This window comes from Pituophis catenifer, unplaced genomic scaffold (assembly GCF_029215685.1).
Source record: "Pituophis catenifer annectens isolate HBS135680 unplaced genomic scaffold, rPitCat1.0.hap2 SCAF_6, whole genome shotgun sequence".
NCBI classification, from domain to species: domain Eukaryota; kingdom Metazoa; phylum Chordata; class Lepidosauria; order Squamata; family Colubridae; genus Pituophis; species Pituophis catenifer.
Genome location: NW_027256886.1, coordinates 4,777,335 through 4,920,671, shown reverse-complemented (window position 1 = coordinate 4,920,671; position 143,337 = coordinate 4,777,335). Strand labels below are relative to the sequence as shown.

The 143,337-nt window shown below is 45.3% G+C and overlaps 3 protein-coding genes across 3 annotated transcripts; 2 read left to right on the top strand and 1 right to left on the bottom strand.

Annotated features, from left to right (window-relative positions):
- The first annotated feature begins 45,507 nt into the window (after window positions 1–45,507).
- On the top strand, window positions 45,508–47,641 carry CAMK2N2 (calcium/calmodulin dependent protein kinase II inhibitor 2). Its single transcript, XM_070946090.1, has 2 exons — window positions 45,508–45,796; window positions 47,516–47,641. The coding sequence occupies exons 1-2, from the start codon at window positions 45,634–45,636 to the stop codon at window positions 47,584–47,586; spliced, it is 234 nt and encodes a 77-aa protein (XP_070802191.1). The 5' UTR covers window positions 45,508–45,633; the 3' UTR covers window positions 47,587–47,641.
- Window positions 47,642–74,825: 27,184 nt separating this feature from the next.
- Window positions 74,826–118,263, bottom strand: EEF1AKMT4 (EEF1A lysine methyltransferase 4). The gene is made up of 4 exons (XM_070945851.1): window positions 118,083–118,263; window positions 103,057–103,340; window positions 77,436–77,595; window positions 74,826–75,897 (listed from the first exon to the last, which is right to left on the bottom strand). The coding sequence occupies exons 1-4, from the start codon at window positions 118,261–118,263 to the stop codon at window positions 75,851–75,853; spliced, it is 672 nt and encodes a 223-aa protein (XP_070801952.1). The 3' UTR covers window positions 74,826–75,850.
- A 3,614-nt stretch (window positions 118,264–121,877) lies between these two features.
- Window positions 121,878–142,423, top strand: ALG3 (ALG3 alpha-1,3- mannosyltransferase). The gene is made up of 9 exons (XM_070946015.1): window positions 121,878–122,088; window positions 126,278–126,377; window positions 128,230–128,377; window positions 129,762–129,922; window positions 131,617–131,737; window positions 133,134–133,339; window positions 133,980–134,057; window positions 135,295–135,438; window positions 142,022–142,423. The coding sequence occupies exons 1-9, from the start codon at window positions 121,896–121,898 to the stop codon at window positions 142,182–142,184; spliced, it is 1,314 nt and encodes a 437-aa protein (XP_070802116.1). The 5' UTR covers window positions 121,878–121,895; the 3' UTR covers window positions 142,185–142,423.
- Window positions 142,424–143,337: the final 914 nt, after the last annotated feature.

Genomic DNA, 143,337 nt, shown 5'->3' with positions numbered 1-143,337 from the left:
AAATCTCACCAAGTGAGGCGCTCCAGGGACTCCCCGGGTGCCTGCAGCCAATTGCTTTGCCACTCTGTACAAAGTGCGATTCTGGTTTTTGGGGTGGGCGGCGGGGGTGGGGTGAGGTTGCTCACTGGACCCTTTCTCGGGGTGCAGAACAGTATGTCCTTGCTCTGAGGAGCTCGCAGACTAAAATTTGGCACAGGGGACAATGGAAAGGGAAGGGAGGCACCGAGAAACGGGCAAGAAGAAGAAGAAGGATAACAGCGTGTCGACACAATATCCCCGAATTAGTGCAGTTCAAACGTAGCTGTGACATTCACACGGGATGTGAAGCTTAGGGTGCTTTGACCTTGCTCCTTGTGCCTTTCACATGTTGGGTGAACGAAGCCCGTTTTTAAAAATGTGTAGCCAAGGATTGTGTGAACCTAGAGAAAAGCTTCAGTCAGCATCCTTGTAATGCACGTTGTGAGAATGCACCCAATAGGGAATTGTTTTGTTCACATGCATTTTAGGCATAATTACAGAATTGCAACCTTCTGCCATCCAGGTGCTTTTTGGGTGCTGTAGGAAGTTAGCACCCACCCCTTTCCTGGAAGAGTGAAATATTTTGGGAAATATTAAAAAGGCAGAATATTATATTTCCCTGGATGAGAAATGGAGAAGCATATTTTACAGACAAAGCAGCTCCCACCTTCCTGCCCCCCATCCTTTGTTAATGGACCAGAGGCAGAAAACCCAATCCTTTGTCAAAGGACATTTGCAACACAATAGCAACAGAAACTAACACAATGGGCCCCATCTAGCAACCGAAACTCACCGCATGTGACCTGGGAAGCACATGTGACCATCAGACAGCAAGGCTAGCTAAGACCCCCACCCCCTGGGAGTCTGACAACCAATCAGGATACTCTTTGGGGGCCCCAAGAAATGCAGAGCCAGAGAGAGCATAAAAACCCAAGGATTTATTGTATCTGCCCCTTTTCTGTTCAGGAACTCAAGCCGTGTGATTCCTGTCCACCATTAAACCATCTTTCCAAGCAGTCTCCATGTTTCCAGTGTCTTTTTCCCCACTTGGAGCAGAACCTAGAAGGATGTTTCTTCCAACAATGCCAATCATTCCTTCTCCCACCCATATGGCTAATACTCTTGGGATCTGGGGACAAGTGGTCTGTAATCCAGTGGATCCGCATGGCTAGAACAAGCTGCGGTTGGGTATGTGAAGTAGGCATCTTAGGGAATGTAGGTTTTGTACAGCATCCCAGGGCTTTGTGACTTTCTGGAAATCTTTGTTAAGGGGCAGGGGTGGGAAATCTTTAATGAGACTTTCTTTCAGTTTCCAGGTCTTTTAAGCCTTACAACTAGGAACTTGATCGTTGGTTCTCTTAGAAAGGCACGAAGACTTTTCTTATTATTTTTCCTCCTTAATTGGAATTCTACAGAAATATCTTGTGCTTCGTACTTCTTATGTTGGACTATCATGTGACAGTGCGCTGTCATTTTCAAGAGGCAAAAGGTTAAAGTTGTCTTTACTTAAAACGGTCCAATGGATTGCGGTCCACACAGTGGTTGGTTGCATCAATATTCCGTGCCAATAATGATGGACTATCCAATTTAATTGGGATTGACAGGTTCTGTAAAACAGGGCTAAGCAAAGACTGGCTTGAAATTTAAACAAATGCTTTTTGTGTTACTCCCAACTGTCTAACAAAAACGATCACCGATACAATGATGTCTTTGCCCAATATGTGTGTGTGTGTGTGTGTGTGTGTGTGTGTGTGTGTTGCACCATGCCTGCAAACCTTTGAGTATATATAGAGAGAAGGTGGCACTTAGTTTTTGGTGCAAGCTCTAGCCACTTGCTTTTTATTTATTAAATGTATATGCCACCTATCTTGCTAGCCAGAGGATCCAGGTTTGAGTGAAGCCAGAAATATTTATTTATTTATTTATTGGTTCAATTAATATGCCACCCTTCTCCGGAGACTCAGGGCGGCTTACAATGCATTAAGCAATAGCCTTCATACTTTTGTATATTTATGCAAAGTCAGTTTATTGCCCCCACAATCTGGGTCCTCATTTTACCTACCTCGGAAGGATGGAAGGCTGAGTCAACCTTGAACCTGGTGAGATTTGAACTCGCAGTAATTGCAGGCAGCTGGCAGCTAAGTGCTATTTAACAGCACTTTAGTCCCCTGATCACCAATATGGTTAATTCAGTAAGCAGATTACGCGTGTTGTCTGGCGGCCACCACAGAGTCGATACAAGGCATTGGGCAAATGATAGACCAATAGAATGGAGATTACACATACATACATACATACATACATACATACATACATACATGATAGAGCTGGAAGGGACTTTCCAGATTAGATAGTCCAAGAGAGACTGGAACCCTTGAGAAGGAACCCAGAGAACCACCAAAAAAAAAAAAAAGGCTGAGGAGCAGAGGGAGAAGGTTGAACATCCCAGATGCTACAAAGGCAGCAGCCGGAAATGAGACACGGATCAGTAAGAGGACAGGAGCTCCAAGGGAGGAAAAGATCAATCAAAGCAACGAGAGCAGAGAGGAAGAGCCCGCCCAGGTGCAGAGGCATAAATAAGCCATCACTGCTCACCTTCTCCTTCATCCCACATACTGTATTGCACTCAACTGAGATCACAGAATCAGGCCCAACTCATCAGAAGGGATGACAAAGCAAGCCGGGAACGTGCAGGTGGGCTGGGAGAAAAGTCCTTGCTCATCCCGGTCCCACAGTTTCTCTTGTCCTCTCTCGTCTTTTTCCATGTCTTGTCTTGTCTTGTTTGGTCTGCTGTCATTTCCGATGTTATCGTTGTTGTTTTAGTTCTGCCTTGATTTCCAATTTGGAAATCAATCCCAGCCAGCAACCTTCAGGGCCTGGCAATGAATAAATCATGGTAAATGAGACACCGTTCAGGAGAGATTCACCTATGTTGGGAGCGGGTTAGATCGCCTGGTCTTCTCGCCTTGCCTTCATGCAACACGCTTAGCGAGTCAAGGTTGGTTAGCTTATTTGTGGGTTAGCTTAGCAGGTTGAAGGAATGCAGAAAAACTCAGGGTTTTTCTGCGAGGGCCTGTGTTCTCTCTAAACTTGGCTCTTTTCTTACAAATGTATCATTAACCATCTAGATAACATCATCAGTACTGATGATGTAACCTAGTCAGGTAAGGAAATGTCTGCAAGAAAACAATCAAGTTCAGAGAGCATTTAGAAACCCACAGTTTAAACCTGAGTTTATAAAAACTCTCTTCTACTGTGGATTATTCCTTGCGTTATGCAGATCCAAACCAGGGTCTCACTCAGGAGCTAGTTGTGCAATCATCTTTCCCCCAATTTGGTGCCCTCCAGATGTGTTCTTGATTACATTCTCCAGATTGCCAGCAGTTGAGAAAGGGATATGGAAGAGAAGAGCAATGAAGAGGATGGGAGGGATTGGAGATTCAGACGAAGAACGGTTGCAGGAATTGGGTATGTCCAGTTTAAAGAAAAGAAGGAGGATTAGGGGTGATATGATAGCAGTCTTCCAATATCTAAGGGACTGCCTCAAAGAAAAAGGGGTCAACCTAGGCTCCAAGGCACCAGAAGACAAGACAATGGATGGAAAGTAATCAAGGAGAGAAGCAACCTAGAACTAAGGACAATTTTCCTGATGGTTAGAGCAATTAACCAGTGGAACACCATGCCTCTGAAACTTGTGGGTGTTCCTGTTCTGTCCCTGTCCCACACACGCACTCCCACAGACGGCCCGGAGCTAATAAGCCACACGACAAAGTCTTTGAAGATAAAGCTGGCAGCAACCCAGTGGCTAGCTGCCAATTCAGACTTTACTCACACAAAACAAAGATTAGACTGCAAGCATTCCGATAAAGCAGGCAAAGTTTCAGCAATATAAGGATTAGTCCAAATGCAGTCTGACAAGGCAGGCAGAAATCCAGTAATGCAGAGATCATGGATTATTTCTAGTTTTTGCTCGTCACAAACTGAACCGGCCGCCACACCCACATTTATACCCTGTGGGGTGTGGTCCCGTGACTCAGCTAATCTCTGGCACGCCTTCCCCTCTGATGCGCACGCTTCTCCCTGCGCCGTTGTTGAGGATCCAGCCAGCACTTATCTCCTTTGTCGCTGTCCACCTGTGGCTGCGGGGACATGCTTGGCTCTGGGCCTATCTCTTGGCCTTCGGTGTCCTCCGGAGGCATTGCCAGAGAGGAGAGTCCTGGAGAGGGAGGCCTTGCCAACTCCTCTCCCTCATTCTCAGAGTCTGCATCTGTCGATAGCCCAGGCTCAGGTAACGGAGCCACAACAGTTCCAACACTTCAGGTTTTTAAGAAGAGAGCAGACAACTATTTGCCTGAAATGGTTTAGGGTCATGATGGCGAACCTATGGCATAGGTGGCATGCAGCGCCCTCTCTGTGGGCACGTGAGCTGTCACCCCAGTTCAGTTCCGCCGTGCATGCTCACATGCCTTCCACCGGCCAGCTGGTCATCAGATCTCTGGCATACATGCGCGGGGGGTGGGGGGCGTGCAGGGGCCCATGCATATGCACAGGGGGGGCGCATGTGGGGGCTTTCCTGGATGCATGGGTGGTGGGGCATGTGCGGGGGTGAAGCGCATGTGTGGAGATTGCATGCATATTGCATTTTGGGGTTCGGGTGCACGCTTTGGGCACTCGGTCCAGAAAAGGTTAGCCATCCCTGGTTTAGGGTCTCCTGCTTGAGCAGGGTTGGACTAGAAGATCTCCAATGTCCCTTCCCTTCCAACACTGTACTTCTGCTGTTATTCTGTAGAAGGAAAATGAAGAGCAGAGGTTGGCCAGACCTGTTCATATATCATGTTCTGGTATCTTACATAGCTGCATTGACCTCAGGGGCAGGAGACCTGGGTTACTTCTTCCAGGGGTTGCTGCTTGACATCTAACTCTTTTAGTGGCAGAGGAAATGAGCTCCATATTTCTGATCGCTGTCAGCTTGCAGGAGTAGGATCTCTTATCATCCTCACACACTGTTCTCTCTGCGTCAAGGTGATGCAGATGTTAATTATGTTCCTCTTAAAACCGGCAGAGGAGCGGCTGCAAGGCAGGGAAGGAAGCTCATTGCCCACCCCCACCCAGGGAGCCATTAGGAGAACAAAAATGGATGGGGCGGGGGTAGAATATATATATTCTGTATGTTATGTTTCTTTCCACCTTAAAAAATATCTCAAATCTGAAGGAACAAAATCATTTAACTTGAAGGCTTCCTTTATTGAACAGAACCAGATGCAAAGAACTGCAGGCAGGCAACAGACCACGTTGTGGGAAATTCGTTGGGCCCGGCTTCACACAACCAGGCAATTCACAAGATACAGTTAGCTGAGCAGGGACGTGGTGGCTCAGTGGCTAAGATGCTGAGATTGTTGATCGAAAGGTCGGCAATTCAGCAGTTCGAATCCCTAGTGCCACGTAACAGGGTGAGCCCCCGTTACTTGGCCCAGCTTCTGCCAACCTAGCAGTTCGAAAGCAGGTAAAAAATGCAAGTAGAAAAATAGGGACCACCTTTGGTGGGAAGGTAACAGCGTTCCGTGCGCCTTTGGCGTTGAGTCATGCCAGCCACATGACCATGAAGATGTCTTCGGACAGTGCTGGCTCCTTGACTTAGAAACGGAGATGAGCACCGCCCCCTGGAGTCGGGAACGACTAGCACATATGTGCAAGGGGAACTGTTCTGCCCCAGCTACGGACCCCAAAGAATACAGCACACACAAAGTTTGTACAAAACTTAACTTACTAAAACAACTCAGTCTTTTTCAAAACAAAGGCTGTTAATAAACTTTCTTAACAGCCTACAAGAAACCAAAGATAAAGTAATCACAATCTTACTAAGGTTGGCAGAAAGCCCAGAAGCAATGTGCAGAGAATCCAGACACGAAGTAGAGTGAACTAAAGTTGTTCCCTACAAATTGCTTCAGTCGGCATTCCTCCTTAAATAGGCTAAGGGAGTGGCCAATTATCCCCAAGCCTTACTCTCGAGGAGACCTCCTCCTGAGGAGCCACTCCTGCCTTTTGGCAGCTCTGCACGCCCGTGCATCGAGAAGCGGCTCCTCCTCTTCGTCCTCTTCACTTAAAGGAGCTTCTGGAGGTTCTGAAGGCCCTGGCTGAATCCCTGCCTCTGGCACCACATCTTCTCCAGCCTCCTCATTGTCCGACTCGAGTGCCAGCTTCACAGGCTGCTGGCGCAGCACCACACCAGCCTCCTCGCTGTCAGAGTCAGCTACAATCCGCACAGGCCACTGACGGGCCACAACAGGGAATCTTTACCTTACGGTTAGCTGAGAACGCTGAGTTTTATCCTTACAAGTGCTTTTTTATTGACTTGCTTTCCGGTGGCTCAGAGGATTTCTTATTTTTAACCTGCTTGGTGAGAACAAGGGGTTTAATGCATGGGGGAAATCCAGAAAACAAGCTAATTTGGTAGCCAAATGGAGCATGTTGGGAGCAATTTAAGGCAGATCACACAGTGAGACGAAAAGAAAGAAACCAGCAAGCAAAGTTTGCAAACCACAGTAGCAAGAGTAGTCAAGAGCTGGATAAGGAGGCAATTTCCATGCACCCGAGCACAGAGCGGGGTGCTAAGACGTCACTGTTGGTATTCTTGTCTCTGTCCCTTTTGTCAAATGCTACCCCAGAGGTCATCCAGTCTCACTCGGTCCCGGAAACCACTAAGCTACAATTATCTGCAAAGACCAACCACCCGTCTAGCAGCTGCATCGAAAGGAATTTCCCCACATTTGCACTCCTTAACAGCTAACATCAGGAGATCCCTTCTAATGTTCCAGCTGAATCTTCATTCTTTTCAGTTCAACCATCTGTCTTGGTGTCAGCCTCAATTTCAACAGAGACATGATCTGTCACCCCCTGCTGATGACAGCTTTTTAGATGTATTTGTGGATCCCTATCATTTCGTCCTTAGCCTTCTCTTGTACAATCCCGATTCCTTTCACAAATCCTGAGTGGGCCTGGGCTAGCTTCTTAGGGTTGGGGTTAGGGTTACGGGTTACGGGTTAGGGTTAGGGTTAGGGTTACGGGTTAGGGTTACGGGTTAGGGTTACGGGTTAGGGTTAGGGTTACGGTTACGGGTTAGGGTTACGGGTTAGGGTTGGGGTTACGGGTTAGGGTTACGGGTTAGGGTTACGGGTTAGGGTTAGGGTTAGGGTTAGGGTTAGGGTTAGGGTTAGGGTTACGGGTTAGGGTTACGGGTTAGGGTTAGGGTTAGGGTTAGGGTTAGGGTTAGGGTTACGGGTTAGGGTTAGGGTTACGGGTTAGGGTTAGGGTTACGGGTTACGGGTTAGGGTTACAGGTTAGGGTTAGGGTTGGGGTTACGGGTTAGGGTTACGGGTTAGGGTTACGGGTTGGGGTTAGGGTTACGGGTTAGGATTACGGGTTAGGGTTACGGGTTAGGGTTACGGGTTAGGGTTAGGGTTAGGGTTACGGGTTAGGGTTACGGGTTAGGGTTAGGGTTAGGGTTACAGGTTAGGGTTCCAAATTCTCAATACCCTTTTGCAAGCTTGGTGGCCAGAACTGGATGGAATAGTCCACATGTGTTCTAACCATCACAAAATCCCAAAGTGGTCCTTAATCTTGAAGGACTTCCACTGAAAATCTATGAGGGTACATTGCCCTCCTGTCTTCTTGTCTATGTCCTCTTTGTTGTTGTTATTTGCAAAGTTGTGTCTGATCCATCGTGACCCCATGGACAATTTTCCTCCAGGCCTTCCTGTCCTCTACCACCTTCTGGAGTCCATTTAAGCTCACACAAACTGCTTCGGTGACTCCATCCAGCTACCTTGTTCTCTGCCGTCCCTTTCTTCTTTTGCCCTCAATCGTTCCCAGCATTAGGCTCTTCTCCAGTGAGTCCTTCCTTCTCATTAGGTGGCCAAAGTATTTGAGTTTCATCTTCAGGATCTGGCCTTCTAAAGAGCAGTCAGGGTTGATCTCCTCTAGGACTGACCGGTTGGATCACCTTGCAGTCCAAGGGACTCCCAGGAGTCTTCTCCAGCACCAGAGTTCAAAGGCCTCAATTCTTTGATGCTCCTTCCTTATGGTCTAGTTGCCTTTTGAAAAAGTACCTTTGGGAGTGATCTGTCCCCGTCTTCACACACACACAAACACAGCCAGCCGAGGGTTAAGAAAGTACTTGGCACACACACAGGTCATTATCTCAAACTTGGCAACAATATAAGCACCGTCTGCCAAGAGCTTTACTGCAACAGATAACATAACATTACATACGCATTGCAAATAGTCCAGCAAAACAATATCCCTTCGCCAGCTTCAGACATTGTTCAAGTGACTAGCCAAAGTTAGTTTTTGTTCATCACAGAGTTTTACCAGCCACCACCCTCTCTTATATAGTCTCTGGGGTGTGGTCCAGTGACTCAGTTCTAATCCCTAGCACGCCTCCTTAACTGCTGCAACCGTTTATCACACCTTCGTTGGCGTGCATCCAGGAACAACGGCTCTCCTTCCTCGCTCTCAGCCGAGACACCTGGCTCCTGGCTAATCTCCTCTCCCTCGGCCGGCACCTGAGACAGTGCCAGAGGGGAGGGGCCCGGAGAGGGAGGCCTGGCTGACTCCTCTCCCTCATGTTCAGAGCCTTCTTCCTCCGATGAGATAGGCTCAGAGGGCGGGGCCACAACAGGGAGAAACCATGACTTGGATGACTGAGAATCTCCATAGACATTGGTAAGAAGAAATGTGAAGGATCAAAAACTGAATCGTGTGCCTCATCACACCTTTCCAACAACATGAGGACTCACTGTGCTAGACCAGGCCTAGGCCCAGCCAGTCAACATTCTGTCTCAGGATGGCCTACCAAAAGCATCTAAGCTCAGAAAGAGCAGATCAAAGCTGCCCAGCTCTCTCCTTGTTGCTCCTCTGCAGAACAGTGGAGTTGACTGGTGTTGGTGTTTGGTGAAGCGGTGGTCCATGCATTACTTAAACGGAATAGCTCTCAGTATTATAGGAGTGTGGTGGCCCTCCAGATGCTCAGCTTCTCCCATCACTGGTGATGCTAACTGGCTTAATGGAGAGCTGCCATTCAGCAGCATCCAACTAGCATTTCTCAACCCTGGCAACTAGAATAGAATAGAATAGAATAGAATAGAATAGAATAGAATAGAATAGAATAGAATAGAATAGAATAGAATAGAATAGAATTCTTTATTGGTCAAATGTGATTGGACACACAAGGAATTTGTCTTTGGTGCCTATGCTCTCAGTGTACATAAAAGAAAAGATACATTCATCAAGAATCATAAGGTAGAACACTTAATGATAGTCATAGGGAAACAGTCAATATAAATCTTAAGGATACCAGCATCAAGGTTACAGTTATACAGTCATAAGTGGGAGGAGATGGGTGATAGGAACGATGAGAAGATTAATAGTAATGTATTAATAGTAAGACAGATGGACTTCAGCTCCCAGAATTCCCCAGCTAGCCATGAGTTGAAGTCCACCCAGCTTAAAGTTGCCAAGGTTGAGCTGCCATTTAGCAACATCTAGCCCAATATTTTTCAACCCTGGCAACTTTAAGATGCGTGGACTTCAACTCTCAGAATGTCCCAACCAGCCATGAGTTGAAGTCCATCCGTCTTAAAGTTGCCACGGTCCAGTGAGAAACACTGGACTAGACAACTCAAGTTCTCCATCTTTGTGCCATACGTGCAAGAACCCTTCTTTTTCAATGTCCAAAGATGGACTTCATCCAGAATTGCAAGAAGCTTGGAATGTGCATTGTTCTGATCATTACCGGATGGATGGAATGCCTCTCTCTGATACCTTTTGTCAGTGTTATTGTCGAAGCAAACTCAATAGAGGACATAAATAGGGTTCCCCCATCAACTTTCTCAGACTGAAGACGCTAATAAGATAAGCAATAAAACATTTCAAGCCGAAGAGGGAAAAATCCTCTTTGATGTCCACAGAACCCCCACCTGGATGACTGAGAATTCTCAATGACATAATCACAGAGAAGGTTTTGCTAGAGACAAAATTATTGACCTTGGGAAGAGAGAGACGTATGAAATCTAGGGGTTTGCCAACTTGGTAGAGCCTTGGTAGTACAGTGGTCTAAGGCAACCTGTTATTAAGCTGGTTATTAAGACCAGCTGCCTGCAATTACTGCAGGTTCGAATCTCGCCAAGGCTCAAGGTTGACTCAGCCTTCCATCCTTTCTAAGGTAGGTAAATTGAGGACCCAGTTGTGGGGGCAATAAGCTGACTTTGTATAAATATACAAAAGGATGAAGGCTATTGCTGAGCACATTGTAAGCCGCCCTGAGTCTCCGGAGAAGGGCGGCATATAAATCAAATTTTTAAAAAAACAAAAAACTCTCCACCTGCATTCACATAACCCTCTAAAGTGGTCATTTGAATTCAATCCATTTCTAGGTTTCCAGAATAGACTGAATCATACATTAACCAAAGATTGGATATCCACCATAACCATTGTTGGGGAAAGGGCCTGGTGGCTCAGCAGACTAATAGCATTGTGATTAACACCAGCTGTCTGCAATTACTGTAAGTTCGAACCTCACCAGGCTCAAGGTTGACTCAGCCTTCCATCCTTTCTAAGGTAGGTGAAATGAGGACCCAGTTTGTGGGGTCAATAAGCTGACTTTGTATAAAATATACAAAAGAATGAAGGCTATTGCTTAACGCACTGTAAGCCGCCCTGAGTCTCCGGAGAAGGGCGGCATATAAATCAAATTAAAAAAAATAATGCAAGTTAAAAAGTAACAAAGCTTAACAGTTGGTACAAGTGCAAACACTCAACCTTTAGCTGATCTGCTCAAGAGTAACCCATGAATACAGCTGCTCTTCCTCTCAAGCCATCTTACCAAGGAGGTAGAACAATGTACCCTCTCTGTAGTTTTGTCATGCGGTCTTCACCGTGGCGCATTAAAAAAAAAAAAAGTACCGAACGCAAGTACACACTCATTTTTCATCCAGGGCTTCATTTGGCCTTTTAATACGTGCACAAGTGTGTCACACAGGTTGTAAAGAGGTTTGATACAATACCTCTATGGTTACTCACCGCTCGTATTGATTCAAAGATGCAAGGCACATTGAAAAAAAAATGCAGGTATACAACTTGTAGTAACGAAGGAGAATATTTGTAGCTCGGGGTTGACATGAAGGGTCCTTGATGCTCTCTGAGCTTGGTTACCCAAAACATCATCAGCGTTCAGCATCTAGTCACTAGTCACTAGCATTAATGACGTTACCTAGTTTGAGTAGCTTATGATTCTTGACAAATGTATCTTTTCTTTTTAGAATAGATAGAATTCTTTATTGGCCAAGTGTGAGTGGACACACAAGGAATTTGTCTTTGGTGTATATGCTCTCAGAGTACATAAGGAGAATAAAATACTGTCAGCACGTCAAGATGCATTTATCCTAGTGCTGACATAAGAAGGAGAACGCAAGTGTCTGCAACGGGACGGTTGCCTTTCACCTACTTATTTTAGCTGGAGATAATGTCCCCTAGGAGATGGATGGGAGGGGGGAAATTCTTTGAATTGGAGCAATAGATTAGGGGTGAATGATTGGGAAGATGGCCAATGAATGCAGAGGAGTGGGGGAAGGAAGAGGAGGGATTTTGGGTCAGCACATCAGTCCTGGCTGCATGGAGTCAGTGTAAAAGTTGCCGTGCTAAATAAAATGGAAGTTTGTTTCAAAAAAGACTTTGTTTGAGATGCAATTTATTTGAAGACGGCCTGAAAACCTGACAAATACATTCATCAAGAATAAAAAGATACAGCACTTCGTAATAGTCAAGGTTACTAATAAGCTATCAAATCGTACTAGGAAACAAAAACAATATAATTGAAAGATACAAGAAACATCGTTATAGTAATAAGTGGGAAGAGGTAGATATTAGTAAGGAAGAGAAGAAGAATAGTAATACAGTCTTAGTAAATTATTTGTACACTGAGAGCATTTGCACCAAAGACAAATTCCTTGTGTGTCCAATCACACTTGGCTAATAAATAATTCAATTCAATTCAGTTCAGTTCAGTTCAGTTCAGTTCAGTTCTATCCTGTCCTGTCCTGTCCTATCCTATCCTATCCTATCCTATCCTATCCTATCCTATCCTATCCTATCCTATCCTATCCTATCCTATCCTACCCTACCCTACCCTACCCTACCCTACCCTACCCTACCCTACTCTATTCTACCCTACCCTACCCTACCCTACCCTACCCTACCCTACCCTACCCTACCCTACCCTACCCTACCCTACCCTACCCTACTCTATTCTATTCTATTCTATTCTATTCTATTCTATTCTATTCTATTCTATTCTATTCTATTCTATTCTATTTTCTATTCTATTCTCTATTCCATTCCATTCCATTCCATTCCATTCCATTCCATTCCATTCCATTCCATTCTATTCTATTCTATTCTATTCTATTCTATTCTATTCTATTCTATTCTATTCTATTCTATTCTATTCTATTCTAATGTCTGCAAAAAAAACAACCAAGCTCAGAGAGCACCAAGGACTCCTTAGACAGTTTGTATTCTTCATTTTCTGAACAACAACAATATACCTGCTTGTGCCTCCCTGTGCATCTACCCAGTTCAAAGCTTACCTGGAGGCCGAGGTAAGTTCCCAAAATATAGACATGGGGTGGTATCGGTTGTGCACAGTCTATATTCTCTATGATCCTCTGAAGTGCTACTGTTCCCATCTGCCTTTGTAACTTCCAGCAAGACTTGGTCAATCCAAGATTGGTCCTTCTGGTACATTCTCACTGAAGTTTCAACTTCCAGAATATTTGGAAGCCACTTCTTGCCTTGGGAATCAATAAACAGGTTACCCGTGTTGTGCGAATGCAGTCGTTGTGTTAACCTAAGATAAGGTTGACTGCCTGTGTATCTCGCAGAGGGGGAGGGGAATGACAATGCATGCACGATGATACATTTGTGCAAATGTCATGACTTAGTGATTTGTACATGTATGCCCAGACACAGTGTGTAATAATGGTGTTTGCATTGCCAAACATGTGTTGCCGTTTTCCTGTTGCTGTAACTTGCTGGAGATTCTGGTGCCAATTTGTTTTGTAGTTTCCTGGGTTCTCTGGACCCAGGCGCTGTAATTTGTGAACCATGGGTACGTAGGCAGGCAATTGTGATTTATTTGGTCCACCATTAATACATAATTTGGCTTAGGCCCCAGATCAAGTAAGCAAGAGGATGCTAATTCATCTGCTAGCTGCTACAGCCAGTTTAGCCTAGCGGTTAAGGCACCAGAATAGAAACCAGGAGACTGTGAGTTCTAGTCCCGCCTTAGGCATGAAAGCCAACTGAGTGACTTTGGACCAATCACTAGGAGACTGTGAGTTCTAGTCCTGCCTTAGGCATGAAAGCCAACTGAGTGACTTTGGACCAATCACTAGGAGACTGTGAGTTCTAGTCCCGCCTTAGGCGTGAAAGCCAACTGAGTGACCTTGGACCAATCACTAGGGGACTGTGAGTTCTAGTCCCGCCTTAGGCATGAAAGCCAACTGAGTGACTTTGGACCAATCACTAGGGGACTGTGAGTTCTAGTCCCGCCTTAGGCATGAAAGCCAACTGAGTGACTTTGGACCAATCACTAGGAGACTGTGAGTTCTAGTCCCGCCTTAGGCATGAAAGCCAACTGAGTGACCTTGGACCAATCACTAGGGGACTGTGAGTTCTAGTCCCGCCTTAGGCATGAAAGCCAACTGAGTGACCTTGGACCAATCACTAGGGGACTGTGAGTTCTAGTCCTGCCTTAGGCATGAAAGCCGGCTGGGTGACTTGAGGCAGTGACTCTCTCTCAGCCAACTACACAGGGTTGTTGTGAAACAGGGAGGAGCAGTATTCTCCAGGTTCGCCACCTTGAATTAATGATAAAAATTACAAAGGCAGGATATGAATATTTATTTATTTATTTATTTATTTATTTATTTATTTATTAGTCCAATTTATATGCCGCCCTTCTCTGTAGATTCAGAACGGCTTACAATGCATTATAGCAATAGCCTGCATACTTTTTTTTTGAATATACCTGCTTATTAGGGCTTTCGGGCCCCCCTAAGCGATGTTGTTCTATACAAAGCTGGCTTATTGCCCCCACAATCCGGGTCCTCAATTTACCTACCTTGGAAGGATGGAAGGTTGAGTCAACCTTGAGCCTGGTGAGATTCGAACTTGCCCTAATTGCAGGCAGCTGGCAGCTAAGTGCTAGCACTTAACAGCACTTTAGTCTGCTGCACCACCGAGGCTCTATACATGTACAGATATACAGATGAATAACAATAAAATAAATTCATCATTAGTTCAATAGAACCAGAAAGTCCACATTGGATAAAAGAGGGTGACGATTCTGATCCTTAATATTCATGAGGACGGAAACCTGGAATTTTTTTAAATCGGCCTTTCCTATGAGAATCTCTGCAGGATTCTCGTTAGATTATTCCGCTTTAAGGAACTGATTTGCCCCCATGCCCAGGTCCAGGAGATCCACGCTCCCCTGTGGTGCTTCCGTAATTCCTCCCGAGGAATTTCCATCCCTTCATCCTGGCTCAGCAGTTGCAATAACCTCTGAGAGCGCCGCAGTGACATTTCCTGCCTCAAACATTTTGGTAACAGAGAGCTCTTGATGGCTTTTGATGCCGTGGACAGTCTGTGCTGCTTCCTGGAAACGTGGGTTGTCCTTTTCTGGATATCTGCCAGGACCCACTCTGGGAATCACTGCTTCATTGGACGAGAAAAAAAATAATAATAATCAAGAGGTTCTTTGGTGGCACTCAAACTATCTGAAGCGGTTGCGAGCAAGCCGGCTACGAATTTGCTTGGAATAGGATATAACCAGAACGGCAGCGACAATAACAAACATTAATCATGAATTGTGACCTTTTCGAGGAAAAGAATAACAGAGTTGGAAGGCACCTTGGAGGTCGTCTAGTCCAACCCCCTGCTCAACCTCTATGCCAGTGGTTTTCAACCTGTGGTCTGCAGATCCCTGGGCAGTGGTGGGATTCACCGGTTGTAACGACTCGTTCGAACTGGGTGAATCCCACCTCTATCCCTGGGGTTTGTGATGTCATCACAAGAGGTCCACAAAGGCTTGGGAAAAAATGATTTAAATCTTGAGTTAAGTCTTGGGAGGTCCATGGCCCCAAAAGTTATTTGAGGGGGGTGGGCATGGTGAAGAAAAGGTTGAAGAACCACTGTCCTATACTATTCCAGACAAGTGACTGTCCAGTCTCTTCTTAAAAGCCTCCAGTGATTGGAGCACTTTATTTATTTATTTATTTATTTATTTATTTATTTATTTATTTATTTAATTTATATACCGCCCTATTCCCGAGGGACTCAGGGCGGTGAACAGCGAAAGATAAAAATACATGTAATACAAACGTTAAAAAACCAATTAAAATATACTAAACACTCTGGTCCTAGATAATTCAAGACATCCCAGTTTAAAATAAAATCAAAAAGCAATATAAAGGGAAAGTTAGGCCAGGCCGGCCTGCTGAAACAGGAATGTTTTGAGGGCACGGCGGAAAGTGCGCAGATCCGGGATCTTCTGTATCTCTGGGGGGAGCTCGTTCCAGATGGTGGGTGCCCTCACAGAAAAGGCTCTCCCCCTGGGGGCCACCAGTCAACACTGTTTGGCTGATGGCACCCTGAGAAGCCCCTCTCTATGGGAGCGTACTGGGTGGTGAGAGGCTATTGTTGGCAGAAGGCGGTCTCGTAGGTACCCCGGTCCTAAGCCATGGAGCGCTCTAAAGGTGGTAACTAAGACCTTGAAGCGCACCCGGAAGACCACTGGGAGCCAGTGCAGCTCGTGCAGGAGGGGAGCCACATGGGAGCACCATGCTGCTCCCATAACTACCCGCGCGGCCGCATTCTGGACGAGCTGGACCTCCGGGTGCTCCTCAAGGGGAGCCCCATGTAGAGAGCATTACAGTAGTCCAGGCGTGAAGTGACGAGGGCATGAGTGACCGTATTTAATGAGTCCCGATCCAGAAAGGGACGCAACTGGCGAATCAGGCGAACCTGATAAAAAGACCTCCCGGCCACAGCCGTCAAGTGTTCTTCTAAAGACAGCCGTGAGTCCAAGAGGACGCCTAAGTTGCGAACCCTCTCCGTGGGGGGCAATGACTCGTCCCCAATAGTCAGTGATGGCACCAACTGACTATATCGGGATGTCGGAAACCACAGCCACTCGGTCTTGGATGGGTTGAGCCTGAGTCTGTTCCTCCCCATCCAGATCCGTACAGCCTCCAGGCACTGGGACATCACTTCAAGGGCATCATTGGGGTGGTCCGGGGTGGAGATGTATAGCTGAGTATCATCAGCATACTGATGATATTTCACCCCAAAACCACGGATGGAACATAAAACATTATGGACACAGCCAGCTCAGAATGGTATCGTGATGTCATCTGAGTGGCAAGGGCCTCTGCCCCCCCCCCCACCTATGCCTTTTGTTAAAAATAATTCACAAACCTAACAGTAACAGAGTCGGAAGGGACCTTTGAGGACATCTAGTCCAACCCCCTGCTCACGCAGGAGACCGATACTAGGGATTCGAACTGCCGAACTGCCAATCTTTTTGATCGAGAAGCTCAGCTTCTTAGCCACTGACCCACCTAGCCAGGCGTTATGAATGAATCTACAAAATTCAAAAATGAATAACAAAATGAATCTCCCCACCAGATGGGTCCAAGGCGGCATGATAGTCTAAGGTAACCTGATGTCGAACCCACGTCTTACGGGAACTTAACCAATGATTGTTTTTTGTACAACGGCTTTATCTTGGTTATTGAATAAATCAGTTTCCTGGATTTGCGTTAAGATATTGAACCAAAAACTAAACAAGCCAGATTGATACAATGATTAAAGTATGACCCAAAAAACCCAGGAGACTGTGAGTTCTAGTCCTGCCTTGGACATAAACGCTGGGTGAGTGACTTTGGGCCAATCACAAGAAACTGTGAATTCTAGTCCCGCCTTGGGCATGAAAGCTGACTGGGTGGCTTTGGGTCAATCACAAGAAACTGTGAGTTCTAGTCCCGCCTTGGGCATGAAAGCTGACTGGGTGGCTTTGGGCCAATCACAAGAAACTGTGAGTTCTAGTCCCGCCTTGGGCATGAAAGCTGGCTGGGTGACTTTGGGTCAATCACAAGAAACTGTGAGTTCTAGTCCCGCCTTGGGCATGAAAACCTGACTGGGTGACTTTGGGCCAATCACAAGAAACTGTGAGTTCTAGTCCCGCCTTGGGCATGAAAGCTGGCTGGGTGACTTTGGGCCAATCACAAGAAACTGTGAATTCTAGTCCCGCCTTGGCCATGAAAGCTGACTGGGTGGCTTTGGGTCAATCACAAGAAACTGTGAGTTCTAGTCCCGCCTTGGGCATGAAACCTGACTGGGTGGCTTTGGGCCAATCACAAGAAACTGTGAGTTCTAGTCCCGCCTTGGCCATGAAACCTGACTGGGTAGCTTTGGACCAATCACAAGAAACTGTGAGTTCTAGTCCCGCCTTGGGCATGAAACCTGACTGGGTAGCTTTGGACCAATCACAAGAAACTGTGAGTTCTAGTCCCGCCTTGGCCATGAAACCTGACTGGGTAGCTTTGGACCAATCACAAGAAACTGTGAGTTCTAGTCCCGCCTTGGGCATGAAAGCTGACTGGGTGGCTTTGGGCCAATCACCTGAGACTGTGATTTCTAGTCCCGCCATGGGCATAATCACTAGCTGAGTGACTTTGGGACAATCACTCCTTCTCTCAGCCCATCCCACCTCACAGGGTTGTTGTTCTGGGGAAAATAGGAGAAGGAAGAAATATTATTTCTGTGTGGCACCTCGATATACTTATAAAACTGGGATAAAAATCTAATGAATGAAATGAATCAAGAGTGAGGTTTTTTTCCCCCCCAACACATTAAATCACATAAAACCTGAGCAAATCTAGTAGGAAGACATGCCAAGTCGTTACCTGACCCAGTTAAGCATTACGATGTACATCTGGCTACTTTTGGAAATGAGAGGATTATTAAAAAAAGAGAATAGCTACTTTTTCAAAAGCGAGGAAAAAAAAGGGATTGGCATGACCTATAATCAAAACTGGGAAATATTTTCCAAGGGAAGGAACTGAGGAGAATAGAATAGAAAAACAGAGTTGGAAGGGACCTTGGAGGTCTTCTAGTCCAACCCCCTGCTTAGGCAGGAAACCCTACACCACTTCAGACAAATGGTTCTCCAACATCTTCTTAAAAACTTCCAGTGTTGGAGCATTCACAACTTCTGGAGGCAAGTTGTTCCACTGATTAATTCTTCCAACTGTCAGGAAGTTTCTCCTTAGTTCTAAGTTGCTTCTCTCCTTGATTAGTTTCCACCCGTTGCTTCTTGTCCTGCCTTCAGGTGCTTTGGAGAATAGCTTGACTCCCACTTATTTGTGGCAGCGCCTGAGAACACTGCTATCATATCTCCCAGTGGTGGGTTTCAAATTTTTTTACTACCAGTTCTGTGGGGGTGGCTTGATGGACGTGGCATGGCATGGCTTGGTAGGCGTGGCTTGGCTTGGTGGGTGTGGCAAGGGAAGGATACTGTAAAATCTCCATTCCCTCCCCAATCCAGAGGAAGGTTACTGCAAAATCCCCATTTCTTCCCGATCAGCTGGGATTTAGGAGGCAGAGAATAGATGTGGGTGGGGCCAGTCAGAATTTTTACTACCGGTTCTCCGAACTATTCAAAATTTCCGCTACCGGTTCTCCAGAACTGGTCAGAACCTGCTGAAACCCACCTCTGATGTCTTCCTTGGTCCTTCTTATTAAAGTAGACATACCCAGTTCCGGCAACTGTTCTTCGTATGTTTTAGCCTCCAGTCCCCTAATCATCTTGGTAGTACAAGGGTTTGAGGCACCCTGTTATTAAGCTGCTTAAGACCAGCTGCCTGCAATTACTGCAGGGTTCGAATCCCGCCAAGGCTCAAGGTTGACTCAGCCTTCCATCCTTTCTAAGGTAGGTGAAATGAGGACCCAGTTTGTGGGGGCAATAAGCTGACTTTGTATAAATATACAAAAGGATGAAGGCTATTGCTGAGCACATTGTAAGCCGCCCTGAGTCTTCGGAGAAGGGCGGCATATAAATCAAATTAAAATAAAAATAAATAAAATAAAATCTTCACCCTCACTTTTACCTGGTGACTATTTCTACAGCTCTCCTTGCCTTAAGCAAGACCTACAGTTTTTACGAAAATTAACCGAGAAGGGTAGAAAGATTTGAAGAGAATGGGATTCATGAAAGATGCCCCAGAAGCTCCCTACGGAGAAGAGCTGACAAACAGCATCTGAAATGAGTACGTACTTTTTTGCTAAAGGATCGTTTGGCATCACGTAGGCAGGACCTGACCTCAGCCTCCCTTTTCGGCTAAGTAAGAATGCTTTTTTTTCTGCTTTTTTCAAAATGAGGCAGAAGTAGGAGTGAAGAATGAGAAGCGCAAGGGGGGTTGTTTCTTCTCTCCAGCAATCTCAGGATCAACGGACTTGGAAACACCAGGGATCCTGTGGAAACTCCCAAAGTAACTGAGAAGGGGTGGGGGATACACTTCAAAGGGTAGACAAAACAACAGTCTACGAGAAGTATTGCATTCATTTTTATTTTAATGGTGTGCATTCACATCGCCTTTTGTTTCTGGGATTTAGTTTCTCCATGCAAAAGAATGTAGCTTCTGAGTCAGGGGTGAAATGCTCCCGAGTTCGGACCGGTAGCGATGGCGGCCAGTGGTTCAGAGAACCGGTAGTGATGGCGGTGCGAGGCTCCACCCACCTTCCCAGTCGTTGTTACTTCCTGGTTTTAACCAGGAAGTAACCTGTTTTTTACCCTCTGCGCATGTACTTCCGAACCGGTTGGGAAGGTAAGTAGATTTCACCCCTGCTCTGGGTCTATATAAGGGCATCCATATTTGGTAACTTTAACATCTGTGGATTTCAACTCCCAGAATTCCCCAGCCAGCCATGCTGGCTGGAGAATTCTGGGAATTGAACTTCACAAGTCTCCAAGTTGCCAAGGTTGGACACCCCAGTCTATATCATTAAAGGGAAAGGGAAATTTAGTAAACACCTTGACTCCAATACCTCTAATATGCACAGAAGAGCAACAAAGATGATTAGGGGACTGGAGGCTAAAACACATCAAGAACGGTTGCAGGAACCGGGTATGTCTAGTTTAATGAAAAGAAGGGGAGACATGATAGCTGTGTTCCAATAGCTATTCTCCAAAGCACCTGAGTGCAGGACAAGAAGCAATGGGTGAAAACTCATCAAGGAGAGAAGCAACTTAGAACTAAGGAGAAATTTCCTGGCAGTTAGAACAATTTATCAGTGGAACGACTTGCCACCAGAAGTTGTGAATGCTCCAACACTGGAAGTTTTTAAGATGTTGGAAAACCATTTGTCTGAAGTGGTGTACGGTTTCTTGCCTAAGCAGGGGGTTGGACTAGAAGACCTCCAAAGTCCCTTCCAACTCTATTCTATTCTATTCTATTCTATTCTATTCTATTCTATTCTATTCTATTCTATTCTATTCTATTCTATTCCATTCCATTCCATTCCACTCCACTCCACTCCACTCCACTCCATTCTATTCTATTCAGCTCAGCATCCTCTTAAAGGTAATTATAAAAGAGCTTTCAAATTTACTGCATTGGAAACAACTACTTAGCCTCTTTTTCTTCCTCACAATTTAAACAGAACATTAAATAAATAGTAACGAATCATCAATAAAAATGCCAGCATTTTAAAACTAAGGGGTAAAAAGGTGCTACAGTTCTGTAGGCAACCTGCATCTGAGTTCGGGCTTAACTTCTTGGTGGTTTCCTTTTTCAAAAAAAGAAAAAAAAAAGCCTCCTTCAGATTGAGGCTAATATGTCAAAATTAACTAAAAGTAGTGCAGGTTAGCAATTCAGGTTGAGGACAGCCGCTAGAGAATTTTTTTTAAAGCCCAAAGGGCTGGCCTGCTTTCTAGAATGTCTGCATAACTTCTGTAGACAAAATACTTCTCTTCCTTAGGTCTCTCAAAACGTTGGGCACCCGTAGACCCTAGAAAGAGTTCAGAGAAGAGCAACAAAGATGATTAGGGGTCTGGAGGCAAAAATCATATGAGTGATTGAGGGAACGAGGTATGTCTAGCCTAGAGGTCGGCAACCGTAAACACTCAAAGAGCCACAAAGGTCCTAACTGGAAGGCCCCTGTTCAATTCTGGAGCCGAGAGGAAGTCCGGTTCCCCCACCATAGAGTCTCCTAGCACGGCATCCTTTTTCCTCTACCTGTCCTAACCGAAAGCCCTATTAATTGTGGAGCCAACTGGCAACCGGGAGCCGCAGCAGAGGGATGAAGGAGCCACATGCGGCTCCAGAGCCACAGGTTGCTGACGCCTGGTCTAGCCCAGGGGTGTCAAACTCAATTCTTTGAGGGCCGCATCAGGTCTGTGTTTGACCTTGGGGGGGTGGGCATGAAGAGGAAGAAGAGGAGGAGCCTCTTCTCAATGCACAGGTGCACAGAGCTGCCGAGTGGCTCCTCAGGAGGAGGTCTCCTCGAGACTAAGGCTTGGGGCTAATTGGCCACTCCCTTAGCCTATTTAAGGAAGGACGGCAACTGAGGCAATTTGCAGGGAACAACTTCGTTCACTCTCCTTCGCGTCCTGATCTTAGTTCTCTTATCAGCTTCCTGCGAATTGCTTCTGGGCTTTCTGCCAACCATAGTAAGATTACGATTATTTATTCTTTGGATTCTTGTAGGCTGTTAAGAAAGTTAATTAACAGCCTTTGTTTGAAAAAGACTGATTTAATTTAGTAAACTAAGGTTTGTGCAGACTTTGTGTGTGCTGCGTTCTTTGGGGTCCGTAGCTGGGGCAGAACAATGAGGAAGCATTCACACATCCTGTTAAAGATAAATACCTGTAAGGGGTGAAAAGGGGTGGGTGGGTTTCCCATTCCAGTTTGGCAAATATACCTGAGGAATCCCCTTTTTAGACAAACTCAGATAAGAGAGTCTATACAGGTAATTCTTTTTTTATTTATTTATTTATTTAAAACAATACATCAAAAAAAAGAAATAGTCAAACAAATGATCGCGACAGGAACTTTACATGATATTTACACTTTCTACGATATGTAGGCTTCAGTCAGATTTAACATATATTAAACATAATCCTGGTTATACTTGACTTTTTGGGCGTCTGTTGTTCAACCAAACATACCATTTGTCCCAACATTAGAAATATACGGAGTCCTTTTGATCTCTCAATGCTTTAGTCAGCCTGTCGGCTTCCGCTTAATCCAAAATTTTCTCCAAAATCAAATCTTCAGTCGGCAGGTCTTTCCCCAGGTAATTTTTGACTGACAGCCATTCATTCATTCAGTGACCGTTGAAAGTTACAACAGCATGGAACAAAGTGACTTACGATTGTTTTTCACACTTATAACCACTGCAGCACTCCCCGGGGGTCACGCCATCGCTCTTCGGATGCTTGGCAACTTGGCAGGTATTTATGATGGCTGCCGTGTCCTGGGATCACGCAATCATCTTTTGCGACTTTCGGACAAGCAAAAGTCAGCGGGGAAACCAGATTCGCGTAATGGCCATCTTACTAACTTCAGAACTGCAACAACTCGCTTAACCACTGGGCCAAGAAAGCTGGTAAAATGGGGAGAAGCTCGCTTAACAGCTGACCTGCTTAGCAATGGGAATTTGGGTCCCAATTGTGGGCCATAGTAGGTCATGGACAACCTATGTGTGAGTGCAGCAAGAAAGTTGCTTTTCCCAACAAGACAAAGCTTCTGCACCCCTCTGCTTATTTTTTTCCCTTGCTCAGACAGAAGTTCCCCTTCTTTTGCGTTTATACTGTAGCATTACAGACAAAGCTGCTTATTTTCAAGACCACCAGATTGCCAGCTTCCCGCTCCCAAATCTTCTTTTATTATTATTATGATCTCTTTTCAAGTTCCCCTGCCAAAGGTTTTGTGTGGCTCCGGAGAATTGCCTGCTTTTCCTTGCCCAAACCCTCACCCATTACCCCAGACCATTGCTTTTAATGGCCTTGCCTCTGTAATTAGAATTATACCCAACAGAAATGCATTTTAACCCTATCAATGCAGGCAGTGAGTTAACTTTTGAAATGCCAACCTCAGGCTGACTTTCAAACCGGAAGTTTGAATCCTTTCCGCAATAGCACTTAGACTTATATACCGTCCCACAGCATCTTACAGCATTCTCTGATTAGTAGGTACATAGATAGGTAGGCAAGTAGGTAGATAAGTAAGAAAGTAGGTAAGTAAGTAGGTACATATGTAGGCAGATAGGTAAGCAGGTAAGTAGGTACATAGGTACATAGGTAAGTAGGCCAGTAAGTAAGTAGGTAGGTATGTGGGTAAATAGGTATGTAGCAGTGGTGGGTTTCACATATTTTTACTACTGGTTCTGTGGGCGTGGCTTGGTGGGTGTGGCATGGCATGGCTTGGTGAGCGTGGCAGGGGAAGGATACAGTAAAATCTCCATTCCCACCCCACTCCAGGGGAAGGTTAATGCAAAATCCCCATTTCCTCCCAATCAGCTGGGACTTGGGAGGCAGAGAATAGATGGGGGCGGGGCCAGTCAGAATTTTTACTACCGGTTCTCCGAACTACACAAAATTTCCGCTACCGGTTCTCCAGAACTGGTCAAAACCTGCTGAAACCCACCTCTGGTATGTAGGTACAAAGGTAAGTAGGTAGGTAGGTAAGTCGGTAGACAGGTAAGGAGCAGAGGTGGTTTCAGCAGGTTCTGACCAGTTCTGGAGAACCGGTAGCAGAAATTTTGAGTAGTTTGGAGAACCGGTAAATACCACCTCTGACTGGCCCCGCCCCCATCTATTCTCTGCCTCCCGAGTCTCAGCTGATCGGGAGGAAATGGGGATTTTGCAGTAACCTTCCCCTGGAGTGGGGAGGGAATGGAGATTTGACAGTATCCTTCCCCTGCCATGCCCACCAAGCCACGCCCACAGAAAATTTTGAAACCCACCACTGGTAAGTAGGTAGGCAGGTAAGTAGGTACATAAGTGCATAGGTAAGTAGGTAGGTAAATAGGTAGGTAGATATTTGAGCAGATTGGATGATGCTCCCTTTAGCCAACATTTTGTGACGATGGGTCACCTTTCACCAGCCGAGCCTGCACAATGCCTTTTAAAAATGATCTTCATGGGGTCACAAAGGTGGGGCTGAAATTTCCAGTCCACCTGGTTGACTGCCACATGTAGCTTGTGACCTACACCTGAGAAAAGGCAGCCTTTTCCGAAACTTAGCAGTCCAAAGGAAAGTGTTCTGTCCCCGTCCCACACACGCACCCCCACAGACGGCCCGGAGTTAATAAGCCACACGACAAAGTCTTTGAAGATAAAGCTGGCAGCAACCCAGTGGCTAGCTGCCAATTCAGACTTTACTCACACAAAACAAAGATTAGACTGCAAGCATTCCGATAAAGCAGGCAAAGTTTCAGCAATACAAGGATTAGTCCAAATGCAGTCCGACAAGGCAGGCAGAAGTCCAGTAACGCAGAGATCATGGATTATTTCTAGTTTTTGCTCGTCACAAACTGAACCGGCCACTACACCCACATTTATACCCTGTGGGGTGTGGTCCAGTGACTCAGCTAATCTCTGGCATGCCTTCCCCTCTGCTGCGCACGCTTCTCCCTGCGCAACTGCCGAGGATCCAGCCAGCACTTATCTCCTTCGTCACTGTCCACCTGTGGCTGCGGGGACGTGCTTGGCTCTGGGCCTATCTCTTGGCCTTTGGTGTCCTCCGGAGGCATTGCCAGAGAGGAGGGTCCTGGAGAGGGAGGCCTTGCCAACTCCTCTCCCTCACTCTCAGAGTCTGCATCTGTCGATAGCCCAGGCTCAGGCAACGGAGCCACAACAGAAAGAAGGGATGGCTTCCACAATGAGCCAAGGGGGAATGAAACTTTTTTCCTTCTGTCACAACCTTCCCTGATCTCTGGGCCATGTTGCCCTCCGCCGTCTTTGACCTGAATCTAAGAAAACAGATGCTACCCCAGTGATGTGGCACGAAACACCCTCTTCTTTTCCACCCCTCAAAGCAGAATTTATTCATAGGACGCTCTTCCTTCTCTCTTCCTCCTCCTCCTCCTCCTCCTCCTCCTCCTCCTCCTCCTCCTCCTCCTCCTCCTCCTCTTCCTCCTCCCACAGCTGTGACACCCAACCATTGGGCTGCTTCCACTTGGATTTCTTTTTGAATTAGGATCAGGGTTGCGAAAACACAGAGAGAAACGACGATTATAATTCCCAGAACTCCATTCTGATTCTTAACCGTCTCTTCCATTTCATAACCTGGCTAGCAAGAGGAGAAGGAAAAGGAGGAGGAGGAGGAGGAAGAGGAGAGAACAGGAATCAAAGGAGACCTACTTTCTGCTTTTGGTGTGTGCTTTTTTTCTTGCATGATGGGATGAATAAGAAATATAATGAAAAGAAGTATCGTTTCACCTCTGCAGTTGGGCTTTGGGAGATAACTGAAGGCATAGTTGTTAAAGAGGAAACTCTCAGCGCAATTGCTAGTTACCAGTTCTAAAATTAAACAAAACGTTGAATGTTGGTACTCTTTGAAATATTGAGACCAGATAGTTGGCACTTGAAGTTTTCTACTGAGGCAGCAAATCTTCTATCAATAAGGAATATAAATTTGGAATCATATGAAATTAGGGAAAGAAGAAAAAAAAAAGAACAGGCAGTTGTGTTTATATAATGGTATTGAGCATGACAAATAGTATTACACAACATCTATATTGTATAATAATTGAATAGCTTTAGTTTATACATGTATATTTGTATGTGTTGATGTCTGTTATATAATAGAATATAGAATATTCTATAGAAGAATAGAGTAGAGTAGATGAGAAAGAATAGAATAGAATAGAATAGAATAGAATAGAATAGAATAGAATAGAATAGAATAGAATAGAATAGAATAGAATAGAATAATAGAACAGGAATAGGAATAGGAATAGGAATAGGAATAGGAATAGGAATAGGAATAGGAATAAGAATAGGAATAGGAATAGAATATATTCTTTATTGGCCAAGTATGATTGGACACACAAGGAATTTGTCTCCATTGCATAATCTCTCATTGTACATACAAAAAACAAAGTAATATAATCATAATGTAGGAAGAAAAATCCAAGCCGGTTCCAAGCTGGAAGAAAGATGCTGGAAATAAAATGGAGGCTGGCCAGAAGAAAAGGGGGTCTCTGTTTATTTGCTTTCCAGAAACTTCAGGGACAGCAAGGATGTTTCTGGGGTCGCTGACCAAAAGGCTGAGTGAGCGGATGGATTTTTATAGGGTTCTGGGATTTGGTGACTGAGATGCTCCAGGGGATTGTGGAATGTGGTAAGCCTTGTGTCTTTTGCTATTCTAATGGAAGTGGGTAAATCCTATTATGTTCTAAAGGTCATATCCTGTCCTTAGAATTTGGGGGGGGGGATAAATTCTTAATCCCATCAACTCCAGCCTTCTGTAGGAGCTGAGGCTGAAAGTATTTTGTTTATGAACAAATTGGCCCAGTCTTTCTTAATAGGTACAAATATCCATCTCTAAAGATTTGAGCCTTCTGTTTGAGGCTATTAAGAAAGACTGGGACTGCTTTCTTCCTTTGTTAAGATTTTTCTCCATTTCTCCTTTGGGAAAATACATAACATTCTGCCTCTTTTAATATCCCCCAAAATATTTCATTCTCGGGGGGTGGGGGGCTTCCCACAATAAGGTGCCAATAGGAGAAGGTAATAGGAAAGATGAGAAGGATAATAGTAATACAGTTCTACAACATGGGTAAATATCCTTAGACTTAAGACAGTGTTGTAGGAATTAGGTGTTCAGCAGAGTGATGGCAGAAGGAGAATAAAAATCTACTTAACCTGTTTCCCCTAAAATAAGACCTACCCCCAAAATAAGACCTAGCCTGATTTTTATTTTTTTTTGCAAAATATTTTTTTATTTTTTTCAACATAACACATAAAATACATCTTTTTCGAGAGTGAAGTCTCAATCCGGTCATGATTAGGTACAATCGCGTACATTTTGAAAAAGCTCCATTCACAATTTTCCATTATATCTATAAACATAGAAAAAATTTTAGTCATAAAACTCTAATATCTTAATCAGAACCATTCTACTATATCATCACCAATTTAATTTCCAGGTATCAGACCTAGCCTGATTTTAACGCTGCTCGCAATATAAGCCCTACCCCCAAAATTAAGCCCTGGTTAAGAGCGTCATCAGTGGTGGGCGTGGCCATCCAATGTCACTCACATCATGATGTGCCTGTGGGGGGGAGGGAGATTTTTTAACTTCCCTTACCTTCTTTTCTCCCCAAACAATTGCCGCTTGGCTCTTTCGGCAACTGCAGAAGGGGCTGAAAGGGAAGAAGCTGTCCGTTCTTCCCCAGATCGATTTCAGAAGCCGCCGCCATCACTGGCCATGAGGCCTGGCTTCTGGGCCTGCTGCACTTACTGCTGCTGGGGGCCGGAGGCTCCAGGGCTGGGCTGCTCTTCAGCCAGGTTGATGGGTAGTGGCGCGAGCAGCTCCCTGCGTTATCCGTGCAGCTGCTGTGCAACCTGCCGCTCAGTAGTGGGTTTTTACCGGTTCGCCCCGGTTCAGGCGAACCGATAGCGGCGGCGGCGGGAGACTCCGCCCACCCACCCAGACATCATCACAGATGCTGTGCACATGTGCAGAAGGTTCTGCGCATGCGCAGAAGCACCACGCATGGGTGAAGCACGCGTGTGCACGCATACGCTCTCAGTTCCGAACCGGTAGCGAAGGTAAGTGAAAACCACTACGGCTGCCGCTGCCCTGCCTGACCTCGGCTCTGGCTGCCACCCAGCTGCTCCTTTTGTGGCGCCTGCTGGTCAAGTTCTCATTGCGCCTTACCCTCCACCTGCCCTGCCTGCTGTCCCTGCTGCTCCTGGGACACCCCTTGACTGTGGTCGGCGCCATACTGGCCAACATGTGAGACTGCTCTTTTTTGCTGTGTTTATTGTGAAGCTTTGTGCCAAGGAAGATCCGCGTGTCAGGTTTCGATGTCATCTCAAATAAATTGCACTCCCAAACAATTAATCTTTGTTGAAATATTCCATTTATTGAGTACGACAGATCTGGCCCTGACTTCGTCGTAGCCGATACTAACCCTCTGACCCCCAAACCCTTCCCTTTCTGTTCCCCAATTCTCATCTTCTCATTGGCCATCTTCCAAGTCAGTCTCCCCAGCTTTTGACCTCACCCCACAGGAATGTTCCCCCCTCCCATCCCATCTCCTAGGGGATATTATCTACAGAGAAAATAAGTAGGTGAAAAGTCAAGCCTCGTCTTTTTATGGCAGCATCAGAATGCTGACACCGCATTTTCTCCTTCCCTTCTTTCCCACTTCCCCCATCTCCTCCGGCTGCTCTGTCTCAACTTTCACAGGTGCCAAGGATGGAGGCTCCCTTTGCGGGGCGCAATCAAACTTCCAACCCCAACGGCAGGCCAGGCCGGGTGAAAGGCGAGGCGGTGGCAGAGCAGCCGCAGGTGAGGTAGATGCCGATGGCGCCCAGGGCATGTTGGGGTGAGTGTGCCAAAGGCAGGGCGTTTTGGCCAGCTCCCGCACTGGGGTGGCGCTACCACTTAAAGGAAGAAGCAGGTGAAGATGTTTGCATAGCAACCTGACCGGCAGTCCCTCACCACATGACTCTTCCAACTCAGGATAAAAGGAGGCGGACACTTGGAGCGTCGTTTCCAATGCCAGTCACACATACGCAACCCCGCACACACGGTTGGGTGGTACAGCTTGAGAAAATAAAAGTTGGTCTGAAGTTCTAGGGTTGGAACAGACAAGGGATTCAGAAGGTTGAAGTCCTTGATGATAGTCATGAGGTGGAGTAGAATTCAGATCGAAGCAAGGTTGTTGTAAGCATGGGTCTGTTCTTTCGGTGTTCGGGTGAAGAGGAGAAAAAAAAATTGGGTCCTTTCGTGAAGAGGTTTGTACTTGCTGCGTAGCTTCAATAGAAAGTTTCTTTAGTCTTTTGGATAATGATTGGTGCTGTTTTGTTAAGGATACGGTTAATGCATCAATCTCTTGTAAAGATAATTCGTTCAGGTTCAAGGATTCCATGTTAGGAAAAATCGTTCTATGATTTTAAAATTTACAAAAAAAAATTCATAGACCTGAGCAAAAAATTTTTCATCGTCTGCTACCATTTATCAGATATATATTGATGGTCGTGCTCATTTGGTTTGGATGCCAAAATGGCATCCATTTTGTGACTAGGCAAGTCCCTCAGCATGGCAGCCATTTTGTGACTAGGCAAATCGCTCATTATCAGATATATATTGATGGTAGTGCTCATTTGGTTCTGTGAGGAAGTTATTTGGTCAATACAGCTTCAGGTTCAAAAGGTTGTTTTTATTATTTACAAATATATACATGCATACGATAATGAACAGGGTGTCCTGTTATATTTTTACCCTAACTGTATGACTCAGATGTTGAGAGGAGAGAGAAGTTCACATTAGGGTTGCCAGGTCTGCTTCCAAAAAATAGCGGACAAGCCGGGGGTGGGTGGGTGGGTTAAGTAGTAAAAAAATTAAAAAATTTTTACAATTAAATTATATATTTTCTTACAAACATTTTAACACGTGTTAAAATAATCACTTCAAAACTTTACTTAAAATTCAAAACATCAAATATATTATAATAATATGTAAAATATTAAATTACATTTTACTTTGCTGTCGTGTGTATTTTTTATTTGACTGCGCAGCTTTGATCAATTCTTTGTGTTTAAGGAATAATTCTTTAATTTCAGTATAACGTTGAGAAATATTAAAAAATATACAAAGTTCACTTTGAACTGATGGTATAAGCAGTCGGTTACAAATTTCCCATGACGCTGAAAATTCGTTCAACGTTTGCATTTGATACCGGAATTGATGCACAATACTGGAACAGTTTCAGTAAACTCGGAGCTGGCTCTTTCTTGAAAAAGTACGTCTACTTATCAAGGGATGAATCGCCCTGCAGATGAACATAAACTTCTTCTAAGGCAGAAATTTCATCGAAGAGAGTGTTGGGTGGAAGTTCTTCTCGCCATGGTGATAATAACCAGATGTTCGTCATTTTTTCTAAAGTTGGAGGATTATTGCAATCAATTAGATTGAAACAACTTACCGTCTCATATACTGAATCGGTGAAATTATACCACTTTTCTAGGTATGCAATTTAAAATATTAAATTACATTTTACTTTGCTGTCGTGTGTATTTTTTATAGGTACGCAATGGCTCTTTGATACACGTTGATGGCTTCTTTCTTGAACTTTTATTTATTTATTTATTTATTTATTTATTTATTTATTTATTTATTTATTTATTTATTTATTTATTTGTTTAAATTTCTATACCGCCCTTCTCCAAATAGGACTCAGGGCGGTGCACAGCCTAAGTAAAAACAAAGCATACAAAATTTAAAAAACAGTATTAAAACTTTCATTCCAAAAAACTGCTCATCGTATTTTTTTTGCAAAGAATCACGCAGCTTACACATGATAATGTGAAGATCACATGCAAGAATTTTCTTGCTTTCCAGCTTCAGTAGGGTGTCTTGCATTATTGACATGAAGAAGTGCGTGAAATATAAATACAATTCTGAAATTGTTGGTTCATCGTCCTTTGCGAGTTCATTTTCCTGATCCGAAATAAGGTTCCAGATAACCTTATGGCACTCATCAGATCCAAGAGAAATAAAATATGATTTTAGAGGTATCCAGTTTAAAAGAAGTCTTTCGACCGCTTTAAACAAACTTAACCAACGCTTTGGAACATGGCGCAAAACTTCATGGAATTCTGACTCGCAAAACTTACGTACCATTTCAACCTAAAGCTTTTGAATAAAAAAAATGACCACTATTTTGTGAAAAAAAATAGTGAACATAATGTGAAAAAAGTGGACTGTCCGCTCAGATAGTGGACACCTGGCAACCCTAGTTCACGTGTTGTCTCGCTGAGAGATAGATGAGAGAGAGGGAAAAAAGGGGGAAGATATCCAAGTGGTTTCTAGGTAGGAGTCCAATAAGAGAGTTCATTGGCTGATATAGTCACATGTGATGTCTGTAAAGACTTAACCCCTTCTAGTCTCTGGTGCATCATATGCAGGCAATATCTGACAAGGCTAGCCTTTTTCTCCTAAGGTTGCAGATCTAGGCTGACTTGCCCTGTGCCAGGCAGGAGCAGCCCTGCAGGCAGCTGAGAGCAGCATTGCCAGGAGGGCAAAGAGCCCCCACGAGGCCAGCAGCAGCACAGGCAGCCGCTCCATGGCCAGTATGATGCCTGCCATGGCCAAGAAGTGCCCCAGCAGCAGCAGGGCCAATAGGCAGAGTGGGTGGAGGCTGGGGCAAGTCAAGATTTTGATCCATTGCGGCTGCTGCAAGCAGATGGTGGGATGGAGAAGGCAGGGCTGGCAGTAGCAGCACTGTCGGCCTCTGCGCTCATTGCCTCTTGTACATTAAAGAAAAGAAAAGACACCCCCCAAAAATAAGCCGTAGTGCTTATTTTGCAGCCCCCCAAAAATATAAAACCCGCTCTTATTTTGGGGGAAACCGCATTGGTGCAGTGGTCAGAGTGCAGTACTGCAGGCTACTTCTGCTGATCGGCGGCTGCCAGCAGTTTGGCAGATCGAATCTCACCAGGCTCAAGGTTGACTCAGCCTTCCATCCTTCCGAGGTGGGTCAAATGAGGACCCAGATTGTTGGGGGGCAAATAGGCTGACTCTGTAAACTGCTTAAAGAGGGATGGAAAGCACTGTGAAGCGGTGTATATATATATTTGTTTTCTGAGGTTTTCACGGGTATTTGTATGTAGGTCTTTGGTTATTCGGGAAAACCCAAATAACCAAAGACATATATATATATATATGTGTGTGTGTGTGTGTGTGTGTGTGTGTGTGTGTGTGTGTGTGCTATTGATATTACTAAAATATAGGTAATTACATATATTAATTCTAGTGTAGTATGTGGCACTTTTCAGAGAAGATTCATGCATGGGAGGCTTACAACTTGTATGTTTCTGATGTGAGACTCAACATGTTATTCTTTCAGAGAACGGTGGGAACAAGTGGAGCATTTTAAAAAAGTGTTTTTTTTTAAAAAAAGGTATTTAAAAAAACGTGTTAGTGTATCAGGGATATCAGTTTATTTTCTCAGTTAATAGAATCAAGTAAATGAGAGCTTTGCAACACACTTTAATCACCGAGTAAGTGGCTTAGCGCTCCTTAAGCTAAAATTACCTCTCTGTCTTTGGGGAAGAAGAAGTTAAGCCAGCGCTATTCTGTAAGAAATTGGTTGGTCCAAGAGTGACAGGAACTCTTGGACCAACTGAGGTGGCGCAGTGGTTAGGGTGCAGTACTGCAGCTACTTCAGCTGACTGCTAGTTCAGCAGATCAGCGGATCAAATCTCACCGGCTCAAGGTTGACTCAGCCTTCCATCCTTCCGAGGTGGGTAAAATGAGGACCCAGATTGTTAGGGGGCAATATGCTATTTAGTATACTGTCTTTGGTGTAAGCCGCCCAGAGTCCTCAGAGAGTGGGTGGCATAGAAATATGAATAATAAAAAATAATAAAATAAAATAATAAACTTCAAGAATATCTTCCTAATGGGACGGACACAACAACATTGGCTTCTCTAATGAATCACACTGACACGTTCGAAATGAAAGTTTAAAATTTCAGTTTAAAAATTTAAAAGAAAGGGGAGAAAATTAGGCTCTATTCTATTCTATTCTATTCTATTCTATTCTATTCTATTCTATTCTATTCTATTCTATTCTATTCTTTATCAATTCAGGGATATCCATGAAGAGAGGGTGACATAAACAATGTCACCATAATGTAAGAAAGATGTGGAGACTCTAGAAAGAGTGCAGAGAAGAGCAACAAAGATGATTAGGGGACTGGAGGCTAAAATATATGAAGATCGGTTGCAGGAACTGGGTATGCCTAGTTTAATGAAAAGAAGGACCAGGGGAGACATGATAGCAGTCTTCCAATATCTCAGGGGTTGCCACAAAGAAGAGGCAGTCAAGCTATTCTCCAAAGCACCTGAAGGCAGGACAAGAAGCAATGGGTGGAAACTCATCAAGGAGAGAAGCAACTTAGAACTAAGGAGAAATTTCTTGATAGTGAGAACAATTTACCAGTGGAACAACTTGCCTGCAGAACTTGTAAATGCTCCAACACTGGAAGTTTTTAAGAAGAGATTGGACAACCATTTGTCTGAAATCTTCCCTGGTTTGCTGCTTGCGCATGCACAGTGCACGCAAAATTTTCACTGCACCTATGTGCCCGTGCGCAGTACGCAGCAAATGCGCGCTGCATGCAGAAAAAGAGGCTTGGCAAGGTAAGTAGAACAGTGAGGCGGAGAACAGCTGTGCTGCATGATTTAGATTCACTAGAAAACAGGATTTCCTGCTGATTGTCGGAAATGCTGGTTCAGACCAACCGGTAGCTTTTTTTTTTTTTTTTTTACTACCGGTTCACCGAACCGGTAGCTTTTATCACAGCTGTGCTGCGCGATCATCGGAGCCTTTTCTTTAAACTTTTAAAAGCATTTTTTTTACTACCGGCTCGGGCGAATAGATAGTAAAAAAATGCTTTAAAAAAGTAAAAAAAAAAAAAAAGGCTCCGATGATCACAGCTGTGCTGCGCGATCATCAGAAGCTTTTTTTTTTTACTTTTTTAAAGCTCTTTTTACTACCTATTCACCCGAACCGGTAGTAAAAAAATGCTTAAAAAGTATATACATATATATATAAAGTTCCGACGATCGCATGTCGCTCAGCTGATTGTCAGAATTTTTTTTTTTTTTTTACATTTTTTACTACCAGTTCGGGCGAACCGGCTCAAACTGGTAGCATTTCACCCCTGGGCCACGACCACCTAGCAATCGGGCAGGGAACCCCTTGCTAAAATTTTTGAAGCCCACCTCTGGCTATGGCTCTCCTCTTTAATTTGATTTCATTTGCCAAATCCATCAGCGGCGCCCATCCCAACCTCTGTTGTAACCAGTTCTCAGTTCTGATTTCGCTTGACCAAAGGCACTTTCTGAGTGTCCTCTCAGGAGCCCCAGATAAGTCCTGTAAGATGTTGGGTAGGCAGCGAGAACTACTTACGGAATCCTCAATTTGATATGGAGAATATATTATGCAAATCTAACATTCTGGCTCCATTTCTTTAGCTGGGGATTCGTTTCCAGCTCTTCTTGAATAGGCTATTTTTATCAAATTTGAGGGAATTTGTTCAGAAATGAAGATGGAAAGGAGAACACAGAGCAAGAAGGGGGTAAAAGAATACACGCGGAAGCATGTTCAGATACTTCAAAGGAAGCCAAGGTTACATCCAAGGTTGCTGAAATTGGAATATTCTGCAGTGGTAGACTCTCTCTCCACTCCAGTCAGTGGCTGTCTCCATACAGGGGGTCCTTGTTTAGCCACTGCCTCACTTAGTGACTGTTTTACCATCACAATGGTGATGAAAAAGTAACGTTATGACCAATCCTCACATTTACAACCTCTGTAGGCCTTTAAGTCCAAGAAAAGGTGAACATAAGCAAAGTTGCATTTTCACTTAGTGTTCTGCCCCAGCTCCGGATTCCCAAGGATTGTGACACACACCAACGGTCCTTATCAAAGTTATAACGTACCAAGAATAAACAAAGTCTGGCAAAGATTGGCAACCAGCCCAGAAAACAAGATACGATAAGACACTCACTCTTTAAAAATGCTCTGTAATAATTGCACGTTGTTTCCAGCAAAAAATTACTAACTGCGTGCGACTTAAATAGGCTAAGGAAGTGGCCAATTATTCTCAATCCTTACTCTCGAGGAGACCTCCTCCTCCTCCTGAGTAGCCACTCCTGCCTTTTGGCAGCCCTGTGTGCTCGAGCATTGAGGAGAGGCTCCTCCACTTCACTCTCTTCACTTGAAGGAGCCTCTGGAGGTTCTGAAGGCCCTGGCTGAGTCTCTGCCTCTGGCACCACATCCTCTTCAGCCTCGCTGTCTGAAGCGAGCACCGGCTGCGCCAGCTGCTGGCGAGACCCCACACCAGCCTCCTCCTCATCAGGATCAGCCACGATCCGCGCAGGCCGCTGGCGGGCCACAACACTTAGTGACCCGTTCACTTAGCCCAACTGCGGTCAATAAACGAGGACTACCTGAAATTAAACCTCACAACCCGCTAAACCACAAAAGAACCTGAGTATCGGTAAAGGAGAATATTTGTGGCTTGGGGTTGAAATGAGGGGGTCCTTGTTCCTCTCTGAGTTTGCTTGTTTTCTTGTAGACGTTTCACTACCCAAACTTGGTAACATCGTCAGTACTAGTAAGGAGAGGGCTTTGCTCTCAGTTTATAGATAGCAGCTTACTCTGCTGGTGTTGGTGGAGGTGTGGTTTTTCTCAGGGATGAAATGTAAAATTTGTTACTACCGGTTCTATGGGCGTGGCTTGGTGGGGGGCGGGGGGGGGTAATGTGACTGGGTGGGCGTGGCCAACTTTTTAAAAAAATTATTTTAACTTTTCAAAGCATTTTTTCTGCAAATGCAAAAAAATTGCTTTGAAAAGCCTCTGCCGATCAGGCAACACAGCTGGGATCGTCAGAGAGACTTTTCAAAGCATTTTTTTTTAACCCCCTCTTCCGCTGAAGAGGTTGCAGAAAAAAATGCTTTCAAAGTCTCTCTGACGATCCCAGGCTGAGTTGCCTGATTGTTTTAAAAAATGCTTTGAAAAGTCTCTCTGAGGATCAGGCAACTCAGCTGGGATCGTCAGAGAGACTTTTAAAGCATTTTTTTTCTGCAACCTCTTCTGGAGAAGAGGTAGTTGAAAAAATGCTTTGAAAAGGCTCTGAGATCCCAGCTGAGCCGCGCGATCATCAGAGGCTTTTTTTTTTTACTTTTAAAAGCATTTTTTCGGCGGAAGAAGTTGTAGAAAAAATGCTTTTAAAAGTAAAAAAAAAAAAAAAAGCCTCTGATGATCCTGCGGCTCAGCTGGGCATGGCGGGGGGGGGGGGCAGGGATTTTTTACTACCGGTTCTCCAAACCACCCGCCGCCATCGCTACCGGATCGGGTGATCCGGTCCGAACCAGGAGCATTTCACCCCTGGTTTTTCTCCTTGAAAGTTTGTATTTCTCCAGCAATCAACACCTAGATAAGCAGGGATTAACACCAGACGAAGAAGCAAAAAACAATGACTTAATCAAGGAATTAGCAAGGAGAAGAACTAGACTTCCATTAATACCAGCAGGGCAAGCTACTGTCTATAACAGGGAGCAAACCCACACTTTCGAGCACTGATTATGTCACCTAGTTTGGGTAATACAACGGCTACTTCTGCTGGCTGCCTGCAATTTGGCAGTTCAAACCTCACCAGGCTCAAGGTTGACTCAGCCTTCCGTCCTTCCAAGGTAGGTAAAATGAGGACCCAGGTTGTTGGGGGGGCAAATATGCTGACTCTGTAAACCGCTTAGAGAGGGCTGTGAAGCAGTATATAAGTCTAAGTGCTATTGCCAAGTGCTATTGCTAATGAAACATCTGCAAGAAAACGTCTGCAAGTTTAGAGAGCACCCTCAAGAACTTAACAGGCCAAGTGTCTATAGAGATTTTCAGTCATCCAAGTCATGGTTGTCCCAAAAGTGCTTTTTCAAGAGGCAACTGGACTTTCTTTGTTTTTCTTCGAAGACGTTTCGCTTCTCATCCAAGAAGCTTCTTCAGAGCTCAGAGCTGAAGAAGATTCTTAGATGTGTTAGAAGAAATATCCTTCTGGGTTCAGCTCCAAGTGAGGAAAAAGACACTGGAAACATGGAGACTGCTTGGAAAGATGGTTTAATGGTGGACAGGATCCTTTTCTGTTGAGTTCCTAAACAGAAAAGGGGCGAGATGCTGAGCATGCCTTGGTTTTATGCCCTCTCTGGCTTTGAACTTCCTGGGGCCCAGAAAGAGTATCTTGATTGGTTGTCAGACTCCCAGGGGGTGGAGGTCTTAGGTAGCCTTGCTGGCTGATGTAATCTTCCCAGGTGCCATGTGGTGAGTTTCTGTTGCTAGATGGGTCCTATTGTGTTAAGTTTCTGTTGCTAGATGGGTCCTATTGTGTTAGTTTCTGTTGCTAGATGGGTCCTATTGTGTTGCAGATGATGGTCCATTGACAAAGATTGAGTTTCTGCCTCTGGCCCATTGACAAAGGGTGGGGGGTGGGGGCAAGAAGGTGGGAGCTGCTTCGTCTTCTAAAACATGCGTCTCCATTTCTCATCCAGGGAAACATAATATTCTGCCTTTTTAATATTTCCTAAAATATTTCATTCTTCTAGGAAAGGGGTGGGTGCTAACTTCCTACAGATGAGAAGCGAAAGGGCTTCAAAGAAAAACAAAGAAAATCCAGTTGCCTCTTGAAAAAAAAGCCCCATTGGAACTAGGGAGGGGAAAGCAAAGCATGACATGTCCTACCAAACGTTTTTGCGAGGTCTTCGAGAATCTCTTCGTCGCCTCCCCCGTCTTCATGCATACCCTCTTAAGCCAGTCTGCGGAGGAAGCTTCTGTGTGTTGGGCTGTAACCGCCGCCAAGGCCTTTCCATTCAACAGTGGCTCAAAGGACATTACCAGCACAGTGGGAACCGAAATGCAAGCAACTTCCTGGCATCATCAAGTCCTTTCCTTCACGGCAGGAGGTCTGATTCATCGGCGCTTTGCTTTTGTGTTTCGAGGGTTTGATGCTCCGCGAAGAACAGCTGGCTTCTCTAACTTAGGGATCCGAATGTCCCCAACTTTGAAGAGCACAGGGCTGTTAATTTTACCCTGGGACATGTGTTCTCTTGCTGGAAGAGCAGGTTCTGAAGGCCCTGTGAAGACCATGAGATGTCCTCTTCCACGGCTTCTTATTTATAAAATGAGCACCAGGGCAAAGAGATGGAGTAAGGTCATTTCCTCTTCAGTCTGGGGAAGGAGTCGGCAACCTTAAACACTCAAAGAGCCACAAAGGTCCTAACCGGAAGCCCCCCCCCCCCCGTTCAATTCTGGAGCCGACCGGAAGTCCGGTTCCCCCATCATAGAGTCTCCTCCTAGCGCAACGTCCTTTTTCCTCTACCTGTCCTAACCGAAAGCCCTATCAATTGTGGAGCCGCAGCAGAGGGATGAAAGAGCCACATGCGGCTCCAGAGCCACAGGTTGCTGACCAAATGGGGTGGGGGGGGGAGAGAAAGGAATGTGGAAAGCCCCAAAGGCTAATGTTTTCAACATCCCAAAAGAGAGTCCGAGCAGTATTTTGCGACATAATGCTTCTTCAATATATTTGCAAAAAAAGTGAATAAGGAAGCGTACAAAGTCTCTGGGCATGCGCAGTGCTCTGCTAGCCAGAGTTGTAAGTGGTTTCCTTCCCTTGTATCTTATTTTTTTTTAGTTTATATAAGACTCAAAATAGTTAAAGAATCTCTCTTGCCCTCATCTTAAAACAAGTTGTGCCTGTACAACATGCTTAGCCTGAAGTTGCATAATACTGTAGGAAGAAACATCCTTCTGGGTTCGGCTCCAAGTGGGGAAAAAGACACTGGAAACATGGAGACTGCTTGGAAAGATGGTTTAATGGTGGACAGGATCACATGGTTTGAGTTCCTGAACAGAAAAAGGGCCGAGATGCTGCGAGTCCCCGAGTTTTATGCCCTCTCTGAGCTTTCAACTTCCTGGGGCACAGGAAGAGTATCCTGATTGGTTGTCAGACTCCTAGGGGGTGGAGGTCTTAGCTAGCCTTGCTGACTGATGTAATCTTCCCAGGTGCCATGTGGTGAGTTTCTGTTGCTAGGTGGGTTCTATTGTGTTGCAGATGATGGTCCCTTGACAAAGATTGAGTTTCTGCCTCTGGCCCATTGACAAAGGGTGGGGGCAGGAAGATGGGAGCTGCTTCCTCTTTAAAACATGCTTCTCCATTTCTCATCCAGGGAAACATAATATTCTGCCTTTTTAATATTTCCTAAAATATTTCATTCTTCTAGGAAAGGGGTGGGTGCTAACTTCCTAGAATAAATTGAATGCAGAAGCTGATACAAGGGAATATTTGTGGTTCAGAGTTCAACTGTGAGGTCTTTGGTGCTCCCTGGATTGTTTTCTTGCAGACGTTTCATTACCAAAGTAGGTAACATCATCAGTGCACTGATCAGCACGCAGATGATATTATCTTACCATCAACAGCACACTGATAGCAATAGTACTTAGACTTATATACCGCTTCACTGTGCTTTTACAGCCCTGTCTAAGCGGTTTACAGAGTCAGCCTATTTCCCCCCAACAATCTGGGTCCTCATTTTACCAACCTCGGAAGGATGGACGTCTGAGTCAACCTTGAGCGGGTGAGAATTGAACTGCTAGCAGCCGGCAGTCAGTAGGAGTAGCCTGCATTCTAGCCACTGCACCACCACAGCTCTTACTGATGATGTTACCTAGAAATTAATTGGGCGCAATTTGGTCTCAGTTTCCCTCTCATTCCAAGTGACAATTAGGGCTTCAGCCAAATCATGCAGCAGACAATCAATCAATCAATCAATCAATCAATCAATCAATCAATCAATCAATCAGAATAGAGCTGGAAGGGACCTTAGAGGTCTTCTAATCCAGCCCCTGCTCAAGCAGGAGACCCTATACCAGTGATGGCTAACCTTTTTGCCATCGCGTGCCAAAAGCGGGGGGAGTATGTGGGGGTCACGTGCATGTGTGCCCACACCCATAATTATATGTACCCTACCCCCCACGCATGTGCGTGAAACACCCCCTTGGTGCTCCCCCCGCTTTGGGCATGTGATGGCACGGTGTGCCCGGTAGGCCCGTTTTTTGCTCTCCCCAGGCCCAAGAGCCTCCCTAGGAGCCTGGGGAGGGCAAAAAACAGCCTTTCCCATCCTCCCAGAGGCCTTCAGAGGCTGGAAATGGCCCGTTTCCCTACTTCTGGTGGGTCCAGAAGGCCCGAAAATCAGCTGCCCAGCCCGCACATGTGCGTCAGAGCTGAGCTCACGTGCCCACCGATATGGGTCCATGTGCCACCTGTGGCACGCGTGCCATAGGTTCGCCATCACGGCCTATACCATTTCAGCAAAGTGACTGTCCAGTCTCTTCTTAAAAACCTCCAGTGATGAAGCACCCACAACTTCTGGTGGCAAGCTGTTCCACTGGTTAATTGTTCTCACTGTTAAGAAATTTCTCCTCAGTTCCAAGTTGCTTCTCTCCTTGATTAATTACCATCCATTGTTTCTTGTCCTGCTCTCTGGTGCTTTGGGAAAATAAGTTGACCCCTCTCTTCTCTGTATATGTTGAAAATAAGTTGACCCCGTCTTCTCGGTATACATTCTTCGTATATGTTGAAAGAGACCGTGATGAATAACTCCAAGTTCCCTCTAGAACCCATCCAGGTCCATCAGTCACCAGGGGTGGATTGGTCGAATAAAGCCCACCTCCCTGGAGTCAGGGGCAGCTTCTCAGAATCTGAGTGCCATCAGGGAGTGATTTGTCCATGTGGAGTGTGTGTGTGAAAGAAAACTCCCTCTGTTCCAGGTCCTGTTTCCACTGCTCTGACAAGAAGACCAGAGTTGGTGTGTGACCGCTGTTTCGTGTAGGCTCTTGGGTGACCTGGGATAGGCCCATGAACTTCTGAGCTACCTCAATCCACACTCCTGGAGGGGGGGGCAAAGTCCCCCAAGACCATAACTCTTAGGATCTCTACTGCGGCCCCTCAGATAGAGTGTCAACTCGCAAAACATCCCTGGCCTGGTCTCGAGTTGCCATAGGCAAGGGGGATGGGAAAATGGCGAAGCAGCACGGCAGCCAAAAACAAAAGCACATTCCAGGCATATCTCTCTCAAGGCTGTCTCCCAGGGTTACCCACAGCAGCCGGAGGGTATGACCTCTACAATCCGCGAAATTGCTCCGTTAGCGAATGTGATTGATGACACACTCTGGAGGGAGGGGGGGGAAACAGGTTCAAGCCTGGGTCGTAAATTACGTAGGGTCAGAGTTGGCTCCACTTGGAACATTCCGACATGAAGCTCCTAATAAATAACTGGATTTCTTTTGAAGCTTAGCTTGAGCTCATGATTTAATTAGGGCATCCGTCAGAAGCCTGACATAGAGTTGAGTTGCTCCGGCAGGCAGATTGCCGCGCAACAAGGAGGCTGGTACAATAGCCACAATCCCAACTGATTCCTAGAGTTGAATGAACAAGATCTCACATCTGGCAACCTGTGGAGTTACGCCATTGAAAGCCTCAAGAGATTCCCGGATAAGAATCGCCATAACTCATCCCTGGCCTGGAGCCTTGGTTGGTGCCATAGCTGAAACCCACCTGGACGCATTTCCAAAATGGAACCACTACCACCGCCACCTAATCCAGCTAGGTGTCAATAATGCACACCAGATCAATCCTTAACCTTGAAATCTTGTTGAACCCGTCAGGTTTCGATGTCATCTCAAATAAATTGCACCCCCAAACAATTAATCTTTGCTGAAATATTCCATTTATTGAGTACGACAGATCTGGCCCCGACTTCATCGTAGCCGATACTAACCCTCTGACCCCCAAACCCTTCCCTTTCCGTTCCCCAATTCTCATCTTCTCATTGGCCATCTTCCAAGTCAGTCTCCCCAGCTTCTGACCTCACCCCACAGGAATGTTCCCCCCTCCCATCCCATCTCCTAGGGGATATTATCTACAGAGAAAATAAGTAGGTGAAAAGTCAAGCCTCGTCTTTTTTATGGCAGCATCAGAATGCTGACAACCCCGTCCAATGACTGTCTGTTCAATAAACCAGGATTAAGCAATCATATTTCACCCAAGCTTTTATTTACTTATTAGATCTTAATAATCTCGCCTGTATTATTTTAATCTCGCCTGTATTATTTTTATAAGTACAGCTAGTCCTTGATTTACGACCACAACTGAGCCCCAAATTTCTGTTCCTAAGCGAGACAATCAAGTGAATTTTGCCCCATTTTACGACCGTTCTTGCCACAATTGTTAAGTGTCAATCACAGCAGTTGTTAAATTAGGAACATGATTATGAAGTGAATTTGGCTTCCCACTGACTTTGCTTCTCAGGCGGTCACAAAAGGGGGTCATGTGGCCCCCCCCAGGACACTGCAACTGTCAGCAATACGAGTCAATCGGCAAGCGTCTAAATCTCGATCACATGACTATGTAGAGAGGCTGCAATGGTTGTGTGAAAAACAAATCATGCCATTTTTTTCCCCCATGCCATTGTAGCTTCGGTCACTAAATGAACTGTTGTAAGATGAGGACTAGATGTAACTCAAGGTGGTGAACATTATAATTCTTCCTCCTCCTGTTTTCCCCACAATGACAACTCTGGTGATGCGAGTTTGACTCAGAGAGAGTGACCGGCCCAATTTCTATATTTGCTATCATCATCTTCTTTTAATGACCCCATAATAACCTTGAGCGGGACGCAGTGGCTCAGTGGCTAAGACGCTGAGCTTGTCGATTGAAAAGTTGGCAGTTCAGCAGTTCGAATCCCTGGTGCCGCGTAACAAGGTGAACTCCCGTTACTTGTCCCGGCTTCTGCCAACCTAGCAGTTTGAAAGCACGTTAAAAAATGCAAGTAGAAAAATAAGGACCACCTTTGGTGGGAAGGTAACAGCGTTCCGTGCGTCTTTGGCGTTCAGTCATGCCGGCCAATTGACCACGGAGACGTCTTCGGACAGCGCTGGCTCTTAGGCTTTGAAATGGAGATGAGCATCTCCCCCTAGAGTCAGGAACGACTAGCATATATGTGCAAGGGGAACCTTTACCTTACAGTTAGCTGATGTTCTAGTACATTTGTGCAAGGGGAACCTTTACCTTTTTAATCCCTTGAGGGATGGAGTCTGGTCAACTGAATGTTATGATCCCATAAAATTACTCTTTGGGAACAGGAAGGCATTTTGGGAATGTCCATTTGACCAAATAGACTTGGTCCTTACAGGTAGTCCTAGACCCATAACAGTTACATTCAAAGTTACAACGGCACTGAAAAACATGACTTGTGACCATTTCCCCCAGTTATGACCTTTGGCAGCATCCCCACAATCACGGGATCAAAATTCTGATTCTTGACAACTAGGTTCATACTTATGACCATCGCGACATCCCTGGGGATCATGCGATGATATTTGGTGACCTTCTGACAAGCAAAGTCAACAAGGAAGCCAGATTCCGTTAGCAACCAACTTTATCGATTGCAGGGATTCACTTAACCACGGTAGGAAGTCGTAAAATGGGGCCAAACTCACTTAAACCGCCGTCTCGCTTAGTCACAGAAATTTCGGGCTCAAAGAATCCGAGGACCAGCCGTATATAATCCCGGATGGGATTTTGAAATAAATGTGGGTACATACATAATGTTATATATATGTATGTATGTATGTATGTATGTATCAGAGGTGAGTTTCAGCAGGTTCTAACCAGTTCTGGAGAACCGGTAGTGGAAATTCTGAGTAGTTCAGAGAACCGGTAATAAAAATTCTGGCTAGCCCTGCCCCCATCTATTCTCTGTCTCCAGAGTCCCAGCTGATTGGGAGGAAATGGGGTTTTTGCAGTAATCTTCCCCTGGAGTGGGGAGGGAATGGAGATTTTATAGTATCCTTCCCCCTGGAGTGGGGTGGGAATGGAGATTTTGCAGTATCCTTCCCCTGCCACGCCCACCAAGCCATGCCCACAGAACCGGTAGTAAAAAAAAATTGAAACCCACCACTGGTATGTATGTATGATGTATGTATGTATGTATGTATGTATGTATGTATGTATGTATGTATTTAGTCATGTTTATGTAGTGTATATTAGAGGTGGTGACCCATTGAGTATGCAACAAAATTTCATTTTAATGTACGCGGATGAGTGCACATTCCAAGTGACAACAAAGTTATCCTCCTCTTCTATCGAGAAGCCCATAGCGAAGGGAAAAGTCTTCTGCACATGCTCAGGAGCCATCATCGCCTGAGCCCAAAGAACCCCGGCATTCTTTTCTCCGGAATGTCCCAGCCAGGGCTTTCGCCTGCCGATCAGGGCCAGCGCGACTGCCGAAAGTTTTGAAGAAGATGTTGGAGAACCATTTGTCTGAAGTGGTGTAGCGTTTCCTGCCTGGGCAGGGGGTTGGACTAGAAGACCTCCAAGGTCTCTTCCAACTCTGTTATTCTCAAAAAAGAAAAGAAAAGGGGGAGATAGAAAGCAGCGATGCCTGTGAGCCGTGGGGGGGGAAGGGTCCCAAAAGGCAGTCGTCCTCCCCCTCCCCCACCCCCATCCGAGAGGGCTTCCCTCCATGGGAGGCCGCGAAGCCCCCAGTGGCGGAGTCAAAGAAGAAGAAGTGGGCGGCTCTAAGGGGGGGGGCTTATACTGCAACTTTCTTTCTCTCTCTCTCTCTCTCTCACTCCCCCTCCCTCTCTCCCCCACCCCTCCCTCCCTCTCTCCCTGTCCCTTCCCTCCCTCTCTCCCTCTCCCTTCCCTCCCTCTCTCCCCCACCCCTCCCACCCTCTCTCCCCCTCCCTTCCCTCCCTCTCTCCCCCTCCCTTCCCTCCCTCTCTCCCCCACCCCTCCCTCTCTCCCTCCCTCACTACCCTACCCTCCCTCCCTCTCTCCCCCTCTCCTCCCTCCCTCTCTTCCCCTCCCTTCCCTCCCTCTCTCCCCCACCCCTCCCTCCCCCCCACCCATCCTTCCCTCTCTCCCCCTCCCTTCCCTCCCTCTCTCCCCCACCCCTCCCTCCCCCCACCCCTCCTTCCCTCTCTCCCCCTCCCTTCCCTCCCTCTCTCCCCCACCCCTCCCTCCCCCCACCCCTCCTTCCCTCTCTCCCCCTCCCTTCCCTCCCTCTCTCCCCCACCCCTCCCTCCTTCACTACCCTCCCCTCCCTCCCTCTCTACCCTCCCTTCCCTCCCCTCTCTCCCCCTCCCTTCCCTCCCTCTCTCCCCCACCCCTCCCTCCTTCACTACCCTCCCCTCCCTCCCTCTCTACCCTCCCTTCCCTCCCCTCTCTCCCCCTCCCTTCCCTCCCTCTCTCCCCCACCCCTCCCTCCCCGGTTGTCCCCGCCCCTGGGCTGCACGCAAAGGCTCCGGAGGAGGACCTTCCCCGCGCCGAGCCCCTGCGCGTTCGGCCCCGGATGCATGACTTCATCCTTCCGCCCCGGGTTTCCTTTATGATGTAGGGTTGTCCCAAGCGCTCGGCTCAGACGCTGGTCGAGGCTGTTGGACGCCGCACGCGCTTCCCTCCCCCAACCCCTCGCCTGCCCGCCCCGGCTGAATCCGCACTGCCTCTCGGAGCCCATCGCCCGCCCACCCTCGCCAGCTCTTCTCCTTCTTCTCCTTCGCCGCCGCTCCAAACAAAGCTCCGGCCAGGCTACCTTAGAGCGAGCTCTTTCCTATCGTCGGCGCTTGTTTGCTTGCGCGCTTGCTTGCTTTGCCTCTTTCGCTCCCCGCCGCACCTCTCCGTCCCCCCCGCGCCCCGCCACCATGTCCGAGATCCTGCCCTACAACGACGACAAAGTGGCCCGCTATGGCCCCGACTCCGAGGTGGGCGACATCTCCTTCAGCTGCCGCCTCCAGGACACCAACTCCTGGGGCAACCAATCCAAGCGGCCCCCCAAGTTAGGCCAGATCGGACGAGCCAAGCGAGGTGAGTGAGCCTCCGCAACAACAACCTCATCATCCCTGCTCCCCTTCCCCGTCCTCGTCCGCCGCTTGTCCCCCTTTGGTGGTCGCTGTAGGATGGGGAGCGGGGATTGGGGGTGGGGGGGGAGCCCCGCTCCTCGATTCCTGGGAAGACGGGGGGGGGTTTGAATGGATGTGAGCCCCCCCTCCCCACTCTCCCCACTTCCCCTGGCTGAGATTCCCCCTCGTTTCCCCTTCTTATTCCAGCAAGCCGGTCTGATGGGACCCTCATCATTTGAATCGGGTTTTAAATATGGGGTTTTAAACATGGTTGTAGAATGGGGGGGATTTTCAATTCGGCCAAAAAAATCGCATTATTTGAATATGGTTTTTAAAATTTGTCTTGTATATTGTTTTGTTATGGCTGTTCACCGCCCTGAGTCTTTCGGGGAGAAGGGGCGGTATAAAAATATAATCAAATCAAATCAAATCAATCCCCCCCACCCCCCCACCCCCAATCCCCGCACTTGGCTGCCGCTGTAAATTTTCCCACCCCGCAGGTGGATCCTGCCTGCCGCAGAAAAGCGGGGAGGGCCGGCCGGCTGGATGGCGCTGGGTTTCTTCCCCCCACCCAAAATAAATAGATCTCCCCCATCGGCCCCCCCGCTTTGAAATTCCCCACGGAATCAAGCGACTGCTTGATTCCCCACCAGGCCTCTTTGGCGCAGGAATTCTCGGCGCCCCCCCCCCCCCTTCCAGAAAGAAGCCCAGCCGCCCCCTTTCCCCAACGCGGGTCACTTGAGCGCTCCGACCGCTTCTCTTCCCCCCCCCCAGCCCCTTTGGAAAGTGCAAAGGAGGGGCCCTTATTTCCCAGGAGGGGCTTTTCCCTCTTTTTAATTACGCAAATTTTAATTGGTTTTTTTTTTTAAAAAATGATTGGGGTTTTTAATACGTTTGGGCCAAATTTGTTTAATTCGATTTGACTTTGTTTTTAAATTTTGCATTTATGTATTTTTAACTGTTTGGCTCTTCACCGCCCTGAGTCCTTCGGGAGTAGGGCGGTATATAAATTAAATAAATAAATAAATAATGATGGTGATGATGATGATGATGATAATAATAATAATAATAATAATAATAATAATAATAATAATAATAACAACAACAACAACCTTAACAGTTCCTAGGTCCTTGGTTAGGACTCGAGCTGCTGAGCTATTAACCAGCCTCAAAGGCTGTGAATCTCACTAAAGATTAGCTAATAATAATAATAATAATAATAATAATAATAATAATAATAATAATAACAACAACAACAACCTTAACAGTTCCTAGGTCCTTGGTTAGGACTCGAGCTGCTGAGCTATTAACCAGCCTCAAAGGCTGTGAATCTCACTAAAGATTAACCAATAAATAATAATAATAATAATAATAATAATAATAATAATAATAATAATAATAATAATAATAATAATAATAATAATAATAATAATAATAATAATAAGTAATTATGGCCAGCGGGAATTCCATTGATGGGCGCGGGGAGGGGAAGGAGGGAAGCGGGGGGGAGGACTCGAAATCTGAGCCTCCCGGAGCCCAAAGCTGCCCGTCTAACACCCCCCCTCCCCTCCCCGGGGCTAGGAGGGCTGGATGGGGGGGGTGGGGGACCCAGCGCCTCCCGTCCTGACGGCGCGTGTTGGGTTTGTCCTTCCTTCCCTCCCTCCCTCTCCCCCCCCCCTTGCAGTGGTCATCGAAGACGATCGAATAGACGAAGTGCTGAAGGGCATGGCTGGGAAATCGCCGTCCGGGGTATAAAGCGGGCACCGCAGCGCCTCTGCACCAGCTGCAGCGGATTTCCCCCCGAATTTTTACAAGCACTTTTGGCTGTGCATGTTTGTTGGGATTGTGGACAAACCAGAAAAGCACGGAAGAAGATGAGGCTGCTGGCGACACCTTCCACCTCCAACGCGACCCCGGCCCGAAGAAGGAACTGATTTTGGGGAGGGGGGGGACACACCGTCATCTCTCTCTCTCTCTCTCTTTCTCTCTCTCCCCCCTTCCTTCCTCCTCCTCCAAGGAGCGCCTGGGGGACGCCGAGACCTTGTCATCCCAACGTTGCCCCCCCCACCCACCCACCCACCGTTGCCACACACGGGACGATGATGCCCAAGCCCGGAGTTTTCAAACGACCCTTTTAGCAAGAGGCGTCTTTGGGGTGGGGGTGCGGGAGGAAAGGCCGGCCGGGCGGGCGGGCGCTGGGAACGGTGCTCTTGCGCCTTTGAAGGAGCTGTCCATTTCAGCACCGTCGGCGCGCCCAACCCTGCTTCCTTTCCCCCCCCCTTTTTTTTAAATTTGATTTATATGCCGCCCTTCTCCGGAGACTCAGGGCGGCTTACAATGCGTTAAGCAATACAATTCCTTAACGCGCCTGCAAGATTGGGGAGCCCCCAATCAAGCCCCCCCCACCCGACCCGCTTGGATGCACTGCCTGCGGAACCGTCCACCGCAGCCACAATTTGGGGCTATATTTTGTCTTGTCCTTAGCATCTTGCCCCTTCTTTTCCCCCCTCCCCACTTCTCTCACTGACACGCACACACACAAACACACAAACAGACACAGACTTCCGGTTCACAACAGCAGCAGTTTGCGTCCCCTCTTGGTCTTGGGTGACCCCCCCATGCCACGATATGACGGTGCTGAGCCACAGGATCGCCCCTAGTGCTCTTAATTTTATTTTGTTTTTATTTTATTTTATTTTTTTTTAAAAAAGGGGGGGTCTCCTTTAGCAATGCACTTTACGCCTTTCACTTTCTGGGGGTGGGGGTGGGGTGGCTGCATAGCTGACATCTTGCATAGGCATAGATACCCAGATAACAAATACCAGACCCACGCTGTACTCTTCAATATAATAGGTTTCATCGTATCTGTATAATAGTCCACACTGGTAAACTGCTTCATTTAGAGTTCACTCCTTGATCCCTTATTCCCCCCACCTGTACAAATAAATAATAATTTAAAAAATAAAAATCTGTTTGCAAAATACCAGCAGTTTGGAAGCAAACTCAAAGCCAGCAGTGCTGAGTGGAAGAAGACAAAAAAAAAATAAAAAGATTCTGATATGGATGGACTATAAGTATAAAAGACAGTGATTATTTTGCTGTCCAGAGACATTTTTGCTCCATCTTTTATGCATGAGCTTCCTGGTCTCGGTGCCACGTCTTGGTGCCACTGGTCATCCCACTATGGCACGCTTCTTTTTAACAGAAAACTCTTCATATTTGTATTTTTATATCTGAATATTTGTTAACAACAATCTGCTAATGTCTAATGTCAAAACGTTGCATCAAAAGATTGTTTGTATTTCTTTTTCCATAAATGGAAAGGCAGACCAGATTTATATGGTGGGTTTCTCATAGGAAGGCAGAGATATTGAAAAAAGTTGGCTCTCTTAATTATATCAGTATTGAACAGGACTTACTGAATGTGTTTTGCACTCATTGTTGACAAGAAATGTATTTAATGAATCTTATACTGTGGTCATGGCTTAGTTGATGGACTTTGATGAATTTAGAAAAAAAAAAATATTGCACTGTTTATGAATGTGTCCAGATAACTTGCTGGTTATATGATGCCTCTTTCTTAAAGAGGGGAATATTCAGAGCTGTTTTTAATTTTGTACTTTAGTTTAATTTATTTTTTTTAAGAAGCTTATTGTCTGTTGTGCATGGAAAAAAAAAGATCTTTTCAAGAATATACAATGACATTTTATGAAGACAAGCAAAAAAATAAATAAATAAAAGAAAAAAAATGTCATGACATTCTAGGAATGACCCATTGTAAATTTTAATGCCATTTTTCACTGTATTGGTGAACAAAACTCAATGAATAAATACATACATGTATTAAAATGGAAGCATCTGGCTTTGAATCTCTCTCGTTGGCAAAGATCTCTAGGATGATCTGGAGGCTAGTTGGTAGCAGTGCAAAAATCCTCCTGCGATTTCTCCGTCGATAATGATTCTCATGGAGCTGCCAGACAGAATCTTGCTGAGAACTCTGCTAAGCTCTATCCTTTCCAAGAGGGTTGCTCGGATCCCTCTTGGGCAAACTCTTTGGGGTGTAGGAAATGCGGAAAGAGATCCAGGACTTTTTGGGGGAAAGGGCACGATATCTCAGCGATGGCAGGCTAAAATCCCTGCAGTTGTTTGATTGGAATGGTAAACAGTAAATGACCTAGTTTTTTACTTGACAGACAGAAATAGACATTTGGGTTGCTGAGCAGCTTGTGGAAGTTAAATAATTTAACAGAGCCTCTCCAAGGAGCAGCCCTTTCCTGCCTTTGGGAAAAAAGAGAGAGACGGACGGGTCTGGCAGAGAAGAAGGCAAAGGGGGGAAAGCTTGGAGGGCCAGCCTCAGGAACATGGGAGAGCGGATACTTGAGCCTGCTGGATTTGAGTTGTTTTTCTACCTACACGAAGGTGAATGGAACAAGGAATGGTCATTGGCAGGACCAAGAGCTGCAGCTGGAAGAACAGCACACCTGGGGAGGTTTATGGATCTCTTCCAAGCAGAAGGAATGTTTTGTAAGCCCCTGGGAAGCGCCGGCAGTGAGGAAGGATGAGCAGGAGAGAGCTGCGTGTTTGTGTTTTGACTCATGTCAGGAGGAATCTAATTTTCAGTTGCTCTCAGACTTCATGGTTCGGGTTAGGGGAAAGGCTGCTACCATTTCCTCTCCCTTGCTCGACTCAAAAACATTAGGGTGCAGAGTTTCAGTATAATGGACTCCTGCTGCCTGTATCATTTATCTCTTTCCCACCCCGCCCCCCCACCCCAGCTCTCAGTAAAACAGAATGAACCATACCCTCTCTATGTAAATGCACTGAGGTTGACCCAGGTATCGTGGTCCGGGTCCACACACATTCAAGGGAGCCGAAGAGATTCTTTTGCAGAGATCCTGCTGGGACCCAACAAAGCAGTTGGAGCCCGTTTCAAGAAGCAACCTTAGTAGTCAAAACAGCCTGTATTTCACGCAAAAGATTACTCATGACGGATTAGGATAACCCAGACAAAGGCATCTTTGCTTGTGCAAACTGCTGTGGAATGCACTAACGATGGGCATGACGCTACGCCCATCATTAGAGGTGTCTAGAACACACTGAGTCACATCCAGACGTAATTCACACACCAATTCCTCTGTGTCCGAACAAAGAACCCCAAACAAATTCCAAAGTCTTTGGGTGCAAGCGAACTAAATCTACAGGGGTTTTTTTCTTCTTCTACGAAACATCTGCCTTGTTCACACACACACACAAAAAGTCACGGGAAGGGAAGAGAAGGGGAGAAGGAAGGAAGGAAGGAAGGAAGGAAGGAAGGAAGGAAGGAAGGAAGGAAGGAAGGAAGGAAGGAAGGGGAATCCAGATTCTTTGGAACTTGTAGCAGGAGAACTGATGGGGAAGGGAGATTGTCTAGATTTTTAAAGACTTTTTTTGTTACGGCATTCCATGCCATGCTGAGCTCTCGAACGGGGCTGTGCTGAACCCCAGCTAACTTTGCACAGAGTTTGCGTTTTGCCATCAGATCTTTCTCTTCACAGGCCAGTCTGTCCCCTCCAAAAGCAGCATTTCATTAAATATCTCCTGGTGTACACAGGACATGCCAGCACCCACTTGGTCTCTTCTCTGGAGGCAGGCATGTCTTTCTTTCTTTCTTTCTTTCTTTCTTTCTTTCTTTCTTTCTTTCTTTCTTTCTTTCGTTAACCTCTACTTTTATTTTATTCAAAAGAAAGTTAAAAGGCAACACTCCAAAAACTTAAAAACAAAACAAAACTACCCCCCCAACACACAAAGCAATCAAGATATTAGAAAATGGATTGAAAAGAAAAAAAAAATAACTCACGTTATCTCCCCCATTTGAAATTCTGATTAATACATTGCTACAATATTGGTTCCCGCTCCTTGTGAAACAGCACCCACCCACCCCATTTTTTAAAAAAAGTAGTAAATCTATTTGCAAATGATTGGCTTGTCTTCTATATAGCATATTGATGATGACATAGTGAACAGGAAGAACAATCATTATATATAAAAAGACAAGGGTAAGGTTTCAAAACTCTCTGTTAACAAACTGTTAATAGAATAGAGTAGAATAGAGTAGAGTAGAGTAGAATAGAATAGAATAGAATAGAATAGAATAGAATAGAATAGAATAGAATAGAATATAGAATGGAAAGAATAGAATAGAATAGAATAGAATAGAATAGAATAGAATAGAATAGAATAGAATAGAATAGAATAGAATAGAATTTTTTATTGGCCAAGTGTGATTGGACACACAAGGAATTTGTCTTCAGTGCATAAGTTCTCACTGTACATAAAAAGACAAGATACATTTGTCAAGAATCATAAGGTACAATACTTAGTGATAGTCATAGGGTACAAATAAGCAATCAAATCATACTAGGAAACAATCAATATAAATTGTTAAGGATATAAGCATCAAAGTTACAGTCATGCAGTCATAAGTGGGAGAAGGAGTTATGATTCACTCGTAGAAAATTTGCCTCGGCATCTTATCTATCCCAAATCCATCCCAAAAGTTAAGAGTAATTCATCCTGGATCAAATATTCTGGGATAGCCACATCTTTGGTAAGAGATACTCAAACCATTGTCAACAGTGGCACCGAAAGGATACCCCCCCCCAAAACACTTCGTCAACTATGAAGATTGTCCGAGTGGTGAAAGGAATTCAGCACGAGTGACAGCCTTGGGACACAACCGTATGAAGGTGACACGTTTTTCAAGAGAGGAAGACATTCTGATCATGATTGGGGGGGGGGACAATCCCCGCTTGCGGTGGGTCAAACAACACACTCCCTCTTCCCCATCCCCATTTTTAAAAAACTTCACTAAGATCCGGGAGGGGGTAGGAGAAATCCTTGGGATTTTTGATGTGTAGTTGTTGAGTGTCGCTCCATCACTTGATGCTTCATAGAAACAGGCTCATTCACTTTTTCAAACGTTTTCTTTCCCTGGGCACAAGGTTGTTAGTTTTCTCCCACCTTCACTTGTTTAGGTTTGTAAATCTTTAATGGATTATTTAAAAGAATTTTAACAGATTGGAGGTCTTCTAATCCAACCCTCTGCTGAACAGAAGACCTGGTACCATTTCAGACAAATGATTGTCCATCACTTCTTAAAAACTTTCAGTGTTGGAGCATTCACAATTTCTGGAGGCCAGTTGTTCCACTGGTTAATTGTTCCCACTGTCAGGAAATTTTTCCTTAGTTCTAGGTTGCTTCTCTCCTTGGTTAGTTCCCATCCGTTGTGTCTTGTCTTGCTTTCTGGTCCCTTCCAACTCTCTTCTTCTTTTTCTTCTCTCTTCCCTCCCTTTCATCTTGTCCCCTCCACCTTTCCTCCACCTCCTTGTTCTTCTTTACCTTCTTCCCCCATGTTGCAACTTTCATTTCTTCACTGATGGGATAGCACAGTGATGGCTAACCTTTTCCGGATCAAGTGCCAAAAGCACATGTGCGTGTGTGTGCAAATGCGTGCATGCACACCTGAAACCCCAAGATGCAATGTGCATCTGGCCCCTGTGCATGTGGCCTGCCCCCCCACTCATGCATGTGCATCCCCCTGCATGCCCTCCACATGCACCCCACCTTCTGCATGCACACACGGCCCTCCCACATGCACCCCATCCCCCCGCGCATGCATGGCAGAGATCCGAAGACCAGCTGGCCAGTGGGAGGCATGTGCGTATGCGTAGCAGAGCTGAACTGGGGCAATGGCTCATGTGCCATCAGAGAGGGCACTGCGTGCCACCTCTAGCATGCCTGCCATAGGTTCGCCATCACGGAGATAGCAGATGTCTGAATTGCTTTTAAAGATGACACTAAGGCTCAGACACCCTTGATTTAAGCTCCAGACTTTTTATACTAGGCAATTTCTGGGAACATTCTGCATCAATTGCAATGTGTCCTTTTCCTTCATTACTTTAAGAGTGCATGTACCATTGTGTTTGCATCTTTTTTCTTCTTCTTTTTAAAATACATTTTAAAACACACACACATATATATATATCTTTTTAACTGTATTTTAATGTTTGTATCTATGTTTTTTTTATTTTGGCTGTACACCACCCTGAGTCCTTTGGGAGAAGGGCGGTATATCAATTTGATAATAAATAAATAAATAAAATAAATAAATTTTCTTGGAGTCTGTGATATATATAAAAGACTTTCATGTACTTCTCCTTCTGCTGGTAGCTGCCATGATCAAATACCTTCAAACTAACAGTTCATTCCTGGGAGTAACTTTCTCTGGTTAAATTCACACAATCCATTACCCAGTTTTCTCAGATTGGACAATGCACTGAAGCAGCAACCGAAAAAACATGCTGGTTCATGCGACAAAGTCCTGCACAAATGCAATCTAACCAGGGTTCACACTAACCAAGATTTGTGCATTGTATGAGTGCATCCCCAAGGATTTCAACTGACAAGAGTCAAGAGTAGTGAGTGTGAATCCAGCTATTGTGTATTTGGTGTTTTTTTTTTTTAATTTGATTTATATGCCGCCCTTCTCCGGAGACTCAGGGCGGCTTACAATGCGTTAAGCAATAGCCTTCATCCTTTTGTATATTTATACAAAGTCAGCTTATTGCCCCCACAATCCGGGTCCTCATTTTACCCACCTTAGAAAGGGTGGAAGGCTGAGTCAACCTTGAGCCTGGGGAGATTCGAACCTGCAGTAATTGCAGGCAGCTGTGTTAATAACAGGGTGCTTAAAACCACTGTACTACCAAGGCTCTTGACCAAGCACTGGAAAATAACCATCGTGTATAACCAGGTGGAAATATTTTGTTGCTATTGTTGTTCTACCCACAACTCTAACTTGGCACTTAGCGACTGCCTGGACAAGTTCCTGCAGTTTTCTTGGCAAAACTTTGGAAGTGGTTTGGCCATTGTCGTTTTCCTAAGGCTGAGAGAGAGTGACTGGCCCAAAGTAACCTAGCTGGCTTTGTGCCTAAGGCAGGACTCAAACTCACGGACCCCAGTTTCTCATTTTTTTAAAAAAAAATTGATTTATATGCCGCCCTTCTTCGGAGACTCAGGGCGGCTTACAATGCGCTAAGCAATAGCCTTCATCCTTTTGTATATTTATACAAAGTCAGCTTATTGCCCCCACAATCCGGGTCCTCATTTTACCCACCTTAGAAAGGGTGGAAGGCTGAGTCAACCTTGAGCCTGGTGAGATTTGAACTTGCAGTAATTGCAGGCAGCTGATGTTAATAACAGTGCTTTAGTCTGCTGCGCTACCAGGGCTCCTCATGCCTTAACCCTCTACACTAAATTGGCTCATATAACTATAGCTGCACAGCCATAGGGTATTTTTATTTATTGACTTACTTTCATAGCAAATAAATAATATACCTCTGGAATGTTTGTTTTCACCTCCCCAGAATAAAATATTCTACAGGATATTAAAAGAGGCAGGATAGAGTATTTCCCCTAAAGAAGAAGAGGAGAAAAAAAATCTCCTTAACGAAGGCAGAAAGCATCCCCCAGTCTTTCTGCTATAGGAAAACAGCCTCCAGCAGAAGCCTGAAGAGGTTAGGCTTTTGGAATGGATATTCTGTATCTGTTCATAAAGCCAGGCCACTCTATTCAGTTTGGCAGTTCGATCCTGACCGGCTCAAGGTTGACTCAGCCTTCCATCCTTCCGAGGTGGATAAAATGAGGACCCAGATTGTTGGGGGCAAATAGGCTGACTCTGTAATTCGCTTAGAGAGGGCTGTAAAAGCACTGCAAAGCGGTATACAAGTGCTATTGCTATTGCTAAAATGGGGGCAAAACACACTTAACAAATGTCTCACTTCACAACAGAAATTTGCGGCTCGGTTGTGATCATAAGTCAAATTAAAAAATTGGAGGGATAATGGCTCTACCGTTAGGCAACGAAGGTAGAAAATTTAGAATAGAATAACAGAGGTGGAAGGGACCTTGGAGGTCTTCTAGTCCAACCCCCTGCTTAGGCAGGAAACCCCACACCACTTCAGACAAATGGTTTATCCAGCATTTTCTTAAAAACTTCCAGTGTTGGAGCATTCGCAACTTCTGGAGGCAAGTTGTTCCACTGATTAATTGTTCTAACTGTCAGGAAATTTCTCCTTAGTTCTAAGTTGCTTCTCTCCTTGATTAGTTTCCACCCATTACTTCTTGTCCTGCCCTCAGGTGCTCTGGAGAATAGCTTGACTTCCTCTTCTTTGGGGCAGCCCCTAAGTTATTGGAAGACTGCTATCATGTCTCCCCTAGTCCTTCTTTTCATTAAACTAGACATATTCAGTTCCTGCAACCAGTCTCTCCCACCCCCCAACCATTGTATCCCAGGACCAATTCTAGCAATTGAGGGGGGGAACCTACATCACCCGTGAAGCTTTCGTCTCTCTGCTTCTTCATCTCCCTACCTAGGATAAAGAGGCTGTCTTTGTGAGCCTTTGGAGCGCAGCCAGGGAAGCCAACAGTAAGTCCAAGCAGGGGACTTAAAGGAAGAGCAGAAAGGGGAAGGCCATCCCTTGAGGTCAGAAAAGCTGAGCGAGGCGAGGGCACAACCTGGTCTTCTCTAAATCAACGCAACATCTTGTTAAAGGACCACCAGGCAAGCAGCATCACCGCAGGAGCAGAGGCGAGATGGATGCTGACCGATCAGCTGTGGCTCCCAGCAATTTTCATGCTGCGGTTTGAATATCTGTCTTAGATTCCTCATTGGGTTTGAACCGACAGTAACGAGAGTTTGAACCATATTTCACACGAAAAAGGGAGGGAAGGAGAGAGAATGGTCCTTTACCTTCCCAGCATCCTCTCTTCAGTAAAACGGTTACCACAGAGCGAGGAGAAGTGGCGCATGTGAGGGCAGTTCAAAGGGTGAACGTGGAAAGAAAAAAAAAACCCAGCCCAACTCTTAAGAAAATACAGAATATAGAAGGACAGAGTTGGAAGCAGGGTGGGTTTGATTTAAATCGAGTTGATTTAAATCACAATTTAAATCATGATTTAAATCACTAGTAAAAAGGCTTGATTTAAATCAACTCGATTTAAATCATAATTTTTAAAGAGCAACTGTCATCTCTGCTACTCCTTTGACCCACTGTTGACTCACCGATAGTCCCAGTGTTGCAGAATAGACAGCCTCATGCTACATAACTCAGCTCCATTTCATGCTGAATAAACTAAATGATTTATGTATCTTAAATAGAAAACTATCTTACGATAGATTTTTACCCCAAAAGTTTTTTATTAAAATAAATTCTATAAAAATCAAAAAAATCCGATTTAAATTTTAAAAATCTGATTTTTTTGATTTTTTTTAAAAAATCATTGATTTTTATCCACCCTGGTTGGAAGGGATCTTAAGAGGTTTTCTAGTCCAACCCTCTGCCCAAGCAGGAAACCTTACACAACATTTATTTATTTATTTTATTGGTTCGATTTATATGCCGCCCTTCTCCGGAGATTCAGGGCGGCTTACAATGCATTAAGCAATAGCCTTCATACTTTTTTGTATATACCTGCTTAGTAGGGCTTTCAGGCCCCCCTAAGCGGTGTTCTTTTTATACAAAGTCAGCTTATTGCCCCCACAATCCAGGTCCTCATTTTACCTACCTCAAAAGGATGGAAGGCTGAGTCAACCTTGAGCCTGGTGAGATTTGAACTTGCAGTAATTGCAGGCAGCTGGCAGCTAAGTCAGCTACTTTAACAGCACTTTAGTCTGCTGTGCCACCAAGGCTCCTTGAACAAATGGCTGTCCAGTCTCTTCTTAAAAATTTCCAGTGAATGGACCATCCACAACTTCTGGAGGCAAACCATTCCACTGATGAATCGTTTTTACTGAGAGGAAATTTCTCCTTAATTCTAGATTGGATCTCTCTTAGTTAAGTTTCTACATACAGTAGTGGCCAAAATTGTGGAAACCTTTTGGGAAAAGTGTATTTTCTAAAACTAGCTAATAACACCACTTTTTTTTTTTTTTGGAGTAGTACCATAAAATTATATATCAATGGAAAGATAATGTAATCGAGAATGTAATGCAATAACTTTTGTGAAGGATTTGCTATTAGAATAGCAGTTACAGGGTAAAGAAGAAAAGTGAAACACGTAGAAAAAAAATGAGATATACAAAAATGATCGTGTCAAGTTAATACTTAAGATGGGTAACCTTTAGCATGAATTACGGCCTTACAATGTCTTCCCATGGAGTGAACCAAGTCTTTTCGTTCTGCAGCTGGTTATAATGTGAAACCAAGATTGAATGATGGCTTCTATTAACTGGGTTTTATTGCTGGGTCGCTTCTGACTAACCAGTTTCTCTAGTCAGCACCATAGATTTTCAATTGGGTTAAGGTCTGGGCTATTCCCAGGCCATTCCAGCAGTGGAAAAGGATTATCTTGAAACTCCCCCTCAAAAAAGTGGTGTTATTAGCCATCAAACCTCAAAAATACACTTTCCCCAAAAGGTTTCCACAATTTTGGCCACTACTGTATGTTACTGCAGGTGCTTGGGAGAATAGTCCATGGCTTAGGACCTGGTTATCTACAGGACCGCCTGCTACCACCAATAGCCTCCCACCGGCCAGTTCGCTCCCATAGAGAGGGACTCCTCCGGGTGCCGTCAGCCAAACAATGTCGACTGGCGGCCCCTAGAGGGAGAGCCTTCTCTGTGGGGGCACCTATGATCTGGAATGAGCTCCCCCCGGAGATACGGAGGATCCCGGATCTGCGCACCTTCTGTCGCACGCTTTTTTATTTCATCAAGCTGGCCTGGCCTAAATCTTCTCCCCTTTTTAAATGTAAATTTTAATTTGTTTTTAAATTATGGGGTATTTTAAATCCAGTCAAATTATTTAATTCGTTTTTAATTTATTTTAAATTTTTGTATTTATGTGTTTTATCTTGTGGCTGTTCACCGCCCTGAGTCCTTCAGGAGAAGGGCGGTATAGAAATTTAAATAAATAAATAAATAAATAAATAAATAAATAAATAAATAAATAAATAAATAAATAAATAAATAAATAGTGTGACTTCCTCTTCTTTGTGGCAATCCCTCAGATATTGGAGCACTCTTATCATGTCTCCCCTGATTCTTCTCTACACTAAACTAGCCATGCCCAATTCCTACAACCATCTTCATACCATGTTTTAGCCTCCAGTCCCCTAATCCTCTTGGTTGCTCTTCTCTGCGCTCTTTCCAGAATCCCAACATCTTTTTTGAAGAGCGTTTCCCCTTCTTAGCATGGAGAGATGACCATCTTGGCAGTTTCCTTTTGAAGTTCCACCCATTGTTGTGTGTTTTTTTTGACAGGGTCACTGTGAGGCTGCTTTTCCTGGATCTTAATTCTCATGTGTGATTTTTCTGTAATGCCTCTGCCTTGGAAGTTATAAGACAATTGCCGTGTTTCCATCCTAGATATAACCAGGTTAATTAAAAGCCAGCAGATCAGAGGTGGGTTTCAGCAGGTTCTGACCAGTTCTGGAGAACCGGTAGTGGAAATTTTGAGTAGTTCGGAGAACCGGTAAATATCACCTCTAACTGGCCCCGCCCCCATCTATTCTCTCTCTTTTTTTTTTTTTTAATTTGATTTATATGCCGCCCTTCTCCGGAGACTCAGGGCAGCTTACAATGCGTTAAGCAATAGCCTTCATTCTTTTGTATATTTTATACAAAGTCAGCTTATTGCCCCCACAATCCGGGTCCTCATTTTACCCACCTTAGAAAGGATGGAAGGCTGAGTCAACCTTGAGCCTTGGAGAGATTCGAACCAGCAGAAATTGCAGGCAGCTGTGTTAATGACAGGGTGCACTAAACCACTGTACTATCAAGGCTCTTTTTCTTCCTCCCAAATCCCAGCTGATCGAGAGGAAATGGGGATTTTGCAGTATCCTTCCCCTGGAGTGGGGAGGGAATGGAGATTTTACAGTATCCTTCCCCTGCCACACCTACCAAGCCACACCCACCAAGCCATGCCACACCCACCAAGCCACGCCCACAGAACCGGTAGTAAAAAATTTTGAATCCCACCACTGCAGCAGATGTGTTTGCGGAGTAGGGTTAGGGATTAACCTGAGTTAGGATTGGGATATCTTCTTACTAAACTCTGTTTAATAAACTTGATGTTGAAAGCATTGTGAAAGTTGCTCCAAACTGGTAAATTTAATTACTGGTTGAAGTAAGGTGTGTGAAGGTAGCCAGTACTTTATAATGTCCTTTTTTTGCAACTTTCACTCCTACTTTTGCAACTGCTCCTATACCCAACTTCCTTCCCTATAAATCTGGAGTGTTCAACCTTGGCAACTTTAAGACTCGTAGACTTCAACTCCCATAATTCCCCATGTTGGTTGTGAAATTCTGGGAGTCAAAGTCTACGATGGTGGTACAGTGGTTAGAGTGCAGTACTGCAGGCTACTTCTGCTGACTGCAAGCTGCCTGCAATTTGGCAGTTCAAATCTCACCAGGTTCAAGGTTGACTCAGCCTTCCATCCTTCCGAAGTCGGTCAAATGAGGACCCAGATTGTTGGGGGATAATAGGCTGACTCTGTAAACTGCTTAGAGAGGGCTGTAAAGCACTCTAAAGTGGTATATAAGTCTAAGTGCTATGGCTATTGCTACAAGTCTTAAAGTTGCCAAGGTTTGATACCCCTGTTCTAAAGCCTGGGATTACTTCCTTGGGATATTTTTGTTTATTGCAATTATTTAGGGTACAAACTGTATGGAGATGATTTCCAGGTAGCAACAATCAAAACAAAAAGCCTCAGCAAATATTTGAAAAGTAGAATAACCATGGAAGACCTCCAGTAACAGGAAGGGTTAGGACAATTTAACCACCCCTAATTTTCAGCTCCCCTCCTCCCCCATTTTCTTGCAAGCCAACTAGCTGAGAAGGACCAATAGATCAAATCTACCTTGTCCAACCCCACCTCATGCTGTCAATATTAGGCTAGATGGAACAAGTTTAATTGGTTCACCCACAGAGCTAAACCATCATGCCTTTACTTGGGTTTTGCTGGGCATAATGTGTGAACATTGCCATGCTGGGTTGAAAATATGAATTCTGGCAGGGGATGCAACATATAAATAAAAGCCTGCAAACTACAATCATTCCCTCTGTGGTCTCTATAGAATCTTCTCCAAGTAGGGCCAAAAATTCAGCATTATTATTTTTTTTAAAAAAAAACACACCATATTTGATTGGCAGAGTTATGCGGCAAAATGAACCTGGTACTTTATTACTTCTTTATAAATCTTCAGTCCTTTTAAAATTGTACCCATTTTGATTTCTGGCTCAGTTTATTTTTGACATGTTCCTGTTGACAAGCTGTGAAAAGTCCAAGATGGCCCCTTAAGCTATCATAGTTGTGCTTCCCGTCTTATGGCTCGATATTGTGTACCAGCTAGATTATAATGGCTTGTTGGACAAAGCATCGTTGAAATAAAACCACAGCTTCGTGTGATGTCTAAGCTCAGCCGTAGAATTAAAAAAAACGTATCCTGCCATTCTTACAAAGATGAAGGCCTTCATACGTTAGCATCCTCTTCTTTTTTAGGAATGAGTCATCATGGGCCACCATAGGGGAAGAGAAGTTGCTGAATAAAATTGGCCAACAACATGGCATATTTGAAGCTTTGAAGCAGTTGCCTTAAATTCAACGCAGGCTTCTTTTGAGAGCGCCAGGTACATTTTGAGGTGTGTTGAGCTCAAAGGGGTCTTTTCAAGCTTCCAGAATGGACAGAGAATCCCATTTTTGAATTTGGGTGGGTAGGTGGGTGGGGGGGAAATCTAAATCAAAAACAGGGTGTTTGAAGATTGAAACATTTCAAACATTACCAATTTAAAATGTATGGCGTACCTCCTGGCAGTTTACAGGCCTTGCACGTAGAAAAGTCTAATTTCAAGGCCGGGGGAGGGGGGGAGGGGGGAATCTTGCCTTAAATTCTGTGTGTTGCATCCCGTAAACGCAAGTGGAGCAATGTACCACATTGTTGGATGTGATGGCCTCAGAGGTCATCTAGTCCAGCCCTATTCAATGCTGGGATGGAAAAAGGAAGCGTTCTCCAAAACACCTGAAGGCAGAACAAGAAGCAATGGGTGGAAAATACTCAAGGAGAGAACTAAGGAGACATTTCCTGACATTAATAACGATCAGTGGAATGGAAGTTGCCTTCAAAAGTTGTGGATGCTCCATCACTGGAAGTTTTAAAGAAGAGATTAGACAACCATTTGTCTGAAATGGGTTAGGGTCTCCTGCTTGAGCAGGGAGTTGGACTCAAAGATCTCCTAGATCAGTGTTTCTTAACCTTGGCAACTTGAAGATGAGTGGACTTCAACTCCATAGCTGGCTGGGGAATTCTGGGAGTTGAAGTCCACTCATCTTCAAGTTGCCAAGGTTGAGAAACACTGTCCTAGATCTTTTCCAACTCTTGTCATTCTATTATTCCGACGTGACTGTATGTTCCTCAAATCGCTGTGCATGTAGAAAATTAGCAGTTCTTTAAATAATAATAATAATAGTTCTTTAAATAATAATAATAATAATTATTATTATTATTATTATTATTATTATTATTATTATTATTATTATTATTATTATTATTATTATTATTATTATTATTTATTCAATTTATATACCACCCTTCTCCTATTGGACTCAGGGCGGTGCACAGCCAAGGATAAAAAACATACCAATACAAAATTTAAAATCAATTAAAAGAATTATACAGCTTTGGCCCACAATTTAAAACATTGAAACTAAAACCCATTTGACAATTTAAAAAGCTAAAAAAGGCTAAAAAGGGGGGGGGGGTTCACGCCAGCCCTGCTTGATGGAAAAGAAAAGTTTTCAGGGCACGGCGAAAGACCCGGAGATCCGATATCCTTCGTATCTCCGGGGGCAAATCGTTCCAGAGGGCAGGAGCTGCCACAGAGAAGACCCTCCCCCTGGGGGTCGCCAGCCGACATTGCCTAGCTGACAGCACCCTGAGGAGTCCCACTTTGTGGACGCATACTGGTCGGTGGGAGGCTATCGGCGGCAGAAGGCGGTCCCGCAAATACCCAGATCCTATGCCATGGAGCGCTGATGACAAGATGACAAATGACAAGCAATGGATGGAAACTGAATAAAGAGAGAAGCAACCTAGAAGAACTAAGGAAAAATTTCCTGAGAGTAAGAACAATTAACCAGTGGAACATCTTGCTTTCAGAAGTTGTGGGTGCTTTTAAGAAGGGACTGGGCAACCATTTTTCTAAAATGGATGAGCAGGGGTTGGACTAGAAGACCTTCAAGGTCCCTTACAATCCTGTCATTCCGTTCTTCTGATAAATGTGTTTGGAGGACTGGAAAACTAAGCATTAGGTTGGCATGCTGGCTGGGGAATCCTGGGCGTTGAAGTCCACAGGCCTTAAAATGGCTGAGGTTGAGAAACACAAGCTGAGGTTTTGCTGCTTGCTTGTCAATTCCCACAAGCAACTCATCCCGAGGGGGAAATGCCTCAAAACCCCATTGCACCTTCCGTGGAGATTCAGCCCCACAGGGAACGAGGCCTGCCCCAAGTTCCTCTCCAGAAATTTTCCCTCCATGCTCTCACACCAGAGTGGGGAGGGAAAAATATATATATTTCATCCGCCGTCTTTGAACAAGTCTTCTCTGGGCTTTTGTTGCCAAAAGACAAAAAAATAATAAAAATAAAATAAAAATCCCTGGAGAGCGTATAGAAACAAATCAACTTAATTACCTTCGACTCTTCCCAGAGCGGCAGCTGAGAAGTGAGGTATTCGTTTTCTCCCCCAGCCTGGTTAAGGGGAAATATATTATATATATATAAAATTTGGGTCATGAGTGACACTAATAAGGCTATGCACACAAATTCTGATTTTTTTTTTTTAAAAAAAAGGAAAAGTAAAAAAAAAAAACAAAAAACCCTGCTCTTGTAATGCAGAGTTAATTAAAATAGAACGATGCATCACAATGTTGATCAAGCTGGTGTGTGGGTAGCTGGGCCTCTCACACCTTCTGGAGATGGAAGAAGATCAGCCGTGACTCTTCTGCATGTTAGAATAATGGTGGAGGAAGGGAGCTGAACAGGCTAACAGGCAGCTGCAAACGTTGTGCTTTTCCACAAATTTTCTTTCTTCGTTTAATCAAATTTTGTAAAGCCGCCCATCTAGCGGTGGGTTTCACATTATGTTACTACCGGTTCGCCGTGTGCGCGCATGCCCGGTTTGCACGCGCACTTGCCTTCCATATATGCGCCCGGCCTTCCATGCATGTGCTTTGCTCACACGCGTGCCTTCTGCATATGTGCCCGGCCCAGGGGTGGGGTCTACTTACCTTTATTACCTGTTTGCAACGGAATTGCGTGTGTGCGCTCGCTTCGCACGCGTCTTGCTTTTGCACATGCGCAGATCGCTTCTGATGACGTCAGGGTTACTGGGCGGAGCCTCCCACTGGTTTATAGAACTGGTCCGAACTGGGGGCAACCCGCCACTGGCCCGGCCTCAAAAACATGCCTAAAAAGGATGACAGACCCACCTGCGATTTCCACTACCGGTTCGGGCGAACCGGCTCAATACCACCTCTGCACCCATCTCACAAAAAGCCACTGGAATCTTAGAATACAGAGCATGGAGTACAGGTAGTCCTCGACTTACAACTGTTCGTTTAGTGACCATTCGAAGTTACGACGGCGCTGAAAATAGTGACTTATGACTATTTTTCACTTTTACTTCCGACCATTGCAGCATCCCCATGATCACAAGATTTACATTCGGATGCTTGACAACTGACTCATATTTATGATGGTTACAGTGTCCTGGAGTCACGTCATCCTCTTGTGCGACCTTCTGACAAGCAAAGTCAATGGGGAAGCCAGATTCACTTAACAAGTCAGAAAAGTCATAAAATGGGGGCAAAACTCGTTTAACAAATTTCTCAGTTAGTCACGTAAATTTTTCGCTAGATTATGGCCGTAAGTTGATGACTACCTGTACTGAGGTCATCTAGCCCAACCCCCTGCTTAGCATAGGAGTCCCTGTGGATTTTACTCCGCTAGTTGTTGCTAACTACAGGGGGTATTGCTCATCTCTGTTTCAAGGCCATTGAGCCAGTGCTGTCTGAAGATATTTCCATGGTCATGTGGCCAGCATGACGGCACGGAGCGCTGTTACCTTCCCACCAATGTGGTACCTATTTATCTACTCACATTTCCATGCTTTCAAGCTGCTAGGTTGACAGGAGCTGAGCTCCTTCACATGGAGCTTGGGTCTCGAACCTTAGCTGCTGGCTTTCCAGTTGACAAGCCCAGCATCTTTAACCATTGAGCCTCTATGCAGCCCTATGCTTAGCAGTTGCTGTTAGTTGCAAAGTCATGCCTGACCCATCGTGACCCCATGGACAATGTTCCTCCAGGCCTTTCTGTCCTTTACCATCCTCTGGAGTCCATTTAAGTTCACGCCAACTGCTTCAGTGACTCTATCCAGCCACCTCGTTCTCTGTCGTCCCCTTCTTCTTTTGCCCTCCATCGTTCCCAGCATTAGGCTCTTCTCCAGGGAGTCCTTCCTTCTCATTTGGTGGCCAAAGTATTTGAGTTTCATCTTCAGGATCTGGCCTTCTCAAGAGCAGTCAGGGTTGATCTCCTCTCGGACTGGCCGGTTGGATGGCCTTGCAGTCTAAGGGACTCGCAGGAGTCTTCTCCAGCACCAGAGTTCAAAGGTCTCAATTCTTTGGCACTCAGCCTTCCTTATGGTCCAACTTTCACAGCCATTCATTGCAACTGGGAAAACCGTAGCCTTGACTATACGCACTTTTGTTGGCAGGGTGATGTCTCTGCTTTTTAGTATGCGGTCTAGAGGAATGCATATTAAAGGAGCCCCTTCAAACTATTCAAAATTTTAAATCCATCTCTGCTTTGATTCTCAACGTTCCCAGCCAAGGTCTGTTGTTATTCTTCAGTCACTAAGTCATGTCTGACTCTTTGTGACCCAATGGACCAGAGGACATCAGTCCCTCCTGTCTTCCATTGTCTCGTGCCCAAACCCATGTTCTTTGTGTAGATGACACTACAGGTAGCCCTTGATTTAAGACCACAATTAAGCCCAAAATTTCTGTTGCTGAGCAAGGCATTTTTGCCCTACTTTACAATTTTTTACAATCAGTTGGGACTTGGAAGGCAGAGAATAGATGGGGACGGGGCCAATTAGAAATTTTTACTACCAGTTCTCCGAACTACTCAAAATTTCCGCTACCGGTTCTCCAGAACTGGTCAGAACCTGCTGAAACCCACCTCTGGCCTGGAGGCTAAAACAATGGCAGGAACTGGGTACGTCTAGTTTAATGAAAAGAAGGACTAGCAGTGTCTAAGGATCTAAGCAATATCTCAGGGCCTGTCACAAAGAAGAGTTGACCTGTCCTCCAGAGCACCAGAAGGCAGGACAAGAAGCAATGCATGGAAACTAATCAAGGAGAGAAGCAACCTAGAACTAAGGAGAAAATTCCTGACAGTGAGAACAATTAACCAGAGGAACAGCTTGCCACCAGAAGTTGTGGGTGCTCCATCACGGTAAGTTTTTAAGAAGAGATTGGACAACCATTTGTCTGAAATAGTATAGGGCAGTGATGGCTAACCTTTTTGCCATCGCGTGCCAGGAGGGGGGGTCGCGAGCACGCATGCCCACACCCATAATTCTATGCATCCATGCTTGTGTGACACCCCCTCCCGCTCCAGAGCCTTTCTAGGAGTCTGGGGAGGGCGAAAACGGCCTTCCACACCCCCACCCCCCGGAGGTCCTCCAGAGGCCAAAAATGGCCCATTTGCTAACTTCCGGTGGGACCGGAAGGCCCGTTTTTTTTGCTGTCCCCAGCCTCCAGACCTCTCTAAAAGTCTGGGGAGGGTGAAAACGGGCTTCCCCACCTCCCGGAGGACTTCCGGATGCCAGAAATGGTCCATTTGCCAACTTCCGGTGGGACCGGAAGTTGGCAAATGGGCCGTTTTCTGCTTCTGGAGGACCTCCAGGAGAGGTGGGGAAGGCCGTTTTTGCCCTTCCCAGACTCCTAGAAAGGCTCTGGAGTCAGGTGAGAGAGAAAAACAGGCCTTCCCCACCTCCCCCTCTGGAGGCAGAAAACAGCCTGTTTCCCTCCTTCTGGTGGGCCCAGAAGGCCCGAAAATCAGCTAATGATCAGTGAGCTCGCATGCCCACTTATATGGCTATGCGTGCCACCTGTGTCACACGTGCCATAGGTTCACCATCACAGGTATAGGGTCTCCTGCTTGAGCAGTGGGTTGGACTAGAAGACCTCCAAGGTCCCTTCGAACTGTGCTATCGTTATTCTGCACCTAATCCAAACATGCTAAAACCTGCAAAAGCTGAAGTTAATATTGATCCCAGAGTGTTGAGTAACACAGCTGCTGTGTCTTTAACCAGGCTGATAAAACATATTGTATTGCATATGGCTGTCTTTTTACTCACAATGACTTCTGCTTAGTTGTTCCACAAGCAAAAAAAAAATAAAAAAAAATTGTTTACTGCTATAATTCATGGCTCCCAGCGAATCTCCTTTGTGGAAATGGGATCGGTACTGAAACACGTCTTGAGAACTGACAGTATTTAACTGCCGCCGTTCAAATCAAGGAAGGGCAGGCCTCCAAGAGAGCAAATGATGATTTGCTACTGATTTTTTTTTTATTTTTAAAGTTTATTAATAATACAAAATTTAAAAAACATTGGACATAGATATGACATCACTGGTTCCAAACACCTTCCGTCACTTTACAATAATATTAGTACTCATATAAACATAGTTCTTAAGCTTTGTTCACTATTTAAGCATAATATGATATGATATTAATTCCTATTCCCTTATTTCTGTATATTTATTTATCTCTTATATATTTATCTATAATAACATCTATATTTTTGTTCTAACACTATACATTTGTCTTGGCTACCCTCTTGTTATCTATCCAATCATAAAATTGTTCCCAGATTTTGTAGTACTTAGTTTCGCTTTTATCCTTGAGTTCCAAAGTGAGTCTGTCGATTTCTGCGCAGTTAAATGATTTTCAGTAATATTTCCTCTTCAGTTGGAATATCTTTCTCTTTCCATTTTTGAGCGAAGGCTATTCGTGCCGCTGTGAGTATATGCAGTAATAAATAATTTGTATCTTTCTTATATTTTCTTTCTATAATTCCCAGTAAGAAAAATTCCCGTTTGACTTCTACATTTGTTGGCAAAATTTCTTCCAGCCAGTTCTTTAATAAATTCCAAAATGTTTGCACCTTTGGGCATTCCCACCACATGTGGTAGTAATTCCCAACTTTCTCTCCACACTTCCAGCATATAGAGGATTTCCTCTTATTCATTCGTGCTAATCTTGTGGGGGGGGGGGGGGAGGTGCCACCTATAGAACATCTTATAGAGGTTTTCCTTGTAGGAAGTTGCTAGTTTGATTTTTATATTTTTTTCCCATAAACTTTGCCAATTGTCCAAATAGATATTGTGCCCAAAATACTACTACTGCTACTGATTTTTAAAGCAGTTTGAACGATGTTTTAAAGAACATTTTATTAAACAATATCAACTTTAGCCATATGCCTGGGCATTCTGTGAAATCCAAAAAAGGGCGTGGTGGCTCAGCAGACTGATAGCATTGTGATTAACACCAGCTGTCTGCAATTACTGTAAGTTCGAATCTCACCAGGCTCAAGGTTGACTCAGCCTTCCATCCTTTCTAAAGTAGGTAAACTGAGGACCCAGTTTGTGGGGGCAATAAACTGACTTTGTATAAATATACAAAAGTATGAGGGCTATTGCTTAACGCATTGTAAGCCGCCCTGAGTCTCTGGAGAAGGGCGGCATATAAATCAAATTAAAAAAAAAAAATCAACACCTAAGCTATTCAATACTTGAAAATAACCTTAAGGAAACTTATGGATACGATAAGCAATAAATCGGTTATCCTATACAGATAGTCCTCGACTTACAACAGTTCGTTTAGTGTCCGTTCATAGTTACAACAGCACCGAATGAAGTGACTTAAGACCATTTTTCAGAGTTACAACATTCTTTGCAGCATTCCCTCAGTCGTGAGATCAAAATTCGGATGCTTGGCAGCTGACTCATATTTATGACGGTTGCAGTGTCCAGGGGTCATGTGATCCACCTAGTCAATGGAAAAACCAGGTTCACTTAACGAGGTTACTAACTTAACAACTTCAGTGATTAACACCTATGACAATGAATGTCGTAAAATGGGGCAAAACTCACTTAACAAATGTCTCACTTGATTGAAATTTTGGGCTCAATTGTGGTCGTAGGTCGAGGACTATCTATAGAAATATGATTCCTTCAGGTTATTTAAATTGTATGCTACTTTTCACATGGATTTATTTTATTTTTATCCCAGCTTTACTATTTTTACTAATAACCGACAGTGGTAAATTTTTACAAATAAGTCAAAGTGGTTAATATATCCCAATACAACCTCTTTTTGTTTTCCCCATAACAACTATCTTGTGAGGTAGGTTGGACTGAGAGGGAGTGACTGGCCCATAATCAACCAGTTGGCTTTGATGGCTAAAGTGGGATTAGAACTCACCATCTCCTGGTGATTGGCCCAAAGTCTCCCAGCCGGCTTTCATGGAAAAGGCAGGATTAGAACTCACCATCTCCTGGTGATTGGCCTAAAGTCTCCCAGCCAACTTTCATTGCTAAGGCAGGATTTGAATTCATGGTCTCCTGCTTTCTAGCCTGCTGTCTTAACCACTAGACCAAACAGCCTCTATGTCGCCTCTAGGTTTCTTCTTTTAATATTTCTTCTTGTTGTTGACTCTTGGCTCCAATGCAGGGAACTCTCTGCCTAGTAAATCCTTCTGTAGCTTCTTTGATTTTGCCCCAAACCGCACTTAAAAATACAATTGCATTTCATTCTTTAAAACAAGCCAGACAGTAAATCGTTTCTGACATGTTTTAGGACTGCAGCTATGAAACCTGGGCTGCCTTTTAGGCTCACCAAGCATCTAATTGGCTTGTAAAAGGCTCCTTATGCAACTGTCCATTTCTGGTTTGGGTCCCAGCTCTTGACAACAGTGGTTGCCTTTGTGTATAGTGAATTCAGAGTGGCTATACTTAGAAACTCAAAGGACGTACAATTTTTTTAAAAAAAAATAAGGATCTTTTCAGCGTGCTATTTAATGTTCCTGTACTTCGCTTCGTGCCAACGAACAGAATGGGGCAAACGGAACAGAACACAAGTAATGTTCGTAGGCCGCCCAGAGCTGCCTCTGAACCAGACGGGTGACACGTAAATCTAAAAAATAAGATACAGGTAGTCCTTGACTTACGACCATAATTGAGCCCAACCGGTGGTGAGCTAACAACCGGTTCGGTGAGCGCGAGCCTAATGCGCTTGCGGGCAGCGTTCAAAATACAGCAATTTGAAGCTCAGCTACTTACCTTCTAAGGCCGCCCTGGTAAGTAGAACAGCAGAGGTGCGCAAATCAGCTGAGCAAGAAAAAAGAAATATAGAACAGGATAGACCAGGTGCAGGTGGGCGGGGCCAGCTGATCGTCAGAACTACTGGTTCGCCCGAACTGGTCCGAATCGGCAGCTGCCCACCAGAGCCCACCATTTCTGTTGCTAAATGAGAGAGATCACATGACCCTGGGGAATGCTGTGTAACGGTTGAAATTCTGAAAAAATGGTCATCAGTCGCTTTTTTCGGGGATGTCACAACTTCGGTCACTAAACGAACTGTTGTAAATCGAGGACTATCTGTATCTGAATTTTGACCACAGGACCATGGGGATGCTGCTACGGTTGTAACTGTGAAAAACAGTTGTAAGTCCCTTTTTTTCAATGCCGTTAAAGCTTTGATCGGTCACTAAATGAACTGTCGTAACTCGAGGACTACCTGTAAATAGAAGATGAGATATTAAGAATACGAAAGCTTCCTTCGTTAAGCACAATCACGGAATCATAGGCTTGGAAGGGATCCCGAAGGTCTTCTAGTCCAATCCTCATATTGAGCTGTATTTGCGTTTCAGTTTTTTTTCCTTTCGGCTTTTTAACACAGAGCAGCCTGAGTTCAAACAAGATTAGTGTTTTATTTATTTGTTTGTATTCCCCCTTTATTATTTGATTGATTTGACTTCAGACCTTTATGGATTTCCTCATCCCTTGTTTTTCAATTTAAAAGGTTACGGAGGTGGAGACAACAGTGTTTATTTCTGCAGAACTGGCAATAAAGTTTTTAAAGAGGCATTTATTGTTTCAGGAATTGAGGTTTTAAACAGTCCTGCGTTTTCCAGAAATGTTATATGTACTGCACTTGGGTTTTTGCTCTATATTCTTCCCCTGAATATCTTATACCTTGAATATAGCATTTCCACTTTCAGTATTATTTTTTTCACAATCTTTTAAATCAGTGGATCATTCCGGCAAATGTGTCGAGTTACATCTTTGCATCTTTTGGTGTAATTGGGAAGATTTTTATGTACACGCCAAACATTTGCTCTGCTTTCTAGTTTGTTTGTATTCACGATTTTTGGATTCTGCTCCTCTTTGTAGGATTTTGTGTTTTAATTTAATTATCGTCCCTCCTTTCTTTTTTATATTTCTTATCGAATTCCAAAGTTTCCCCACACATTCCTGTTTTATTTCCCGGGTATTCTGTTTTTCATGCACAACCCACACTATTTCGTATTGGCTAGGATGCGTTTTATTTAATTGAACACATTGCAAAGATATCATTTTTAAACGAAATTCAATTTCAGCACCACCCAATTCCAAAATAACTCAATTATTCGCAGTCACCTCTCCACTCCTCTAAAATAGCTTTCGTTGAAATGCATTGCAAACTAAGATTCCAGAAAAAAATATATAAGGGCATCATTTTCCCTCTCCCCCATTCTCTCAAATTTGGTGTTTAATCTTTTCATTTGTCTTCCAAAAGCAGAGGGGAAAATAAATTCAAAAGCAACTCCATTTTCCTGGTAACCATTTTGCACAAAAATGTGAAGGAATACAGCTCAAAACGGTTCTGGATTTCCTTAATCTTATCCAAAGATATTTTCTTCTTATGCAACACTTTTTGTAGCCTCCAGAGGGAAGTTTTATTGAGAGGTGGGCTCACTTTGTGGCCTTCTAGGAAATAGAAACCTGTAATGATTTTTTTTTTTAATGTAGATGCCTTAGTCTTTTTGCAGTTTTTGTAATATATGTCATTTTCCTTTGATTTAGCACCATCCAGTCATTTGTGGACTACAGTTCCCAGAATTCCTAGTCAACACAGGTAGGGAATTATGGGAATTGCCGTTGGATCCTTTTAAGGATTCCAAGTTGATCCCATCAAATCTGCATTATCTCATCTGCTCATCGTACTTTTATTCTGCCGTTTCCCTGATTTTTTTTTTCTTTTTGGATCCACTTTAGGCGGCTGGATGCTATTTGTATTGCTTTTGACAGAAAATCAAAGCTAATGGACAGGGATTGGACAAAGACCACAACATTAATCTACAGGAAGGCTTCATCTTGAATGCAGGCCTCACAGATCCAAATTTCACCATTCTAGCTGGCCAGGACCCATAAACCACCAGGAACAGATTCCGTCCAATAGCAAACATGAATATGCAAATAGTTCCACTAGATTAAAAAAATAAAATAAAAAAAAATAGAAGCACGCAAAATGTGCCATGACACCAAGCGAAGAGTTTCAAAATACATTTCTTAGAAAAGCATTCACAACACAGATTGCCCATTAAAGCTTTGAGCAGTCAAATTTCATCTTTTTGACACTGTAACTTGTACTATTTCCATTCTGAGAACGAGCAGCCCCCAGCAAAACCAGGATCTTTTGAGACCAAAGATCAGATCTTATTCAAAATCCTCCATTAATACATCTAGTGGTTAAGGTGATGACCTAGAAACCAGGTAATGGTGAGCTCTAGTCTGTTTCAGGCATGAAAGCCGGCTGGGTGACTTCCGGCCATTCACCAGGAGACAGTGAGTTCTAGTTTTACCTTAAGGCATGAAAGCCAATTGGGTGATTTTGGGCCAATTACCAGGAGATGGTGAGTTCTAGTCCCATTTTAGGCATGAAAGCTGACTGGGTGACTTTGGGGCGATCACCAGGAGACGGTGAGTTCTAGTCCCATCTTAGGCATGAAAGCTAACTGGGTAATTTTGGGCCATTCACCAGGAGACGGCGAATTCTAGTCCCATTTTAGGCATGAAAGCTGACTGGGTGACTTTGGGCCATTCACCAGGAGACTGTGAGTTCTAGTCCCATCTTAGGCATGAAAGCCGACTGGGTGACTTTGGGGCGATCACCAGGAGACGGTGAGTTCTAATTCCACCTTAGGCATGAAAGCCGACTGGGTGACTTTGGGCCAATCACCAGGAGATGGTGAGTTCTAGTCCCACCTCAGGCATGAAAGCCAACTGGGTGACTTTGGGCCAATCGCCAGGCGCTAGTGAGTTTTAGTCCACAAAAGATGCAAAGTGGGTTGAACGCGATCCAAATTTACCTTCAATTAAAGAAATCTCCAATGAAACATGATGTGGTTAGGTCTCAGGCATTGCAGAGTTTGTCCTTTCAAGTCATTTTAAGTTTACTATTTGGGAACTATTTAGGAAGGCAATGCTGGGGGACACACATACACACATACTTCCAGATGTCTAACAGGGAGATAGAAGTCGCTATTTTTCACTCGTCGCTTATCACGAGTGGTTTGCGTCGAGCACTGAAGTTGCAGTTCTCAAAACTCTTCCTGCATTGCATCCTCTTCAGCATCTGAATGTGAGGGGGAATATCTCCGAGCAGCTGTTGACACTCTTAAGTGTGAGGGAAAAAATGCTATTTCTAGGGTGTCCTCTCACGCATAATGCCTGCCTGTTCTTCTTTATGCATTAAGATGGGTTGGGGAAGAACAAGAGATAAGATGGCAGACATATGGTACCCCTATTTCCTTTTTTCTCACAAAGACATTCCCCCCCCCTTGAAGTAGGTTCAGGTGAGGGAGATCCAGGGATGGGCTGCTGTGGGTTCGCGAGAACCTCTAGCTAAGATTCTGTGCAGTTCGGAGAACCCCCAAATTCCACTCCGGGCTGGCCCTGCGTACCTCTCCCCTCCTAGGAGTCCCCACGCGGCCCGTTTTGGATGCAGATAATTGGAGGGTGCGTGCGGAGGTTCGGGAAGGTCTACCGGAAGTTCAGGAAGGCCAGAAATGGGCCCTTTTCTGGCCTCCAGAGGGCCTTAGGAGCCTGGGGAGGCTGTTTTCACCCTCTGGAGACTTGAGGAAAGCCTCTGGAGCCTGGGGAGGGCAAAAACACTCCCCCGCCATGGTGCAGGAAGCCGACTAGGGCATGCCCACCATGACCACGCCCATCCAGCAACCAGGCACAGAACCCCTTGCTAAAATTTTTGAAGCCCACAGCTGAGTCTGTACTTCAGATGTCCCTGGCCCTTGCCCAGCTCCCTAATCTCCAGTTTTCAAAAATTATGAATTTACAGGTAGTCCTCAATTTATAACGTTTATTTAGGGACTGCTTTGAAGTTACAAGGGCACTGGAAAAAGTGACTTACGACCAATTTTCACATGTATGACTGTTCCTGCATCCCCATGGTCACGGGATCAAAATTCAGACGCTTGGACACTGACTCGTATTTATGATGGTTGCAGTCTTAGGGTCAGGTGATTCACTTTTGCGACCTTCTGAGAAACAAAATCAATGGGGAAACCAGATTCCCTTAACAACCGTGTTACTAACTTAACAACGGCAATGATTCACTTCACAACTGTGGCAAGAAAGGTTATATAATGGGGCAAAACTCACTTAACAACTGTCTCGCTTACAAACAGAAATTTTGGGATCAATTTGTGGTCTTAAGTCGAGGACTACTTGTATAGAAACAGGAAACCCTCCTTCCCCAGAATACAATCCAAAGATCACTCTATTTTAGCACCTATATATTTCTTTGAAAAAAATAATAATCCAGGCTTTTGGTTTTTAACCATTCATGTATACAAAATTTGCATAGTAGAAAATCAATGGCAGAATTTCAGTTTCAGGCTGCAGAATTAATCTGAGATACTTCAACGGTACATGGAGAGGCCATTGCCTACCAGAGGCATTAAGACTACAAGCCCCATCGCTCCTGGGCCATTTGAAAAGCACCGAGTTGGAGAAAATTGGTCAAAAAGGACCGGCAGAGAAGACATGAATGGCTGGGTTCTCACAACAGGTGAAGCCCACATTAAAATGGGGTTTAGGAGTTCATGAATTGTACATGACAACTAGACTTTTGTTGAAGCTTTGTAGAAGGTTTAAAAAAACATTGGAACTCCGGAGGTCTTAGACAGTCTTCATGTACTCTTGATAAGACAGATTGAGGGTTACTGTTGTGGCCCGCCAGTGAAGCTGGAAGCAGATTCGGACAGTGAGGAGGTTGGGGAGGAACATGGGCCAGTCCTGGAGTCTGGGGAGGGCTCTGATGAGGGCTCTGCATCAGAGGCAGAGAAGGGGCCAGGGCCGTATGCCAGCTATCAGCTGCCTTCAGAGTCAGACATCAGTGAGGCAGACAAACAGCTGGAGCCTGTTCCCAGTGTGCGCTTGCGCAGAGCTGCCAGATGAAGGGAACAGCTAAAGAACAAGGGTCGACTTGGGAGTAAGGCCACAGGTGGACGATGAACGGCCCCTCCCAGAGGGAACAAAGAGGAGCGAAAGGGGAGTGGAGTTTGCTGGAGACAATTAGTTCGCTTAGTTGGTTCGTGACTCTCAGATTTCTTGCCAAATTTTGAAGATATCGGCCTGGCAGCTCTCCAAGACAGATAAGGTCTGTGATTGTAAATTCTCCCTTGAAAGACTTTGCTGGATGTGAACGAGAGGAATTCACAGTAACTTAATAAAAAGGGTTTTTTTGTCGGGACAAGGAGTCTGCTTCATGCTCTTGGGAAGCCTAGGTCGGAACAGCTCCTCCCCAGTAGAACCAGAATAATGTTGAGTTGGGGCACCAACCCTCTGAGATGGTCTCTCATTGGAGATCTGGATGGTGTCCTTCTTCCTGATTTTTCAGAAGGTCTGTTAAAACAGAGGCGGCCGAAAAGGGCCTTGAAGACACTTAAGGATTCAGAGCACAGTGGCAAGATTTTAAAAAACAACAACTTCTCAGCTTCTAACCCCTCCCTTCCCTGCTTTCCATAAACTGGTTCACAACTCCACGATATGAGCAAGAGGATGAGCTTCGTGGGGTGGAAGGGAAGAGAAATTACTTTCTGCAACTAAGTTGGCAGCAGAAAGCGTTCCCATCCAATTCCCCCGAGAACAGGCCCCTCCTTGCCAATTGAAGAGGCGGCTTTTTTTATTATTTTTTAAGTTGTATTAAAAATGCAGGGAATTACCCTGGGTGACCTAAGAGCAAAGCTGTCCAACCTTGGCAACTTTAAGACTGGTGGACTTCAACTCCCAGAATTCTTCTGCCAGCGTTGAAGTCCACCAGTCTTAAAAGTCGCTGAGGTTGGACAGCCCTGCCCTAAGCCACTCCCTCTTTCCTTTACATCCTGTGTGAACGGAGCTTCCTCTATTGCCGTGATGGCGAACCTGTGGCATGTGTGCCAGAAGTGACACGCAGTGCCCTCTCTGTGGGCACGCGAGCCGTCGCCCCAATGCACGCGCCTCCTTCCGGCCAGCTGGTTTTCGGGTCTCTGCTGTGTATGCGCAGGGGGCGGGGTGCATGTGGGAGGGCCACGTACGGATGTGCGGGGGGACACAGGAAAGGGCCACTTGCACATCTGCGGGGGTCCACGCACGCATGTGCTGGGGGAGGGACACAGGCGGGGCCCATGCATGCATGTGTGAGGGGAGGACACAGGTGGAGCCGGGCGCACATGCATGGGGTTGTGTGGGGTGTGCGGGAGACAGGGGGCTTGTGAGGGGCGCGCACGCATGCGGGGGGCATTTTGAGGGTTTGGGGACGCGCGCTTTGGCCACTTGGTCCGGAAAAGGTTAGCCATCACTGCTCTATTGTACCTCATCATCTTCTTTTAATGACCCCATAATCCCTTGCGAGGTGGAGTCTGGGCAACTGAACGGAGCCGAGTATTTACTGACCGGATGCCTTTCCTGTCGCCAGGGCAGAGTTATATTCAGCAGATATATTCTCATTGTGCCCAGAGAGAGAGAGAGAGAGAGAGAGAAATATCTGCCACTACCTAGGATTGAACTCACAGCCTCCTGATTGTGAGGCAAGAGCTACACCACTAGGCTACCGCACCACTCCTTGCTCTATTGTAACTATACCTGGTAAATTCAGACAGGATGTAAAGGCAACATGGCTGGCTGAGGAATTCTGGGAATTGAAGTCTACAAGTCGTAAAAGTGGCCAAGGTAGGAGTCCCAAGTCCTAGAGGAGGTATCTTGGCACTGCCCTTTTAAGACCTTCGCTTCGCCCCACCAGCGGCTCCTTCCCTTGAGTTATTCCTTCCCTAGAGATCAGAGTTGAATATTGAAGAGGTAGTTTTCACAATCTGGCTCTTGGAGGGGGTACACAGGGCCGGGGGATGTGGGATGGCGATGGAGGCTCTGCCCCAGAGCCAAGTCGGAGGGGTTCAACACCCCACCTTTCTTCATGACGTAGAGGAAGTAGTGGAAGTCCCTTCCGTAACTGATGTGTTGGATGGACCAGTTGTAGGCACGCTGGGCGTAGTGACGCTTGCGGAAATGCGGCTGGGCGAAGGTGATGGAGATAAACTTTCCTCTGGGTTGCAAGACTCGGGCGACCTGGGAGAAAATAGAGAGAGAGTTAATACAAAGTGCTCTGGCCTCCCCCCAGGTAGTCCTGGACTTACAACGGTTCGTTTAGTGACAGTTTGAAGTTACAACGGCCCTGAAAAAAAGTGATTTTTCAGGGCCGTTGTAAACTTTGAACGGTCAAGTAAAGGAACTGTTGTAAATCGAGGACTACCTGTAATCTTCTCCGAGAATTTTGCTCCTTAAGAAAACAGCAATAAACCCTCACAATCGTCCCCATCCTCTCTTTAAGAAGATAAGTAGATGTCAATCATCTCCAGCTGGGAAATTACGGGAAGATGGGTCACCTTCAGGTTCTCTTGGGAAGAGAAAAGGGGTGACTTAATGTCGTGCAGCAAGGTTGTTTTTTCCTCCGAGAAACCATCACAAATACACACACACACACACCCCTCTGTGTCTTCCTTCCATGAAAGTACCAATTCTGCAGGAGAGAAAATGTGGGTTTTGGCAGAGTCAGGCCAACCAAGGGCTTCCCCACGTCAGCTGACCAAGCCGTGCTAATTCGAATGCAAGCCCTTTGACCCCTTCCTGTGCAGGTAGTCCTCGACTTACGACCATTCGCTTAGTGACCGACCGAAATCACACCTGCACAGCTGCAAAAGTGACTCGTGGCCGGGGTTTTTTTTTCACCTTTATAACCTTCGCAGCATCTCCAGGGTCAACTTCGGACACTCGGCAGCCGACTCTTATTTATGACGGCTGAAGCATCCCGGGGTCACACGATCCCTTTTTGCCACCTTCTGACGAAGTCAAAGGGGAAGCCGGTTTCACTTAACGACCGTCTTACTAACTTAAGCAACTGCCACCGTTCGCTTAACAACCGTGGCAGCAAAGGTTGTAAAATGGGGCAAAACTCCGCTTTGCTACCTCGCTTAGCAACAGAAATGCTGGCCTCAATTGTCGTCATTAAGTCGAGGACTATCTGTAATGCGATTTCCCTTTGATTTTCTGGGAACGGTTGCTGGTATAGATCTCACTTTTGCTCAATGTGCAATTTGCACAAGCTTCCCATCACCCCCATCCACCCCCAAAACCTTCCAAGTGAACAACCCCAAGCCAAGATCTCACACGGACATGTCGTCCAAGATACAGCTTTGTTTGCAGCTGAGTGGACTGACCCTTTTAATCATCATTTTCTCTTCTCTGGAACTAAACTCCTAATAGGATGGAAAAGAACATCAATTTGCTTGCTTGGCTTTATCCAAAGTCAAAGGCACTTATGGCCACGGGCTGGGCATGATCGGCATGCTAACGCCAAGGCCGCAGGATCCCCAATGCAGCCAACATTTGGCTGGGCAGTGCCTCTCTCTCCTTTTGCTCGCTGCAGGGATTCTGCTAGTGCAGCCAGCCTGGGGGACACCCCCACTCCCCAATTTTACTCCTGAAAAATCCTCACCAGGACAGGTGGGGATTGAATGCTCAACAGCCTGTACGAGAGGCTGGGACAGAGATAAGAACTGAGGCCCTCTGCATTCAACAATTTCAGGAGAGAGCGAGAGCAAGAGCAAGAGGAGAGCGAAGAGAGAAGGGAAGAGAGAGAGGGAGAGAAAAGAGAATAGAGAGAGAAAGGAGGAGAGGAGAGAGAGAAGAGAGTGGAGAGAAAGAGAGGAGAAAGAAAAGAGAAAGAGAGAAGGAGAGAGAAAAGAGAGGAGAGGAGTGTCAGGTTTCGATGTCATCTCAAATAAATTGCACTCCCAAACAATTAATCTTTGCTGAAATATTCCATTTATTGAGCATGACAGATCTGGCCCTGACTTCGTCGTAGCCGATACTAACCCTCTGACCCCCAAACCCCTCCCTTTCCGTTCCCCAATTCTCATCTTCTCATTGGCCATCTTCCAAGTCAGTCTCCCCAGCTCCTGACCTCACCCCACAGGAATGTTCCCCCCTCCCATCCCATCTCCTAGGGGATATTATATACAGAGAAAATAAGTAGGTGAAAAGTCAAGCCTCGTCTTTTTATGGCAGCATCAGAATGCTGACAAGGAGAGAGAAAAGAGAGGAGAAAGAAAAGAGGAGAAAGAAAAGAGAGAAGGAGAGAGAAAAGAGGAGAGGAGGAGAGAGAAAAGAAAGGAGAGAAAAAAGAGGAGAGAGGAGGAGAGAGAAAAGAAAGAGAGAAGGAGAGAAAAGAGGAGAGAGAAAAGAGAGGAGAGAGAAGGAGAGAGAAAAGAGAGGGGAGAGAAGAGAGAGAGAGAGAAAAGAGAATAGAGAGAAAGGAGGACAGGAGAAAGAGAAGAGAGGAAAAAGAGAATAGGAAGGGAAAGGAGGAGAGAGAAGAGAGTGGAGAGAAAGAGAGGAGAAAGAAAAGAGAGAGAAAAGAGAGGGGAGAGAAGAGAGAGAGAGAAAAGAGAAGAGAGAGAAAGGAGGACAGGAGAGAGAAAAGAGAGAGGAAAAAGAGAATAGGAAGGGAAAGGAGGAGAGAGAAGAGAGTGGAGAGAAAGAGAGGAGAGAGAAAAGAGAGAGAAAAGAGAGGAGAAAGGAGAAGAGGGAAGAGAAGAGAAGAGAAGAAAGGAGAGAAGAGAGATAGAAATTTATTACATTTATTTGCCATCTATCTCACCGTGGGGCTATTCTGGGTGGCTTACAACAATAAAAACCAACAAATATAAAAATAACAATAGCAAGGAATGAAATGACAAAAATAATCCGTGGAAGTGCAGTAGCATGAAATTTAAAAGATGGTATCAAATCCACCCTGCATGCGAAGGGTTAACAGGATTAAAGGCACCCTGTGCTTGTTATGGGGGCAGCCCCTCCAGCGTGGGTCCCCAAAGCTGTGCAGCTCCCCTGTTCTTCCCCTCTTCTATCCTGGCACGCTGATCTTGTATCGTGGGCACAGCTGGGCACTGCTTTACATAAGCACAGAAGCCACCGCTAAGACAGAGGCTGGAGGAATGGTTAAATCTCTCATTCAGTCAAAGGAAGAGATACAAGATATTTTTTTCCCTATGGGAAAATGCTACAAGGGCTACCTGTGTCAGAGATGGCCTATCCTGGTTAGCTTCAACTTAAATCACCGAATTATCAGTGCTCCCACCCGGATGGCTTCACCCAACATGTTAGGTCGCCACAAGTTTAATCAAGGTTAGGACTAAGCAAACTGGGCACATAGGACCGTATAAAAAGAGGCGTAGAATCTGCAGCAAATAGCCTCCCACCGGCCAGTACGCTCGCACAGAGAGGGCCTCCTCAGGGTGCCGTCCGCCAGACAATGTCGGCTGGCGACCCCCAGGGGGAGAGCCTACTCTGTGGTGGCACCTGCCCTCTGGAACGATCTACCCCCAGAGATACACACGATACCAGACCTCCGGACTTTTCGTCGGGCCCTGAAAACTCATTTATTTCACCTAGCCAGGCTGGCTTGATCCCATCCGTTTCGGTTTTAATTTGAAATTGGTTTTAATTGGGTTGTTTTAAATTGTGGGCCGAAATTATTTAATTACCTTTGAAACTGTTTTTTAAATTTTGTATGCTCTTGTTTTATCTCGGCTGTTCACCGCCCTGAGTCCTGCTGGAGAAGGGCGGTATACAAATCAAATCAAATAAATAAAAATAAATAAAATCATGTGAAGTATTAGTACCGCTTTATAAAGCTTTAGTAAGGCCACACCTGGAATACTTGCATCCAGTTTTGGTCCCCCACATTACAAAAAAGATGTTGAGACTTTGGAAAAAGTGCAAAGAAGAGCAACTAAGATGATTAAAGGCCTGGAGACAAAAAAAACATATGACGAATGGTTGCAGGATTTGGGTTGGGGTAATCTAGCGAGAAGAAGGCCTAGGGGGGAACATGATAGCAGTCTTCCGGTATTTGAAATCCAGCAGGTTCTGGAGAACAGGTAGCGGAAATTTTGAGTAGTTCAGAGAACCGGCAAATACTACCTCTGGCTGGCCCCAGAGTGGGGTGGGAATGGAGATTTTGCAGTATCCTTCCCCCAGGAATGGGGAGGGAATGGGGATTTTGCAGTATCTTTCCCCTGCCACACCCACCAAGCCACGCCACGCCCACCAAGCCACACCCACAGAACCAGTAATAAAAAAAATTGGATTTCACCACTGCTTCCCACCTAGCTACTAACAAGCAAAGCCAACGAGGGGAAGCCAAATCTGCTTAATGACCACATGATTCCCTTAACAACCGCAGTGATTGACTTAACAACGGTAATAAGTCGAGGACTACCCGTAATAACCATTCCAGGAAGCAACTGAACTGATTTCAACAGGTAAGGACTTCCTAAATTCTGAAGCTGGGAGGATGTGCTCATCACCTCCTCCCTTCCCCGTCCTTCCCCCCCCCTCCCCCCCGAATTGGAGTAAGCGGTGTCTGCATGCATTGCAAGCAAAGCATTTGATGTACCATGAAATTGTGGTCTCTCCCGGAACAGGGCCGGGCAGCCCTTTTAGGCTTCGGGCTAAGTTTTCATCTGGGCCACTGGACAGTGGTTCAATGATGTCTCCTTGCCAACCAATATGAGCAAAATACCCATCTGGCTTTTAAAGGGAGTTCAGGGCATGGATTTGTATGTTAGTCATTGAAGAAATGGGATAAGAGAGTATCGATGCCTTTACACGTTGGTGTTACACAACAGGATATAGAAAAACAATACTTGCAGTCTTCGGCTTACAACTGCTCGTTTAGTGACTGCTCACAGTGACAACAGCACTGACCATTTTTTCACACGACCGTTCTTTGCACCTTTCCCATGGTTTACGGGATCAGAAGTTGGAGGCTTGGCAACTGGCATGTACTTATGCCTGTTGCAGTGTCCAAGAATCTTGTTATCCCCTTTTGCAACCTTCTGACAAGCAAAAGACGAGGCTGCAGGGAGGCCTGCTAGGCCCAAAATGGGGCACGGGGGGGTGGGCACCCCCCACAGCCCGTCTTTGGTCCCAGGAGGCTGCAGGGAGGCCTGCTAGGCCCAAAACGCCCCTCCCCGCATGTGTGCTTGGACCCCCTGCCCCCCGGGCATGCGTGCGCATCTCCCACATGTGCCCCGCCCCCTGCAGATGTGCAGCAGAGACCCAAAAATCAGCTGGCCGGCGGGAGACGCACATGTATGTGTGCCATAGATTCGCCATCACGGTTATATGAAGTCTAAACTAAAAAAGATAGCTGAATGCAAAAAAGAAGGAACCTTCTATACAGGTAGTCCTTGACTTACGGCCACAATTGAGTCCAAAATTTATGTTGCTAAGTGAGACATTTCTCAAGTAAGTTTTGCTCTGTTTTACGACTTTTCTCACCATGTTTGTTAAGTGAATCTGGCCTTTCCCCTTGAATGTTGCCTGTCAGGACGTCGCAAAAGGAGATCTCGTGACTCTGGGACAGATGCAGCCGTCGTAAATACGAGTCCGTTGCCTGGAGTCTGAATTTTGATCATGTGACCACAGGGATACTGCAAGGGTCGGTCATAAGTTACTTTTTCCAGTGTCGTCGTAACTTCGGACGGTCGCTAAACGAAGTGTTGTAAATGGAGGACTACGTATATAATAATCAGTCCTGTGAAGGGATCACCGAGGGAGGTAAGGAAGGAAAACAGGGTTACAGGAAAATAAATCTCTTAGTTTAGATCAGTGTTTCTCAACCTTGGAAGCTTGAAGATGGGTGGACTTCAACTCCCAGAATCCCCCAGCCAGCGCTGCTGGCTGGGGGATTCTGGGAGTTGAAGTCCACCCATCTTCAAGCTACCAAGGTTGAGAAACACTGGTTTAGATGGAGCAATGAGAAGGAACAGTTTTTCCACTGAAGTTTTCCTAATTCCATTACTTCGGTAGATTCCCCACTGGATTCTACAGTTAAGAAGCAGAGAGGAACTTGTCTCCTTGCAAACTTGACCCAATCCTATCATAATATTTTTATTTACCGGATTTCTCCGTTGCTGCTGCTGCCGCCCAAAGAGCACGTGAGGATAAGAGAGGGCCGAAGCCAAGGGCAATGACAGCAAGGAGGTAGGGCCAAGTCAAAGCCAGGTCCGCCAAGTACAGAGGGACCATCAGCCAAAGAAGCATCATTAACTTAAGCCGGTCCAGGAAAAGGAAGGAAGGAAGGAAGGAGGGAGGGAGGGAGGGAGGGAGGGAGGGAGGGAGGAAGGAAGGAAGGAAGGAGGGAGGGAGGGAGGGAGGGAGGGAGGGAAGAAAGAAGGAAGGAAGGAAGGAAGGTGGGAGGGACAGAAGAAAGAAGGAAGGAAGGAAGGTAGGAAGGAAGGAAGGATGGAAGAAAGAAGGAAGGGAGGAAGGAAGGAAGGAAGGAGGGAGGGAGGGAGGGAAGAAAGAAGGAAGGAAGGAGGGAGGGAAGAAAGAAGGAAGGAAGGAAGGAAGGAGGGAGGGAAGAAAGAAGGAAGGAAGGAAGGAGGGAGGGAGGGAAGAAAGAAAGAAAGAAGGAAGGAAGGAAGGAAGGAAGGAAGGAAGGAGAGAAGAAAGAAGGAAGGAAGGAGGGAGGGAGGGAGGGAAGAAAGAAAGAAGGAAGGAAGGAAGGAAGGAAGGAAGGAGGGAGGGAAGAAAGAAGGAAGGAAGGAAGGAGGGAGGGAAGGAAGAAGGAAAGAAGGAAGGAGGGAGGGAGGGAGGGAAGAAAGAAAGAAGGAAGGAAGGAAGGAGGGAGGGAGGGACGGAAGAAAGGAAGGGAGGAGGGAGGGAAGAAGGAAGGAAGGAAGAAAGAAGGAAGGAAGGAAGGCAAGACAACCTCTTGCCTCTCTTCCTTATGAAAAAAAATGACCTGCCAAAGGACAACTCCTTCCCTATCCTGGGACAGGAATGAGCCAAACTGGGGGAGGGCAGGGGGGGTTGAGGGTGGGGGCGGCGCAGGGCAGGACAGACACTGAAAAATATAATGCAACGATTCAGCAAAAGGTATACAGGGTTTGTCCTATTCTAATTGTACCTGGTAAGTTCCCACATGATGTAAAGCAGGAGTGTCAAACTCGATTTCATTGAAGGCCGCATCAGGGTTTTGTGTTTGACCTCGGTGGGGTTGTGGTCAGCTGGCGAGGGTGGCCATGGCCAGCTCAATGTCACACAGGGGGCACCTGTGGTGGACAAGTGCTAAGGTAGGACTTCCCTCAGATCCTCCCTCCGTCTCATTATAATCTCCTTCCTTCCTTCCTTTTCTTCTTTTTCCTTCCCTCTTCCTTCTCCTTTCTTCTTCCTTTCCCTTTCCTTATTTTTCCTTTCTTGCTCTCTTCCCATCCTCTTCTTTGTCCTTCCCTCTTTCTTCTTCCTTCCTCTTTCCTTATTTTTCCTTTCTTGCTCTCTTCCCATCCTCTTCTTTGTCCTTCCCTCTTCCTTCTCCTTTCTTCTTCCTTCTCCTTTCCTTATTTTTCCTTTCTTGCTCTTTCCCATCTTCTTCTTTGTCCTTCCCTCTTTCTTCTTCCTTCCTCTTTCCTTATTTTTCCTTTCTTGCTCTCTTCCCATCTTCTTTGTCCTTCCCTCTTCCTTCTCTTTTCTTCTTCCTTCGCCTTTCCTTATTTTTCCTTTCTTGCTCTCTTCCCATCTTCCCATCTTCTTTGTCCTTCCCTCTTTCTTCTTCCTTCCTCTCTTCCCTTATTTTTACTTTCTTGCTCTCTTCCCATCTTCTTCTTTGTCCTTCCCTCTTTCTTCTTCCTTCCTCTCTTCCCTTATTTTTACTTTCTTGCTCTCTTCCCATCTTCTTCTTTGTCCTTCCCTCTTTCTTCTTCCTTCCTCTCTTCCCTTATTTTTACTTTCTTGCTCTCTTCCCATCTTCTTCTTTGTCCTTCCCTCTTCCTTCTCCTTTCTTCTTCCTTCCCCTTTCCTTATTTTTCCTTTCTTGCTCTCTTCCCATCCTCTTCTTTGTCCTTCCCTCTTTCTTCTTCCTTCCTCTCTTCCCTTATTTTTACTTTCTTGCTCTCTTCCCATCTTCTTTGTCCTTCCCTCTTCCTTCTCCTTTCTTCTTCTTCTTTCCTTATTTTTACTTTCTTGCTCTCTTCCCATCTTCTTTGTCCTTCCCTCTTCCTTCTCCTTCCTTCTTCCTTCCCCTTTCCTTATTTTTCCTTTCTTGCTCTCTTCCCATCTTCCCATCTTCTTCTTTGTCCTTCCCTCTTCCTTCTCCTTTCTTCTTCCTTCCCTTCTTTCCTTAATTTTTCCTTTCTTGCTCTCTTCCCATCTTCTTCTTTGTCCTTCCTCTTTCTGTCTCCTTTCCTGTCCCTTCTTGCATGCTCAAATGCAAAAGGGGAAAAACATTTCTCCTTTTGTTTTGTTTTTAGTTTGTTTTGCTAGCCCTCTATCAGCAAAAATGGGACCCTCCTGAGCTCCGTTTTCGCTGGCAGACGTACCACGGGCTGGACCTTTGCTGTTTTCAGGGCGGCCCCCAGGCCAGATCTAAACACCCCGTGGGTCGGATCCGGCCAGCGGGCCTTGAGTTTGACATCCCTGATGTAAAGGGAAGAGGGAATGGCTTTGAGCAGGGGTCTCCAACCCTGGTAACTTTAAGACTTGTGGGCTTCAACTCCCAGAATTCCTCAGCCAGCTGAGGAACTCTGGGAGTTGAAGTCCACAAGTCTTAAAAGTTGCTGAAGTTGGACACCCCTGGCTTTGAGGCACCAGCAGGAACAGCTGCAACCAAAACAACTGATTTTATTATCTCTGCGTATTTTAAACTGCAGTTTAGTTCTTTTTTTTTATTTTTAATTTGATTTATATGCCGCCCTTCTCCGGAGACTCAAGACAGCTTACAATGCATTAAGCAATAGCCTTCATACTTTTGCATATTTATACAAAGTCAGCTTATTGCCCCCACAACTGGGTCCTCAATTTTTTTTTTTTTTTAAATTTGATTTATATGCCGCCCTTCTCCGGAGACTCAGGGCGGCTTACAATGCTTTAAGCAATTTACCTACCTTAGAAAGGATGGAAGGCTGAGTCAACCTTGAGCCTGGTAAGATTCGAACCTGCAGTAATTGCAGGCAGCTGTGTTAATAACAGGGTGCTTAGACCACTGTACTACCAAGGCTCTTTTGTGTTGTTTGTGTGGAAGCGCTTATAGTTTCTAGGGGCTGCATTACGGCCTCTGCTGAGTCGTGAGCATGGTGATCCTACGGGTGTTTCTCAGTTCCTCTGAGTTCTCTGAAACGTTTTAAGTAAACTGAAAGACCCAGTAACAGAATAGAACCACAAAGTTGGAAGGGACCTTGGAGGTCTTCTAGTCCAACCCCCAGCTCAAGCATTTCTGTACCATGCTGTACCCCCTGCTGTACCATTTCAGACAAATGATTGTCCAATCTCTTCTTAAAAACCTCCGGTGTTGGAGCATTCACAACTTCTGGAGGCAAACTGATTACCCTATTTTTCGGACTATAAGACGTGCTTCCCCCCCACCAAAAAAAGTGGGTGGAAATGTCTGTGCGTCTTATAGACCGAATAGGGGCCCATTTCTGGCCTGCCGAATCTTCCGTGTGTCCTGTTCTCGCCCTCCCCGGCCCCCAGAAGAACTCTGCAGGCCAAAAACAGGCCCACTTTTGGCGAAAATGGGATGCACAAAGTGCTTCTGGGGGCCGAGGAGGGCGAAAACAGGATGCGCAGAGGGTTTGGGAGGCCAAAAACGGGACTGTTTTTGGCCTGCAAAGTGTTTCTGGGGGCCGGGGAGGGCGAAAACGGGACGCACAGAGGCCAAAATCTATTTTTTTTCTTGTTTTCTTCCTCTAAATCTAGCTACGCATTATAGTCCGGTGCGTCCTATAGTCTGAAAAATACGGTAATTGTCCTCACTGTTAGGAAGTTTCTCCTGAGCTTTAGGTTGCTGGTTAGCCCAAGGAGAAAAAAAACAGGAGTCATCTACAAGAGACAGTGTAAGGACTGCAACAGCCACTATTTGGACAGAAGGCTAGCAGAGCGCATCTATGAACATCAACTAGCAGTCAGAAAACAAGATGAAGATCCTTAATATCACAATGCAAGGACAGACTCAATCACAGTTTAACTGGGAAACTGTGAGCGTCCTAGAACAAGCTACGTCCCAAAGTACTAGGAAATTCCGGGAAGCTTGGTATCCCGACAAATCAGCCATCGACAGACACAGAAATATAAACCCATATTTAAAAACCATTCAAAACAGACAATAAAAAAGCTAAGAAACAAAAGGACATCCTCTCCAGCAGCCCACGTCCAGATAAGCGGGGATTAACACCAGGCAAAGGATCAAGCAGAAAAACAATACCCTAATCAAGGAACTACCAAAGAAGAAAATCAGACTGCCATCATCTTTGGCGTGGAAAGTTACTGTATGTAAACAAGGAGTAAATACCACACTCACTGGCACTGATGAGGTTAGTTGAGTAATGAAACATCGGCCAGAAACAACCAAGCAAAGAAAGAATTTAACAAATGTTAAATGTTCCCCTAAAACAGGGGTGTCAAACTCAATTTCACTGAGGGCCGCATCAGGGTTGTGTTTGACCTCAGAGGGCTGGGTGGGCGTGGCCAGCTCGATGTCACTCACATTGAGGGCGCCTGTGGTGACCCTGACCGCTCTGCCAGCGAAAACGTAGCTTGGGACGGCCACACGTGGCCCTCCTGAACTCCGTTTTCGCTGGTAGAGGATTGTAGAAGGCCGTTGTAGCTGGAAACAGAGTGTCAACTTGCAAAGCTTTCAAGTTGCATCTTTCGGCATCTTTCGGAAACTTGACACAGAGCTCAGGACAGTGGTGGGTTCCTCCTGGTTCGACCGAACTGGTAGCGGTGACGATATGACATCACCGAACCTGTTCTCTTTGTCCAGGAGCTGGGCCCTCCCGCCTGCCCCGGCGTTATTCCTACCTTATATTTCTTTATTTTTAGCCCAGCTTTTAGGCGCAGCATAGTGAATTGCCGCACCTCAGCTGGGCATATTCCTTCGAGCGCGTGCATGAAGAGAACCGGTAGTAAAGCCGGTTAGAACCCACCACTGGCTCAGGAGTGCCGTGCACGGCCCTCCCAAACACCGTTTTTGCTGGTAGAGGCACCGCAGGCTGGTCCTTTGCTGTGTCCAGATTGGCCCCCGCGGGCCAGATCTAAGCACCCTGCAGGCTGGATCCGGCTTGAGTTTGACACCCCTGCCCTAAAGCATACAATGATGGGAGGGTGGTGAATCTGAACAAAAATACTTGTATCACCAACCACACATTCTCATTTCAACGCATTTGTGTGAGCCCAGCCTATTTTTCTTGCAATTCTCACGTTGCAAAATTGCCGGTGGGGGAGGAATTAATGACTCAGCCTTCCATCCTTTCTAAGGTAGGTAAATTGAGGACCCAGTTGTGGGGGCAATAAGCTGACTTTGTATAAAATATACAAAAGTATGAAGGCTATTGCTTAACGCACTGTAAGCCGCCCTGAGTCTCCGGAGAAGGGTGGTATATAAATCAACTTTTTTTAAAAAAAATGAGCTTAAGCAGGCCTAATTAAGATGGAAATGACGCTCTCCTACCATGCCAACCAGAGATGGGTTTCACAGAATTTTACCACCAGTTTGCCGCGCACCGAAAATGTGAGCACGTGCCTTCCGTGCATGCACTTTTGCTCAAGCGCGTGGCTTGCATGCATGCACGCGGATTAGAAAACCTGGCTAAAGAGGATTGGCATAGCCCTGGGGTGGGCCGCGGGCAGGTCACCGTTACCGGTTCAAACCGACTGAATACCACCACTGATGCCAACTTCCTGCCAGCACCACCTACAATCAAGAGCATTTTGTCAATTTTGTCTCTGGGGGCTGTTTAATCAGGGGAGGGGGTTAAATAGTAGAGAATGGGGTTCAGCCACCTTGGAATTTGCATTTTCCACTTGGTACACCTGGGGCTTGTTAGATACAGATAATTCCTGACTGACCTCGTAGACAAAAAAATTGCTTCCACATTTCAGAAAGTTGGAAAGGAAGGGCAAAAACTCACTTAACAAATTTCTCATCTAGCAACATAAATTTTGGGCTCAATTGTGGTCGTCAGTTTATTTATTGGTTTGATTTATATGCCACCCTTCTCCGGAGATTCAGGGCGGCTTACAATGCGTTAAGCAATAGCCTTCATACTTTTGTATATACCTGCTTAGTAGGGCTTTCGGCCCCCCCCAAGCGGTGTTCTTTTTTATACAAAGTCAGCTTATTGCCCCCACAATCCGGGTCCTCATTTTACCTACCTCGGAAGGATGGAAGGCTGAGTCAACCTTGAGTTTGATGAGATTTGAACTCGCAGTAATTGCAGGCAGCTGGCAGCTAAGTGCTACTTAACAGCGCTTTAGTCCGCTGTTCCACCAAGGCTCCTTTGAGCCTTGTTGAGGAGTTGCCTGTAGTTATTTGGGAGTGTAGCTGCGGGGATCGTATTTTCTGACTGCCTCCTCACACTAGGCAGCAAGATGATGCAGCCAGAAAAAAAAATTCAATGGGTGTTCAACATTTTTAGCCCTTTCCACAGCTCTGCCTCACCATGTACACACCTGGAGCTGTGACCAAGTGGTCTTCTAAGATATTCTGGTCCTTTGCACTGGATCACGGAAATCAGATGGGAGAATATTGGGCTGAACCAAGATCCAGGTGGGTAAAAGCATATTTCTGAAAGCTTCCAACATCAAGAATTCGGGGGTAGATAAGGGCAATTAGCTCAGCACCTTTAAAAGACACTACAGTAGTGGCCAAAATTGTGGAAAACTTTTGGGAAAAGTGTATTTTCTAAAACTAGCTAATAACACCACTTTTTTTTCGGAGTAGTACTATAAAATTATATATCAATGGAAAGATAATTTAATCAAGAATGTAATGCAACAACTTTTATGAAGGATTTGCTATTAGAATAGCAGTTACAGGATAAAGAAGAAAAGTGAAACACGTAGAAAAAAATTATCACCATAGAAAAAATGAGATATACAAAAATTATCACCGTGTTAGTTAATACTTAGTTGGATAACCTTTAGCATGAATTATGGCCTTAACAACGTCTTCCCATGGAGTGAACCAAGTCTTTGAGTTCTGCAGCTGTTCTAATGTGAAACCAAGATTGAAGAATTGCTTCTATTAACTGAGTTTTACTGCTGGGTCGCTTCTGACTAACAAGTTTCTTTAGTCGGCGCCATAGATTTTCAATTGGGTTAAGGTCTGGGCTATTCCCAGGCCATTCCAGTAGTGGAATATGATTATCTTGAAACTCCAAAAAAAAAGGGCTATTATTAGCCATCAAACCTCAAAAATACATTTTCCCCAAAAGGTTTCCACGATTTTTGGCCACTCCTGTATATTATTAAAAGCTGAAAGGTTTGATTGAGGACCAGAAATGTGAAGAGATTGAGAGAAAAGGGCACTCTTTTTTTTCGTGCATCACGCTAATAAACTATTCACTGTCAAATGGAAGCAAAAAACAGTTTTTTGACTACTTGCTTTTTGCACTAGAATAGCAACATGTCTAAAAACGAGCTGAAGAGCCCGTTTTCCGTGCCGAACACCATCTGTTGACTTAAATTGAGGGGACGAATCGAACCCACAATCCTACTGTTTGGATACTCCCACTGAAGGATTAAAAATGGCGCTGTGGGTGTAAAACGTGTCAATAGGCCCAAGTCGATTTCTGTGCCACCGACAGGCAGTCCTTGACTTACGACGGGTCGCTGTTCAAAGTTACAATCCTGGGAGGGTGGGGGTATTTACTGTGTTTCCCCCAAAATAAGACCCTGTCTTATTTCTTTTTTTTAATCCAAAATAAGCGCTTGGCCTTATTTTCGGGGAGGACTTATTATTTTGGGGCGCGTGGAGCAAGATGGGGATCCTCTTGCCGTCTTACCTGATTTCCAGCTCTGTTTCCCTAACCCTAACCAGAGGAAATGGTGGGGACCGGCTGTGCATGCATTTAAATATTTTTTGGGGAGGGCTTATTATCAGGGGAGGGCTTATTTTCAGGGAAACACGGTATGATCCAGTTCTGAGGTTCCAATTGCTGGGTACCCCACTCTGGTCACGTGACTGCAGGCTGGGAGCTCGGCAACCGGCCTGCGTTTATGGCCATTTGCAGCATCCCATAGTCACATGGCCTCATTTTACTCATTTTCCTCGCCAAAACCAGGAAACTATGGGTTCACTTAACAACTGATGGCCAACTCTGTGGCCGAGAGAGACAATTGGGGAGTTTGGCTCCAGTTTACTACCTTTCTTGTCACCATCGTTACGTGAATCGCCGCAGTTGTTAAGTTGGTCACATAGTTGTTAAATGAATCTGGTTTCCCCGTTGTCTTTCCTTGTCAGGTCGCTAAAGGCAATCATGTGACCCTGGGGCAGGGGTGAAATGCTCCTGGTGTGGACCGGATTGCCCAATCCGGTAGCGATGGCGGCGGGTGGTTCGGAGAACCGGTAGCAAAAATCCCTTCCCCCCCCCCCCCAATGCCCAGCTGAGCTGCGCAATCATCAGAGACTTTTTTTTTATTTTTAAAAGCATTTTTTCTACAACCTCTTCGGCCGAAAAAATGCTTTTAAAAGTAAAAAAAAAAAGCCTCTGATGATCGTGCGGCTCAGCTGGGATCGTCAGAGGCTTTTAAGAGCATTTTTTCTACAACCTCTTCGGCCGAAGAGGTTGTAGAAAAAAAAAGTTTTTTTAAAAGAAAAAAAGCCTCTGCCGATCAGACAACTCAGCTGGGATTGTCAGAGGCTTAAAAAAGTATAAAAAGCCTCTGCCGATCAGGCAATTCGCTGGGATCATCAGAGGCTTAAAAAAAAAGAAAAAGCCTCTGCAGGTCAGACAAGTCAGCTGGGATCGTCAGAGGCTTTTTAAAGCATTTTTTTACAACCTCTTCGACCGAAGAGGTTGTAGAAAAAATGGTTTTAAAAGTAAAAAAAAAAAAAAAAAAGGTGGCCATGCCCACTGAGTCATATTACCCCACCACCAAGCCACGCCCACAGAACCGATAGTAACAAATTTTACATTTCACCACTGCCCCGGGGGATGCTGCAGGCGTCATAAATACGAACCGATTGCCAAGCGCCCGAATTTTGATCACGTGACTGTGGGGGAAATGCTGCAATGGTTGTGCGAAGAACGGCCGGAAGTCACTTTTAAAAAAAAAGTTTGAATGGTCACTAAACAAAGGGTTGTAAATTGAAGATTTTCCTCTGAAAACTTGTTAGGATATGGTATAAGTCTAACAAGTTATCCAGGCAATATATGTATTCTATAACTTTATAAATGTATTCTGTAACTTTAAATGTAATGCTGAGTAATTGTACTGCTGAGTCATTGTAATGACTGACTGCTGACTGAATGCTAACTGCAATTATCCTAATTGTACTGTTGAGTCATTGCACTGCTGACTTCACTTATCTTAAGTGGATAATTACTATAGCTGAGCTATAGTCATTGTTGGACCTGCTCTCATCTTTGCTTGACTTGCTGCTTGACTGGAACTGTTGGTTGGAACTGTTACTGTTATGTGTGAAGACGTGGATGGATATGCTACCATCGTGATTTGTTACCAGCGTTGAATTGCTGTTTATTACCAACTGCTGTTCGTCTGGTAAGAAGATATCTGTAACTTCGGATTGATTTGAATGGCTAAAGACTTGGATTGACTAAAAGACTATGCAATTGTTTTTCACTACAAAGTAAAAGCTTTGTTAAACCAGTTTGTATGTATTGTATTCATTGCTCTCAGTACCGTTTCTCTGTGCACTTACTCTGCTGGTTGGTAACACAACAATATCCTGAACAAAACTAATCTCCTTTTTAAGATTGCCCAAATCCTTGTCCTTTACTTCACCCTTGGTTTTTGTTTTCTTTTCTGACATTCTTTTAACACCCGCCTACGTTTTTCTTCCTTGCTCCCATATGTTCGAGATAGTTTGATGGCGATTTTGGTGACTCGGAGCTTGTCATCCCATATTACACTGTGCAAGGTTTTAGGCTGTCGCAGATGCACTTACACAAGATCCTGGGCTTAGCGGCTGCCTTCTGTTACTCCATTAGCAGAAAACCAGTCAATCATTTCCCTTCTTTCGGGTTTGTTTTTTATAACCCTGGTTGAAAAAAGCCGAAAACAGTTAACTGCGCGATCACTTCAGGTGTCCAGGTTATGAATACAGGCCTGAGGTGAATTAAATGCCAAGTTTAATGCTGTTGTACAGAGCTACAGAGGGGAAAAACCCCCTAAATAACCCACATAGCAAAATGCAATTATTATATTTTGAAAGAAAAGGAGTTTTCAGCCAAGTAAGCGTTAATAAACCCTAGATGTACTTGGAGAGCGTTTTCCTGGAGTTCTATAGCATCCGGTGTAGAAAATACATTTTGTCCCACATTTAAGATGATGGATTAGCACAACCGTTCTTTGTTTGACCCAGTTACCCCTTTTCCTAGTCTAAATGTCATTATCGCTCCCGCCCTCCCACGAAAGAAACAGGCTCTGTGGTTTTACTCAAGGGACTCAGTGGCAGCAGGCCCAAACTGGACTCATGCATAAGCAATATGATATTTTAAATTTGATTTTTAATTATATGACAATCAATATTGGAGAGTCGGTTTGGTGTAGGGATTAAGACGCTGAGCTGGAGACCAGGAAACTGTGAGTTCCAGTGCTGCTTTAGGCATAAAAGCCAGTTTGGGTGACTATGGGCCAATCACCAGGAGACTGGGAGTTCTAGCACGGGTGAAATTCAAAAATTTTCCCTACCGGTTCTGTGGGTGTGGCTTGGTGGGAGAGACAGGGGAAGGATACTGCAAAATCCCCATTTCCTCCCAACTCGTGGGGGGAAGGATACTGCAAAAGAGCTGAGGTGGCACAGTGGTTAGAGTGCAATACTGCAGCTACTTCAGCTGACTGCTAGTTCAGCGGATCAGTGGATCAAATCTCACAGGCTCAAGGTTGACTCAGCCTTCCATCCTTCCGAGGTGGGTAAAATGAGGACCCAGATTGTTGGGGGCAATATGCTATTTAGTATACTGTCGATTGTTGTAAGCCGCCCAGAGTCCTCGGAGAGTGGGTGGCATAGAAACACGAATAATTATTTATTTATTTAAATTTATTTAAATTTCTCATTAAAATTTATTAATAAATAAATAAATAAATAAAATCCCCCATTCCCACCCTACTCTGGGGCCAGCCAGGGGTGGTATTTGCCGGTTCTCCAAACTACTCAAAATTTCTGCAATCGATTCTCCAGAACCTGTTAGAACCTGCTGAATTTCACCCCCGAGTTCTAGTCCCACCTTAGGCATGAAAACTGGCTGGGTGACTTCGGGCCAATCCCCAGGAGTCTGTAGTCCTCGATTTGCGACCACAATTGAGGCCAGAATTTATGTTGCTAAGTAAGAAATATGTTAAGGGAGTTTTACCCCGTTTTATGATTTTTCTTGGTACATTTATTAAGTGGATCACTGCAGTTGTTAAATTAGTAACATGTTTGTTAAGTGAATCTGGCATCCCCATTGACTTTTTTTTTTTTTTTTTTTGAATTTGTATACCGCCCTTCTCCCTGAGGACTCAGGGCGGTGAACAGCCAAGTAAAAACATCAAGTACAAATATTAAAATACAACTTTGCTTGTCAGAAGGTCACAAAAGAGGATCACGTGACCCCAGGACACTGCAAAGGTCATAAGTGTGAAAACCAGTTGACAAGCATCCGAATGTAAGATCATGGGGATACTGCAACGGTCATAAGTGTGAAAAAATGATCACAAGTCCCTCTTTTGCAGTGTTGTAACTTCGGTCACTAAACGGACTGTCGCAAGTCGAGGACTCTCTGCAGATGGTGTGCGCATCTTAAGCTAGCATGGTTTCCAAGGCTTCCTAAAAACAGGAGGTTTAAGAAAATTGTGGCAAATCGCAGAGGCTAATAAGCCTAATATAGGAAATCTTCCCAAAGCCATTTTAATTTTAAATCTATTGTATCTGAGTGAGCTTACAGGCTGCTTCGCTCGTGGACTCCGAGCAGCGTCCATTCCAACCTTGTGGTGAACTGCGTTTAAAAGCTATACAGTGAAAAGGAAAGAAATCGATTGGATTACCCAAGCAACAGAGGACGGGGAACAATCATTACAATCATAAAACCCCACATTCCAGCTTCCAAGACGTGATGGAATTACCAGGTTTTAATGACCTTCCTAGAAAACAAAGAGGGAAGCCACTGCTAGCAGGCTCTGGAAGAAATGTTGACAGCCCCATTAATGAGGAAAAGAGGAAACAAGCAGCCAAGAGTATAACGGGGTTGGAAGAGACCTTAGAGGTCTTCTAGTCCAACCCCATGCCCATGGGAAGAGAACCCTCTATGATTCCAGACTTTCTTGGGGCTTGGTGGGATGACACCCAGAATAACACAACGGAATAACATAGTTGGAAGGGACCTTGGAGGTCTTCTAGTCCAACTACCTGTTCAAGCAGAAAACCCTATACTGTTTCAGACAAGTGGTTGTCCAACATTGTAGGAAGTTAGCACCCACCCCTTTCCTAGAAGAATGAAATATTTTAGAAAATATTAAAAAGGCAGAATATTATGTTTCCCTGGATGAGAAATGGAGAAGCATGTTTTAAAGACGAAGCAGCTCCCACCTTCTTGCACCCCACCCCCCACCCTTTGTCAATGGGCCGGAGGCAGAAACTCAATTCCCTCCCATCTTTATCAATGGACCATCATCTGCAACACAATAGGACCCATCTAGCAACAGAAACTCACCACATGGCACCTGGGAAGATTACATCAGCCAGCAAGGCTAGCTAAGACCCCCACCCCCTGGGAGTCTGACAACCAATCAGGATACTCTTTCTGGGCCCCAGGAAGTTCAAAGCCAGAGAGGGCATAAAACCCGGGGACTCACTGCGTCTCGCTCCTTTTCTGTTCAGGAACTCAAACCATGTGATCCTGTCCACCATTAAACCATCTTTCCAAGCAGTCTCCATGTTTCCAGTATCTCTTCCCCCACTTGGAGCTGAACCCAGAAGGATATTTCTTCTAATATCATCTTCTTAAAGACTTCCAGTGTTGGAGCATTCACAACTTCTGGAGGCAAGTTGTTCCACTGATTAATTGTTCTCATTGTCAGGAAACTTCTCCTTAGTTCTAGGTTGGTTCTCTCCTTGATTAATTTCCATCCATTCCTTCTTGCCCTGAGGTGCTTTGGAAAATAGCTTGACCCCACCTCTTCTTTGGCAGTACCTCAAATATTGGAAAACTACTATTGTGTCACCCCTACTTCCCCTTTTCATTAAACTAGACATACCCAATTCTTGCAATCATTTTTTCATATATTTTAGCCAAGAATCATCTTTGTTGCTCTTCTCTGAACTCCACCAAGGGACTAGCTGGGGAGGAGGGGAATTTGAGGGGACCCAGTGTAGGAAGTTAAACCCCATCCCTCTCCTAGAAAATGAAATATTTTAGGAAATATTAAAAGGGCAGAATATTTCCCCCTAAAAGGGAGGCAGAAACTCATTCCCCAGCCACCTTTGTCAATGGGCCATCAAGGCTGAGCCAGCTCATCTGCAACACAAAAGACGTAATAGGACCCATCTAGCAACAGAAACTCACCACATGGCACCTGGGAAGATTACATCGGCCAGCACTCAAACAAGCCTGGGACACAGTCAATGCCTACAAAGTTAGCTAAGACCCCCTGGGAGTCTGACAGCCAATGGGATACATTTTGTACACGGGAACAGGAAACACTAAGATGGGGCCCAACAGAGGGCATAAAATCAAGGCACTCCCAGCATCCTTCCTTTTTCTAAATAAATAAATAAATAAATGTTTATTGTCATTGTACACGTATACACAGTATATCAATACACACTCCCACCCACCACAAATTCCCCACCCCTAAAACCACCCAAACATCCACACAACAGACCAAGTAATGCTGTCCAACAGCTCACTGATGGTGGCCCTTTCGTTCATCGTTGAGTGCAATTATAGCTCTGGGATAAAAACTATTCAGAAAATGTGCGGTCCGAGTTTTAATTGTTCTGTATCTTCTGCCAGAAGGCAACAGTCCAAAAAGATTGTAAGCAGGATGGGAAGAGTCTCTGAGAATGTTGTGCAACTTCCTCAAACAGCAAGATGTGAAGATGTCGTCCAGGGCTGGTAGCTGGAGCCTGATGATATTCTGGGCAGTTTTAATGATTCTCTGTAGAGCCTTTTTGTTCACTGGAGAGCTGCTCCCATACCATGCAAGAATGCCGTATGTCAGGACACTCTCAATGGTGCTGCGATAGTAGGACAGAAGTAGATGCTGAGATAGATTTATCTTCCTGAGCATTTCTGCTCAGGAACTCAAGCCATGTGATCCTGTTCATCAATTAACTTTCTTTCCAAGCAACTTCCATGAATCCAGTGTCTTTTTCCTCACTTGGAACTGAACCCAGAAGGATATTTCTTCCAACACCAGAGTATGGAGTGGAGGTGGTAGCAAAATGGCCTCCTTAACAAGCTTGCCTAGATTTATTTTATTTATTTATTTATTTTTATTAGGCTTATATGCTGCCCTATCTCCAACGGACTCAGGGCGGCTCACAACAATAAAACCACAATAATCCATTATACAAAGTTAAAATGCCTAATTAAATCAAACAAAGCTTAAAAAACCCATATAAAACCCCATCAGTCCAGGCTTGGAGACTCAAATAGCCAAGTTTTTAATTCGCGGCTAAAGGTGCAAAGGTCAGGTGCCAACTGGAGCCCCAAGGGGAGTTGATTCCAGAGGGTGGGCGCGCCCACAGAGAAGGCTCTACCCCTGGGGGCCGCCAGCCGACATTGTCTCGCCGACGGCACCCTGAACAGGCCCTCCCTATGGGCGCGAACCGGGCAATGGGATGTTGTTGCTGGCTGCAGGTGGTCCGCCAAATATTCTGGACCTAAGCCATGTAGGGCTTTATAGGTTATCACCAGCATCTTGAATCTCACCCGGAGGGCAACCGGTAACCAGTGCAGGTCGCGCAGGAGAGGTGTTACATGGGAGTATCAGGATTCTCCCATCACAACCCGCACGGCTGCATTTTGCACCAGCTGAAGCCTCCATGTCTATGGAGATTCTCAGTCACCCAGATCATGGTTGCCCCCAGGGTGGATAAAAATCAATGATTTTTTTAAAAAAATCAAAAAAATCAGATTTTTTTGAATTTAAATCAGATTTTTTTGATTTAAATCGGATTTTTTTTTTAATTTTTATCGAATTTATTTTAATAAAAAACTTTTGGGGTAAAAATCTATCGTAAGATAGTTTTCTATTTTAAGATACATAAATAATTTAGTTTATTCAGCATGAAACGGAGCTTAGTTATGTAGCAGGAGGCTGTATATTCTGCAACACTGGGACTATCGGTGAGTCAACAGTGGGTCAAAGGAGTAGCAGAGATGGCAGTTGCCCTTTAAAAATTATGATTTAAATCGAGTTGATTTAAATCAAGCCTTTTTACTAGTGATTTAAATCATGATTTAAATTGTGATTTAAATCAACTCGATTTAAATCAAATCCACCCTGGTTGCCCCAAAGGTGCAGTTTTTTCAAGAGGCAACTGGACTTTCTGATTTTTCTTTGAAGGCGTTTCGCTTCTCATCCAAAAAAGCTTCTTCAGCTCATCCAAGAAGGAGGCGAAGAAGCTCCTTGGATGAGAAGCGAAACATCTTCAAAGAAAAAAAAAACAGAAAGTCCAGTTGCCTCTTGAAAAAAAAGCACCTTTTGGGACAAACTTGCCCAGAATCACTGGCCGGAGTGGACACCTTTCTCAGGCCAACGGGGGACAAATTTGATGTGAGTTTTCACATTTCTCCCACTTGGAGCCAAAGGAGCAGGCTAAAAAAAAAAACAAAACTTTGGAGACTTTTGCAGCAAGGGAAAAAAAGGAAACTGGGGAGGGGAGGGTGGAATGATGACTAAAACAAAATAAAAACCCATCTTTCTCCCTTCCTGGAGCACGTGGATGGCAAACACGTGTAAACACAAACACACACACGCCTGACTCCCTCTTCCCCCCCCCCAGGCAAATTCAATATGGTTGCCGCAGCTCAATTAGCATCCCCGAGAAAACCTTCCTTGTCCCTCCTCCCCCCCTCACCTAGTCAATACCGCCAGTCAGGGATGGGGGTTGCCATGGAAACAGGGAGAGCCAGCCTGGCGGATTTTTTCCCCCCCTGGGGAGGGCAGGGAAGAAACCTCCAGCTAATGAGATGCAAACTGGGGAAGGGGGAAAAAAAAGTGGGGAAGTTGGACAACTGAGAGAAAATGGCGGAGGGGGGGGTTTGTATAAAAGGATAAATTGCACCTCCTCCACCCGTCACCCCGTGAAACAGATTGCACCCCCTTCAAAAAAAAAAAAAAAACTTGCAAAGCCAGGCTTGGGGGAGGGGAAGGGGAAGGGGAAGGGGGGGCACTTTTTTTGGCAGATCCATAGCTGGTTCCTTCCCGCTCTAAATCCCTTGTCAGGGTTGCCAGGCGCTTCCCCGGAGGGCTGCACCCTTCATCAGAAACCTAAAGAGGCCTGATTGGAGTGAAAGGCCCGCCATCTGCAAGCTGCTATTTATGACAGAGAAACGTTGCCGTGGCAACAGCAGGCAGCTGTGCTTTGTTTTGGTGGCGGTACAAAGGGGGGGGCAGGACCAGAGGAAGCGGGCGGGTTTTTTTTTGGCAATGGAGGGAATCTCTTCAAAACGAGGACGGCCGCCCCGCAGGTGCACCAAACACGCTGGGCTTCCTTTGCCAGCCTCTAAAATGTATTTATTTATTTTATAAAATTTGATCGGCTTGGGATGATTGATCCCCGGTCCCCTTTCTGCCTGGAAACTTGCTCAATGGGCGCCCTCGTAAAAGACTTTCCTAGCTCAACTTCTGGAAGGACACCGGAATCCATCCATCAGCCAAACTTTTCCTGCTTGCCAAAAGGATGCCAAGCTAGGAACGGCACGGGCGATCTCCACCAAAAGGGCCGCCCAGATCACTCGGATCTTGTCGTCGCTTCCCAATGTTGTGCCAAGAGGAAGAAGGTGGGATCTGGGCGGGGGCTTCGATGTCCCCTGTTGGGCTCAAACAAAAAAGCCAATGCAATCCTAAATTGCATTAACAGGGAAAAAAGAGGGGGGGGGCGCGTGTCAACCTGTTCTCCAAAGCACCTGAAGGCAGGATAAGAAGCAATGGAAGGAAACTAATCCAGGAGAGAAGCGATCTAAAACTAAGGAGATGTTTCCTGACAGTGAGAACAATTAATCAGCCTCCAGAAGTTGTGAGTGCTCCAACACCGGACGTTTTTAAGAAAAGATTGGATAACCATTTGTTTGAAATGGTATAAGGTCTACTGCCTAAACAGGGGGTTAGACTAGAAGACCTCCAAGGTCCCTTCCAACTCTGTCTATTCTATTCTATTCTATTCTATTCTATTCTATTCTATTCTATTCTATTCTATTCTATTCTATTCTATTCTATTCTACTCTACTCTACTCTACTCCTCTACCCTACCCTACCCTACCCTACCTTACCCTATTCATGTGAGGTACTAATACCGCTCTATAAAGCCGTAGTAAGATCACACCTAGAATACTGCATCCAGTTTTGGTCACCACACTATAAAAAAGATGTTGAGACTCTAGAAAAAGTGCAGAGGAGAGCAACCAAGATGATTAGGGGATTGGAAGCTAAAACATACAATGAATGGTTGCAGGAGCTGGGCATGGCTGGTCTAATGAAGAGAAGGACCAGGGGAGACATGATAGCAGTCTTCCAATATTTGACGGGCTGCCACAGAGAGGAGGGGGTCAAGTTATTTTCCAAAGCACCTGAAGGCCAGACAAGGAATAACGGATGGAAACTGATCAAGGAGAGATTCAAGCTAGAAATAAGGAGAAATTTTCTGACAGTGAGAAGAATCAACCCATGGAACAGAAGTTGTGGGAGCTTCATCACTGGAGGCTTTCAAGAAGAGGTTGGACTGCCATCTGTCAGAAATGGTGTAGGGTCTCCTGCTTGGGCGGGATGATCTACAAGTTCCCTTCCAACTCTTTTATTCTAAATACTTCTAAATCCCAAATTCAGGTAGTCCTCGACATTCGTTTAGGAACATCTGAAGTTACCACGGCACTGAAAAAAATGACTTATACTACTTCCATGTCAGTGCTTCTGGGATGAAAGGTGTCAAGTTTCCGAAAGATGACCATGATCCAAACTTCAAAGGAAATATATTCATTTATTAGGAGCAACATTCCGGCAATACTCGGATGCAGTTAGGACTGATCCTACGTAGATTTACGTTCCCCTATGACCCTGTCTCTCCCCTCCTCTCTGGCCATGTCATAAATCATCTATTGGTGACATCATCTTGTCCAGGGAACGCCCAGTTGGAGGCTCCTTTTGTGTCCCCGTGAAGAGACCATTTTTCATACTTATGACCACTGCAGCATTCCCATGGTCACGTGATCAAAATTTGCATGCTTGGCATTTGGTTCATATTTATGACGGTTTGGAGGGCCCCGGGTATGTGTGTGTGTGTCACATGATCCCCTTTGGCAACTTTCTGACAAGCCAAGTCAATGGGGAAGCCAGGTTCACTTAACAACCGTGTTACTAACTTAACAACTGCAGTGATTCACTTAACAGCAGCAGTAAGAAAGATCATAAAATGGTGGCAAAATTCACCTAACAACTTTCTCGCTTAGCAATGGAAATTTCCAGTGGAAAGGCCGGCTGTGGAATTCTGGGAATTGAAGTCCGCACCTCTTAAAGTTGGCAAGTGAAAAACACTGCTGTAAATGATCAAGAAAACAACCATGTAGGTAGCAGAGACAGAGACAGACTTCAGAGGATAATTAGAACTGTAAAAAAAAACAATGGCTACCAACCTGCCTTCTATTGAGGGCCTGTATACTGCACGAGTCAAAAAGAGGGCTGTGAAAATATTTACAGACCCCTCACATCCTGGACATAAACTGTTTCAACTCCTACCCTCAAAATGAGGTTGTAGAGCACTGCACACCAGAACAACTAGGCACAAGAACAGTTTTTTCTCAAACGCCATCACTCTGCTAAACAAATAATTCCCTCAACACTGTCAAACTCTTCACTAAGTCTGCACTACTATTAATCTTCTCATCGTTCCCACCACCCATCTCCTCCCACTTATGACTAACTTATTGCTGTATCCTTACGATTTATATTGTTTCCTAGTATGATTCGATTGCTTATTTGTACCCTATGACTATCATTAAGTGTTGTACCTTATGATTCTTAATGAATGTATCTTTTCTTTTAATGTACACAGAGAGTATATGCACCAAAGACAAATTCCTTGTGTCCAATCACACTTGGCCAATAAAAAATTCTATTCTATTCTATTCTATTCTATTCTATTCTATTCTATTCTATTCTATTCTATTCTATTCTATTCTATTCTATTCTATTCTATTCTACTCTACTCTACTCTACTCTACTCTACTCTACTCTACTCTACTCTACGTTATCCTACCTTACCCTACCCTACCCTACCCTATCCCATCCCATTCTACTAACCTCAGTTAATACTTGGTTCAGAAGTATCTTGGCCTCCTGGGAGACATTCCAGAGGTCTTTTTCTTCCACCATGATGGAATCCAGAAAGCCTTTCTCCAAGACCACATCAAAGCTTCCGTCCAGGAAAGTCAAGAACCGGGCATCCATTACCGCCCAATGCAAGCCTGAGCAATGCGCGTAACGGTCTTGCATGCTTGAAATGCACACCGCGGAATAATCTATGTTGGTGATGTCTGTGTATCCAAGCTGGAAAAGATCATAACTCAGGGCACTGTTCCCACAACCTGCAGAAGACACATTAGTGAGTTGGTTATTTCAGACTAATGTCTTTTCTAAAAAATTTCCAGTGTTGGAGCATTCACAACTTCTAGAGGCAAATTGTTCCACTGGTTAATTGTTCTCACTGTTGGGAAGTTTCTCCTTAGTTCTAGGTTGCTTCTCTCCTTGATTAGTTTCCACCCTTTGCTTCTTGTTCTACCCTCAGGAGCTTTGGAGAATAGGTTGATTCCCTCTTCTTTCTGGCAGTCCCTGGAAGACTGCTATCATGTCTCTCCTAGTCCTTCTTTTCATTAAACTAGACATACCCAACTCCAGCAACTGCTCTTTATATGTTTTAGCCTCCAGCCCTTTAATCATCTTTGTTGCTCTTCTCTGTACCTTTTCCCGAGTCTCAACATCTTTTTTTATAATATGGTGAGCGGATCAAGCATATGGGATTGCAAAAGAATCACGCTGAAAAATTAGACAAGGAATACTATTCCAGATGTCAGGGAACGGTTGCCAGAAATCTGGGATCTATGTTTTGGAAAAGACAATGTTTTCTACTGATATTTTCAAAGGATGCAGCAGTATGTCATATTCTGACAGAGATCTGGGCAGATTTTATGGTAATATTTTGTACATATTATAGTAATGTGTTATTAGTAAACCAGAAACTATTAGTAAATTACAAAATATAATGTAGATTCCCCCACCTTTCCCCCCCGCTAGTTCTTCTTCGTTTGTATTTTTAGTTTGTTTGAGGTTTTCTTGTTTCTAATTTTTTTTGGGGGGGGGGAAATCAGGCTTAAAGATTTTGATAATTGTATAATATTTTTAGGCAGGCAGACAGACTGAAAGATATTTAAAAACTCAGATCTTTGTTTCATGCCAGTACAATGATCTAATCAGCTTAACTACAGGAAATGCCACTAAAATACAGCTCCTGGGTTTAAAAAAACCCCAAGTAAAAAGCTTTTGTACGAGACTGAAATTCTCACTTCACCCTGAAATATTTGTATTTTAGATGGCATCCTTGTTTTCCGTAACATCAAGCTGTTCAAGAATTTGAATTTCGAAAATTCAACTGCCAAGAGTGTTAATGCCCGTATTTTATTCTGTTTCAGAAGCAAACTAATCCAGAGCTGCGTAAGCAGAAACACCTATGATCTAAAAAAACAATCTAAAATTAAGATGGTTATTCTTAATGCGACAGAAGGGGAGATTATTAAAGTCAGAGCTTGAGAGGAACAATATTAATTAAATTTAATTGTAGTTACCTTTAAATGTTAATGGACTGAAATAAAATTTAGCTTTTGTCCTAGTTTCACACATTATAGGTCCGTGATGGTGAACCTCTGGCACGCGTGCCACAGGTGGCACAGGGAGCCCTCTCTGCGGGCACGCGAGCCTTCACCCAGCTCAGCTCCACCACGCATGCGCACGTGCCTCCCGCCGGCCAGCTGATTTTTGGGTCTCTAACGCGGGGGCGGGGCACATGTGGGAGATGCATGCGCACGCACAGGGGGTCTCGCCCACATGTGCGGGGGTGGGAGGGGGTCTCACACGTATGTGCAGAGGGTAGGGGGAGAGCAAGGTGAAGCAGTGCGCCCTCCACGCCAAAATGGGCTGCGGGGTGTGTGTGACACAGACCCCCACGGCCTGTTTTTGGTCCCAGGAGGCTTCAGGGAGGCCTGCCAGGCTCAAAACGGGCCGTGTGGGGGGGAGGAGGGGTCGTGCGTACATGCGCAGAGAGGGTGGGGGAGCGTGGGGGGGTCACGCTCATGTTCAGGGGATGGGGAGCACGGGGGGGTCACGCACGCATTCGTGGGGAGCATGGGGGGTCACACACGCATTCATGGGGAGCATGGGGGGTCATGCATGCATTCGTGGGGAGCATGGGGGGTCACACACGCATGCGCAGGGGGCGTGGCATGTGGGGGGCATTGCATTATGAGTGTGACACGCGCATGCACGACCCCACCGCACTCCCACCGCTTTTGGCACGTGACGGCAAAAAGGTTAGCCATCACGGTTATAGGTAATCTTCAGCTTACTGTTGGTGACCATTTGAAGTTATAATGGACACCCCACCCCACCCCCTCAAAAAAAGTACAGGCAATCCTCAACTTACGACAGTTTATTGAAGTTACCACAGCACTGAAAACAGTGATGTCTGACCATTTTTCACACTTAACGACCGTTGCAGCATCCCCATGGTTGTGTGATTGAAGTTCAGACGCTTGGCAACTGGCTCGTATTTATGACGGTTGCAGTGCCCCAGGGTGACCTTTAAGGTTGCAGACCCCTGGTAGAAGGTTTCCTGCCTGAGCAGATGGTTGGACTAGATGACCTCCCATGGTCCCTTCCCTTGTTACTCTGTTATTAAAAACAATGAACAGTCAAAACTCTGAACTAGGATGATTTTTTTTCCCCCTGGCACCCAGAATGCCTCTGAGCATGTGCAGAGGGCATGCATAAAATCCAGAGGGGTCTTTCCTGAGAATCACAGAACAGGAGATCTCTCTCTTCCTCCTGGTTTAAGCCAGAGCTGGCGACATTTCTGCTTCTGAGGGCAAGAACCTACCACTCTGCTTGCTTGCCCAATTCCAGATGTGGCCACTTTAAATGAATTTCTACTCTTTTAACATTTCTCCGAGAAGATTTTATCCAAAGAAACGCAAGTGGCAGGACAGCAAACGGAGGAAAAGAAGAGAAAAACGGGGCAGAGTGGGTGCTGCAGATCACAATTAACCTAATTAGTGAGGAAACAGCGGTTAATGAGTGGGTTGCAATAAGCACTTTAATTACTTTTTGCAGAGAGCTTGGAAATTCATACGTCTGGCACCTTCTCGGAGAGAGAGAGAGGCACAGAGGCCTGGCGTCTAAAGACAAGACACCTGGATCAACTTGATTCCTCGGATTCTTGATCTAAGGCAGGGGTCTGCAATCTTAAACACTCAAAAGAGCCATTTGGACCCGTTTCCCACAGAAAAGAAAACACCGGGAGCCACAAAACTCTTCCCGTGCCTGACTATTTCCAGAGCGGCCACAAAACTAGCATATGTAGTTGAAGTAAATGTTGTTTTCTTCTGAAACTTTTCTTTTCTTGGATTTATCCATGATTGCCTACCGGGAGTTGAAAAGCTCAATAAATCGTGTGCCGGTGGGTGTCGCACATTGGCAGTTCTGACGTACATTTTGAGTGACAGGGAGCCGCAGCAGAGGGGTGAAAGAGCCACATGCGGCACCAGAGCCGCAGGTTGCTGACCCCTGATCTAAGGGGTCCCGACTGCTCACCTCCTGGAGGATAATATGCCACTGCAACCCCCAAAATAATATGCAGAAGAGAGCCGTGGTGTATACGGATTTGGAGCAGAATTCTCTTGCTTTTTTGCTTTGTAAGTTTCTGGTGCTCATGAGCGGCGAGAGCAGCTGGCCGATGTGGCAAACATGTGGCCACCAAAGGACACATCAAACAGGGGAAATCCTACTACCCCCCCCCCCCCGAAACCAAGGAGAGATTAAAAAGAGGCTTAATGCGCTGTGCAAAGCAGGATCTGGCCAGGAGCCATTGGCCTATGAAAATGCAGAAAGCTGCAGCTTTTAGTATAATCCCTGCCACAAATGCCATCATTTCTGGGAAGACTAGAAATGGTCGGAACATTTCTCTTCTGCTTTGCAAAACCAGGGTTTCCTTTCCATGCTGATTCCACATTTTTGGAGGAACAACATTGTTCCCCCCACCCTCCAGGGTGGATAAAAATCAATGATTTTTTTAAAAAAATCAAAAAAACCAGATTTTTTTGATTTAAGTAAAAAAACTTTTGGGGTAAAAATCTATCGTAAGATAGTTTTCTATTTAAGATACATCAATAATTTAGTTTATTCAGCATGAGACGGAGCTGAGTTATGTAGCAGGAGGCTGTATATTCTGCAACACTGGGACTATCGGTGAGTCAACAGTGGGTCAAAGGAGTAGCAGAGATGACAGTTGCTCTTTAAAGATTATGATTTAAATCAAGCCTTTTTACTTTACTTTTTTTTTCTTTTCTTCTTTTTTCTTTTCTTCTTTTTTCTTTTCTTTTTTCTTTCTTTTCTTTCCTTTCTTTTTCCTTTTCTTTCTTTTCTTTTCTCTTTTCTTTTTTCTTTCTTTTCTTTCCTTTCTTTTTTCTTTTCTTTCTTTACTTTTCTTCTTTTCTTCTTTTCTTTTCTTTTTTTCTTTTCTCTTTTTTTCTTTTCCTTTCCTTTCCTTTTTCTTTTCTTTTCTTTTTTCTTTCTTTCCTTTTCTTTCTTTCTCTTCTTTCTTTCTTTATATCCCACTTCTTATTTTTACAACGCATCCGACGCGCCTTCCTCCTCCTATTTTTCCCACAACAACCCTGTGAGGTGGGTAGACTGAAAGTGTAACTGGTCCAATCAACCAGCTTTCATGACTAAGGCGGGACTAGAATTGATGGTCTCTTGATTTCTAGCCCTGTGCCTTAAACTGGGGGTGGGGGAGGGGTGTGTGGCAGCTATGACTTGTAGACTTCAACTCCCAGAATCCCTGAGCCAGCGTTGCTGGCTCAGGAATTCTGGGAATTGAAGTCCACAGGTTGTAAAGGGGCCAGAGTTGCTCACCTGTGTGCTGCCCCAAACTGGCTTTCACCTGTAGTTGCTAGAGTTAAGAAATTGGTCTAATGACCAACCGTATTTATTTTTTTTTAAATTCTCCCATCTGAGACCAGTGGTGAGTTACTACTGGTCGTAGCGGCGGTGGATGGGGGCTCCGCTCACACATCCGGACGCTTCTGCGCATGCCCACGAGCGAACTGGTAGCGGCGGGTTTTGAAACCCGTCTGAGACTAAACCAGACCCGATCTTGCTTAGCTTCCAAAAGCAGTCCAAGTTGGAAATGTAAAGCCAGCTAGCATATGTGAGTGTATGTGGAGGCAGGGATAAAAATATCTTAATTATAATGCCACAGGCAAGCGGAAAAAAAAAAAATCACTGACAACCTCTCTGTATGTACCGTATTAAAAAAAAAATCCCAAACGCCGGAGGATATGATGGCTTTTAAGCTACCCATTTGATGCAAGAACAAAAGAAACATAAATTGTCCTTGCGCAGGCAATGTTGTCTGATTACGGCCGCCACCAAATAGGACCATTTCCAATGCTTGTCTCTGGATCGGGCCCAAAACAAGTATTCAACTGATATTCAAATGGAGCATGTTATGTATATAGGTAGTCCTCGACTTATGACCACAATGGAGCCCAACATTTTTGTTGCTAAGCTAGTGTTGTGACCCTAACCCTAACCCTAACCCTAGGCCCAAGTAGTTATTACCAGACACAATCAGTCCTAAACAAACATATTTTATTAGAACAGCTGAGAATTTCTTCATTCTCAGCTTAGTCCAAATTAAGTCCAAAACAAATTCTTCATAAACAATCCTTCGGCCTTATCACCAACCGTTGTCTTCTTTGGCACCCTGCCAAAGGCTTTTCTTGGCAAACCCCCCACAAAGTTCAGAACACAAGAAACAAATGTAGCAACGTTGCTTTCCTACAAAGATCCCAAGAGCCTTTGTTTTAAGCCTTCTGGGAAGGGCCAATCATCTCCTGGCCTTACTCCTGAGTCGTCCTTTTTGCTTTAGCTGCTCTTGCCTTCTGGCAGCTCTTCGCATGCATGCACTAGGAACAGGCTCCTCCTGTTCCTCTGCCTCTCTGCTATCCACCTCTGGAGGCTCTGGAGTCCACACATCACTCCCAGATGGCCCCATCTCTGCCTCCGACGCAGAGCCCTTGTCCGGGCATTCCTCTGACTCCATGACTGGCCCATTGTCCTCCCCAGCCTCATCACTGTCCGACTCCGCTGCCAGCTCCACAGGCTGCTGGCGGACCACAACAGCTAGACAGTTGTGCCAGTGCACTGTTTTACGGCCTTTCTTGCCACAGTTGTTAAATGAATCACTGTAGTTTTTAAGTTAGTAACATGGTTGTTAAATGAATCTGGCTTCCTCACTGTCTTTGCTTGTCAGAAGGTCGCAAAAGGGGGATCACATGACCCCGGGACATTGCAGCTGTTATAAATATGAATAGCAAGAGCACTTAGACTTATATACCGCTTTACAATGCTTTACAGCCCCCTCTAAGCGGTTTACAGAGTCAGCATCAGTGGTGGGCTCCTCCCGGTTCAGCCCGGTTTGGCCGAGTCAGTAGCGGTGACAATATGATGTCACCGAACCGGTTCTCTTTGTTTGGGAGCTGGGCCCTCCCGCCCACCCCAGTGTTATTCTTATCTTTTATTTGGCCCCACCCCCAATTTTTCGCTGCCTCCCGAGTACCAGCTGATCAGCTAGAAGGAAAAAAACTGTTTAAACTCTTGCCCCAGGGCTTCAAAGGGCCGCCCTACAGCTGATCAGTGTTAAAAGGCAGTGTGGTGGTAGACCAGTGTCTCCAAAAACAAATGAGTAGACTGGTGCCTCCAAAAACAAATGAGTAGACTGGTGCCTCCAAAAACGAATAGGTAGACCAGTGCCTCCGAAAACAAATGAGTAGACCGGTGCCTCCAAAAACAAATGAGTAGACTGATGCCTCCAAAAACAAATGAGTAGACGGGAACGCTCCAAGAACAAATGGTTAGACCAGTACAGCTCTGCAAGCAGTTAAAAGCCTGGTAGACCAGTACCTCTGCTAAATCCTAAAGAATTGTCACATGACCATCAAACCACACCCACAAAATAAGCCACGCCCACAGAACCAGTAGTAAAAAATTTTAGAACCCACCCCTGGTCAGCATGTTTGCCCCCAACAATCTGGGTCCTCGTTTTACTCACCTCGGAAGGATGGAAGGCTGAGTCAACCTTGAGCCTGGTGATATTTGAACTGCCAAATTGCAGGCAGCCTGCAGTCGGCAGACGTAGCCTGCAGTACTGCACTCTGACCACTGAGCCGCCATGGCTCGTAAGTTGCCAATTTTGATCAAGCAACCATGGAGATGCTGAAACAGTCGTCAGTGTGAAAAATGGACACACAAGTCATTTTTTTTCAGTGCCGTTGTAACGTCAGACGGTCACTAAATGAACTGTTGTAAATCAAGGACTGCCTGCAATGCCAGAGCTAGTAGGTTCTTAGCGTTCCTGGCTCTGAGCAGATTAACTTTCAAAATCTCAACTTCCGCCGTGATGCGTAATTGGGAGGCTGGATGCCTTCCTCACCTCTCCCGACCCACCTGGGGATCCTTCCTGCCACTTTCTTTCTAACCAAGGATGCATCTCCCCTTAATCACAGATCAGACAGACGGGTCGCCTAACAGGATCAGGGCATTAGTCTGCATTAATCCCAGAGTGCCTCTCTCTCTCCCTTGATCAGATTAAGGAAGGTCCGAGCTAAAAGCTAGAGCAAAATAATCAGATTAAAAAGATAAACCACTCTAGGTCAAATCGAGGCTCGGAGCTGCTCTCAGGCTGGTGGGACTTCCCAAACCAGCAAAGTCCTGTTTTATTTTGGTTTCTCTCCCCCCCCTCTCTCTCTCTCTCTCCCTCCCTCCCTCCCTCCCTCCCTCCCTCTCTCTCTCTCCCTCCCTCCCTCTCTCTCTCTCTCTCTCTTTTTAAGCTTAGAGATCTATTACCATGATGGCGAACCTATAGTATGCGTGCCAGAGGTGGCATGCAGAGCCTCTCTGTGGGCATGTGCAGTGGTTGCCAGCTGCTCTTTTGGTTTCCAACTGGTCTTCACTGGTGCCAGAGCAAAACGGCCTGAAAACGGCCCAAAAACGGCCTGAAAATGCCCCATAAAACAGCCAAAAAACAGGCATTTGCACTGGCTAGCTAGTTTTCGTGTTTCCGGCTCTCCGGCCTGCATTTATGCATGCATGCGCATTCACGCACGTTCCGGTTTGGGCACTCAGTGCCAAAAAGCGATAGGCCATCACTGACCTATTAGAAGCAAGAATCCCAGGAAACAAACAACGGGATCAGAATCCTTCCTTAGGAAATCGGAGACCCAACCGAGCTGCTCAGGAAGTCCAATCCGCATAACGAAGGACGGTGCCTGAGGATAGGTAAACTGCAGGAGACATTTCCTTTATAGCAGAGGTTCACAACCCCTGGTCTGCGCACCCCGGTACCGGTCCATGGCCTGTTTGGAACTGGGCCGCGCAAGGGATCGAAGCTTCATCTGTACCTGCACGGGATCGAGGTAACATGAGAAACTACCTTCCCCGCCTCCGTGGGAAAATCGTTTTCCATAAAAGCGGTCCCTGATTTAAAAATCGGTTGGGAGCTGCGTGCAGCTAGAGGCTGCCGTGTGGGTGTGTGGTGCGTGTGTGCTTTGCTCTGGGAGCGTTTGGGGAAATTTGGAGCATTAAAGGGGAGATTGAACTCTCATCTGGCTGTGTGGCCTTCGTGCCTTGTCCTGGGTCATCACACCGACTTCCTCGTGACTTTGCTTCTCAGGAGGTCAGAACAACTCATCTCGTGACCCCGGGATCCTGCAACTGTCATAAATACGAGTCAGTTTGCCAAGCGTCCAAATTTTGATCACCTGACCATCCCCATGATCACCATGGGGATGGTGCAATGGTCGTAAGCGTGAATAAGAGTCGTGTGATTTTTTTTCAGTGCCAGTCACTAATTGAACCGTTGTAAGCCGAGAACTACTTGTAACGAGGGGTACTAAATGCACCAAGGAGAGAAGGAAAATTATGCCAGCTGTTTGGATGCCAAGGTGACTACTGTGGGTGCTGTCAAGTTGGGTGACATCTCTGGAAACCCACTCTGCAGTGCAAGGGATGACAACGGTTTCTTGGAAACACTGAGAACTAGAAACTTGTGACTGGCCTTCCGCTAAAAAAACAGGGACAAAGATTCCACAGAAAAGCCTCTGCCGATGCAGGACACCGAGGTCTGCAAAAATGGAACCCCAGGATATAAAATCATACCTGTTATCTCTTCTGCGTTTCCAAAATTAAATATTGCATATTTCTTTATTTAATTTCCAAGTATTAAATATTGCGTCTTTATTTCATGGAGGAGGAAAGGGGACAAGACATCTGAATTTTTACAATATATTTTTTTAAGGGAACACGATTTTACAGGAACGGTGCCTGAAATTCTGGATTAAGCCTCTGAGTCAGAGTATACATTTAAAAAAAAATAAAAAAATTAACGGACACACCATTTGCTGGTAAATACTAAAATGGGTGTATTTTTATTATTGAGACACAGGCCAAGCTGACGCAAATATTTGAGGCTTGTGAATTAGCAATCTGCATATCATTTTTATGGCAGATGTCAAACCACCCTTGGCGAACAAATGATTCTTACTCCACAATACACTTTGGAAAAGCTGTGGGTGAAGAAATCTGAGCCAGATTTTAAAATAATCCTGACACACGAGCTCTGATCACGTGTACAGAGAAAAACAAGCAACGCAAAACACCACAACCAGAAAGGGGGTGTGTGGTTTGCGGTTCTTCCTGCTTTTTTTAGCGTCATTTGCTCAGTTGCAACAATCACAAACAGGTGAGTCCACGTGTCCCTTTTGATTTTTTCGGTATTGTAAATGGAAAGCAAGTTGCTAGTCCTCATGTTGTTACAGGAATGTAGAAACTAAGGCAGACATCCAAAAGTGTTTTTTTTTCTCCTTGTATTCGTTCATCAAAGTAAGTTCAGGAGCCAGACAGACTAATTCTTCCGTAGTTGTAGGAGCCTTCTTATCGTATCTATGATGAGAACAGATTAACTAAGATCCAATTTAGCTTAAAAAATGGAAGGAATGAGTAGAACGGATGCTACCGTGAGTTTCTGGAAAGGCCGTTATAAATGGAAGAAATAAACCCCACATACTGTCAAGTAAACTAGAGAAAGGGTCTAGATCTGTGATGGTGAACCTATGGCACGCGTGCCACAGGTGGCACGTGGAGCCATATCTCTGGGCACGCGAGCGTTGCCCTAGCTCAGCTCCAGCATGCATGCGTGTGCCGACCAGCTAATTTTTGGGCCTTTTGGGCCCACCGGAAGTCGGGAAATGGGCTATTTCCGGCCTCCAGAGGGCCTCGGGGAGGAGGGGGGCTGTTTTCGCCCTCCCCAGGCTCCCAGAGGCTTTCTAGGAGCCTGGGGAGGACAAAAAGCAGGCCTACCTGAGATGTAGCAGGCCTACATCGCGTGCCAAAAGCAGGGGGAGCGTGGGGCACATTGAATTATGGGTGTGGGGCACACACGTATGCGACCCTCCCGTGGTCTCCCCCACTTTTGGCACGCGACGGCAAAAAGGTTAGCCATCACTGGTCTAGATCAAACCTGACAACCTTAAAAAGGTATGAATTTCAACTCCCAGAATTCTCTAGCCAGCTGGGTAGAGAATTCTGGGAGTTGGAAGTCCATACTTTTTCAAGTTGCCAAGGTTGACCTTGGCACAGCTGAGGTTTTGAAAGAAAGGTACGGATGTCCCAAAGGTGTTTTTTTTTTTTTTTCAAGAGGCAACTGGACATTCTGGGTTTTTTTCTTTGAAGACGTTTCGCTTCTCATCCCAAGAAGCTTCTTCAGTTCGGGGAAGCTTCTTAGACAACCATGACTTGGACAACTGAGAATCTCCATAGACAAAGATACGGGTGCGTTCACAAAATGGCAACTATGGTGGGTTTGGCCAATCACAAGACACCTGTTCCTCAAAAGCCAAACATGGCTGCTCTTTCCAATTCCTCAGGATGCTCCTAACCCTAACTCGGTCCTTTTTTTTTCTGGGAAGGTGGCCACACTTCCAAGCCAAGGGTGAATGTAGAGCCAGTTTGCTGATGGTTAAGGCACCAGGCTAGGAACTAGGAGACGGTGAATTCCAGTCTCACCTTAGGCATGAAAGCCAGCTGGGTGACTTTGGGGTAATCACCAGGAGACGGTGAGTTCTAGTTCTGTCTTAGACACGAAAGCCAATTGGCTTTCACTGATTTTAGGTAAGTCACTCTCTCTCAGCTCAACCCACCTCACAGGGTGGTTGTGGAGAAAATAGGAGGAGGAAGGAGTATTAGATATGTTCTCTCTCTGCCTTGAGTTATTTATAAAACTAATAAAGGCAGGTATAAGTAAGTAAGTGCCAGTTTCTGGCCTTCATTATTTTTTAAGAATGGTTCTAAGATGTACATAGGACAGAGGCATTGTTAGAAATAGTTAACGCCTGAGGCTCTGGCATGCTTTCCAGCCTATTTAGCCTGTTTTTTTTTAAAGACTCACAGAATAAAATGAAGTAGGGTAGAATCTGGTGGCTCCTGGGCACCGCGTTGGAGATCCAAAAGCTAGTGCACCTATTCTGGGAATGCCATATTGCCCCCAAGTGGTCCTAAAGAGCAAGTGGATAATTCCTCTTTTTTACCAGAAGTTTCGCCATCCTGAAAGCTGTGTAAATTAAGAAAACAGAGGTTTAGCAAGCTAATCTATTGGCTTGCCCGTGGTTTGTTGAATAAACCACAATTCAACAGGATTTGTATGCGATCTTAGGTCGTAAACCGTGGTTGATGAATCACAAGGGATGGTTTTGCACCGAACAAGCCACATTATGGGTTAGCACGAACGCTGCCTAAGGCTAAAATAGAAGTGAAGTCAACAAGGACATTTCTTCCCTTGTTCGTTTTAGTTTCTGAATTCCGCAGAATTTGGAATCGTCGTTAGACCATGAAGCAACCAGATTATATGTTGCTCGTTTAAGGAATCAGGCAACTGCCAAATTTATCCAAACCCATCAAGCTATTTGGTCTCACATTTCACCTGGAAATTTCAGGATTGCTACACAGAAGTCATCACTGATCATACTGTATGGGTAAAGATATAGATAGTCCTTGACTTACGTCTGTAATGGCCCCTGCCAATTACGGCCATACATTGTGACAGTTGTAAACAATGAGTCGTCATGTGAGCTTCCCAATTTTACAACTGCCTTTTACATATGGTCATTAAATGAGCCCATTGTTCATTATGGGGCATGCTTCCAAAAAAAGAAAAAAAAAAAAAACGGAACTAAATACCAATTTTTGGGCCAAATTTATATATATTTTAATTGTTTTTAATATTTGTATTTCATGTTCTTAATTTTGGCTGTACACTGCCCCAAGTCCTCAGGGAGAAGGGCGGTATATAAATTGGAAATAAAATAAAATTAAAATAAAATAAAAAAGTCCTAACCGGAAGCCCCCCATTCAATTCTGGAGCCAACCGGAAGTCCAGTTCTCCCACCATAGAGTCTCCCCCTAGCACGGCGTCCTTTTTCCTCTACCTGTTCAAACTGAAAGCCCTGTCAATTGTGGAGCCGACAGGCGACAGGGAGCCGCAGCAGAGGGATGAAAGAGCCACATGCGGCTCCAGAGCCGCGGGTTGCTGACCCCTGGGCTAGAGAAAAGAAGGACTAGGGCCGTGATGGTGAACCTTTGGCACGCGTGCCACAGCTAGCATGCAAAGCCCTCTCTGCGGGCACGCAAGCCGTCACCCAGCTCAGCTCCACTGCACATGCACGAGCGCACACCTGTCAGCTGATTTTCGGGATGTGTGGGGGTGGGGGCATGCAGGAGATGCGTGCATGCGCAGGGGGGGTTGCGTGCATGCGTGGGGGTTGCACACGCATGCACGGGGCGGAGCGCGAGGGATGCGGTGGCGTCCCTCCCCCGCAACCCATTTTTGGGCCCAGGAGGTTGCAGGGAGGCCTGTTAGGCCAATAATGGGGCATGATTCACTTAACAGCTGCAGTGAATTGTTTAAAACTGGGCGCAAGTCTCTTAATGATCGCCTTGCTTAGTAACTGAAATTCTGGTTCCATGCATGGTCATAAGTCAAGGACTGCCTGTAGTTTTCTATGACCCAACAGTTTTGGATGACCAGCCCCTCCATAAATTGGTCTAATGTACTGTTTCCTGAAGTGTAGTTCAAGGTTCCTCAAATCAAAATTATTTGCCAGTCTGTACTGAAACGAAGTATTAAAATCCCATCAAACAATTGTGAGACCTACTAGTGGCAAGAAATGTGTCAATTTTAATTTTTAATACGGTAAAGATGGATAAATATTAAAAAAATGCAAACGAGCTCTTTTGGAGACCTCCATGGTTTTTATAAGTGGGAAAGGGTTCTGAGAGAAAAATGTTTAAGAAACAATAATCTATTTTATTGTTTTAACAATGCACAGCAGAAATGGATTCATCTTTTCTGAAACGTCTCTCGCTCAACTTCATTAAATAAATAAGCTTCACAAAAAGCAGAAAAGGACAAGAAACAATGAATGGAAACTAATCAAGGAGAGAAACCACGTGGAATTAAGGAGAAACTTCCTAACAGTGAGAACAATTAAACCACTCGCCTCCCAGAAGTTGCTAGTGCTCCAACACTGGAGGTATTGGACAACCACTTGTCTGAAATGGTATAGGGTTTCCTGCTTGAGCAGAAGGTTGGACTAGATGACCTCCAAGATCCCTTCCAGCTCTGTTATTGTTGTGTTGGAGGACTGATTGTCTGTAGCTCAATATTTCTTGAATTAGGCAACTATTTCTTGAATTAGGCAACTATAGAGCCTGATAGTACAGTGGACTAAAGCACTGTTATTAACATCTGCTGCTTGCAATTACTGCAAGTTCAAATCTCACCAGGCTCAAGGTTGACTCAGCCTTCCATCCTTTCAAAGGTAGGTAAAATGAGGACCCAGACTGTGGGGGCAATAAGCTGACTTTGTATAAATATACAAAAGTATGAAGGCTATTGCTTAACGCATTGTAAGCCGCCCTGAGTCTCCGGAGAAGAGCGGCATATAAATTAAAGCAAAAAACAAAAAAAACCTTTAAGGTGTCGGGATTTCGTAGCCACTTTTAATATTCTGGAGGAGTGGAGTGGACTGGAGTAGAAGAATAGAATAGAAAATAGTATAGAATAGAGAAGAGAAGAGAAGAGAAGAGAAGAGAAGAGAAGAGAAGAGAAGAGAAGAGAAGAGAAGAGAAGAGAAGATAGAATAGGGAATGGAATGGAATGGAATGGAATGGAATGGAATGGAATGGAATGGAATGGAATAGAATAGAATAGAATAGAATAGAATAGAATAGAATAGAATAGAATAGAATAGAATAGAATAGAATAGAATAGAATTTTTTATTGGCCAAGTGTAATTGGACACACAAGGAATTTGTCTTGGTGCATAGGCTCTCAGTGTACATAAAAGAAAAGATACGTTCATCAAGAATCATAAGGTCCAACACTTAATGATAGTCATAGGATACAAATAAGCAATCAAATCATACTAGGAAACAATATCAATAGTAAGGATCCAAGCAACAAAGTTACAGTCATGCAGTCATAAATGGAAGGAGATGGGTGATAGGAACGATGAGAAGACTAATAGTAATGCAGATTTAGCAACTAGTTTGACAGTGTTGAGGGAATTATTTGTTTAGCAGCAGCAGCAGAAAAGGAAACGCACAGGATTCCGATCCAGGTTTTGATCCCCAAGTCCTTAAAAAAATCAGTATTTCTCAAGCCTGGCAACTTTTAAGGTGGGTGGGACTTCAACTCCCAGAATTCCCCAGCCAGCTTTTAAGACTCTGGGAGGAAACAGGAAGCGCGCATGCGTGCCTTGAGCCGCCACAACAGGGGTCTCCTAAGCATGTCGACTTTAAGACTTGTGGACTTCAACTCCCAGAATTCCTCAGCTAGCAAAGCTGGCTGAGGAATTCTGGGAGTTGAAGTCCACAAGTCTTAAAGTCGACATGCTTGGAGACCTCTGCTCCACGACACAATCCCGGGGGGGGGGGTCGCTTACCCAGTACCAGGATCCGGTCCCCCGGCTTCAGTTCCGCCTCCAGCTCTTCGCGAAAAGCCTCCAAGCCCCCGAACCACTCGGTGGGCTCGGCCCCCTCTTGGTCATACCTCGCGTCCCAGAAGCCCCGCTCCCGGTACCCGGCGTTGGAAGCCGGGCGCTGCCTCCGCGGGGCCTCCTCCATTCGGGGGTAAGCCGGGGTGGAGGAAAGCCCGGCGGCCAGCCAATGGATGGAATTGCCCCCGCCGCCTGTGCTTGGCAGCCCTGGGACACCTGCTCGTCCACGTGGCCTGGCAAAACCACGTGGAGCTTCCGGTTGCTGAGCGGGGAGGGTGGATAAAAGCGCTCCCCCCGGAAACGCGAGCTAGGAGGGTTTGGGTCCGCTTTCTGGCTGCTGTAGGTCTTGTAGGGATTCTCAGCCATCCAGGTCACGGTTGTCCCAAAGGGGTTTTTTCAGCCAAGTTCAGAGAGCACCAAGGAGCCTTCATTTCAATCCTGAACTACCAATATCCCCCTTTATGTAATAATATGAAATATGTACTTATATGTTAGGGTGTAGCAGTGGTGAAATCCAATTTTTTTTTTACTACCGGTTCTGTGGGCGTGGCAGGGGAAGGATATTGCAAAATCTCCGTTCCCACCCACTCCAGGAGGGATACTGCAAAATCCCCATTCCTACCCCATTCCAGGGAAAGGATACTGCAAAATCCCCATTCCTTCCCCACTCTAGGGGAAGGATACTGCAAAATCCCCATTCCCTCCCCACTCTGGGGCCAGCCAGAGGTGGCATTTGCCAGTTCTCCGAACTACTCAAAATTTCCGCTACCGGTTCTCCAGAACCTGTGAGAACCTGCTGGAATTCACCCCTGAGGTGTAGGTATACACATCACCCCATTCGTAAGAGATCTGTAAGGGGTGTGCATAAGCGCACCAACGTGGCTACTGTCCCTGTCCTGTCCCCATTTATCCGTATCCATTTCCTGTATTCATAATCGTGTTTATACTTATATCTGTTATTTTATACATGCTTGACAAAATAAATAAATAAATAAAAATAAATGTATATAGCATATCTATATGCGTGTTATGTATGTCTACCCTTTTCAAGAACAGGCAACAATTTCAGTTTTAATGTGTGCTGGAGTGCCCACAGGAAAAAAAAATGACGATAAAAGTTATCTCTCTCTTATTGGATCTCCAACTCTCGGTGGCCTCAATCTGAAGAAGGAAATCTACGGGTGAAATCCAGCAGGTTCTGACAGGTTCTGGAGAACCGGTAGCGGAAATTTTAAGTAGTTCAGAGAACTGGCAAATACCACCTCTGGCTGGCCCCCGAGTGGGGTGGGAATGGAGGTTTTGCAATATCCTTCCCCTGGAGTGGGGTGGGAATGGAGATTTTGCAATATCCTTCCCCTGGAGTGGGGTGGGAATGGAGATTTTGCAGTATCCTTCCCCTGCCACACCCACCAAGCCACACCCACAGAACCGGTAGTAAAAAAAAATTGATTTCACCACTGACGAAATCCCAAAGGTGCTTTTTCGGGAGGCAACTGGACTTTCTTGTTTTTTCTCTTTTGAAGACATTTTGCTTCTCATCCAAGAAGCTTCTTCAACTCTGACAGGATAGTGGATAGTGGAAGGATTTATATTCTTTGCTGAGAGCCGTCATGACCATAAATCCTTCCATTCCCCACTATCCTGTCAGAGCTGAAGAAGCTTCTTGGATGAAAAGCGAAACATCTTCAAGAGAAAAAAAAAAGAAGGAAGTCCAGTTGCCTCCCGAAAAAGCACCTTTGGGACAACCATGGCCTGGATGACTGAGAATATCTACAGACTTTTAGCTATACAATTTGGGATGAACACCCTTTGAATGGTGTGGGAGTAGGAATGGATTTCCAGAGAGAAAATAATTGCAGACGACAGAAACCAGGAGCACCACTCAAGGAGCATCACTCTCAAAGGATGCAAATGACCAGCTGCCTGCAAGGAATATAAATCCTTCCATTCCCCACTATCCTGTCAGAGCTGAAGAAGCTTCTTGGATGAGAAGTGAAACGTCTTCAAAAGAAAAAACAAAGGAAGTCCAGTTACCTCTTGAAAAAAGCACCTTTGGGATTTCCTTCTTCAGATTGAGGACACCGAGAGTTGGAGATCCGATAAGAGAGAGATAACTGTCATTTTTTTTCCTGTGGGCACTCCAGCACACATTAAAAATGAAATTCTGTTGCCTGTTCTTGAAAAGTGTACACATACATAAAACGCATATAGAAATGCTACATACATACATGTATATACCTACCCCCTAACATATAAGTACATATTTAATGTTATTAAATAAAGGGGGATATTGGTAGCTCAGGATTGAAATGGTGCTCTCTGAGCTTGGCTGTTTTCTTGCAGACGTTTCATTACGCAGCTAGCCCTGATAGTGTTACCTAGTAGGGTAATGAAACGTCTGCAAGGACATAACCAAGCTCAGACAGCACCAAGGAGCTCCTAGTTGCAGATCCTCCATGGCATTTGCACAGGTTGCTGAAGCTATAAATGAGTAGGAAATTGTAATGCCGATTGAGCTTAATCAATTCTTCTTAAAAACAAAATTGCAAACTATAAAAACGTGCTTCCTTTCTGGGTTCAACGCCTGGCAAGTTAATATTAATGTTAGTTATTAATATTAAAACCTAAATATTAATAGTTAGTTAATAACTAAAACATAAATAATGGGATAAGGACCCTAGGGAGTAGGAGCTTCAGCTAGGAGTTATCTCTCCCTCCCTCCCTCCCTCCCTCCCTCTCTTTTCTCCTTCCTTCCTCCCTCTCTTTCTCTCCCTTCTTTCTCCCTTCCTCTCCCTTCTTCCTTTCTATCTCTCTCTTTCTTTCTCTCTCTCCCTCCCTTTCTCCCTCCCTTTTCTCTCCTCTCCTTTCCTCTTTAATATTAAAACTAAATATTAATAGTTAGTTAATAACTAAAACATAAATAATGGGATAAGCTCCCATAGGGAGCATGAGCTTCAGCTATGAATTATCTCTCCCTCCCTCCCTCTCTTTTCTCCTTCCCTCCTTCCCTCCCTCTTTCTCTCCCTCTTCTTTCTCCCTCCCTCCCTTTTCTCTCTCTCCCTTCCTCTCTCTCCCTCCTTCTCTCCCTCCTTTTTCTTTCTCCCTTCCTCTCCCTCCCTCCTTTCTATTTCTCTCCCCTTTTCTCTCCCTCCCTCCCTTTTCTCTCCTCTCCCTCCCTCTCTTTTCTCTCTCTCTCTCTCTCTTTTCTCTCTTTTCTCTTTCTTTCTCTTTCCCCCTTCCTCCCCCCCCCACCGTCTCTGTGTTTGATAATCACGCAGTATATTCAGTATATTAGTTTCCCTTCCTTTTCATTTGTTTTATTTTAGCACATTTCTTACACCTTTGTCGTGGAATCCAACGCTCGGTAGCCACGAACAGAGCCTTGCCAAGCCACTAGAAGTTAAGGGGAGAGGGGGGGGGCACGGAAAGGAGACCACCAGGAGAGGCGAAGAGATCCTTGGAGTCTTGGGCAAGGGGGTGGGGGGAACAAAAACAAAAACGCCTTGCGCATTCTTGCAAAGGAGCAGACTTTCACAGAAACACCCCGCTTAGAGGGTAGCGCTGAGCTGGCGGCTCTGTTTTGATCTGCTGCAGGTGGACGGGAGACCACGGGGAAATCCCGGAGCTGAGGAAACCCCAGGCAAGCCCCCGCCCCACCCCCCAAAGGGCGGACGCTGCCGCGGCCGGAACTGTCGACGCCGGGCGAGGCCAGGCGGGGGAGCGTTTTGGCGGAGGCACCAACGGGCCTCAATAGGGGCTATGGCGCCGGCGCCTGGGCCGCGGAGGAAAGGGGCGGCGGGGCCAGGCTCCCCCGTCCTTCTCCGGGCCCTACGCCGAGCCTGGCAGGAGAAGCACCTGGTGCTCTTAGAGCCTCGCTTCACCCCGCTGGTGGCCGCCTGCCTCTGCTTGGCCGAAGTGGGGGTCAACCTCTGGGTCATCCAGAGGGTGGCATGTGAGTCGCCTTGGGCACCCCGAAAGGGTTGGATTCCAGCTCCCATCATCCGCGCAGGGATGGAGTGATAATAAGGGTCTTTGGCCAGACCCGTTGGGAGGGGGCCCCGTTGATGTGGCGGGGGGGGCGGAAAGGAAGGGAGGTGGGGTCTGCAGGGGTGGGGAGGGAGTATTTGGGTGCATTGATAAACCTTGAGGACTAGAATCTTGGAAGAGTGGAGGGGAGTCGTCTTAGAGCGGGTAGGCGAAGAGCGGGGTGTGTGTGTGTGCCAAGAATAGAACTGGAGCAGTGCAGGTGGTGTTTTTGGCTGGCCCCGCAGGCTAAAAACAGGGTTGGTCAACCTTGGCAACTTTTAAGATGCATGGACTTCCAATTCCCAGAATCCCCCAGCACAGCACAGCTGTGCTGGGGGATTCTGGGAATTGGAAGTCCATGCATCTTAAAAGTTGCCAAGGTTGACCAACACTGGTCTAAACTGCTGTGCCCTTCTCGATCTGTGGGGTGGGTGGCAATCACGGCATCCGATAATGTGTTGCTGCTAAGATCGCGGGAAATATTTCTTTTTTCCCTTCGCCGTAACCTTGACGAAAAAAAGGAAAGGATCTGTCTCGTCTCGTTCATAATTTTAATCCAGCATTGTGCTTTGATTCGTTTTCGAATAGGAATAGGAATGGGAATGGAATGGAATGGAATGGAATGGAATGGAGAGTGAAGTGAAGTGAAGTGAAGTGAAGTGAAGTGAACTTTTTATTGGCCAAGTGTGATTGGACACACAAGGAATTTGTCTTTGGTGTATATGCTCTCAGTGTACATATTAAACTAAATAGCTGGAAACAGGGTGGATTTGATTTAAATCGAGTTGATTTAAATCACAATTTAAATCATGATTTAAATCACTAGTAAAAAGGCTTGATTTAAATCAACTCGATTTAAATCATAATTTTTAAAGAGCAACTGTCATCTCTGCTACTCCTTTGACCCACTGTTGACTCACCGATAGTCCCAGTGTTGCAGAATAGACAGCCTCATGCTACATAACTCAGCTCCATTTTATGCTGAATCAACTAAATTATTTATGTATCTTAAGCAGAAAACTATCTTACGTTAGATTTCCCCAAAAGTTTTTTATTAAAATAAATTCGATAAAAATTTAAAAAAATCCGATTTAAATCAAAAAAATCCGATTTAAATAAAAAAAATCTGATTTTTTTGATTTTTTTTAAAAAAATCATTGATTTTTATCCACCCTGTCTGGAAACCAAATCTTGTAAATAAATTGGATCTCTGTCTAGGATTGCAGGCTGTGTGAGGAACACCCGGGGTGGAAAAAGGGACATTCAGATGTTATGTCTCTTGAAATCCTGTCCCTCAGGAACTAATTCTTTAGAGGATTCCCTTCCCCCCGCAAGACCACCTACCTTTTGGGCAGTGGTGGGATTCAAATAATTTAACAACCGGTTCTCTGCCCTAATGATTTCTTCCAACAACCAGTTCACCAAACTGCTCAGAAAGTTAACAACCGGTTCTCCCGAAGTGGTGCGAACCGGCTGAATCCCATCACTGCTTTTGGGCATTCACACAAGCTGTCGATGTTAGCTACTTGAATGTCAGAGGGAAAAAGTCCGTGACAGTAAGAAAAGTTTGACAGTGAACCAATTTCCAAAGGAGGAAGGGGATTACTCTTCAGTGGGCAAACTGAACAGCCATCAGTCCAGGTTGATTCAATTTAGATCCTTGCACTGAGGAAGTGTGTCTTTCTGTGTGTGTGAATGCACGCGCATTTGACAACCTCGGTGGTCCTTTCTGACCCTTGCGACTTTTGTACATACACTAAACTTAGTATTCACATTAGACATTTTTTACAGCATAGCAAGTGTATGCGAACCTAGCTTCTTTTATTCGTTCACCGTATCACATCAGAGGTGAAAATGGGTTAATCCAATAACCAGGTTTGGTGTGTTGGCACGTCAGGGGTGAAATATAAAATTTGTTACTACCGGTTCTGTGGGCGTGGCTTGGTGGGGGGGTGATGTGACTGGGTTGGCGTGGGCAACTTTTTTTTTTTTTTAACTTTTCAAAGCATTTTTTCTAATGCTTTGAAAAGCCTCTGCTGATCAGGCAACTCAGCTGGGATCGTCAGAGAGGCTTTTTAAAAAATACCTCTCTGACGATCCCAACTGAGTTGCCTGATCGGCAGAGAGGTATTTTTTAAAAATACATCTCTGCCGATCAGGCAACTCAGCTGGGATCGTCAGAGACTTTTCAAAGCATTTTGTTTACCACCTCTTCAGCCAAGAGGTTGCAGAAAAAAATGCTTTGAAAAGCCTCTGTTGATCCCAGTTGAGCCGCTTGATCATCAGAGGCTTTTTTTTTTTACTTTTAAAAGCATTTTTTCGTCGGAAGAGGAGGTAGAAAAAATGCTTTTAAAAGTAAAAAAAAAAAAAGCCTCTGATGATCATGCGGCTCAGCTAGGCATGGGGGGGGTGGGTGGGCAGGGATTTTTGCTACCGGTTCTCCGAAGCACCCGCCACTATCACTACCGGATCAGGTGATCTGGTCCGAACTGGGAGCATTTCACCCCTGGTTCATGTGTTATTTTAAACTAAAGAAACCATGAAACTAATTTCGTGAGCGTTGCACTAATTAGGGCGTGTCAAATTTTTCAACTTTCAATTTCCAAACATTAGGGTTGTGACATGCCTTGGGAATTGTGAAGGTATTTTGGTTACTTTAATACAATTTCGATGTGCTTGGTAAGTAACTACATACATATCATAACTTTTTAACATTTTGGTTGTTTCATTTGCATCATGCGTGCAGAGACCATGCAAACTAAGTCTGTTTAATCAGTAGTATCTTAGCATTGCATACACCAATGTTTTTCAGTGTTGCCAACTTTTTAAGATGTGTGGACTTCAGCTCCCAGAATTCCCTAGCCAGCATATTGGCTGGTGAATTCTGGGAGTTCAAGTCCATACATCTTATAATTGCCAACATTGAAAAACACTGTTCTACATGAAATCCCGCTCCATTCCTATTAAAGTACTAACATTCTGCTAGTTTCTAAAAATGATAAATAAAAATTCTGGTCTTGAATTTGTGGCAGAGCAGAAATTAAAACAGTCCTTTTTGAGGTTGAAATGTTTCCAGTAAGACCTCAGAACCCTTCCAGCGAGATATGGAAGGTATGCCTAGGTTGAAGTATTTTGTATTCTACTCCTCCAGGGAACTGCATCACACATTGAACACAAATTACCTGCCGCATCATATCATCATAGTTGTAGTTTGTCAATTTGTTTAGGAAATGTTACCTTACTTTTTTAAAAAAAAAATATTTTATTATTATTATTATTTTAAATACCCATCCATATTGTGTGTGAACAGAGTTGGTTCTGGGTATCATTCATATTAATCCAATTCACAATAACAGTATTATAATCTCTTATCACATTTATCAAATTTAAGTAATCCTCATTATATTGTTCAAACAGATATAAGCAAGGAATGCCTAACTCCTCATTTTTATCTCTATCTTCATCTACGTCTTTCTTGTTCAATCTAAACATTTCTCTATTATATATGAACAAATTTGGCTAGGTATCATTCATATTGATCCAATTCACGCTACCATTGTTAATAATTTCTGTTGCATTTATCAAATTTATATAATCCTCATTATATTATTTAAACGTACATAAAAGGAGAATGCCTAACGTCATCTCTTCTAATACCAGTATTAGCAATCTCTCTCACATTTATCAAATTTAGGTAATCCTCATTATATTGTTCAAACCTATACATATACAAAAAACGCCTAACTCCTCATCTTTGTCTCTATCTTCATCAGGAAATGTTATCTTAGCGCTCAACACCAGCAACAATAGAAATATGACTAATAAAATAATAAAATAAATAAATAAACAATGACTTTTGCTAAAAAGCTAAAGAGAAAAATACAAAATCAAAATCAAAATCCATCACCTGTCTTCCGGGCTACTGAAAACTAGTCCGAAGCACGATCATGTATTTTAGCTGGAGAAAAGTGGCTGGGAGTAGGCCCATTTTGATTACCTGAACTTGGCTATGGAACGGCGAAATTTAACTGCCCATCTCCTTTAGAGTTCTTGGAGACTCCAGACCTTCTAAGGCAGCTGATGAACTGATGAGCATCTGTGCACTTTCCCCACAGACACCGAGATCGACTGGAAAGCCTACATGGATGAAGTGGAGGGGGTTGTGAACGGGACCCTGGATTACACCCAACTAAAGGGGGACACGGGACCCCTTGTGTGAGTACCTCTAATCTTCCAACCTTGCTGAAGCTCTCGTGGGTCCATCATCATCATCATCACCACCAACAACAATATAATTTATCAGACTTATATGGCACCCGACCCCCAATGATTCTGGATAGCTCACAACAATCAATTTTTTTTTTTTAATTTGATTTATATGCCGCCCTTCTCCGGAGACTCAGGGCGGCTTACACTGCGTTAAGCAATAGCCTTCATACTTTTGTATATTTATACAAAGTCAGCTTATTGCCCCCACAAACTGGGTCCTCATTTCACCTACCTTAGAAAGGATGGAAAGCTGAGTCAACCTTGAGCCTGGTAGGATTCGAACCTGCAGTAATTGCAGGCAGCTGTGTTAATAACAGGGTGCTTTAAACCACTGTACTACCAAGGTATGTACCAATTACATTGCAGGTAGTCCTTGACTTAACAACCATTCATTTAGCGGCTATTCAAAGTTACAAAGGTACTGAAAAAAGTGACTTATGGGCATTTTTCACACTTTCGATGGTTACAGCATCCTCGTGGTCACGTGATCAAAATTCGGACACTTGGCAACTGACTCATATGACGATTGCATGGCCCCGGGGTCGTGTGATCCCCTTTTCTGACCTTTTAACAAGCTGAGGCAATGGGGAGGCCAGATTCACTTAACAACCGTGTTAGTAACTGAACTGCAGAGATTTACTTAACTGTGGTAATGGGGGGGGAAACTCACTTAACGACTGTCTAGCTTAGCAGTGGAAATTTTGGCCTCCATTGTGGTTGTTACGTCGAGGACTACCTGTACAGCCAATACAAGATTAAGGTTGGGATGACATGACAGATGGTGTCATCCCATCTGTCAAGGGTCTTCATAAGTCTCAACAATTCAGATCTTTATAGCTCTTATAAACAGCACAGTGGGGCCCACCTAGATGTTGGGGGGAATGTCATTCCAGAGAGCAGGTGCTGCTGCAGAGTGAATTTTTGGGGTCTCGATATAGGCCTAGCCTAAATGGTTTTTTAATTGGGATTTTAAATTTTATGGATTTGGGGTTTTAAATTTGGGTAGCCAATGATTTAATTCTTTTAATTATCTTAACTTTTGCATTTGTATGTTTTTTAATTTTGGCTGTTCACCGCCCTGAGTCCCTTCTGGGAGAAGGGCGGTATACAAATTAAATTAATAATAATAATAATAATAATTATATGACATTGTTTAATCAAAGGAATCCCAAGGACTCCAACCCCCCAGGATCAAATTGGCAGGCTGATACGATGGGTTCAAGTAACAAAGTTTGATGCCAAGTAGGCATTGTGAGTCAGGAACAGAGGGAGGGAGGGAGTCCTGTCCTTGGAAAACTGAGCATGGACACAGCAAGTGTCAGGCTAGTCCCAGCTTGAGCATTTAGAAAAGAAAGACCCTCGACTCCATTCGTAGCAAAATAATATTAACTTTGACTAAAGTGGTTACAGCATAAGCAAAGCTGGATCTGAATATTCCTGCTCAAAACCTGCCTTTTCCCCAATTCCCGGACCCTCCCCTCTTGACCAGTTCATGAGTGACCAATAGTATTCATATTTGGTGTTGTGGTAACCGCTTTAAGGTTTGGCGCCTCTTTGATGTAGTTCCGCATTGCGTTCTCACGTTCACGTCCTTGGATGCATTGGTCTGTTCCAGATTGGCACCTCTGCTTCCTATCATCCCTCCCCACTACATTCCCCTTCCCCACTCCCGCAATTTATGGCAGGATGCCAGCGAAGCAAAGCAGGCTGAAGCTTTTACAATGGCAGACGGGACACCAAGGAAGTTTCTCTTTCCTGCTGCTTTTAAATCCCTCCTATCTCTCTTCTCCCACTTCAGGTACCCTGCTGGCTTCGTTTACATCTTCATGGGTCTTTATTATGCCACCGACCGAGGCACCAACATCCGCATGGCACAGTACTTTTTTGCCACCTTGTACCTGGCCACCCTGCTGCTCGTTTTCCGCATCTACAGCCGCACCAATAAGGTCAGGAGCCGTAATGGGATTTCTGGAAGCATTAAAGAGGATCCGTTTTCCTGTTGCAGGTCCATCCCAAGCCCAGGAACAACGTATTGCGTATGGGCTAAAAGTAAAGGATTAATGGGGCAGGTCCCTCGCAGGGAGGAACTCTAGGACCGTGATGGTGAACCTATGGCACGCGTGCCACCTTTGGCACACGTAGCCATATTGGTGGACACACTGGAAGTTGGCAAACTGGCTGTTTTCGGCCTCCGGAGGGGGGAGCCGTTTTCGGCCTCCCCAGACTCCTAGAAAGGCTTTGGAGCCTGGAGAAAACAAAAAACGGGCCTTCCAGTCCCACTGGAAGTTGGCAAATGGGCCGTTTCCAGCCTCCGGGGGGGGGGGAGGCCATTTTTGCCCTCCCCAGACTCCTAGAAAGGCTCTGGAGCCTGGAGAGAACAAAAAACGGGCCTTCCGGTCGCACTGGAAGTTGGCAAATGGGCCGTTTCCAGCCTCCAGGGGGAGTGGGGAAGGCCGTTTTTGCCCTCCCCAGACTCCTAGAAAGGCTCTGGAGCCTGGAGAGAACAAAAAACGGGCCTTCCGGTCGCACTGGAAGTTGGCAAATGGGCCGTTTCCAGCCTCCAGGGGGAGTGGGGAAGGCCGTTTTTGCCCTCCCCAGACTCCTAGAAAGGCTCTGGAGCCTGGAGAGAACAAAAAACGGGCCTTCCGGTCGCACTGGAAGTTGGCAAATGGGCCGTTTCCAGCCTCCAGGGGGAGTGGGGAAGGCCGTTTTTGCCCTCCCCAGACTCCTAGAAAGGCTTTGGAGCCTGGGGAGAGAGAAAAACGGGTCCACCGGGCCATCGTGTGCCAGGAGTGTGGGGGGAGCATGGGGGGGGTCGCACGCATGGGGGTGGGGCGCATACAATTATGGGTGTGGGCATGCACATGCGTGACACACCCCCCCGGCTTCCTCCCACTCCTGGCACATGATGGCCAAAAGGTTAGCCATCACTGCTCTAGGAAATGCCATTGCTCCAGTCACAAATTATTCATTTTATGGAGTTTCTGGTGTACAATTCACACAGCGAGTTAAGGCAGAAATTTTAACTTTTTTTGTGCTATCCCGAAGAAAGTCCAGTGTTAAGTACAGGGATCCTTGACTTTTGGTCCGGTCCAATTCTTAATCCAATTCTGAAGTTTGATCACGTGATTTTGATCACGTGACCACGAGGATATTGCAATGGCAGTCGTAAGCGTGAAAAGTGGTCATAAATCACTTTTTCCAGTGCCGTTGTAGCTTCAAATGGTCACTATTGTAAGTCGAGGACGGGCTATACGGCTCACTCCGACCTCCGCCTCAGCTGCCTTGGTGGTGGGTGGGCCTGACTCCTCACTGCCCCGTCTTCCCCAGGTCCCTCCCTACGTCTTCTTCTTCATGTGCTGTGCCTCCTACCGCATCCACTCCATTTTCGTCTTGCGCCTCTTCAACGACCCGGTGGCCATGGCAATCCTTTTCCTGGCCGTCAATCTCTTCCTGGAGGATCGCTGGTCCTGGGGCTGCTTCTGCTACAGGTGAGCTCTCCCTTTGTTGATGGGGGGGGGGTGTGGAGGGGTGTGGAGGTGGGGGGCAAAGCAGCATCTTGCAGAGGCATCTCTCGGGCGACCTGGCCCGCCTCAAATTTGGAAGGCTGAGATTCATCCCTGGTGGAAGGGCCTTGGGCCTCCTTTCGGAGCCTCCCCACTTTCCTCGTCAGTCCGATCCTCTGTTTTTCATCAGTTGCTCGCGGTGAAAAAGCTTCCACCTTTTGGGCGAGAGCAGAAATCTCCCTCCTTGGCAATTTTAAGGCTTGTGGACGTCAGCTCCCAGAATTCCTCAGCCAGAGAAGGGTGGTAACGGGGGCGTTTTTGCCCTCCTCGGACTTTTATTGAGCCTCCGGGAGGGCGAAAATGGCCTCCCCAGGCTCTGGAGGCCCTCTGAAGGCCGGAAGCTGGCCCATTTCTGGCCTTCCCAAAATTCCGGTAGGCCCGTTTTTCGCCCTCCCCGAGCCTCCACGCACACCCTGCATCCAAAACGCGTGGGGGCTCCTGGGAGGGGCGGGGCGGGATGGGTGGGGCCAGCCAGGAGTGGCTCCGAACTGCACAGAATCTTAGCTAGAGGTTCTCCCGAACCCCCAGCACCTGGTGGTAACCCTCAGAGGGCTTGGCACACAGACCCCTTTCATTGGCTGCCTTCCCTTCCGTTCTTCAACGTCCCAGAGTTGATGAAATATATATGCTGCCCGTGTGACTCAAGTGACTCAGGATGACTTACAACATCCTAAAAGCACAAAACAAAAGCCTTTAAAACGTTCAGCCTTACAAATTAAAACATTAACACCAAAGGAGACCGGTACTGTCCCTGGCACTGATTTACAACTTTTTTTTTTTTGCCAAAAATTCTGATTTTAGGGGGCGGGAAATGCACATTTGTTGCTTCCCGAGCATCGTATATCTCGTCATCTGAGCCTCAGTTCCTCCCGCCTTGTATTCCGTTCATAACTTAGGCTGGGTTCATCTATTATAACGCCAAGCTGTAACTGATATGGTTTATTGTGATTTATTCAATGAAATATAAGTAAGCCAACACGGAGGGGCAGAGATGGTCTCTGGTTGTTGCCTGGGTGGTGTTTAAGCACAAGCGTAGGCTACAGAGCTGGTTTTGACGTGAATGGAGCTAGGGGGGACCAATGGTGGGTTCCTCCCGGTTCGGCCGAGCCGGTAGCAGTGAGGATATGACGTCACCGGACCGGTTCTCTTTGTTCGGGAGCTGGGCCCTCCCCCACCCCACGTTATTCTTACCTTTTATTTGGCCCTGCCCCCAATCTATTCGCTGCCTCCTGAGTCCCAGCTGATCGGCTAGAAGGAAAAAGCTGTTTAAACTCTTGCCACGCGGCTTCAAAAGGCCGCCCTACAGCTGATCAGGTTTAAAGGCAGTGTGGTGGTAGACCAATGCGCTCGAAAAACAAATGCGTAGACCAGTGCCTCCAAAAACAAATGAGTAGATCGGAACGTTCCAAGAACAAATGGGTAGACCGGTACAGCTCTGCAAGCAGTTAAAAGCCGGGTAGACCAGTACCTCTGCTGAATCCTAAAGAATTGTCACATGACCATCAAGCCACGCCCACAAAATAAGCCACACCCACAGAACCGGTAGTAAAAAAATTTTAGAGCCCACCCCAGGCGGGGACCACACCCACCTAACACCCCTCCTGCTTTTCGCCTTTCAGCCTGGCTGTGTCGGTCAAAATGAACATCCTCCTCTTTGCGCCGGGACTTCTCTTCCTTCTCCTCCGGCGCTTTGGCCTGCGAGGGGCCATCCCAAAGCTCGCCATCTGTGCAGTCCTTCAGGTAAGTGGAGGAGAGAGGCTGTCGCTCAGGGCTGTCGCACCTGCAATTTTTGGGGGGCAAGATTTGGTGGGGAGGCAAGGAAGGGCAATGGCCAGACTCCATAAATGGCCTCTCTCGGTTTGCAAAATAGTGTCAGACGGGGGGCCTTTATCTCACAACGGGACCCTACACCGTTCCTTTGATTACGGAAGGGTTTCAGTATTTCAGTTCCTGTGGGAAGCCATTTGTATAAGTCAGTTGATTTGATAATTACCGATATGCCAAAACAAAATTCCTTCCTTCCTTCCTTCCTTCCTTCCTTCCTTCCTTCCTTCCTTCCTTCCTTCCTTCCTTCCTTCCTTCCTTCCTTCCTTCCTTCTTTCTTCTTTCCTTCCTTTCTTTTTCTTTCTTCTTTCCTTCTTTCTTTTATTCAATCCCTCCCTCATTCCATTTCTTTCTCTTTTTCTTTTTTCTTTCTTCTTTTTTTCATTCCTTCCTTCCATCCCTCCCTCATTCCATTGCTTTATTTCTCTCTCTTTTTTCTTTCTTTTTATTTTCTTTTCTTTCTTTTTCTTTTTCCTTTCTTTCTTTTCCTTTCTTTTCCTTTCCTTCTTTCATTCATTCCCTCCCTCCCTCTCCCTTTCTTTCTTTCTTTCTTTTATTGGATTTATATACCGCCCTACTCCTGAAGGACTCAGGGCGGTGAACAGCCACAGAATAAAACACATAAATACAAAAATTTAAAATAGAATAAAAATGAATTAAATAATTTGGCTGAGACAAATTTAAAATACCCAATAATTTAAAAACAAATTAAAATTTACATTTAAAAGGGGAAAAGATTTAGGCCAGGCCAGCTTGATGAAATAAGAAAGTCTTGAGTGTGCGACGGAAGGTGCGCAGATCCGGGCTCCTCCGTATCTCCGGGGGGAGCTCGTTCCAGATCGTAGGTGCCCCCACAGAGAAGGCTCTCCCCCTAGGGGCCGACAGTTGACATTGTTTGGCCGACGGCACCCGGAGGAGCCCCTCTCTATGGGAGCGTACTGGCCGGTGGGAGGCTATTGGTGGTAGCAGGCGGTCCTGTAGATAACCAGGTCCTAAGCCATGGAGCGCTCTAAAGGTGATAACCAAAACCTTTTTTCCCTTTCTTCCTTCCTTTCTCTTTCTCTTTTTTTCTTCCTTCTTTCCTTTCTTTCATTCCTTCCTTCCCTCCCTTCCTCCCTCATTCCATTTCTTTATTTTTCTTTCTTTCTTTTTTTCTTTCCTTCTTCTTTCTCATTTCCCCCCCTCTCTCTCCCCCTTCAAGTTTGCATATGAGCAACCTACTTCATTAGAGATTATCTAATAGTGGGGTAAGAAAACCTGGATGACCGAGAATCTCCGTAGACATTGGGAGCTTGTTGTGTCTCTCTTGCAGGTGGCCCTGGGCTTGCCCTTCCTGATGGAGAACCCCGTGGGATACGTGTCCCGTTCCTTTGATTTGGGTCGTCAGTTCCTCTTCAAGTGGACCGTAAATTGGAGGTTCTTGCCCGAAGAAGTTTTCCAACACCGGGCTTTTCACCTGGCGCTGTTGGTCCTCCACTTCACAGTCCTGGCTCTCTTTGCACTAACCAGGTGGCACAGGTGAGAAGTGGCAGTTCGTGGGGAAGGAGCTACAGAAAAGGAGGCCCGTTCCCTGGGATTGTCCCAGGCCTCAACAGAAGAACAGAGTTGGGAGGGTCCTTGGAGGTCTTCTTGCCCAACCCCCTGGTCAAGGAGGAGACCCTGTATCATAGTTTCAGACAAGTCTAGTCTCTTCTTAAAAGCCTCCAGTGATGGAGCATCCACAACTACTGAAGGCAAGCCCTTCCACTGATTAATTGCTGTCACTACCAGGAAAGTTCTCGTTAGTTCTAGATTGCTTCTCTCCTTAATTTCCATCCATTGATTCTTGTCTTGCCTTCTGGTGCTTTGGAAAATAAGTTGACCCCCTCTTCTTTGTGGCAACCCCTCCAATATTGGAAGACTGCTACCTTGTCACTTCTAATCCTTCTGTTCTACTTTGGTGGGAGTAATTTAAATTTTCTAACACCGTCCTCGGAGAGGGAGAGAAAGATATTTTTGTTGCACTTGTGTTGGATTTTGTTCCAATTGTCTTTATGTCTCAAGTCAACAGTTCCGGAATGAAAGTAGGCATCACACCGAGATCTCACGTATAGATGGGGCTCATCCTGGCAAATAATCCACCATGAAACTCACCCATTTTCTTACTGGTCCCCTACAGATCTGATGAAACCATCTTGAGCCTGTTAAAGGATCCAGCCAAGAGGAAGGACCATCCAAAACCTCTTTCAGCAAATCATATCCTTTCACTAAAAGTGAGATTTTCTTGTTTGATGGATATGAGGGAAGAGTTGATTACTCACAGTTAGTATAGTCCAGGGGTATCCAACCTTGGCAACTTTAAGACTTGTGGACTTCAACTCCCAGAATTCCCCAGCCAGCCACAGTGGCTGGGGAATTCTGGGAGTTGAAGTCCACAAGTCTCATAGTTTCTAAGGCTAGTATAGTAGTGGCCAAAATTGTGGAAACCTTTTTGGGGAAAGTGTATTTTCTAAAACTAGCTAATAACACCACTTCTTTTGGAGTAGTACCATAAAATTATATATCAATGGAAAGATCATATAATCAAAAGGTAATGCCATAACTTTTATGAAGGATTCTCTATTAGAATGGCAGTTACAGTATAAAGAAGAAAAGTGAAACGCGCAGAAAAAACAAGATATAAAAATTATCACCATGGCAGTTAATACTTAATTGGGTAACCTTTAGAATGAATTACGGCCTTAACAACGTCTTACCATGGAGTGAACCAAGTTTTTTAGTTCTGCAGCTGTTCTAATGTGAAACCAAGATTGAATGATGGCTTCTATTAACTGGGTTTTATTGCTGGGTCGCTTTTAACTAACAAGTTTCTCTAGTCAGCTTCATAGATTTTCAGTTGGGTTAAGGTCTGGGCTATTCCCAGCAGTGGAATATGATTATCTTGAAACTCCCCTCCCCCCATCCCCAAATGGTGTTATTAGCCATTAAACCTCAAAAATACACTTTTCCCCAAAAGGTTTCCACAATTTTGGCCACTACTATATAGTTCAACATCCATCGCAATGTTATTGTCAGCACTCCAAACTACGGTTTGGAGTTTCCAGTGCTGACATAAGGAGGAGAAGAGGGGGCAGCTGGGAAGAGGACGCTTGACTTTTCACCTACTTATTTTCCCTGAAGATAATATCCCCTAGGAGATGAGATGGGAGGGGGGACATTCCTGGGAGCTGAAGTAGTAGATATGGGGAGAGTGATTTGGAAGATGGCCAATGAGACGCAGAGAATTGGGGAACGGAAAGGGAAGGTTTGGGGTCAGGGAGTCAGTGTTGGCCACGACATAATCGGGGACAGATTGTCGTGCTTAATAAATGAAAGATTTCATCAAAGACTATTTGTTTGGAAATGCAATTTATTTTGAGACGACACTGAAACCTGACAGTTATAGCCCTGGGGAGTTTTGCACTGTGCAATCTTTTCCTTAACCGAAAGCCACAGGTCATTTTCCCTCTCTTTACCTCTAATTTCATTGGCGTTTGCTTCAGCCGCTCCTTGCATTACCAGTTCTACGTCTGGTATTTCCATACCCTGCCCTACCTGCTCTGGTGCACGCCACCCAAGAAGCTGGCTCACCTACTGAAGTATGTATCTTCCAGGATTTTTTGGGGGGGGGGATTGGGGAGGGTGGGGAAGAGTCTCTTCACATGCGCCAGCGTTGTGCTTGCTCTCTTCGTACTGGGAACCTTGTGTGCTAGGTGGAGGGAATTTGCGAGCTGCGCTGCTGGTTTCAGTGGGAGTGAGCGTGTTTGCCTGTGTGTCTGGTTTTTGTCTGTCTCTCTGTGTGTATCAGCAGTTATCCAGCCACTGAGATTTCTGAACATTTCCTTCCCTGCCCCCAAGAGGTGCAAGTAATTGTTCTGCCCCAGCTACGGACCCCAAAGAACACAACATACACAAAGTTTGTACAAAACTTAAATTTACTAAAAGAACTCAGTTTTTTTCCAAACAAAGGCTGTTAATAAACTTTCTTAACAGCCTACAAGAAAACAAAGATAAAGTAATCACAATCTTACTAAGGTTGGCAGAAAGCCCAGAAGCAATTTGCAGAGAATCCAGACGCGGAGGAGAATGAACTAAAGTTGTTCCCTACAATTTGCTTCAGTCGGTGTTCCTCCTTAAATAGGCTAAGGGAGTGGCCAATTAGCCCCAAGCCTTACTCTTGAGGAGACCTCCTCCTGAGGAGCCACTCCTGCCTTTTGGCAGCTCTGTGCGCCCATGCATCGAGAAGAGGCTCCTCCTCTTCTTCCTCTTCACTTATGGGAGCTTCTGGAGGTTCTGAAGGCCCTGGCTGAATCCCCGCCTTTGGCACCACATCTTCTCCAGCCTCCTCATTGTCCGACTCAAGTGCCAGCTGCACAGGCTGCTGGTGCAACACCACACCAGCCTCCTCGCTGTCCAAATCAGCCACCAGCCGCACAGGCCACGTACGGGCCACAACAGCGCCAGCATTACGCTTGCTCTCTTCATACTGGGAACTTGTGTGCTAGGTGGAGGGAAGTTGCGAGCTGTGCTGCTGGTTTCAGTGGGAGGGAGCGGGTTTGTCTGTGTGTCTGGTTTTTGTCTGTCTCTCTCTGTGTATATCAGCAGTTATCCAGCCATTGAGATTTCTGAACATTTCCTTCCCTGCCCCCAAGAGGAGGAAGAGCTGCAAGTAATCCTCCACTTACAACAGTTCGTTTAGTAACCGTTCGAAGTTAGAACGGCGCCGAAAAAAAGTGACTTATGACCATTTTTCAAACAATCTTTGCAGCATCCCCAGGGTCATGTGGTCAAAATTCAGACCCTTGGCAACTGGTTCGTATTTATGACGGTTGCAGGGTCGTGGGGGTCACGTGATCCCCTTCTGCGACAAGCGCAAGTCAGTGGGGAGGCCAGATTTGCTTAACAACCGTGTTTCTTAACATCTGCAGTGATTCACTTAGCAAGTACGACAAGAAAATGTCGTAAAATGGGGCAAAACTCACCTAACAAATGTCTCGCTTAGCCACAGAAATTTTGGGCTCAGTTATGGTCATAAGTCGAGGACTGTCTGTACTTAGATTCAGCTATCCATATTATTGACATCAGGGAGATCAGTTTTCTCTCCAACTGGTAATTTAAGGTTAAACACACACAGACACCCGTCAGCCTGGTGCCCAAATTAGAAATACAGGCAGTCCACAACAGCCATTTGTTTAGTGACCAAAGTTATGGCGCTGAAAAAAGCGATGGGTGGCTGGTCCTCACACTTACAACGACATCCCCACCGTCACGTGATCAGAATTTGGGCGCTTGGCAATCAACGTGTTTTTATGACAGTTGCAGTGTCCTGTAGTCATGTGATCGCTATTTACAACCTGCCCAATTGGCTTCCAACAAAATCAAAATCAAATGGGGAGATCCACTTAACGACTGCATGACTCACTTAACGACTGCAGTGATTTACTTAACTGTGACCCAAAAAAGTTGTAAAAACGGGCGTGAATCACTGCCTTGCTTTGAGATGGAAATTCTGATCCCAATTATGGGGCTAAGTCCAGGATTACCTGTAAAACATCAAATTTGTGAGTTTGGGGATTGAAGAAGAGTTGACTATTATTTTAAAATAGAACGAGGCAACCAAATCAAATATATTCTTGTAGGAGAGAAAAAAATAGCATCGAACAAAATTAAATTTAATATCAGATGCCTTACAGTAACTAAGGCAACTTTTAGCAGAAGTCTAAAGTAGAAATGTTTAAAAATAATGAAACTCGACTGATGCAGATCGGGAACAAAATGGCTGTACCATTTAAAATAGTATCTGGAGACAACCCAGTTTAAGAAGTTCCAAAGGTGCTTTTTCAAAAAGCAACTGGACTTTCTTTGGTTTTTTCCTTGAAATCGTTTTGCTTCTCATCCAAGGAGTTTCTTCAGTTCTTCCAGAAGCTTCTTGGATGAGAAGTGAAACGTCTTATTTATTTATTTTATTTATTTGTTTAAATTTCTATACCGCCCTTCTCCAATATAGGACTCAGGGCGGTGAACAGCCAAAGTAAAAACAAGACATACATACAAAACATACAAAATCTAAAAAACTGATTAAAATAATTAAATATCTTGGCCATAATTAAAACTGTTCCAATTTAAAATCAATTTAAAATTTAGCTCAAGCCAGCCCAGCTAGTTGAAATAAATGGGTTTTCAGGGCCCGACGAAAAATCCGGAGGTCTGTTATTGTACGTAGCTCTGGGGGGAGGTTGTTCCAGAGGGTGGGCGCCACCACAGAGAAGGCTCTCCCCCTGGGGGTCGCCAGCCGACATTGTCTGGCGGACGGCACCCTGAGGAGGCCCACTCTGTGTGAGCGTACTGGCCGGTGGGAGGCTATTGGTGGCAGAAGGCGGTCTCGTAAATACCCCGGCCCTAAGCCATGGAGCGCTTTAAAGGTGGTCACCAACACCTTGAAGCGCACCCGGAAGACCACCGGGAGCCAGTGCAGCTCGCGCAGGAGAGGTGTCACATGGGAGCGCCTCGTCGCCCCCATAATCCCCCATGCGGCCGCGTTCTGGACCAGCTGGAGCCTCTGGGTGCACCCCAGGGGGAGCCCCATGTAGAGAGCGTTGCAGTAGTCCAGGCGGGAAGTGACGAGTGCCTGAGTGAATGTGCGTAAGGAGTCCCGATCTAGAAAGGGGCGCAACTGGTGTATCAGGCGAACCTGATAGAAAGCCCCCCTGGCCACGGCCGCCAAATGGTCTTCTAAAGACAGCCGTGCGTCCAGGAGGACGCCCAAGTTACGAGCCCTCTCCGTGGGGGCGAGTGATTCACCCCCAATAGCCAGCGATGGCGTCTTCAGGGAAAATGAACCAAGGAAGTCCAGTTGCCTCTTGAAAAAGCACCTTTGGGAGAAACCATGACCCGGATGACTGAGAATCTCCATAGCAGGGGTGAAATGCTCCCGGTTCGGACCGGATCGCCCGATCCGGTAGCGATGGCTGCGGGTGGTTCGGAGAACCGGTAGCAAAAATCCCTGCTCCCCCCCTCATGCCCAGCTGAGCCGCGCAATCATCAGAGGTTTTTTTTTTAAGCATTTTTTCTACAACCTCTTTGGCCAAAAAAATGCTTTTAAAAGTAAAAAAAAGAGCCTCTGATGATCGCGCGGCTCAGCTGGGATCATCAGAGGCTTTTTAAAGCATTTTTCTACAATTTCTTCAACTGAAGAGATTGTAGAAAAAATGCTTTTAAAAGCCTCTGACGATCCCAGCTGAGTTGCCTGATGGTCAGAGGTTTTTAAAAGCATTTTTTTACAATCTCTTCGGCCGAAGAGGTGGTAGAAAAAATGGTTTAAAAAGTTTTTTTTTTTTTAAAAGTTGGCCACGCCCATCCAGTCACATTACCCCACCACCACCAAGCCACGCCCACAGAACCGGTAGTAACAAATTTTACATTTCACCCCTGCTCCATAGATTTAAGAAGGTTGCCTTAAGTTTTCATAGACTGCAATTCATTTCATCAGATGCTGGGTATGCTTTCCTAAGTTGTGGGCATTTCAGCTAATGGGAGAGAGGATCTTGAGGGAGGAACAACAGGAAAATGACACCCAGAAAATGAACATGATAGTAATCCCGTTTAAAGTCATTAAGAAGAGCCTTGGTAGTACAAGGGTTTAAGGCACCCTGTTATTAAGCTGCTTAAGACCAGCTGCCTGCAATTACTGCAGGGTTCGAATCTCGCCAAGGCTCAAGGTTGACTCAGCCTTCCATCCTTTCTAAGGTAGGTGAAATGAGGACCCAGTTTGTGGGGGCAATAAGCTGACTTTGTATAAATATACAAAAGGATGAAGGCTATTGCTGAGCACATTGTAAGCCGCCCTGAGTCTTCGGAGAAGGGCGGCATATAAATAAATAAAAAAAAAAATGTTAAAATGTTCGTAACTAAGACAACATGCTAATAATGCATATTCATGCCTTACCTGACTGTTTGTTTGTTTTGTTAATTGTTAGCGTGTGGTGTCACCCTGGCCACATGATGATAGAAAGTGATCATTCAATCTACTTGACTAGATTGAAGCAGGAGTGGAGGATGGGATTGGGAGAGGAGGAGTGAGCAGCCCAAGATCCCAGGTTGCTAGAGATCATCTAAATATTTATCCAAAATTGGTTGCCCTGTTACTATTTAAAAAGCTGGAAAACCCAAAGAACTTGTTTATGTATCCTAAAATACAGGTAGTCCTGTATTTTACAGGTAGACTTACAACCACAACTGCCCCATTTTACGACCTTTCTCGCCACAATTATTAAGCGAATCACTGCGGTTGCTCAGTTAGTAACTGAGGACTTCCCCATTGATTTTGTTTGTCAGAAGATCACAAAAGGGGATCACGTGACACTTCCCGCCCAGAACACTGCAACGGTCATAAATACAAGGCAGTGGCCAAGTGTTTAAATTTTGATCAGGCGATCATGGGGATGCTGCAACAGTTGTTAAGTATCAGTGCTAACTGTCACTAAATGAGTCACTAAATGTGGAGGACCAGGGGTGAAATGCTCCCGGTTCGGACCGGATCGCCCGATCTGGTAGCGATGGAGGCGGGTGGTTCGGAGAACCGGTAGCAAAAATCCCTGTCCTCCCCCCTCCATGCTCAGCTGAGCCGCACAATCATCAGAGGCTTTTTTTTTTACTTTTAAAAGCATTTTTTCTACAACTTCTTCGGCCGAAAAAATGCTTTTAAAAGCCTCTGATGATCGCGCGGCTCAGCTGGGATCGTCAGAGGTTTTTAAAAGAAAAAAGAAAAAAAGCCTCTGCCGATCAGGCAACTCAGCTTGGATCGTCAGAGGCATTTAAAAGAAAAAAACCTTTTTTTTTTCTTTTAAATGCCTCTGGCGATCCAAGCTGAGTTGCCTGATCGGGAGAGGCATTTTTTTAAAAAAAAGCCGAAGAGGTTGTAGAAAAAATGCTTTTAAAAGAAAAAAAAGCCTTTGCAGATCAGGCAACTCAGCTGGGATCGTCAGAGCCTTTTGAAAGCATTTTTTACAACCTCTTCGCCGAAGAGGTTGTAGAAAAAATGGTTTTAAAAGTTAAAAAAAAATGGCCACACCCACCCAGTCACATTACCCGACCCCCACCAAGCCACGCCCACAGAACCGGTAGTAACAAATTTTAGATTTCACCACTGTGGAGGACTATCTGTAAGGTTAACATGGGAGGGGAAGGAAGACCCTTTGCATGCATGTGAACAGTCTAAGGCAGAAGTCACCAACTGGTGGTCCGCGAGAAACTTTTGGTGGTCCGCAGAAAAATTATTTGCATTTTTGATATTGCACTAAATCGGGGGTCCTACAACTATGGCCCCTGGGCTGGATATGTGCAATGAATGTTTGTGTCACTGCAGAGATTCTCCCCCTTTGGGGTCTTTTTGTGTGGGTCGGAGGGGGACAGAAATTCTGACTCGGGGTCTGCTTCAGCCTCCTGGTGAGGGGCTTTGGGCGAAGGCTGAAGGGAAGTGGTGCTGGAACCCTTGTTCCAGTGGCTGCATCATGGCCTGGAACTGGCTGACCATCTCAGTCCACTGAGCCTCCAGGTGCTGGTACCTGGCCTTGCAATCCCGCAGGTCTTCCCTCTGCTTGGAAAGCCTATGCTTGTAGTCCTCAGTGAGGTGCTTCTGCTGAGCCTCCTTCTCAATCGGATCCAATTTGAACGGAGCTGTTTTGCCAACTCTTTCTCGTGGTGGCTGCTTAGCTCCAACAACTGCTTCCTGTTAGGGCCCTAAGGACCCCGGGCAGGCAGGTGAGGAATGGTTGGGAGAGGAGGGGTGAGTAGAGGCTGGCGAGGCGCCCTTCGACGTGAGTGACATTGAGTTGACCACACCCACCCAGTCACATGACCACCTAGCCACACCTACCCAGCCAGTCATTAGGCAGATCATATTAGTAGTCCGCGGGATTTTAAATTATGAATTTAGTGGTCCCTGAGGTCTGAAAGATTGGGGATCCCTGGTCTAAGGGACATAATTTCTTGCCAGAAATAGCCTCTTTGTTTCCAGGTCACTCAATGAAGTCTAGAAAATCTATCTATCTTGCATTTATGTACATATTTTCACCGCAATGGGGAATAACAGGAAAACTCCTTCCTTTCCTATTAGCAGGTAGGTCACCTTTTTTTTTAGGGCTTCAGTTAAATCATGGTTTTCTTCTCTTGGTCTTGCCTCAGAGTGCTTATCTTAGGTTTAGTCGAGCTCTCGTGGAACACGTATCCCTCGACGGTTTACAGCTCAGCTTCTCTCCACGTGTGTCATGGAATCATCCTTCTGCAGCTCTGGCACGGGACAAGGTCTTCTCCGGAGGAGAAGCAGCCATCAAAAAAGGTGGAATGAAAAAACGACTCAGAAGAAAGAGGGACAGTAAGAATTTGGATTAAGATCGGCCGTTGCTGAGGACCACTGAGAAGGGGCCGTTCACAGACCTTCCCGGTGCCAGATGTGCTTGCGGGGCGATGCCCTGCCTTCTCTTCCCTGTGGCTAAAGTGGGGTGAGGAATGGGAATTGGCAGAGCTGATCGTCACACCAAAGATAATGTGGAATATCTTGAATAAAGGACAGTAATGGTTGGATAACGAGGCTTCACTTGGCTGCAATTTATGGATTGTCATAGGACAGTGATGGGCAACCGAGTGCCGAAAAAAAGGTCACATGGAAACGTTGCGCACACGCTTGTCACAGCCACGCTCCGGAAAAGCCAAACTTCCGGGTTCTAGCACGCAATCAGATGGCCGACGCGAATGCGCAGGCTGGTTTTTGGCACTGCCGCGCACGCGCGCGAAGGGAACACACTCTGGAAAAGCCAAACTTTGGGGTTCTGGCGTGCATGCACACTAGACAATCAGTTGGCCGGTGCACATGCACTTACTGGTTTTTGGCACTGCCACACACACGGACAGCTGATTGTCACGCGCAGATGTGCACCAGAAACCCGAAAGACAAACAGGTAAGGCTGTGCATGCCGGGCGATTGTGTGACACTTTGGGTATGTGTGCCATAGGTTCGCCATCACAGCCGTAGGACGTGATATCCTCCAGCCTGTGGTTTTTTGTTTTTTTTTTAAAAAAAATTGAGATTTTGGCTTTTTAATATGGACCAAGCACTGTTGCCATAAATTGGGGCAAGGTTTTTCTAAGATGCCCTGTGGCAAATTGTGCCTTCTAGTAGTACAGGTAGTCCTCAACATATGACCACAATTGAGCCCAAAATGACACGTTTGTTAAGTGACTTTTGCTCCCTTTTATGACCTTTCTTGCCACAGTTATTAAGCTAATCATTGCAGTTGTTAAGTTAGTATAAGATGGTTGTAAAGTGAACCTGGCTTTTCCATGACTTGGCTTGTCAAGAGGTCACAAAAGGGGATCGCATGACCCCGGGACACTGCAACCGTCATAAATATGAGTCAGTTGCCAAGTGTCCGACTTTTGATCACATGACCATGGGGATGCTGCAACGGTCGTAAGTGTGGAAAACGGTCATGTCACCTTTT

Bases quoted from the DNA above. Each gene is read 5' to 3' on its own strand.
- CAMK2N2 (XM_070946090.1), top strand. From the start codon at position 45,634: ATGTCCGAGATCCTGCCCTACAACGACGACAAAGTGGCCCGCTATGGC. The intron at 45,797-47,515 runs GTGAGTGAGCCT...CCCCCCTTGCAG, and splicing joins GATCGGACGAGCCAAGCGAG to TGGTCATCGAAGACGATCGA.
- EEF1AKMT4 (XM_070945851.1), bottom strand. From the start codon at position 118,263: ATGGAGGAGGCCCCGCGGAGGCAGCGCCCGGCTTCCAACGCCGGGTAC. The intron at 103,341-118,082 runs GTAAGCGACCCC...TGTCTTCTGCAG, and splicing joins GGACCGGATCCTGGTACTGG to GTTGTGGGAACAGTGCCCTG. The intron at 75,898-77,435 runs GTGGGGTGTTGA...CTGTTTTAACAG, and splicing joins CCTCTACGTCATGAAGAAAG to ACCTTCTGAAAAATCAGGAA.
- ALG3 (XM_070946015.1), top strand. From the start codon at position 121,896: ATGGCGCCGGCGCCTGGGCCGCGGAGGAAAGGGGCGGCGGGGCCAGGC. The intron at 128,378-129,761 runs GTCAGGAGCCGT...CGTCTTCCCCAG, and splicing joins TCTACAGCCGCACCAATAAG to GTCCCTCCCTACGTCTTCTT. The intron at 133,340-133,979 runs GTGAGAAGTGGC...GGTCCCCTACAG, and splicing joins GCACTAACCAGGTGGCACAG to ATCTGATGAAACCATCTTGA.